We start from the raw sequence: 114,183 nt of genomic DNA, 5'->3' as shown, positions 1-114,183 counted from the left end.
GATAGATGTTTATATAGGAAAGAGTTCCTTACTGAAATATAGTATGCCTTTAACATTCATTCATTGAGGATTTGTTTAATGAGCCTCGCTCTGGGGCTTAATGCATGTGTGTAAAGTGTGTAGTCCACGCAGGCTAATCAGGGATGACACTGTGTAAAGTGTGTAGTCCGCGCAGGCTAATTAGGGATGACACTGTGTAAAATGTGTAGTCTGCGCAGGCTAATCAGGGATGGCACTGTCTGCTGGGGCGTAATGCATGTGTGTAAAGTGTGTAGTCCGCACAAGCTAATCAGGGATGGCACTGTCTGCTGGGGCGTAATGCATGTGTGTAAAGTGTGTAGTCCGTGCAGGCTAATCAGGGATGGCACTGTCTGCTGGGGCGTATTGCATGTGTGTTAAGTGTGTAGTCCGCACAGGCTAATCAGGGATGGCACTGTCTGCTGGGGCGTAATGCATGTGTGTAAAGTGTGTAGTCTGCTCAGGCTTATCAGGGATGGCACTGTCTGCTGGGGCCTAATGCATGTGTGTAAAGTGTGTAGTCCGCACAGGCTAATCAGGGATGGCACTGTCTGCTGGGGCGTAATGCATGTGTGTAAAGTGTGTAGTCCGCACAGGCTAATCAGGGATGGCACTGTCTGCTGTTGCGTAATGCATGTGTGTAAAGTGTGTAGTCCGCACAGGCTAATCAGGGATGGCACTGTCTGCTGGGGCGTAATGCATGTGTGTAAAGTGTGTAGTCCGCACAGGCTCATCAGGGATGACACTGTCTGCTGGGGCGTAATGCATGTGTGTAAAGTGTGTAGTCCACACAGGCTAATGAGGGATTGCACTGTCTGCTGGGGCGTAATGCATGTGTGTAAAGTGTGTAGTCCGCACAGGCTAATCAGGGATGGCACTGTCTGCTGGGGCGTAATGCATGTGTGTAAAGTGTGTAGTCCGCACTAGCTTATCAGGGATGGCACTGTCTGCTGGGGCGTAATGCATGTGTGTAAAGTGTGTATTCCGCACAGGCTCATCAGGGATGACACTGTCTGCTGGGGCGTAATGCATGTGTGTAAAGTGTGTAGTCCGCACAGGCTAATCAGGGATGACACTGTCTGCTGGTGCGTAATGCATGTGTGTAAAGTGTGAAGTCCGCAAGGCTCATCAGGTATGACACTGTCTGCTGGGGCATAATGGATGTGTGTAAAGTGTGTAGTCCGCACAGGCTAATCAGGGATGACACTGTCTGCTGGGGCGTAATGCATGTGTGTAAATTGTGTAGTCTGCACAGGCTAATCAGGGATAACACTGTCTGCTGGGGCGTAATGCATGTGTGTAGTGTGTAGTCTGCACAGGCTAATCAGGGATGGCACTGTCTGCTTTTGTGGTATTTTTCATTTGAAGGAAGACTGCACAGGCAAATCGGGGAATGCACTTAATGCACATGCATTTAACCTGCTTTTCCCAAAGCATGGCTTAAATTTTACAAGATTATCCATGGCTGATAGGGAGTTAAATAATTACTAAAGGGTAATTGTATGGATGTCACTGTAACACTAGCTTTGCCCTCCTTGTTTCCATAGAGACCCTGAGTGTTGAGTCTGTGAGTGACCCCTCTATGGGCCAGTCAGATTCTGGCTTCATCGAGCCCCAACAGTCAACCTCCCGAGAGACACCCGTAACCTCCATCCAGCAATCAGCTAAGAGGATGAGAAATGAGAGGTGGGTAGTCAGCGATTTTGTAGCCAAATTGGGAAAAGTACGAGTACCAGCCCATTTGGGAAAATTTGCGCAAAAAACCCAGACATTGAGAAAATCACGTAGTGAAGTTTTCACATTAGGAAATTGATGCAATTCATTTTTTTGCTCCCAATTACTTGAAAAGTGATAACTTTGTGTTTTTAAGTTATCAATATTATATTATTTTGGGTTCTAATCATAGAGCTGCATAGGGAAACTAACTAAATGTTGAATTTTATTTCTAAAAAAAATAAAAACATGAGAAGCCTTCAATTGAGAATTTTTGGACAGCAATTGGGAAATTTTTAGTTTTTCCCTATTGGGAAAGTGCTATTTTCAGGAACCTTTCAAAGAAGCAAAAAATCCCTGGTAGTGGCTAATCAAAGGACTCAAAGAAAATAATAAAACAGTAGATTTTAATATCAAATGATAGTAAAGATGGATGATTTTAAGCTCACCTGTCACGAAGTGACATGGTGAGCTTATGTGACCGTGTGATGTCCGGCGTCCGTTGTGCATGCGTGTGTGCGTGCGTCCGTCAACAATTTGTTTGTGTAGACAATAGAGGTCACAGTTTGCATCCAATCTTTATGAAATTTGGTCAGAATGTTTATCTTGATGAAATCTGGGTTGGAATTGTATGTGGGTCATCTGGGGTCAAAAACTAGGTCACTAGGTTAAAAACTAGGTAACTAGGTCAAATAATAGAAAAACCTTGTGTAGACAATAGAGGTCGCAGTTTTCATCCAATCTTTATGAAATTTGGTCAGAATGTTTATCTTGATGAAATCTGGGTTGGGATTGTATTTGGGTTATCTGAGGTCAAAAACTAGGTCACTAGGTCAAATAATAGAAAAGCCATCAACCATTTGTTTGTGTAGACAATAGAGGTCGCAGTTTTTATCCAATCTTTATGAAATTTGGTCATAATGTTTATCTTGATGAAATCTGGGTTGGGATTGTATTTGGGTTATCTGAGGTAAAAAACTAGGTCACTAGGTCAAATAATAGAAAAACCGTCAACAATTTGTTTATGTAGACAGTAGAGGTCACAGTTTGCATGAAATCTGGGTTGGGATTGTATTTGGGTCATATGGGGTCAAAAACTAGGTCACTATGTCAAATAATAGAAAAACCTTGTGTAGACAATAGAGGTCACAATTTTCATCCAATCTTTATGAAATTTGGTCAGAATATTTGTCTTGATGAAATCTGGGTTGGGATTGTATTTGGGTCATCTTGGGGTAAAAACTAGGTCACTAGGTCAAATAATAGAAAATCTTGTGTAGACAATATAGGTCATAGTTTTCATCCAATCTTTATAAAATTTGATCAGGATATTTATCTTGATGAAATCTGAGTTGGGATTGTATTTGGGTCACCTGGGGTCAAAAACTAGGTCAATAGGTCAAATATTAAAAAAAACTTGTGTAGACAATTGAGGTCACAGTTTTCATCCAATCTTTAGGAAATTTGGTAAGAATGTTTAACTTGATGAAATCTGGGTTGGGATTGTATTTGGGTCATCTGGGCTTAAAAACTAGGTCACTAGGTCACATAAAAGAAAAACCTTGTGTAGACAATAGAGGTCACAGTTTTCATCCAATCTTTATGAAATTTGGTCAGAGTGTTTATGTTGATAAAATCTGGATTGGGATTGTATTTGGGGTCAGAAACCAGGTCACTAGGTCAAATCATAGAAAAACCCTTGTGAAGATAATAGAGGTCACAGTTTTCATCAGATCTTAATTCAATATTGTCAGAATGTTCGTCTTGTTAAAATCTGTGTTGGAATTGAATTTGGTTCATCAAGGGTCAACAACTAGGTCACTAGGTCAAATTAAAAAAAAAACTTTTGTAGACAATAGAGGTCACAGTGTTTATCCAAACTTAATTAAATTTGGCTAGAATGTTAATCTTGATGAAATCTGGGTTGGGATTGTATTTGGGTCATCTGGGGTCAAAAACTAGGTCACTAGGTCAAATCATAAAAAAACCTTGTGTAGACAATAGAGGTCATAGTTTTCATCTGATGTTAATGAAGTATGGTCATAATGTTTATCTTGATAATATCTGATTTTGGATCGTATATGGGTCATCTGGGGTCAAAAATTAGGTCTACGGGCCAATTCTAGTAAAACCTTGTGTAGATGAAAGAGGTCACAGTTTTCATCACATCTTAATGCCATTTTGTCAGAATGTATTAATTAATGAAATCTTTCTTGGGATTGTATATGGGTCTGATAGAATTTAAGTTGATGTAGCAAGGTAAGTCAGGTGAGCGATTCAGGGCCATCATGGCCCTCTTGTTATTAATATGTTAATGCCCCAGCCATGATAAAGTCTGCTTAAAATTATTGGACTGCGCTCTAGATCTTAGCTTTACATTTGAATATGTACCAATATATACATTTGTAGGAACAATTCAAAATTACAAATGTACAGCTTACCTGGTATATTTAAAGCAAATAGAGTCTGTTGAGGTTTATTTAATAGACATGTATATTTCAAGATGACATAAATTGTGTTCCTCTGCTTTTCAGTCCTGGTGATGTTGCCGGTGTGAAGAGGTCAAAAGTAGCAGTTGCTGAGGTACATGACTTACCTTCTGTTCCTTTGATGCAAATATCAGAGATATTTTTAATCAAGTTTTCAAATAATTTGAAAATCCTAGTTCTTTATTATTTTTACACCTTCTCCTGTAAAATTCTGTATATAAACCCTCACATTATTTGATTGTGTACCCCCTATAAGCATCCCCTGCAAGGGTCCCAGACATCACGATAACAGACAAGTCCAGTCAGCCAGATCACAGGGAGATCCAGTGGGCAGAGGTCGCACACACCCAGCAGGTGGAAGTGGAACCGGAGGAGGAGGGGGAACCAGACATATTCCCATCACAGGAAGCTCTGGACATGGAAACAGCCACACCACAGGTTAGTTCAGTGTGGGTTGTAATTGGTTGACGGTTTTGTTTCGGTTTAAACTTTTATCTTTCTGATGAGGTTAAGAAAACATCTTAAAAATACTTGTGTATAGAAAGAGAAGGTCTAATAATTACCTGAGTTTGAAAGGATTTTGTCATTTTTAGATCGCCTAATGTTCCACACATTTGTGCGTTATTTGCCCTTGTACAATATCTGCAAAGAAGTTAAGGTAATACAACTGTAATGGGCAATATAATTCTAAAACCAATTAAAAGTATTATTTTCATAAACTTCATACCATATGATTGTGGTCTTATTACAAATTTTTAGGGTGGCTTTCTATGCAAATTTTTTTTTCCTAATTTTTTCTGTATGATGACCCAAAATTTGAATTTTCTTATAAATTAAATTACCCCTGGGGATACATAAATTCAATAAACTTATATTTTTTCGCATTTTTTATTAACAATGTTTGTATATTTAGTACAGGATATGATTGTAGATGATAAAATAACTTAATACAAGAAAATTGAGTGATAACAATAATGAAAAAAATCTTATTTATTATGTAAATATTAATGCAAAATTTCATAACGAAACTAAATAAGCGTATACTTATAAGTTCCTTTGACATGGATAGGGCTTACTACACTATATCCTCCAGTTAGTTTCAAGTACTCAAGAAAGTTTGGTGAAACTTGGCATGCATATAAAAGGCGATGTAGGGATTAAGTACAACCCTTCATTTTTCACCTTATGTGATTGATCAGGTCACTGTTACTAAAAATAGAAACAATGAGATGTGTTCATCAGAAGCACAATGTCAATGTACTAAGGGTGGTTTGATGAAATTTTATGCACTTATAAAGGGCGTTATGGAGATTATGCTGTACCATATTTCTTACCCAAGTTGATATCAATGTAACTTCAAAAATAAATAAAGAAATGCACACGATCTGACTCAGTGTAATTACTGAAAAACTACTGATGGTACTGAAATAAAACATGTAATTGAAATTTTCTTTCAAATCATTGGTTAAAAAGTACTTACATATTTTTAGAACAACTTCATGTAATATTTTTTTAGAATAAGTGACTCTAGGCAAGCCTTCAGCAATTTTTAAAATGAAAACATCACTTATTACATCCTCTCCACTCCTGTTATTAAGCATTGTCAAATACACAAGTTTTAGCCCTTACCCAGCAATATTTTCAGTGGTAAGCCTTTTCATTACACTTCATGAAATTAGTCCTGGGCTCAATGCAAACAGCTCTGGGCTTTAGCACTGTTGAAATCAATTTTTTAACACAGCCAATGGGGAAAAGCTGTGGATCATTTTGAAGACAAATTCACAAATTTGAGTAACTCTCCAAGTGCTGCCACATCTGCCATAGCATCGTGTGCATTGTATGTTTCACCAAGCAATTGTAAAACTAAATCAACTTGCTTCAAGGACTGCTTTGGATATAATTTTCTGAATATTGATAGAGAATCGATAAAAGCACAGTTATACAAAATATCAATTGCACTAACATTTATCAAAATTGAAACAAAAATTGTTAAATCAAAACGACGACCATTATGAACAACTAAGCACACATTTTGAAACTTTTCAAGCCAATGTATAATTCTTTCAACAGCCACTCATATTGACAATGGCTGCACAACTTATCCAATTAATGCAATTGTCCCATCAGTCATTGAAATGCCTGTAACTTGTAAAGCCTCTTGACTTATTGGAACAATGGTGTGACGTATGTTGCAAACTGACAACCAGACTGGACTTCCACTGATGCATATGAGTAACCTGCTGGAGTTCTCTTCCTTCAACTGGAAACATAGTTGACAAAGCAATCTAGAAAAATATTGATATGCAATATCACATTTAGAATGCAACTAAACATAATATATTGGAATTTTATTAGGTTAATAATCATACTGATGATCTACCAGCCACAAAATGTGTGAACTGCTGATCTACCAGCCATGAAATTTGTTTATAGAAGAACAAAATCATGATTTAAGATTATTGTTATTTTTGACATCTTATTTTGGCTATTATTGTAGGATTGGGAAAATTTTCAGCTAATTAGGCGAAAATACTTGTATTTTAAATTAGGAATGGGTCAGACATTTGACCCCAAGGATTTGTATATAAAGGCCTGCCAAACGTTGCCTCACTTACACTTGTGAGATTGGCGGTCAACATAGATAATTGGTTTTACAACACATTGTGTATAGTTTTATCTTTTCCATGTGTGGATGTAAAATTTTTATTGTTACCGCTGATAATCTAAATTATAGGTTCTTACCTCATTTCATTTAAGATAGCATGGCTAGCTGCAATTCTAGCTGATTCAGTCACAACTTGCTCTATCACCTCACCAGCTGGCTGTTCCATTATTTTTAAGTTGGTGTCCGATATTGTTTTGAGGTTTAATGGGGACAGCCTATTGTTTACACGGGATGGTCCATCCAGGCTGTCCACGATTGCTTAATACAGAAACAAATATAACTATAGCAAAGATTTAAGTAAGTACAAGATCTAAAAAAACAATACACATTTACTTCTGGTTACTGTTTCTCGATGTTTACAGTAAAGAGAGCATAGACAAAGACAATAATATAATGATAATAAAGCCTTTAATTTACATCTTTGAACTAAATGTCTATATAAATGATTACCGTATGTGTATTTTATATAAATGTTCTGATCATACATCTGTGACCTTACCTGTTTCAAGTTTTGAGTTGACAACAAAGCATTGTATTCCACTTTTCCAGTTCCATTTTTCCCATTGTCTTTGATTGTGTGGGTTTTACCATACGCTGTAGTGTTTACCAGCTGGCAGTCAATGTTACTACACTCTACGTACAGATTTTTAGCTCACCTGATTGCTCAGGTGAGCTTTTGTGACCGGTCTTTGTCCGTCGTCCGTCCGTTAACATTTGTTCGTAAACACTCAAGAGGCCACATTTATTGTCCGATCTTCATGAAACTTGGTCAGAAGCTTCGTCCCAATGAAGTCTCGGTTGAGTTTTAAACTAGGTCATACCGGGTCAAAAACTAGGTCACTAGGTCAAAAAAAAAGAAAAAACTTGTAAACACTGTAGAAGTCACATTTCATGCCCAATCTTCATGTAACTTTGTCAAAATGTTTGTCTTAATGATATGTTGGTTTAGTTCAAAAGTGGTTCCGGTCCATTGAAAAACATTGGTTTTATTGATATGTCGGACGAGTATGAAAATGGTCCTGATCGGTGAAAAAACATGGCCGCCAGTGAGCGGGGCATTTTTCTCTTTATGTATATAGTGAAAACATGTGAACCCTCTAGAAGTCACATTTTTGGCCCAATTTTCATGAAATTTGGTCAGAACATTTATTTCCTTGATATGAGAGTTGAGTTCGAAAATGGTTCTGGTCAGTTGAATAATATGGCTGCCGGGGGGGGGCAGTTTTTCTCATATTTATATAGTAAAAAAAGCTTGTGAACACTCTAGAAGTCACATTTTTTGCCCAATCATCATGAAACTTGGTGAAAAGATTGGTTTTATATATATCGCATAATTAATTAATTAATGCCATAATGATTGCCCTAAGATTGTCCAAATTTTCATTATATTATACAAAATCCTTGTAAACACGCTAGAGGTCACAATTTTGTTTAAGATTTTATGAATCTTGGTCATTTATTTTTGTTAGCAAAGTTTGATGTTTGGTAAGGGGGGGGGGGGTCAACTCAAAATATAGGTCATCAGGTCAAATCTTACAAAAACAAAATCACTCCATATGCCAGAGTTTTGGTTCAATAATGATGAAACTTGACCAGGATGTTTGTCTGGACAATATCTAGGTCAAGTTTGACGTTTGGCAAAGATTGAATGAACCGACTCCTCTCAGGTGAGCGAACTAGGCCATCTGGGCCCTCTTGTTTTCTTTTTTGCTACTTTTTTTTCATTCGTTAACTGTCTTTTTGACGTTGAAATATATATTGTACTATGCATATCAGCGATATAATCTATTATTGAATTATATAAAACATGTTTTTATTTAAGATTTTACTTTGTAAATAATAAACCGAACAAAACGGGCATCTCACAACTTCGGTTACGATATTTACCGACATTAGCCGATGTAAACCGATCTTACAAAAAAAAAACGCGGGAAATTATTACAGTTGTACAACCTTAAGGTTATTTGTCTCTTTTTTCATAAAGCTATAGTAATTCTACTATTCTCTTATATTGAAAAAAGGTTTATTGTTATGGTTAAAAATAACTTTATCAGTAAGGCTTAGAAGACCAAACTATGTCATGCTGAGCAAATCAAAAACATCATCACACATATAATATTACAAAAAAGCATAATATGATGTCACACAAATCAACAGTATGGTGTCATTAGACTGTGAATGTGACTCCTCCATGTGTTGGCATAACTCCGAACTGAAATTTCACAGAAATTAATTCAGGCACTTAAACTTAAAGTTTAACTTGGCTTGCAACAACTTCATACGTCTTTATCATTTTCAGATATTCCATTTGAAATATATGTCTTCAGAGTTATTTAAGGTTTTTGACAGCAAATAGTCGAGGGTGCTGTCTTTGAACAACGGGAAGGTGGAATCATGGGATTGTTAAACCTGCCTCTTAACCCTTTACAGCTTAGAAGCAAAGTGAAAATGGTTTTATGCAACTGCTGTATAAGTTTGTATGCCCCCAGATCGAATGATCAGGGGGTATATTGTTTTTGGCCTAACTGTCGGTCTGTCTGTCTGTCAGTTGAGGTCACTAGGTCAAAGGTCAAGGTCGCTGTGACTTTTACACTAAAAATATAACCTTGCTTATAAAATGAAAAGTCTGAAAGGTCTACAGATGAAGTGTGAGTTTTAAACCGGTCCATTGATTTTTGGCGAGGTTATGGGCATTGTTTGCTCCTTAATAGCTGATGAAGGTCATCAAAGCGCAATAGGGGGCATTGTGTTTCACAAACATAGCTCTTGTTTGGAAGTTCTATTGCCCCATGTCATAGCTAGAGCACTCTTAAAAAAATATGCATTTACAATTATCCTTCTCATTTTGTAGTTGCATTGCATATATTTGTGACCAAGCCATAAGGGAGTAAAGCATGTCAAGAACAAGAGCTGTCACCATAGCATGACATATGCCCCCTATAAACGCTTTGAAAGAAGTTATGAGCATTTTTCAAAACTTAAACGCAGATTTCGAAACCTAAACGCGGACCCTAAGTTCAAGGTCAAGGTCACAGGGGTCAAAATTTTTGTGGTTATAGTAAGGCCTTGTCCATATACACATGCATACCAAATATGAAGGTTACATCTGAAGCGACATAGAAGTTATGAGCATTTTTCGAAACCTAAACGCAAAGTGTGACGGACAGACGACCGGACAGTGCGATCACTATCTGCCCTCCTTCGGGTGCATAAAAATTAAATGTAGTCATTTCAAACAGATTGATCTTTTTGCCTTGTCAGTAAAAGTAATGAAAGTGTCTGAAACTTTAGTTTATTTTTTTCAGAGACATTTATCATTCTACTACCCACCGGCTACATAGAAAAAACCTAATAATGGACTGTGTCTGTGTTTGTGACAATGAAGTGGAAGGGTAAACTTAAACTTTGTTTAAAAATTAAATTAAATATATACTGGTTATACCTTCTAAGCAATCATACATTTAATAAAATCAAGTTTGTAACCTGTTCAATAACAATGAGCTTGATAGTTCAGGTTAAGAAAAGTGTTCAGAAATACTTATCTTATTAATAAAATTCATTTCACTTCAGGAGCTTGTGGTATTGCAAGGTATGCAAACAGCAGAAACATCAGTGTGTCCAAGCTGCAGGTCATTTGACAGAACTTTGTCCAGTATGCGACAAGGAGGTGAGCAAATATAAAGCAAGAAAGTTATGCTAACTTTCAAAGAAATCATATATGTATCTCTAGGTGAAACCTTAGTTTACTGTATAAATTTTCTATATCATTTAGCCTTGATACTCGTACAGTTGCTTCCTTGAAACATTTACTGACATTCATGTATCCGGCAGGGGCATGTGTGTTTATAGAACCCAATGTTAACAATATGTAATTAATATATTTGTATTTACCCCCTACATGACTTTTCCTTGTTTACAGCTTCAGAATGTGCGTTTGCAAGACATTGTCAAATGTGACAAACAAGTATGGTATGTTGCTTCACATTTGGTTATTGTACACACAATGAATTTAAAATGTACAAATTGACACATTTTATGCCCCTGAAGGAGGGCATATAGTGATCGGACCGTCCGTCTGTCTGTCCTTCCGTCACACTTTGCATTTAGGTTTCGCGTTTAGGTTTCAAAAAATGCCCATAACTTCTATGTTACTTCAGATATTTGGCATGCATGTGTATGTCATGGAGCTGCACATTTTGAGTGGTGAAAGGTCAAGGTCATCCTTCAAGGTCAAAGGTCAAGGTCATCCTTCAAGGTCAAAGGTCAAATATATGGCATCAAAGCGGCGCAGAAGGGGGCATTGTGTTTTTGACAAACACATCTCTTGTTAATTATAAAATTACATTTCAAAACATACAATGCTGTTTTGTTTTTCAATATGGAACATTTATTTTGCATATTTACGCTCAAATATGATTTTTCTGGATTTTGTCAAAATTTGCTCATATAAAAGGCTGCATTACTAAATTCATCATTAATTGGCAGTGTAATACCTTAGCACAGAAGGCACCACCAGTTTGTCAACGAGCCATTCAAGTACATATCAAACAACAGACAACTTTTATGTAATGCTGAACAAGTTTTGCGTCTAGAGGAACTTTCTTTGGTTTTCTTTTAATACTGTGTCATATCATTTTCTGTACAATTAATAATATCCACTAAAGATTGTTTATCTTGAATTTTCTGTAACCAAAAATATCAGTATTTATATTTGTCACTTTTATGTCCCTGCCTTTTTAATGTTGAAAGAGCATATCATGTTACCTCTGCCTGTTGGAGTGTGTTCATGTTTGTTTTTGTGTGGGACATTTTATGATTATCATTAGTTTGAATATATTTCAAAATCACATAATTTATAACAAAGTCATTAGGTGCACATGAAGAGATGATGTGCAACTGGTTGTGTAAAAGTGTCCTTAATACACGTATCTAGTTTTCATGTAAATAATAATGACTTTGGGGTATTTTCAACATGTTATGCAATATCTCTAGTTTAGTTTTATCAATATAAATCCTTAGAAAAATGGCTTTCCAAACATCAAAATTAGATTTGAAACATTGTAAAGATCGTAAAAAAGTCTGGAAGCAGCATGTTTATCATTTCCAACAGAATAATGTGATCAAAATGGATTTCTTACTTTGTTAAATTATGTGTGCATTGTCAGGTCTTGTAATTGCTCAGTATTACTCTTCAGGTTCAAGGGGAGATTCAAGACAGAATTTCAAAACAGCTTTTGAAACGATACAATAATCCCAAGTAAGTACATGTATATGTATTTGTATGATTTGTATGCTGAGGCAAGGCCATCATTCAAATAATTGTTATGACAACTGTTTGATGACAATTTTAGTTACATTTGCTGGATTAAATAAAACTTCTGATATATTTAGATTAATGCTTCATTTAGAGGTCCTCTATAATATTGCCCCAATGGTCAGGGTACTTAAGGCGAGAGGCCCAGGCCTGAATGGCCTTCATGTTCTACGTTATAATATAAAAGAGTATGTTTAGTATACAAAAAGGAGGACACACTTAGGGAAATAATGGGTTATCTGGATGATTTAGGTAACATGGACAATTAATTATTTCTAATATATTTATTAAGAGGATGAATTTGACTTATCCAGCTTTTGTTATTAATTTAGCAATATATACGCCTTGAGAACAAATGGGGAAAATGAGGACAGCCGATTGCACAGAATTTTTGAAGAACATAAAAAAAAAAAAGCTGTGAGCTATTGTATATTTTAATTGTTTAGAAGTTGAAAAACGAGGTCATCAGTGTCATGCAGTGAGCGCTGATAATGAGATTTCAATAATAAAAATATAGAAGATTACCAGTAATAATGCCCGCGGATCGAATGATTGGGGGTATATTGTTTTTGGCCTGTCTGCCATTGTATGTGTGTGTCTGTCTAAAAACTTAACCTTGGTCATAACCTTTGCAATATTGAAGATAGCAACTTGATATTTGGCATGCATGTATATATCCTGGAGCTGCACATTTAGAGTGGTGAAAGGTTAAGGTCATCCTTCAAAGTCAAATATATGGCTCCAAATATTTCTCTTGGTGTTAACTAATAAGCTATATTAGATATGCATTTCAAAAAATGGAAAAAAAAAGAATTATGCCAAATTGTTTTTATTTACAGAATCTACATCGAACACATGATGATGTGTCTTTCGAAAGAGGCTTCTGCATTGCTGCTGTCATGGCTATATTGTAAGCAGTATGATATAATTGACCTGGAATGTAGGAAGAGAGAACAAACATCACCATGAGGCCACATCACGACAGCCATTGTGCCAGACTGCATGTCTCTAGCGGCTTGTGTTAATTGTTTGGTTTATATTATAATCTACTGGCTTATTTTATAGATTATTTGTTATGGGAACTTGAGTGCCAGACGTATGACTAGCTATTAGTGAGATTTTTAATGAAGCTGTGCACATTAGATTGTGAATTGTTATGAGAACTTTATTTCAAAAGATAGGCCTATGACTGGCTGTTAGTTAGAAGTTTTGTAATGAAGCTGTGCTCATTAGATTGTGAATTGTTAAAGTTCTCATAACAATTCACAATCTTATGAAACTGTACACATTAGTTCTTAAACTGTAAAGATAATTTTTGTGAGAGGAGTATGTTTATGAATGTTTTTGAATATCTTAACTGGTAAAGTATTTCTAAGCATGAAGTGCAGATGTTCGAGACGCACTTTCCATGTGCGCTGATTCACAGAGGACGGAGTTATGGACAAATAATTACAACTCTTGTCACTTTCATATGAATGCTGTATTCTGATTGGATAATTTGTTCATTGACTGGTTTTTCATTTTCTGATGAACCCACCTTGTATGCAAATTTAAACATGAATATTCATGGCGCTACTTTCTGGTCATAAACAAGTTGCCAAAATGACATTATGTTTTCCGCAAAACTTTATGGTGTTTTTTATTGGTCAATAGCGAACTGACGTTATATTTTGTGCACGAGCTTCAACGATATACCCATTTGACGGAGATGAAACCGAAACTGAAAATATATTCATACGCTAGATTAAAAAGGACTTTTATGACTCTTATCACGATAGAATTTCAGCTTTAAGATAATTTTGTATTGTAATTACGTTGGTGTTTATGCAAATTAGGTGTAATTTTTCCGACAGTTCATACACTGATGAAATGCAGAAAAATGATATTCAATTCTTAATTAAATTTTGACAAAATCTATGCCTTTTCCCCACCTAATGGGAACTTAGTGGAGCAAGCTTCTGTTTTTTTAAGTGACTAATGTTATACCTCGTCATAATCATGCAGTGAAGATATGCGAGACACAGTTTTCATGTGAATTTATTTACATATCCCAAACTTATGCTCTTATTCCTAACTGAGTCAGTCAATTTCATCCCAGTCAAAACTGTCTCTCGGGTATTTTTAGTGATTAGTGACAAAGCTATAGCCTAAGTATCAAAAGATATGCAAATGAGCCTAAAATGTCACTTAAATTCAGCTTTGATTTGCCTTTGTATCTTTATTTGATATTGCACTGTTTAATGCCTTCTGATGCTTGTTTTTTTTAGCTCACCTGAGCACATTGACGTTGTTTCGCGTGATAGAATAACGTCGATATCTCCAAGGTCAAGGTCACAATTTGAGTTCAAAGGTCCAAAATGGCCATAAATGAGCTTGTCCAGGCCATAACTATGCCATTCATTGTGAGATTTTAAAATCATTAGGCACATTTGTTCACCATTATTGGACGGTGTGTCGCGCGAAAGAATAACGTTACTAACTCCAAGGTGAAGGTCACACTTTGAGTTCAAAGGTCAAAAATGGCAATGAATGAGCTTGTATGGGCCATAACTATGTCGTTCATTGTGAGATTTTAAATCATTTGGCACATTTGTTCACCATTATTGGAAGGTGTGTCATGCGAAAGAATTATGTCGATATCTCCAAGGTCAAGGTCACATATTGAGTTCAAAGGTAAAAAATGGCCATAAATGAGCTTGTCCGGGATATAACTATGTCATTCATTGTGAGATTTTAAAATCATTTGGTACATTTGTTCACAATAATTGGACGGTGTGTCATGCGAAAGAATTGTCGATATCTGCAACGTCAAGGTCACACTTTGAGTTCAAAGGTAAATAATGGCCATAAATGAGCTTGTCCGGGCCATAACTATGTCATTCATTGTGAGATTGAAAATTACTCTGTACATTTGCTCACAATCATTAGACAGTGTGTCATGCGAAAGAATTATGTCAATATCTCCAAGGTCGAGGTCACACTTGGAGTTCAAAAGACAAAAATGGCCATAAATGAGCTTGTCCGGGCCATAACTATGTCATTCATTGTGAGATTTTAAAATTACTCGGTACACATCTATGACAAAGCTCTAGTTATAAATATTTATTTTTTAACCAGGTTTTGTGACAATTTTGTCCCTTTTTTAATTTTAATCAACAAATAAATGAAATTTCATTACTGTATTTCAATATAACCTTTTTTGCCTAGTATTGTTATTTTATACCATGTTCATCTTATGTCTAATTTTAAATGTGTCGTAATGTCTTGCAATAAAATTGTACATATTTTCATGTTTGTGGTCATTTAAATAATAAACTATGTCATTCAGTATTCTTTTTCATGTTTTCAATAAATTTAACTGACCATGTTACTCTTGAGTACAATATGTAAGCCATATATCCAAATACTGGATATCCTGGAATTCAGATGGTGTGGGGCTAATAAAGGAATATGTAACTCTTATGTTCAAATATTGAATGTCTCGCGTAACGTTGGTTCACGGCTTACAGTGACCATGTAATACTGAGAATAAAATGTGAGGCAGGTGTCCAAATACCTATGTCCCGAATAAAGTTAGCGCGCGGCTGACACTGATTGTAACATTGAGTATTACAAGTAAGGCATATATCTATATACTGGATGTCCTGTATAAAGATGTCCGCGGCGGACACGGGACCATATAATGAGGTCCTGGAGTACAAACTGTAAGGCATATATCCAAATACTGGATGTCCTCTATAAAGAGTGTGCGCGGCTGTCAAGGGACCATGTAATAATGAGAACAACATGCAAGGCATACATGTATATCCAAATACTGGACGTCCCATATAACGTTGGTGCACGGCTGACCATGACCATAAACTATTGAGTACAACATGTAGGGCATATATCGAAATACTTTCACGATCTTTGAACAAATACAAATGTAAACGAAGCGTATTTTCGACAATGGTTCAAATAAGATACCATAGCAACTGATTATACTTTAAAGTACGTGTTTATCAAATCCTACATCATTGGTCTTATCCTATTAGCCCGACAACTTCCATTTGTGAGAATATTTACTCGTAAGACACCTTACTTTCATTACATGAAACAATGCCCGCGTCATTAAAAAGATGTGCGATTATTAAAATTTACAAACAAAACTTAAATAAAATTTGGTCTTTAAGAATTACAGATGTGTAAGCTTTCAGTATGAATGTAAGGGTTGGTCAGTCAATCCTGGCGTTTTATTTTATTGCCTCTTTTTTAAATAACTTTATACTTGTAATATGTGCTGAGTCGCGCAGTTTGAAAACCGGGCTTAATGCCCGTGCATAAGAAAGGATTTCCTTTAAAACAAAATGCCATTAAAGCGCAAACGCTTTTCTGGGACGACACAACACACATGCATTAAGCCTGGTTTTCCCAGAGCGAGACTCAATTTCATGCTTTTCCAAAATAAAAAAATGTAAACACCGTAAACGTATAAAGCATGGTGTTTCTTACTTTTTCTTCGATAAATTTGACGAAAGGAAAGACATTAAACACACATATAATGCGCCAATCGAATAAGCGAATGTGTTTTAACACAAACTACCTTCCTCATATAAAGGGAATCCGATGCCATGTTGTTCGACGCAAGTTTGACGTTTTACTGTTAGGCACATGTCCAAATACTGGATGTCCCGTATAAAGATGGCGCGTGGCTGAAAAGGGACTATGTCATATTGACGTTAACATGCTGGGCATATGTCTAAATACGATATGTCCAGCATAAAGAGTGTAAGCAACTGACAAGGGACCATGCAACATTGAGTATAACATATAAGGCATACATCCCAATACGGGATGTCCCGTGTAAAAATGGTGCGCGACTGACAAGAGACCATATAACATTGAGTACCTGATAACATGTTAGGCATACATCAAATTACTGGATGTACCTTAAAACGTTTGAGCGCGGCTGACTGTGACTATGTTACATTGAGTATAACATGTTAAACAAATGTCCAAATACCGGATGTCCTGTATAAAGATGAGGCACGACTGACAAGGGACCATAAAACATTGAGTATAACATGTAAGGCATACATCCAAATACTGGATGACCCGTAAAACATTGGTGCGCGGCTGACAATGACTATATAACATGGAGCATACCATTGTAGGCATATATCCAAATACCAGATGTCCCGTATAAAGATGGTGCGCGGCTGACCGTGACTATATAACATGGAGCATACCATTGTAGGTACATATCCAAATACCAGATGTAGCCTATAAAGATGGTGCGCGGCTGACGGTGACTACTGTATATACCATAGAGTATACCATTGTAGGTACATATCCAAATACCAGATGTAGCCTATAAAAATGGTGCGCGGCTGACAGTGACTATATGACATGGAGTATACCATTGTAGGTACATATCTAAATACCAGATGTAGCCTATAAAGATGGTGCGCGGCTGACAGTGACCACTGTATATACCATAGAGTATACCATTGTAGGTATATATCCAAATACTGGATGTAGCCTATAAAGATGGTGCGCGGCTGACAGTGACTACTGTATATACCATAGAGTATACCATTGTAGGTACATGTCCAAATACTGGATGTCCGGTATAAAGATGGTGCGATGCTCACAAGGGACTATGTAACATTGAATATAACATGTAATGCACTTGTCCAAATACTGGATGACCAGTATAAAGATTGTACGCGGCTGACAGTGACCATGAAACATTGAGTATAACATGTTGGTCATTATATCCAAATACCTCCAAATACTGGATGTCCCGTATAATGATGGTGCACAGCTGACAGTGACTATAACATGTTGGGAATTTGTCAAATTGCTGGATTTCCTGTATAGTGATGGTGCGCGTCGGACAAAGGACCATGTTTCATTGAGTATAGCATTTTAGTCAAATGTCCAAAATACCAGATGTCCTGTATAAAGTTGGTGAACAGCTGAAATTAGACTATGAACGTTAGTCGCATGTAATAATACTGGATTTCCCGTATAATTATTGTGCATCATTTATCAAATTTTAAGATATTTGTTGGTTTTCCGTTTTTTAGAAACTGTTCTGCCAAGGCAAGAGCTGGGCATCACTCAAGCCATTCTATCGAGCAAAACTGACAGTTTTGGTATCCAGAAATCAACAAAGGAGGGATTCCTGAACTATCAAAGTTTCGAAGCTATACACACAGTTATTAGCTGTGGTGATCTTATTTATTGGTTCTGTTGGTTTACTTGGATGGAACATGTGTGAACTTTTATAGAACTTTGAAATGTCTATATCTGTCTATCTATAAAAAAAATCAGCTATGGCATTATAAGATGTGCAAACAAGTGTTGTTAAATGAACAATTTGAAGGCAATTATGCTGAAGAAATATGAAGGTTCCCATGCAAATTTAGTCTATATATCGACAAGTGTCTGCCAATAAATGTCAAACTAGTCATACAAAACTTACCACAAGTATCTAAAAGCACTAAGACTAAAGTACATGTTGTGATCATTTTTTAGTTAGTGTAATTCTAAACAGTAGCAAATAGCTTGTTTAGTTAATGCGTAATGCCATTAATATGATTTCCTTTCTATTGTGTAATTAATTAATTGGTTATTACTTGTTGTTCCATAATACATGTTTTATGGGCTAGTACAAAACAAGTATTTTAATTTTGTAAAAGGTAATACAATGTTACTTCATTGATTCCACAGTTTTTCAAAAGATAACATCACTTTGTAATTTCATATACGTAAATATTATTGTAAATTGATGACAGTCAATCAAAATTGATTACCGGTAATGACAAATCACATAATTTTGATTATGTTAAATCAGTGTATGATAAAATCAACTGCATTTGCAAGCTGTTAAGTTTACTTGAGACATTTGATGAAACAAACTGTTTCCTGGGTAGGACCAGTACTTAGTGTCATAAGGGCAATCTAAAGAATGCTCCTACTTCAGGGATAATTACAGAGACCTCCCAGTGACTTAGCCAGTAAGCAGACATATCAACTATACCGCAGCCACTGAACCAGCTTTAAATTCCTGCGGCAAGAAAACACACAAAATTATAAGATGCTAGATCTTAAAGAACAGGTTACTCGTTTGAAGATTGAACTTTTTGGATGCATTACTTTATTATTGAAACAATTATAATATTTTAAACACAATAATGTTCATATATTTATAAAAAATACATGGTTATCAAAAAAGCTTTTGCCCGTAAATTAGGTAGCACCTATAATCATATTATTAAACACCAAAAATAGAATCATTCAACATCTGAGAGCAAGGAACGACAACTCTGAGTGGAGATTGATGCCTATTAACAGTGTCAATATGGTTTAATAATGTAAGTGGTGTTCAACCTTTTAATCGGTTGTTGTAATAACCAGTTTTACTTTTCTCTTCATGTCTGTCATTTTGTGGGAATGAAATATACCTAAAGGCGAGGTATAAAACCCGGAACTATCCGGAAATCTTTATGGTAAAACCCGGATCCGATATAAATGGTTATAACTTCATTATTATTCGTCCGATATTAATTATAATGGTACCGTTGTAAAGAAGATCCTCTACAGATTCTAACCATATCAAAATATTTTATGGCAGGGTCGTAGTCGGCCTGTAAATCGCGGACAAAGTCGGCCTGTTTTAACGTTTTTTTTTACACACGCAAATGCCGAAAAGAAAACCCGGATCCGATATAAATGGTTATAACTTCATTATTATTCGTCCGATATTAATTATAATGGTACCGTTGTAAAGAAGATCCTCTACAGATTCTAACCATATCAAAATATTTTATGGCAGGGTCGTAGTCGGCCTGTAAATCGCGGACAAAGTCGGCCTGTTTTAACGTTTTTTTTTTACACACGCAAATGCCGAAAAGAAAACCCGGATCCGATATAAATGGTTATAACTTCATTATTATTCGTCCGATATTAATTATAATGGTACCGTTGTAAAGAAGATCCTCTACAGATTCTAACCATATCAAAATATTTTATGGCAGGGTCGTAGTCGGCCTGTAAATCGCGGACAAAGTCGGCCTGTTTTAACGTTTTTTTTTACACACGCAAATGCCGAAAAGAAAACCCGGAACCGATATAAATGGTTATAACTTCATTATTATTCGTCCGATATTAATTATAATGGTACCGTTGTAAAGAAGATCCTCTACAAATTCTAACCATATCAAAATATTTTATGGCAGGGTCGTAGTCGGCCTGTAAATCGCGGACAAAGTCGGCCTGTTTTAACGTTTTTTTTTACACACGCAAATGCCGAGAAGAAAACCCGGAACCGATATAAATGGTTATGACTTCATTATTATTCGTCCGATATTAATTATAATGGTACCGTTGTAAAGAAGATCCTCTACAGATTCTAACCATATCAAAATATTGTATGGCAGGGTCGTAGTCGGCCTGTAAATCGCGGACAAAGTCGGCCTGTTTTAACGGTTTTTTTTACACACGCAAATGCCGAGAAGAAAACCCGGAACCGATATAAATGGTTATAAATGCATTATTATTCGTCCGATATTAATTATAATGGTACCGTTGTAAAGAAGATCCTCTACAGATTCTAACCATATCAAAATATTGTATGGCAGGGTCGTAGTCGGCCTGTAAATCGCGGACAAAGTCGGCCTGTTTTAACGGTTTTTTTACACACGCAAATGCCGTAAAGAAAACCCGGAACCGATATAAATGGTTATAAATGCATTATTATTCGTCCGATATTAATTATAATGGTACCGTTGTAAAGAAGATCCTCTACATTTTCTAACCATATGAAAATATTTTATGGCAGGATCGTAGTCGGCCTGTAAATCGCGGACAAAGTCGGCCTGTTTTAACGGTTTTTTTTTACACACGCTAATGCCGTAAAGAAAACCAGGAACCGATATAAATGGTTATAAATGCATTATTATTCGTCCGATATTAATTGTAATGGTACCGTTGTAAAGAAGATCCTCTACAGTTTCTAATAATGTTAAAATATTTTATGGCAGGGACAGTGTTAACCTGTAAATCGCTGTGCGGTAAAAGTTGACCGAAAAATACCGTGTTTTTTTTAACACAGAACAATGTCTTGAGGAAAACACGGAAAAGCTAAAAGGGGTTATAAAAGCATCCTTTTCCCAACCGACCATACATTTTTGGTACCGTTGTTACGGTATTGTTCCACTGTTTCTAAATATGTAAAAAATATTGTGAGAAAGCATAATATGAAATAAGGCGAAGCATCAAAGCGAAAATGGTTATAAATGCATTATTATTCGTCCGATATTAATTATAATGGTACCGTTGTAAAGAAGATACTCCACAGTTATTAACCATGTCAAAATAATTTATGGCAGGGTCAGAGTCCGCCTGTAAATCCCGGTCAAAGTCAGCCTGTTTTAACGGTTTTTTTTACACACGGAAATGCCTTAAGGAAAACCCGGAGAAGGTAAACGGGGTTATAAAACAGTATTATTGACTCGATATTAATTATAATGGTATTGTAGTACAGGAGAACCTCCACAGTTTCTAACCATCTAAAAATATTTTAAGGCAGGTTCAGATTCAGCCTGTAAATCGCGGTCAAAGTCGGCCTATTTTAACGTTTTGTACACGCGCAAATGCCTATAGGACTACCCGGAAAAGGTGATAAAATCATCACTTTCCCAACCGACCATACATTATTTGATACCATTGTAATGTAAACAATGGACCTATTCCTACGGCCGTGTTAATACCAATATGAAAAGATGCCATATCAATCCACAACCCCTGGGTAGGTAGATGGGCACCTTAGACCACTAAGTCACGGTAACTATGTCTGTTACTGCTACTTTTGACATTGATATTACCAGTTAAATGTCAATTTCGTGACATGGTTCATGCAATACCCTGAAATTTTCCGGGGACACAGTAACAACAACTGCCAATTAAGGATACAATGGTCGCGATCACAGGTTAGTGCCACCCTTGTATATCTGCTCTTGGCATGTTGTTCTTACTTACTGTCAATCGAAGATTTGGGTCTTGGGTAGATATACAGCTTGTTGTCAAACCGTTCCGATCCGAATACTTAAATAAGAAGTTTTTTGTTAAGAAAAAAATCATAACTGCAATACAAGTCTAGCTTTGATCACGATATAAATCATATAAACATTTTATGAATCGGTGTTGATATAAAGTGTGTTAATTGACCTTGTGCTCGAATTGTTGTGTTTGATTTTATTTACTTACAATGCCTTTAGTAGTGGGACATAGCCAGACAAAGTACTTGTCTGATTATTTGTGTAAGGGATCGTACACAGTGTTCTCGTATTCTGGATATAAAACGCTCCAGTTTATGTACGAGAGGGACGTTTTTGAAGTTGCGCCTTTCTTTTCGGTAAGTACCGTGCACAGTACATATATATATATATATATATTATGATATGATTATATATTGTATATATGGGTAGATTGCTCACTATGTATTGTTCACGATGTCTATACATAGTTATTTACGGGTGCATACAATCACCGCAAAGTACAGAAAAGCATCGAATAGCACCGAAAAGCACCGAAAATACACTCAATTTCTCGCTATATATATGCAATATATCGTTTCTAGTGTGTGTTAACGGGTTTAATTAGTTAATTAATGGTTATATGATTGTATGTCTATACTACAAAATTGGATAAATATCGGCAATATACCGACCGAAATGCTTTTCCTGTGAAGACCGAAAAGCACTCAATTTCTCGCTATATATATATATATAGAGTTCCTATAAACGGATTTAAATTAAATAAAAGTTAAGAAAAACATGTGTGGAAAAATACCAAATAAGCCAGATACTTCATTCTGATTTCGTCAATACTGTACAGATCTTAAATTTACGGATCATTGTAATTTCCTGCAACGATATCTATTCATACGACACACGAACACTAACACGGATCTTAATTAAGCAGACAAATGCTTCTGCTATTCACAAATTCACACGAGCCGCACTTTTATAAAGGATAATAACTGAATATACACTTATTGACAGAGATCAACGCAAATGTATATTATGTAACCTAAATGACATCGAGGATGAATTTCACTTTGTTCTTAAATGTCCTTATTATAATGATGTTAGGAATGCATTAATTCCGAAATATTATAGAATCCGACCGAATATGTTCATGTTTATTAAACTACTTAATAGCACAAACAAAACTGTATTAAGAAAGCTAGCCATGTATTGTTTAACATGCTTTAAAATAAGAGAAAATGTCATATATATGTAGTGTTAAATAGAAGTACATTTTTCACAAAAAAAAATAAGGTCAGAAATATGTAACTGTATCTATATTTTTGTAAACCTATATGCATAACATTGTGTGACCACTGTGTATTAAACCCATCCATGTACCATTCTCACGAAATATGTTCACGAAATATATTTCGTGTTTATTTAGATTATTTATTCTTTAAAATTATGTGTGTTTTTGGGTGTACTTCAACGCATGCTGTTATTTATATGTATGTTAATAACGATGAGCTTCACATGCTTAAGTCAAAAATAAACTATTCTGTTATATTTGCAAAGGCAGCAGCATCATACTAAAACAATCCCAGAAAAATAATGAATATCAACCGACATGACCGACAGAAATGATTCGATGCACGATGTGAATCAAAATTTAGTTTAAGTAATACGACACAAAGAAACTTTTTTAGTTTACGGATCATTTCGGCTTAGAGGACTAAGACAGTCATGTAAAATATCAAATAAAATATATAGTTATAATCAACTGGTAGCAAGTTATAAATATATCGGCAATGTACCAACCGAAAAGCACTTCATGCTGTTTATCATCTTATACGTAAATTGATGTAAATGTTTTAAGTTTTTCTAATTGACGTGAAACTCTTAAATAGAAATTGCAGCATGAATTTTAGTTCATGTGCTTTGTATTAATAATAGCGATTTTAATGGTTCCATTAAAACCATTTATTGCGCGAGCATCGAGACACTTTTGAGTTATTGATGTTAGCACAATGCAAGGTGACACAATATTATCAGTTTTTAATTATGTGTAATTTCATTCGCACCTCTCGCTTAACTCAACGTTCAAAGGCACGCGCACTTTCACACTTTATTAGCGCCGTCTTTAATCTGTTCTATCTCTTTTTACAGAACAGATTGATGTGAACTTAATGAACACAATTATTTTAACTAATGCAAGTTTAGCTAGAATTAATATATGACTTCTTGCTATACAATCATTATCATTCGAAAATGGATCTTATTTAATTGTGGTTCCTTCTTTGAACTTATGCTGTCCGCCAACATATAGAAAAGGTAGTGTCAGTAATAAATGTATTGCTTTAGATTCACATGTTTGTTTTTTTTAAGATATGTAAGATGCAAATGTGTCTAACTTATATTGTTTTCTGGTCTTTAAGCTATCTGATATATGTGACTACGTGCTATTTTGTTGGAGAAATGAAAGATTCAAATGTGTCTTATTTATATTTTATCCATGTATCGTGTGTATTCAGTGTCATGCGAAAATATATCTTATTTCTTAATTTCCACCTTCACACTTTATTAGCGCCGCCTTTAATTAGTTCATTAAATTAATTAATTTAATATAATGTGCAACGGTGAGGTGGATCAATGCTCGTTGTTAATTTAAATACACACCACTTCAGCAATAAATGAAATCAGTTATTTTGGCTGTAAATCCATTTTTTTCCGTACAGTAGCCATGTTCCTGTGTATTGAGCTGATAAGATCACCACAGCAAGTTGCTAATACACAGTGTAGACTTAAACGAAATTGGTTATTTTGACTGTAAATCCAATTTTTCCAGTACAGTAGCCATTATGACCATGTTCCTGTGTATTGAGCTGATACGATACCCACAGCAGGTTGCTTATACACAGTGTAGACTTCCCCTGTTTTATTATAGTATTTGTTATTTACCTGCTTGGAATAAATGACGTGTATTCATTCGGGTCTGATGGCGTTTTGTTAAAGGTCATTTAATGCAGCAAAGCTGGTTTTCTGACTTAATTTTTTAATCATTTCAATGTAAAAAAGAAATAATGAAACAATGAATGTGTAATTTAATTCTCAACTCTCGCTTAACTCAACGTTCAATGGGACGCGCATAGTTCTTTTTATAAATTATGTACAAATATAATATGCTGTACATTGTTGTTTATTTACTCAAGAAGTACCAGAAAGAAGCATTGTTATGTATAAAGCGCTTTACTTTTTCAAAATTCTACATTAAATAAAGAAATATCGTATTTTTTGGTTAAGTGTACGTGCTTGATATATATTCATAAAATAGCAGTTTTTTTTAAACATTCGGTCTTTAACCTTTAATTTGATGCAAATGAAAAGAAGAACTGCCTTTTTTATTTTTATACTTAAATCAACATTTAACGAAGTCATTATTGACTAAATAAATATGTACATTTTTTCACTCCATTAAAATCGGCCCTTATAGTTTACTTTCATGTATATATAGAATAATTGAGTGCTTTTCGGTGATTCTATGCTGGCGCGATAGTGCTTTTCGGTTGCAAATAAAAATACTTTTGTGCGTGATCTTTACACTTAAATCAATATTTAACGAAGTGATTAATTACTTAATTAATACGTACATGTTTTCAATCCATTATAAACGGCCCTTATGGCTTACTTTCATGAAAATATGAAGAAATTGAGTGCTTTTCGGTGATTCTGTGCTGTCGCGGGAGTGCTTTTCGGTCGTCACATGAAGTGCTTTTCGGTCGGTATATTGCCGATATTTATCCAATATGGGGCATTAATACATCATAATAAACACAAGGTAGTATAAATATGCATGAAATATAACCATTTTTATCTAATTTAGTCCATTAACACACAATAGAAACGCATTTTTGCATATATATTGCGAGAAATCGAGTGCTTTTCGGTCTTCACATGAAGTGCTTTTCGGTCGGTATATTGCCGATATTTATCCAATTTTGGGCATTAATACATCATAATAAACACAAGGTAGTATAAATATGCATGAAATATAACCATTTATAACTAATTTAGTCCGTTTACACACAATAGAAACGCAAGTTTTCATATATATAGCGAGAAATTGAGTGCTTTTCGGTCGTCACATGAAGTGCTTTTCGGGCGGTATATTGCCGATATTTATCCAATTTTGGGCATTAATACATCATAATAAACAAAAGGTAGTATAAGTATGCATAAAATATAACCATTTATAACTCATTTAATCCGTTACTCACACAATAGAAACGCAATTTTTCATTTATATACAAGAAATTGATTGCTTTTCGGTCTTGACATGAATTGCTATTCGGTCGGTATATTGCCGATATTAATCCAATTTTGGGCAAAATGTAGTATAGACATACATTCATATAACCATTAATAACTAATTAAACCCGTTAACACACGCTAGAAACGATATATTGCATATATAGAGAGAGAAATTGAGTGCCTTTCGGTGCTTTTCGGTGATTGTATGGACCGACTTAAATACCAATAGAGCGTGACACAAACACAGCACAATTGTTTATTTCGGCAAACATTTTGATATTATTTGCTTTTAAACATAGCTTTTAATGACTATTGATAGATGAATAATGTTATACTATTATTTGTAATTTCAAAACATGTTACTTGGTGATTTTATTCACGTTCTATAAATACATCAGTTATTCTTATTAACCTGATGCCTGTTGTCTGCTACTGTTACAATACGACGCTTAAAAATGTGGATTGCATAAAGTTAAAGGTCACATTCCGTGTGCACTATATTACTTGTAATAATGCATTATAAATATGTCAAGCATGTTCACTTTAACAAATACGATACTTCTTTATGTAATGTAGAATTTTGCAAAGGTAAAGCGCTATATATATGACAATGTTTTATTTTTTCTTGTTGATTAAAAACAAAAACAAAATATAACAATACATATCATATGTGTACATACTTTTTTAAACCAATATAATGAATCACGTGATGTTTTTATAATTTTGTTAAGCGTGCGTGATATTGAACGTAGATTTAAGCGAGTTATGCGATTTAAAAACTGATACCACTCAGCTTGATTTACAATTCATGTTCCAACGCGCCAATGTATTTAATTAAATGGTTTCATGAAATTGTGTTTAAAAGCATAACGATTGAAAGTCAGTAAGAAACACAGTTTTGCACATAAAATGATCGCCAACAGACCCGAATTAATACACTTCATAAATGCCAATCAGATAAAAAACAATTCCAATAATACAACAGGGGAAGTCTACACTGTGTATTAGCCACCTGCTGTGGTTATCCCTATTTATCAGCTCTATCTCAGGCACCTGGCTACTGTTATGAACAAATTGGATTTACTGAAAATAACTGATGTCATTTATTGCCAAATTGTTATGTACATATAAAATAAACAACGAGAGTGGACCCACATCATTGTTGCACATTAGTATAAACTTCACTGTAATCTAGGCGCCCCGTAATCTGTTCTTAAAATAGACATAGCCTTAATAAAGACGGCGCTAATTAAGTTGGATATTAAAGAAGCTACATTAAGCGCACTGAAAAAGATGAATTGGACACATTTGCATCTTTCATTTATTACAAAGCATGTGAATATGTACAATACTTTTATTACTGACACATTATTCTTAAAGTCGACGGACAACATAAGAGGGAACCACAATTAAATAAGATCCATTTTCGCAGGATAGTGGTTTTTTTAGAAAATATTCACATATTATTTTTAGCTTGCATTAGTTACAATAATAAGTTCGCGTGCCATTGAACGTTGAGTTAAGCGAACGGTGCGAATTAAAATCTGAAACTATTATGTCATCTGTACTAACAGCATTAACTCAATGGTGTCAAATCCTCTATAGTCAATTAAAGGGGCATTTTCATTTTTTGAAGTAGTTAAAAACCAACTTGTAGTGAGTGATATTTTGATGCAACCAATTGAAACTTTTGACTTTAAATGACGAAAAATCGGATATGGGTGCATTGTGTGTGCTATGTATAAAACATGACAGTCACTACAAAATCGTATATATAATATACTCTGTAAGAGACGTTACATATTATGACATTTCAAATTTAAACCACAAAATTGACAATTATCCAAAGATATATCATTCATTTTAGTGAAGGAATGATATATTATAATAACCATGAAAAGTATTTCCGTTTGACTATGCCTTTAACGAAATAATTTTTCATAATAATATATATAAAATAAACGAGAGTAATGATACCTTCCTTTCATGTATAGTGTACATGTAAGACAAACAGATTCTTTAAATTCATCGCTGTCATTACATCAGTCTATTAGCATCTCATTCGCAATGAAATAATTTGCATTTCACGTGTGCAGAAAATGATTCATATTTTGGTAATAGGAATTGTACTTCTCTTTAGCGTATCTTACAAAAGTATAAGCACGCATTGCAGAAAGCACTTTTTAGAACAAAAAAATCAACGAAAGACTGACTTGCCTTTCGCTAGTAGTAAAATCGTTTTAAACGTCTTATGTAAACAAGACCACAAGCTGAAATAACTGCACAAAAATATGAGATTGTAAACGTATATTGCATTTAACACCAGAGAGAGAGAGAGAGAGACTTGAACGCTCCAAGGCTGCGGGTAAAAACTTGTACGAATTGGTCCAAAATCAACGAATTAGTATGCATTCATAGTGCAATGTTCTCGTTTAAAGTAAAATTCACTAACAAACTCAAATTCGTATATTCGAGCTCTCATCATGATTTTGATTTCAGTCTTCATGAAACGAGTCTTAATTTATACAGATTTTTTGTTATTGTACGAATGAGTAAGTGCTAATTATTAGATCTAGTTGATTAAGTGCACACTAATTTTGAAACATGAAATAATAATGTAAATAGCATTCATTTCTGTGAACTCAGGTTTATTCGCGAATATTAGTATGTTCAGTAGTCAGGCTAGAGACCGACCGGAATGAAAATAATGAGCTATGTAACAGAACTTGTTTTCATTGTACAGATAAGATCGAGGATGAAATACATGTACTCGTTCACTGTCCGTTGTATGTTGATGTTCAGGAGGGTTGACATAATTTATAACTGATATAGTCTTTAATTGTAAGCTATGTAAATATTGTCGTTGTTTTTAGGGTCTGTTAGTGGTGGTGGTGGTGGTGGTAGTAGGGATGGTGGTGGTAGTACGGGTGGTGGTAGTGTTGGTGGTAGTGGTAGTGGCGGTGGTGGTGGTAGGGGTGGTGGTGTTGGTAGTAGGGATGGTGGTAGTAGGGGTGGTATTGATGGTGGTGGTGGTGGTAGTGTTGGTAGTAGGGATGGTGGTGGTAGAAGGGGTGGTGGTAGTGGTGGTGGTGGCGGTGGTGGTGGTAGTAGGGGTGGTGGTGGTGGTAGTGGTGGTGGTGGCGGTGGTGGTGGTAGGGGTGGCGGTGGTGTTGATGGTGGTGGTATTGGTAATAGGGGTGGTGGTAGTAGGGGTGGTGTTGATGGTGGTAGGGGTGGTGATGGTGGTGGTGTTGGTAATAGGGCTGGTGGTAGCAGGGGTGGTATTGGTGGTGGTGTTGGTGGTGGTAGGGGTGGTGGTGGCGGTGGTGGTAGTGTTGGTGGTGGTGGTAGTACGGGTGGTGGTGGCGGTGGTGGTAGTGTTGGTGGTAGTGGTAGTGGTGGTTGTGGCGGTGGTGGTAGGGGTGGCGGTGGTGTTGTTGTTGGTGGTGGTGGTGGTGGTAGTACGGGTGGTGGTAGAAGGGGTGGTGGTAGAAGGGGTGGTTGTGGTAGTGTTGGGGGTGATGGTAGGGGTGGTGGTGGTGGTGGTGGTAGTAGGGGTGGTTGTGGTAGTGTTGGGGGTGGTGGTAGTAAGGGTGGTTGGGGGTGGTGGTGGTGGTGGCGGTGATGGTGGTAGGGCTGGTGGTGGTGGTGGTAGGGGTGGTGGTGGTGGTGGTGGCGGTGATGGTGGTAGTGGTGGCGGTGATGTTGTTGTTGGTGGTGGTGGTGGTAGTACGGGTGGTGGTAGAAGGGGTGGTGGTAGAAGGGGTGGTGGTGGTGGTGGTGGTGGTGGTAGTAGTAGGGGTGTTGATGGTGGTGGTGGTGGTAGTACGGGTGGTAGTAGATGGGGTTGTGGTAGAAGGGGTGGTGGTGGTGGTGGTGGTGATGGTGGTGGTGAGACGCGACACGAGCAGCACGCTTCTCCATATACTCATCTCGAACTTGATGAGATAGTCCGATGGATTGAAGATGCTACCAAAGTTCCGCACGGTAGAAAAAGACAGTCCGGTGGGGGCGGTACTGCAGTAGTACATTCAAACCAGAAGGAACCATTGTCTGCACAGATTGTTGACGACATAATGGGTGCTTGTGAGGCTGGGCAAGGTAAGGTATCAACTGACATGCCTTTCAACATAAGTGGTGGGGATATATATGTGGTAGCTTTAGACTCATTAGCAATGAAAAAAGACGTTCGCGTGGACAAATATATGTGGGTAAATAACGGTCGCAGACGCTTTCCAAAGAAAAAACCAACGATGTTTAAGTCATTTTTCAAAATTAAATTAGTCGAAAACCAACATTCACAATCTTTTCAAAAGCATATATACGAACGCTTAGAAAATGGAAAATTTGCAATTATACATTACCTTGGAGACCCCACCATATATACACCACTAGCACATGGGAATTCTAAGAGTAAGGAAACGGTGTTTATAAGAACAAATCCTTCTGTTATTGAACATATCAAGTCACGTGCTGATGATGAAACCGTTAGTGCTAATTTTATAGACAAAGAATTGAAATGCAAAGCTGAGAAAGGTACAGATTTTGGTGTAAAAACAGCAAGAAACGTTCGCCAGGTAAAAAAATCATTTATACAAAAGTAGAAGTGAAAAACGTTATAGCAACGACGAAATATATAATCTCTGTGAAATTTCAATAGATTTAGAAAATTTTAACAAACAAATTGACGTCTTTCCATCCCTGGTGTGCATATCGGGGTTGGAAGAAATACTGACAGAATTCAATGAATTACTAATGTTCGACTCCGATACACCCCTAAAAATGTTTTATGACACAACTTATAAAATGGGGCACTTGTTTGTTAGTGTTCTGTCATATCAACATATTTTGTTTGAAGGCAATAAAATAGTGCCCGTAGCATTCATGATGCACGAACGGCGAGACGCAAAATTCCATGAAAGGTTTTTCAGTGTTTTAAAGGAACATATTCCAAATTTAAAAAGAACACATTTTCCGCTAATTTGTGATCGCGAGGCCGGAATAAAATTAGCAATTCAGAATTCGCTACCCAACATACAAATTATTCACTGCTGGAATCACATACGAACAGACGTAACTACTTGGCTTAAGAAAACTAATGCAAAAAGTGATGATTTCTCCGTGTACACTAAACATGTGCAAGACTTAATGAAATGTCCAACTGAAGACGATTACACTGACCATAAATCTAAAATAGAACAAGAGTGGAGCCAGGAATTTAAGAACTATTTTGACAGACATTTGCATCAAACCATTTTGAATAATTCTGGTCGTTGGGTGTTAGAAAAATTAGGCATATACAATCCCTACTCAGGAATAACCAGTAACCCCGCCGAATCAATTAATAATATGATAAAAGCAATACAACACAGGAAAGAGCTACCGGTAGATTTAATATGTTTAAACTTACTAATGTGTCAAAAATCAGTTTATGCAGACATACAATGTGGTCGAGCAGGATTTGGTAATTTTAAATTAAGAAAAGACTGTGAATACGCCAGATTAGACAGAAGTGAAATTAATGTACCCCACATATCCGGTACACCGGATGATATTTTAAGACAAGCGAAAGAAGCACTAGAGCATTTCCAAAAATCAGGTGAAATTACTGATAAACCGATTGAAACCAATTTAATAACAAGAGAAAATGTCATCGACGGAGAAAAAAATAATTTGGAAATATTTAAAGATAAAAACATTACTTGTATTGACGATAAGGAATTAGGGGAAAGGAAGGGTATTGAAAAGAATATGTCCCAAAAAGCTTTGGCGGAATTTATTATAAATAATGATAAAATAAAATTAATCCCATCCATGAAAACCTTTATTGTTGAGGGAATACATGGCTCCAAACGTTTGGTGACAATCATGCCAAAAGAAACATGTAGTTGTCCGTCAACTGGACTTTGTTATCACCTACTAGCGGTTAAAATGACTCTGAATATTGATGGAATCTGTGATAAACGCACGGTTAAAAATCTCACGCTTCTTCGAAAAAATAGCAAACCGCGTGTTGCCAAAAAAACGGGACAAAAGAAACCGAAAAAAGCCGACTTCGAAATTAACCCAGCACCCGATTCAATACTCATGACACCAACTGGAAAATCATGCGACACATCGCTGAAACAAAAGCTCGCCAATTTAATAGCATCAACCCCAAAAACACCAACGTCTAAAAAAAGAAGCCGGAACACCAACAATTCATTCACTTCTTGTAAACAAATAAAGTTTGACAACAATTTAAGTTCAATTGCAGAAGACGTTCTCGAAGAAGAAAACCATTTAAATATAAGCAGCGATGATTCATTTACCAGTGAACAGACGTGTTTTAATCAAATGATCATTGATGACGCGGAAGACGATAATGTAGAAATTGCAAATATATCTACAATAGATTTAGAGCTAGTTAAAAATCCATCCGGGTGGCTGAACGACCCAATAATAAACAAATGTCAGCAAATGCTAAAAGAACAATTCGCGCTTGACAGTGGGATGCAGAACACACTTCTTGCTCCGTACTTTAATCATGATTTAGGTACCTGGGATATAAATAAACGTTTAACGAAACAAAATCCCCCGTCCGCCCAAATACATTACAACGCCAGTAATCACTGGGTATTATCATACCAATCACAGAAAGATCGACATGTTATTGTGGTGGACAGTTTAAAATCTCCAAGAACTCTAAACAGTAGTATTTCAATTCAAATCGCTCAAATCTATGAAAATGGAGAGCGCAGTGTACAAGTACAAATACCCGACGTACAACGTCAACCTAATTACACAGATTGTGGTGTTTTTGCTATTGCCAATCTTACTGAGGTGTTACACAACAATTATGATGTAGATTTTTCAATTATCAGATATGATATACCAAGAATGAGAGCACATTTATTAGAATGTATTACTAAACAACAGTTTACAACATTTCCAAAAATAGAAAAAATGCCAAAAATGCCGTGTAAAGTAGCAAAAAGTTGTTCTATTAAGATTTTTTGCGCTTGTAAGTTGCCTGATATAGTTGGCGATATGGTGGAATGTGACAATAAAAGATGCAAAATGAATAGATGGTTTCACAAAAGATGTGTTGGGTACACAATGACAAACCAAGATGAAAAATGGTTGTGTCCATACTGCACATGGTAATTTGAGATGAACAAGCACTGAGATAAAGGTATGTGATTATGGTACAACAATTATATCTTAATGTTTATAAATATGATATCTATTTAGATATAATGTAATGATATCCTCCAGTACAGTTACTTTTATGGTGTCATTTCCATTATAACAAATTAATCTATCTCGTCCAATAAAATGCAATTTATGCCTTCGACATCCAGCCCCGGAAAAAGGGGGGGGGATAACTTCCTATATACGGGTATATAGGGATGTGCCGAAAATACGGGGTGAGTTTTTCGACTAAAATTACTGATATGGGTATGGTTTTGAGAATCTAAGTATAGATATGTGTATTGAAATCCGAACTTTGCTTGTATTTAAATGCATATATATTTGAAAGTATTTTAAGTATCAAAATGGGTTTGATAAATTTCATACTGGATTTACAAATAGACAGATAATTCAATAAGTATACTGGACAAATCGTCATTGATTGCATTGGACTCCGAATATACAACGAAAAAAAGTCTAAAGGTATATTTACAATGATATGCACAACCATTTTTGTACTTCAGTCACTTTTTCGCAATTTAATTTAAACCACACCATTATTGATAACGTTTGTTTCGAACGCTAACCATTCTGACCATTTTTTTACAAACCCGCGATCACGTAGAAGCGAGTTATTTTATGCCTATGGAAGTTTTCTAGTATGCATGACAAACACAAGATCCAAATGCGTTTTGGGCTCGTTCGAATTTTTAACAAATATTTTACTGTTAACTAAAATGCCACGTCCGACTTGTCATTAAAATCCAGAGAGTCAAACGAAATGCACATCCACATTATGCTCTCTTTCAATTTATCTTACATTTTTTTAACCACATACACATGTCTGCTCTTTTTTTAATCTTATCGAAGTTTACAATAATGCATGACAAACAAACAATCCTAAATACGTTTTGCATTTGATGATGCTTTGAATAAATAATTAACTGTTAAAAACAAACCACGTTCATATGTCGTCGCTAATTCTATCGAAAATGCGTTTAAACTATGTGTCGTATTCTGAGAAAACTGGGCATAATGCATGTGCGTACAGTGTCGTCCCAGATTAGCCTGTGCAGTTCGCACAGGCTTATGAGGGACGACACTTTCCGCCTTAATGGTATCTTTGCTAAGAAGAGACTTCATTTAAACGAAAAATGTCATAACAGCGAAGAGTGTCGACCCTGTTTAGCCTGTGTGGACTGTATGTTAAATATTTTGAGGTTAAACTAGTTTTTTTCGTCACTGAAATGACCACACACGATATACGTCACAAATCTCCTAATTTAAATGTAAAGCTACAAGGCAATGCAAAATTAATAAAACATTATCTTATGAAAATGAATGAAGATGTTTCGATTAAAGATTTATAAATTTACGGAAAAAGATTTTATGTTAGTCAATTGTGTTTTGCTATGAGCAGGGATGTGCGAATAACTGTAAACTTTTGCTGAGCAAGTCATTCATGCTATAATACAGAATTGCAGTTTACCTACATATTTTTCAAAAGGTCAGATAGCTTAATTGGTAGAGCAACCCAGGCCGGTATCATTAGATGGCTCATGGGTGGGTTCGGGTTCGAATCCCGATCTGAACTTCGTAGGTAAACTTGTGGTTGCAAGGCTGGAAACGGATAGTGTGACAATTTGTTTTCGGCGGGGTTTTGGGCTAACCGTTCAGTTCATCAGTTCGTCTAGTCACATGAAACCGTTTAATATGGCCTGTTTGTTGTTTAATTGCTGATTAACATATTTGACACAAATCGTGCAGTCCCGCTTTAACTCCTTATTTATGTTGGCTATATTGCACTTTACCGGTACGCTGCCATCATGGATTCCGAAATTTGCGCAACTTAACACTAATTATAAGGGCTTGGGTTATAGTGCGTACCGGTAAAGTGCAATTGCCCCGGACTGTTTAGTTGCTCTTATCCGCAGATGGTATTCGAACCATATATACTTCAGATGAGTGCAGACATAAGGTGATTTTATCTATTTTACAAACAGCAGCTTTTGTGCGATTTTAAAACAAAAAAGTTACTTAGTTACAAGGACTGTTATGTTGCTCTTATCTGCAGTTGGTTTTCGATCCATAAATGTTTCTTCCCGATTTGTGCAAAATAAGGGTTTATATGAACTACACGGTCGGCAAATTATCACCATTTTACAAACGGAAGCTTTTGTGGGCTTTTCAAACATTGCCTCGTGTGACCTTTTAAACTGCAAATATATCGTTCTAAATCATAAAACAATTTCAATGAAATGTACATGTAATTCTTTGGAAACGTTTTTCTAAGCAAGTTAATCATGCTATTCAACAGCATTGCAGTTTACCCATATATTTTTCAAAAGGTCAGAATAGCTTAATTGGTAGAGCAACCCAGGCCGGAATCATATCTTATTTAGATGGCTAATGGGTGGTTTCGGGTTCGAATCCCGATCTGACCTTCGTAGGTAAATTGTGGTTGCAAGGATGGCAACGAATAGGATGACAATCTGTTTTGGGCGGGGTTTTTGGGCTAACAGTTCAGTTCATTAGGTCACATGAAACCCTTTAATATGGCCCGTTTGTTGTTGAATTGCTGATTAAAGTAATAATTGAAAGTTCATTTCCTTACTTTTTAATAAAAGTCTTTACGAACTCCAGGTTCTTCTGCTAGAAGTGCCTTTAATGATTTAATTCAAATATTTTCTGTATATAAGTTGTGAGTTAGTTTCTTCACGGTGCGTATATTGTATATTGTCATCTAGATTTGCGTGTGTAAAAAAAAACCGTTAAAACAGGCCGACTTTGTCCGCGATTTACAGGCCGACTACGACCCTGCCATACAATATTTTGATATGGTTAGAATCTGTAGAGGATCTTCTTTACAACGGTACCATTACAATTAATATCGGACGAATAATAATGCATTTATAACCATTTATATCGGTTCCTGGTTTTCTTTACGGCATTAGCGTGTGTAAAAAAAAACGTTAAAACAGGCCGACTTTGTCCGCGATTTACAGGCCGACTACGACCCTGCCATAAAATATTTTGATATGGTTAGAATCTGTAGAGGATCTTTTTTACAACGGTACCATTATAATTAATATCGGACGAATAATAATGCATTTATAACCATTTATATCGGTTCCGGGTTTTCTTTACGGCATTTGCGTGTGTAAAAAAACCGTTAAAACAGGCCGACTTTGTCCGCGATTTACAGGCCGACTACGACCCTGCCATACAATATTTTGATATGGTTAGAATCTGTAGAGGATCTTCTTTACAACGGTACCATTATAATTAATATCGGACGAATAATAATGAAGTTATAACCATTTATATCGGTTCCGGGTTTTCTTCTCGGCATTTGCGTGTGTAAAAAAAAACGTTAAAACAGGCCGACTTTGTCCGCGATTTACAGGCCGACTACGATCCTGCCATAAAATATTTTCATATGGTTAGAAAATGTAGAGGATCTTCTTTACAACGGTACCATTATAATTAATATCGGACGAATAATAATGCATTTATAACCATTTATATCGGTTCCGGGTTTTCTTTACGGCATTTGCGTGTGTAAAAAAACCGTTAAAACAGGCCGACTTTGTCCGCGATTTACAGGCCGACTACGACCCTGCCATACAATATTTTGATATGGTTAGAATCTGTAGAGGATCTTCTTTACAACGGTACCATTATAATTAATATCGGACGAATAATAATGCATTTATAACCATTTATATCGGTTCCGGGTTTTCTTCTCGGCATTTGCGTGTGTAAAAAAAACCGTTAAAACAGGCCGACTTTGTCCGCGATTTACAGGCCGACTACGACCCTGCCATACAATATTTTGATATGGTTAGAATCTGTAGAGGATCTTCTTTACAACGGTACCATTATAATTAATATCGGACGAATAATAATGAAGTCATAACCATTTATATCGGTTCCGGGTTTTCTTCTCGGCATTTGCGTGTGTAAAAAAAAACGTTAAAACAGGCCGACTTTGTCCGCGATTTACAGGCCGACTACGACCCTGCCATAAAATATTTTGATATGGTTAGAATTTGTAGAGGATCTTCTTTACAACGGTACCATTATAATTAATATCGGACGAATAATAATGAAGTTATAACCATTTATATCGGTTCCGGGTTTTCTTTTCGGCATTTGCGTGTGTAAAAAAAAACGTTAAAACAGGCCGACTTTGTCCGCGATTTACAGGCCGACTACGACCCTGCCATAAAATATTTTGATATGGTTAGAATCTGTAGAGGATCTTCTTTACAACGGTACCATTATAATTAATATCGGACGAATAATAATGAAGTTATAACCATTTATATCGGATCCGGGTTTTCTTTTCGGCATTTGCGTGTGTAAAAAAAAACGTTAAAACAGGCCGACTTTGTCCGCGATTTACAGGCCGACTACGACCCTGCCATAAAATATTTTGATATGGTTAGAATCTGTAGAGGATCTTCTTTACAACGGTACCATTATAATTAATATCGGACGAATAATAATGAAGTTATAACCATTTATATCGGATCCGGGTTTTCTTTTCGGCATTTGCGTGTGTAAAAAAAACGTTAAAACAGGCCGACTTTGTCCGCGATTTACAGGCCGACTACGACCCTGCCATAAAATATTTTGATATGGTTAGAATCTGTAGAGGATCTTCTTTACAACGGTACCATTATAATTAATATCGGACGAATAATAATGAAGTTATAACCATTTATATCGGATCCGGGTTTTACCATAAAGATTTCCGGATAGTTCCGGGTTTTATACCTCGCCTACCTAAATGGCGGACGTTTTGGAAAGAGAAACAAAACAATTTAATATCTTTAAAAAGATATACGGCGTTGATGTTGTAATGTTTGCGACCAGTGAAAGGAGATGGAATGGAGCGACCATGTATTTTAATGAAGGTAGTGAGTGATAATAAGATGATATACTTACTGTAATGAAGAACAAGAAGATGTGAAATTGTTAGTTTACGTTCTTTTGTCGCCTTACCCAACTAAAGCCCGCCTAAAGGCAGAGCGTTGCTGTATTAGAAAATTAATATTGGCCAATGAGAGCGCAAGCTTTGTATGAGCGTCAGCAGTAGGCAGGCAATACCTGCAGTTAAATCATGCAGACGACTTGTGACGTACATGTAAAGGGTGCTGGAGGTTTCGGTAAATGACAAGTTCGGTAAATTGATTTATAGAGTAAAAGCCGTGGAGGTTTCGGTAAATTGATTTTATAGAAGAAGTATACCTACAACGAGGTGTTAATGAAACCTATTATCGGCTTACAATAACATTGGGGGCATTTATTTGCAAACTGTGGATTACTTTTGAGTTGAGTAATTAATGCTATGCCTAAGGTAAAGAATTAAGGGAAATGAATTAGCTACCTCTGAAAATCGAATTCTGTTAGGAAATTTCTAGTTAATTTTACGATTTAAATAACGCAATACTGTTGTTTGTTTTTTAAATTGGTGCTTTTATTTAAATAACATAATAGTAACATAATAGTAATAAGAAATAATGATTTATGGCGGAATCAATGTAAGCTCTTCAATTAAGTTTAATGCTATTTTAAAAAGTTTCTTATGATTTAATAAAAATGATTTCATGTTGAATTTTATATTTATTTATATGTTTTATTATTTCTTTCTGATTGAGAAAAACACAAGAAAAAACAATATATAAAATGTAATACATGTACTTAATTAATAAAAAGTAATATAATGATACGCGTTATGTTTTATAATTATGTTAAGTGCGCGTGTCATTGAACGTTGAGTTAAGCGAAGAGATACACATAATTGAAAACTGATAAAAATGACATCTAACACAACGTCAGCCAAATGAATACACTGTGTAATAGCAAGCTGCCGTGATGATCATTATATTATCAAATTAATACACCTGGCTACTGTACTGGAACAATGGGTTTTACGGCCAAAATAACTGATATCATTTTTTGCCTAAACAAATCGGTTTAATAAAAAAAATAATAACTGATTTACTTTGTAATCCGTTTTATGTACCATATATTATAAATAAGCAACAACTAAACCTTGGATACAATATATATATTTGAATATTTCGTGTCATTTAAAAAAAAATGAGGGAGTAATCACATATTTATTAGATACATTTTTGACGCACTACAATATTAATAAGACACTTTATTATCATTCAGATTTTCTAATACAAATGAGATACATGTACGACACTGTTCAATTTAATGTTACATTTCAACCATATCAGTCGTTCATCGTTCAAGACTCGTCGTCGTCGAGCATGTGGTGGACCGCTGTGGATGGTCCAAGGGCATTGATGAGGCTGATGATCCTCAGAAGTTCAGTGGTTGTCAGCTTCTCCTCTTCGTAGTCATCCCATGCTTGATGTAGTCTGCCGTGTATCGTAACATACTTCTTCCGTCTGATCTTCGTGAGAAGGTGCTGGCTCACCAGCCGTATATGTAGATCAACTGTCTCAGATTCCTCTCTGAGAAGGTTGGCCAACTTGTAAAGACCAAGGTTGGCTGAACACGCTCGTGCGTTGATGCGTCTATGCCATCCTGTGGAGGCCACCTCTTGTAAGAGCCACATTATTATATTTTTTTTAACTAATACTCTTTAATTAAGGTTTTTATCAACTAATTGTTTAAAAACATATATAAATTACAAAACGATCATGACCTTAACATATAATTTACCTCCATCGATTAGAATATTAATAGGTTGCAAGCCTGGATAATTAATAATAACACTTTGCAAACATCGTACATTTAAACAGATAATTTAAATAGTGCCAAACAACTCAATTAATGTAAATCAAAATTAATCCACAGTTTGCAAATAAATGCCCCTAATGTTATTGTAAGCCGATAATAGGTGTCATTAACACCTCGTTGTAGGTATACCTCCTCTATAAAATCAATTTACCGAAACCTCCACGGCTTTTACTCTATAAATCAATTTACCGAACTTGTCATTTACCGAAACCTCCATAACCCCATGTAAATGCCACAGAAATCTTAGCCAGTTACTTAGAAGACTGATGATGGCAACCGGCCGTAATCCTCGTGGACAATGTGAATTTCATGCATAATTCAGTCATAACATTTATTCGACTTGTTAAGTGTTTAAACAAATTTTCATTGAATTCATAACGCAACTGTTAATATTTGTTGAAATCTCAAATGGGAATAATTTAATTTGCAATCCGAAACCCATTCCCGTAAGTCAATGTTAACGCGTTTTTAATCGATACACACTTCATTGGAAACACACTTAATCCGAAACACACTTCTAAATGTAAATGTTACCACAACGTTGAAATATTCTTGCTTCAAACTAGCAGTGCAAATTTATTTTGCGTTGAATCTTTTTCTCCATTTAAAAGAGCGCAAAAATTATGCAGCATTTACAATGTCGCATCATTTGCATATAAAGCGTGCGTGTATTGAGCGTTTTAACAAGCACACAACACGTCAGGGGATTGACGCTAGTTCAGAGGCAATATTTCATCAAATCTATAAATAGTCACTTACAATTTATTTGATACTATAGAAAAATGGCACGGTTTGTGTTGAAGAAATAATTGAGAGCTTTTATTGTAAATATTTACCAAAGTGATTTATAAAAACGGAATAAAGAGGATTTTTATCGGGTAATATATAAATCCCTCCCAGTTATAGTCATAATTGATTGCTCGGGAGTAACACGTAGACATAAATAGAAACTTGAAAAGTACTAATTATACAGTAATAGAGTCGGGTTGAAACGGATGTATTGGGGAATCGTTCGAGTCGGGATTTTAATATCTATGCGGGAAAGTTTTTAAACAATTAAACAATATATATTTTTAAATGACTTGGGGATTTTCTTGAAGAGTCACAGGGCACCAAATGACGTATTTTGACGCTGTTTTTCTTTGAGTTATAACGCACCATAGAATGTCAATTGACACGTTAATTAAAAAAAAAATCAACGTCTAGAGGGGACACCCCTCCCGAACCACCCCTATCAGCCCCGGGGCGCCTGACAAAAATCCTTTGGAAAGAACTGAAATCTATGCAAAATATTATTCATCAGACCGTCCATATCACCGCATATTTATTCATCATTATAGGTTTGCTTATAATGGACGTAAAAAATAAATTAAATCAGCAACAAATGCTGTATCCTAAAACAACAATCCGAAAAATGTATGTGTTTTGCACATGAAATAAAATGTGCAGATCGTTTGAATGCCGAAAAATGAAAAACATTTACCGTAAAACAAATACGTAAGCAATATATAATTTGGTTAACATATTTCTTTACAATATGCTATTGAGCTGCTTAACTTTGCTCATCGATCACTTAGAATATTTCATGATCTAGGGGACATGTGAAACGTTTCATTTACTTGTAATAATTTCGGAAAGTAGCGACGATTTACTGTCAGTTATCGTTTATGTTCGTGCCATCAGCTATTTAATCAGAAATAAATAAAATACTGGGCAAAATCGGTACCAAATGCAAAGACGATGAAGCTTTAACAAATTTATAAATTTCATTCTCAACTTATCCCGATTTCAAATGAATTTCCCCTACACCCCACCCCCCACCGCCCCATTTCAAATAAATATCTATTATCGTATTTTCATTCATCTCAAAATCGAGCCTGGTCGGATGAAATCCGCATTTCCGGAATAATCTGGAAAATGGACACCCCTGCATGAGGATGAATGCATACATATGAATAACCTGACAAGTTATACCACGCGCCGGATATATCAGGGTCGCTATCTTTGGACCCCTTCAACAGCGATATATTGGAGTTGCAGTGTATTTAAAGTTTTGATGAAATATTCACACTGAACATGTGTAAATCACCAGCATGATGTGTGCCTGTTTATACAATAATCAACACACCCATGCTTTCCCTTAAAATGACGCAACATTGTACATGCTGCATAATTTTTGCGTATTTTTTTTTCAGACAGAGGATCAACAGGAAATAAATAAGCACTGTTTACTAATATTTTCTACTTCGTACTTCCTACAGTCAATTGCTGACTATTACAGGAAGGCCTATTATAGGCAGATGTGGCCATTGTCGAGTTCGTTTCCTGGGAAGAACCAGTACTTGGTGTCTGTGGAGGAGATAATGAGATTGCTCCCCGAGTAGGGAGCGAACCCACGAACTCCCGATCGCTAGGCGGACACCTCATCCACTACACCACCGCGACCTTATTTGTAGTTCTGGCTTCCATAACTTTAAATGTCGCTTTTTATGATTTTTGACTGGCGCGCCTTTATAGTTTTGGTTTAACCCCATTAGGAAAGTCAACCAGAAATTCCCGAAAAGTTGACAGTTAACAAAGACCGGTCCAAAACAGCTTTTAAATGCAGTTGTTGGCCCAAATCAACCACTTGATTGGAAAGATTGACATTTTTCTCATTTTACTGATATATTCTTTCACAAAATACTATCTTAAACATTTAAAATGTATCTATTCTGCTCTTACATATCGAGAAAAACGGAGATCTGACAGACTTTCTTGAAATGCGAATCTCCCGAGATTTCACGGTTATATGACGTCATTTCCATTTTTAGTAACAAACCATGTGCTCAGGTGTTTTCAAATTCAGAATGACATTTCCCGGTATTTTAATTATTCTGGCTTATTTTGTAAACAAATTGTAGTGTCAATACAAAGTCAAAGTAAATATTATATAAAACTACCTGATTCACAATGAAATCAGTCTTATAATCCACCAGACGTAAGTTGTTAATCACAAATAATAGGTTTCAGAAAACGAAAGTATTGTTTACAATTTCAGCATTAAATGTCAAGGTTTATTCGAAAGTATCCAAATGAAAACTCGTCACGTGACAAAGCGACAATGGCGTCAAAATTGTGAATTTCAGACTGATGAGAGTTATTGTCATCTATTGTAAGATGCATTTGAAACATTTGAACCTTAAAATATTCCTCGATGCAGTAATTTATATTCATTCACCAATATATGTAGAAATGTATCCAAGAAAATGAGCTTTCTTTGATTTATAGCATGACATAAATATGTTACGACTCTGGTTGACTTTCGATACGGGGTTAGCTTCAGCGTACAGGTCTGTCAATACTATATAAACTGTACGCTGAAGTTTCTTTAGCTATGAAATTGTATGTTGTATTGTCAATTGTAATGACTAGGTTTTCATAATTGAACAAGTAAACTGTAATACATTTGTTTCAATAGAAAAAGAAAACATATCGCCACTGAAAAACTATGAACATATTGTTGGAATGAAATAGAAGATAATGTGTTATAAATATAATGTGTACAGATGTTAGTAGAATGTAAACATAAAAGACTCAATATTGCAAGCATCATATTGATATAAAGTTATTGCAGAAAAACAGAACTTTATATTAAAAATGAACAAAACAAAGTACAAAGAAACATATTTACACTAATAAATGCAAATATGGATTACAATAAATCAAAGACAGATATAGTTCCAACACCTATATATTTCCTTAGTATCGCGGGTAGTTCTTCTTGAATGCTCTGAGCTTTTATAAGTACCGGTACATACGTACAGCTCAGAGTTCTTCCTTGTAACCCATTTTTTTATGTAAAAAAAATATGTCTCAAGTATGTCTATAAAATCGAGTTAAATCAACCTAATACATTGTCACAAACACAATACCTGTTATTGCCGATATCAATTTGCGAGTGATTTGTGGAGAAATACTTGAAACAAAAACTTAATACAAAACCCGTTATCAATCGAAAGCCGAAGTTTTGAATTGACGATTCGATCTATCTTACGGATGTTCTGGAGATAGTCCGTATATTACGATTGGTAGATTAGACACGAGATTGATCTCGCCCAGGATTCCGGAGATGGTCTATAGCTTATTTTCGAATTCGGAATTACTTGGAATACTCGGCTTTGTCCATTGCAAAAACAGATACATTTAAAAGAACCGTTGACGTGTTTGAAACTTTGGTTTAATATCAATATTATGCGAGCATTACATATCATGTAAGTTGTTTTTATTTGCTCATAATGGATATATTTACGATCCATTTGTGTTTATTTATGCCAGAAAAAAATTAATGTGGCTACTTTTTAGGATTTAACTGCCGCCCGGATTCTCGGCGGGGTACTTGACATGGAAAATGCCGTAAGCAGTTGCAACTCCCAGCGACCTAGAGGGTCAATTGCTGGGAGTTGGATTATTGAACTAGTATCGCGGGCTACTGCCCCCAAACACCCGCTTTGTCGATAGTGGTAAACAACTGCGTACCAGTAAAATGCAATCTAGCCTGTTTTTGTAGTGTTTAGTGTGGCCGCTACGGCATGTAAACAATAGATTCTTTTAATTGTACAGACATGTGATTAATGCTATACTGCTTCATAAACTAAGGAGAAACGTTTCGATGTAATGTTTAGAGGATGTTTTGTATCATGACAGTTTTTAATTTATTGTAATTTACATGTAATTTACAATATATTTATATTTCAGTTCAAACGATACTGTATGCATCCAATGTTTTAGTCTGGGAACCAGACTACCAATGTTTACGGTGATTTTTGTATTATTAGCCAATGCACAATTCAGGTTTATTCATTTCAGGCATATCATGAATGAAGGTCATCTAAGGTCAAAAGTGACATTAAACAGGTTACAGCTACGCCGAAAAATGAGCGCTACTGATTCTAAAGCTTGAGTTTACATATTATACAGTGGTAAATAATTTTTTGTTGAATAGATCAAAAACATTATTGCTTAAGGTAGCGCACCTCTAATGGGCACATATCCAAATATAATCTAATTAATTATTTTCTTAATCAGCATCATTTCACTGAACTACATGCAAATTTGTAGGTAGGCTTTCCATGCTTTTAAAAAAATATACCAATTTTTTCAAAACCACCCCCACGCTCCGCTTTTGTCCAGTTTATTTTCACCCCTGGGGTATATAAAAGTTCCATAATTCATTCAAATTTCCAAATATGGGCATGCAGTTGGTGTGTACAGATGCTGTAAAGGTGTTTAAAGTTTAAACAATATGAAATAAATATTCTTTTACAGACATTTATTTTTTACAAATTTTTATCTTTGGAAGAGCGCCATGAAATGTAAGTGATTTCAGCCAAGTAAAAATTGGGTCGGTTAAAAACAAAGTGTCATAAAATTCAAAATAGTATCATTTAAGTCATATTTTAAACTTAGTTTTTATAGAAACACTATATACAGCAAAAATACCAAGAACTAGACAGATTTACCATTTACTTTTTGAAATAAAAATAAAAAAGCAACATGCATGGTTCGTATTTTCAACAGTAAATCACCCAATTTCGCCATAACGTTGTTTTAATTTTAATAATTGAAGAATGTGCATAAAAATTGCAACATATTTAACAATAAATATAGCTTTTATGCCATATTAAATCAAATTACGTTAGAAAATAAATAAAACGCGTCGCAAAAAAGTATACGTCGTCGGCAGGATTCGAACCTGCGCGGGAATATCCCAAAAGATTTCTAGTCTATCGCCTTAACCACTAGGCTACGGCACCTAATAGTAGGCTCTTCAACCTTCGAAGAAATCGCGGGAAATCATTAGAGGTGCGCTACCTTAAATTGGTTCAAAGTACAATTAAGTTACCATAAACGCATCATTACCAATTGACCCTTTCAATTATTCACTTATTGCAGGTTTTTAATTACCTCCATTGTGTGACGTCATGCGATGATTATCAAGTGTATTGATTGTAAACGAGAACAGAGATCTTGTTAGAAAATGTTTTTGTCAACGATGTAAATGAACAGAACATTATATACGAAAAGGTTTGTACTTACCTATTTGTTACTAATGTATTATTTTCTAATGAATTTTTATATTCAGTTTTTATAAAGCAGCGGTATTATTCATCAGAGAACGTGATCGGAAGACTAAATACTGAAAATCCCACAAAACATTTAACAACTAAATAAGCCTTATTCTTTCTTATAGTAAGACTTTTATAAATGATGTTTAAAAAATAATGAAACATATATTTATTTGATCACAATTATAAGTGGTGTGGATATTGTTGTTGTTTATCAGGGATCGAACGTGTAAGAGATGCATTTAATTAATTGTAAAACAAAGCCCTAAAAAAGCGGAATACAAAACAATTGTTAAATTCTATCATTTTCTTTTCCATTTAATGGGTTTTTGTTTCGTTTACATTGAATGACAATATTGATAAATTTTAGCATACATAAAGAACTCTGCATATTATGCAAATTGAACTGTCTTTGCATGTATATTGAAATCTCTTTACTAATGATAAGGAGTGAAAAAATCTAGCGTTTAATTATCTATAAATCTATATATTTCATTTATTTAACGCAAATATTGTTTACCCAATTGTGATTGCTTGTTTTCATGATGGTGTTTCGTACACTGCAATAATTAACGTACTTGAAATCTATACATGTAATAGCGGAGTTTACATTTGCCGTTACCCGTTTAATACCTCAAATAGTAGCAGTTAAATTGCACAATATTTTAAATTTATTTAAAGTTATTAAACACTGTATTATTGTGATTAAATATTTATACACTAGTTCCTGTAAATCCATTTCGGATAATGTCTTCATTTTTTAATGTTAAAATATTTTATTGTAGCTAATGTTCAGTATTATGGCTTTAAAATTTGGCTAAAATGACTGCTTAATATGCCAAGGGGGATGACATGGGGGTATCATATATTGTGTTTAATTACCAGACACTAGGCTGCAACATGTGGTTTATGCAGGGACCCAACAAGTATTCGTCCCTGGGTTTATGACACCTTGTTTTCTTTGTAATTGTCAACGCAGTATCCGATCATAACGAGATAATCGGGTTGTGATGAACAAAGGTGCAATAAAACACCGGGATAGAAATGCTGCAACAAAGAGTGTCAACATTGGTGTGAACAGGGACCCAGGGATTTCAATAGATTTTAAAAACCAGAAGTCAATGACCCCTGGATTGAAATTTTGAGGAGTCAAATTTAAAAATGCTGGGGTCAATTTCATAGGCCGTTAATTGTGTTTGTGTCTGTATTATTCAGTTATTTTAGATAACAGTATGCTCTAAGAGTAACACAATATCTTTAAAATTTATACTGCTTTATTGAATAACAATACCATGATACATTACACAACATATTTTAATGAATTGGTACATTAAAATCTACTTCCTTATAACACATTTAAGTCTTTTAACACATTTAAGTAATTTAAGATATTTACCGGTAGCACCTTTTCATCACATATTTATCGTCATTATATTATCATCATCCCAATGATAGCTTTTCTAACAAAACACAATCTAAATGCATGGAACATTTAGTATATTTCTTACTGTTTATCCGAATACTATACATGTCCAAAATATGTACACTTAAGAATGCCTTACCTGTAGTAGTTTTACTTTAATAATCCAAATTGTTCTTGTTGTTATCTGGTTTAACAAACCTTATCAAATATTTGTTTAATTCAGTTAATGCTTTCTCCATTATTGAATCACCATTACTTGCAATTTGAATCGCCAGCTTTGAATTGAACGCGGGTTGAATGTTATGTCCGCCATTTACAATGTCGAAGGTCATGATGTAGCAGTTTAGTTCTACTCGAATAATTTATATTTAATCGAGGAAATGTGTTTTCTCAATGTTTATGTGTAGTATAATGACTTGTTAGTATAAAAAATGAACTGTAATTCCAGTTTATATAAGATGGGTGTTACTCGTAATTATCGCTGGATTAACAAACTGACAAAACTCCCTGGACTTTCTAGTGGATCTACGTAATTAATAGACCTTTGATCAATTTTGTTTTTTCTTTAATAACTTTTGCAGACTTTCTTTAACCGTGCTGTCTGCAAAGTCTGCAAAAAAATCTGCAATTATCGGATGGTCAATCAATTATCACGTAATCATTGCTGCTATAGATTACCCAGTTAGTGCGCATGCACTATTTAGACAATAACATGTGTATTGGATGAGACGAGATAAAATAAACAACGCCCGGGGTATTCCCTCGATTATAGACCGAGTTTCAAATACTGAAATATTAATTTGAAATAGGAGCACAGCGGGATTTTTTACCATGGAACTCGAGATGTTAACTGACTGACGCACGGGTCAAATTTTCTGTGCATAAAAATGGCGCACGGCAGGAAAAAGGGTTGCGTCAAAAACGAGTCATTTTTATCCCCCCCCCCCCCCTTCAAAGAAGAGGGGGTATGTTGCTTTGCACATGTCTGTCGGTCTGTCCACCAGGTGGTTTCCGGATGATAACTCAAGAACGCTTTGGCCTAGGATCATGACACTTAATAGGTAGATTGATCATGACTTGCAGATGACCCCTATTGATTATCAGGTCACTAGGTCAAAGGTCAAGGTCACAGTGACCCGAAATAGTAAAATGGTTTCCGGATGATAACTCAAGAACGCTTAGGCCTAGGATCATGAAACTTGATAGGTAGATTGATCATGACTCGCAGATGACCCCTATTGATTTTGAGGTCACTAGGTCAAAGGTCAAGGTCACAGTGACCTGAAATCGTAAAATGGTTTCGGGACGATAACTCAAGAACGCTTATGCCTAGGATCATGAAACTTCATAGGTACATTGATCATGACTCGCAGATAACCCTATTGATTTTCAGGTCAAAGGTCAAGGTCAGGGTGACCCGAAATAGTAAAATGGTTTCCGGATGATTACTCAAGAATGCTTATGTCTAGGATCATGAAACTTGATAGGTAGATTGATCATGACTCGCAGTTGACCCCTATTGATTTTCAGGTCACTATATCAAAGGTCAAGGTCACGGTGATCTGAAATAGTAAAATGGTTTCCAAATGATAACTCAAGAAAGCTAATGGCTACGATCATGAAACTTCATAGGTACATTGATCATGACTCGCAAAAGACCCCTATTGATTGTGAGGTCAAAGGTCAAGGTCGTGGTGACCCAAAATAGTAAAATGGTTTCCGGATGATAACTCAAGAACGCTTATGCCTAGGATCATGAAACTTCATAGGTACATTGATCATGACTCGCAGATGACCCCTATCGATTTTGAGGTCACTAGGTCAAAGGTAAAGTTCACAGTGACAAAAAACATATTCACACAATGGCTGTCACTACAAAAGAGAGCTCATATGGGGGGCATGCATGTTTTACAAACAGCCCTTGTTAATTTGCTCGCGTCAAAACGCAGGATTCTGCGTCTATTGAAATCCCTGGGGACCTATACCATAGGTCCCTGGTGTGAACAATTAAATCAAACAATTACATTAATCAAGAGAATTTATTTTATGTGTAACAAGGTTAGTTTTATAACACTAATACAATATATGAACAATTTATAAAAGAGGAAATATTTTATAAGAGCTATGAATTACAATATAGACCTGTTTTATCATATTTTTGATCGGCAAAACGATGGTGACCAGGTCAAAACTTTTCTGTAAAGACTGCATAATGTGGGAACGTGCCATCACATAATTTCACGTGATCTCTATGACCACGACTCTTAATAACCCACAACTCAACAAGAAACTATAGTCAAGTTACCATTACCAGATCAGTAGCGTAATAAAGTTGTTATGGTGAAAAGCAATAAATGTTTTGAGACTTCCTTTACACCAGTTTCAAAAGGAGTTTGATTAAATATTACCTTTGCTTACTGTTTCAGTGAATAGTCTTATTTTTAAGCGCAGGCAAAATGTATTTGTGATACGTTTTTTAGCCTCAGAATTCATGCATTAACGGATCAGTTGTAGCCATAACGGATCATGTGATCAAAACCATTTAGGAAGGCATCTAACACGCTATTTGAACTGTTGAAACATGAACGGTGTTGTTTACAATGACCAAGTTACATTGCCAGTTATAAATTACATTTGTTTTTTGTTATTGTTTTCTATATGTTATCTTGTATCTACGCTTTAGGCATGACGTTCTTGTGTGCATTATCTGTTAAAAACCCTAAATATTGTAAAACCATTAAATTTCCTGTGGTACGAATTATCATGGATTTCGTTGGTCCGCTGAACCATGAATTCACCAACGATTATTTGTACATTTTTAATCCGAAATCGGTCATTTCCGAATGTCATTTGTACTTTTTAAATCAAGCATGGTATTTAAACTGTATATCAACGATTGTTTTCTTTTACGTGACGTCGCCATATTTACAGTTTGCAGATTTATCACATATGTCAATTAGTGCCAACTTGCAATTTCAGTTAAAAGAGACATAATGGTTTTCACACGTGTATTTTGAGGACCTTATTACTCAATTGTTACTACAAGGGTACCGATTGCGCTGAGAATTGCAAATATTGTCAAATCAACAATGATGCCAATTAGCGAGTGGGGACCCACAAGTGCGCTGCTTTATTGCTCTTATCGACAATTATCGGCAACACTTTCATGCTTCAGTGAATAACCTCAAGTAATGCTGTCAACATTGCGAGTAAATTGATCGCTAACAATATGCAAACACTCGTTTCTGTGACATACATCCACCAAACAGATTACAAATAAATAAATAATGTTGTTGCTATCTAAAAAAAAATTATGCATCGTTGATTATCACAGACATTTCATTAATTCCTTCTTAATGTATAATCTCCATTGTTAATTCGATCGTTTACGACGTTATTTGCCATTTTGCCGAGTCGCAATTTAATTCTGTATAGTCCGCCATGTTGTTCAAATGTCAAATGATGAAAGCGACAGGTCCTCATCGCAACGTTAAATCGTATACGCGATTCGCATTTTGTTAAATTAGTATAGGTCTCAGAACAGGGCTTGAATTTAACTTTTTTTGCTACTAACAAAACATTGCTTTAATAACAACTCGCAAAATCAAAAGTATTCTTGCAAATTTTAGTTTTATATTAAGTTATTTTCCCCAATTTTTGCTGTTTTCATAGAATGATTTAATTTCTGTTTTTTCCTTACTCAACGTTTAACTTTGCTTTATCTTTTTTGTTATTTCCGTCTGTGGGCAAAAAGAAACTAGTTATTTTTTCGCAACTAGTCTGTTTAAATTAAATGAACACTTGTGAAAAGTAGACTGTTTCACGTTCTTTATACCAATACCATCCGCGTATCTGTAATATAAGTATTCCAGTCTACATAGGTAGGGTGTGTAAGGTGTGTGCTTCCGCATACGGGTATTTGGACATTCTATTTATTGACCTACGGTTTATTGTTCATGACGTGGAGCGCATTTAGCAATATTACTTGTGTTTTTTTTCACTATTTCTTTACTCGCAAAAAAATACTAGTGGCTTAAAAGTTAACTCGCAATCGGTATTTTTCACTAGCATTTTGCGAGTGTGCAAGTGTTAATTTCGAGCCCTGCAGTAATTATTTCAATAATTAGATCTAATTATCGTAAAGACGAAAGCGATAAAGAATGAATTTGTTTGTGTTTTTAAATGTAATTATTCGTAAAAATATATGTTTTGATATAACTGAATAATGCATGCAATGCACAATTGCCACGAGAATAATGTCGAGTTTTTCATCAAAAGTCTCCGAAGTAACGATTTTATCGTGGAGGAGTACACATTGCCGACTGAAAAGTGCGCTTGGTATAACATAGCCTCTTGCATTATCGATTGATACATGACACGGGGTTATTCAAGCATGACTAATTCACAGCTTTGGAGCAGTCTACCTATAAATCGAGCACTGTAATAGATTAAATCTGCTCAAATAATATAGTCGATTAGACGTTCACATCTCTCGAGTAAATCAAGCACAGTCGGAGCGTCACAGACAATGAAGGACGCTGATTTTGCGGACCAAGTTAGATCGTAAGGCAATAAAGATGTTATCGATAAGGGCGCGTGGCGAAATTTGCCTTTGAAAAGAAGGGCGTGGCGAAATTCGCCTTTGAAAAGGGCAGCGTGGCGATCAAGGAGGGCGGCGTGGCTTTTCGCCACGCTAAAATGGCCTGGGAAAAACACTAGAGAGAGTCTTGCCTTAGCAAAAATCCACTTAAGGTGGAAAGTGTTGTCCCGGATTAGCCTGTGCCTACTGCACAGGCTAATCTGGGACAACATTTTACGCACATGCATTAAACCCCCTTTCCACAGAGCACAGCTCATTTGTTTACTTTTCTGATAAAGCCAAACACATCTTACATCTCTGACAGTGAATAGGGTGCAAACATTATCAATTTGGCAAGGGAAAAGACTGGTTAACAATATATAATACTTTGGCAAAAGGTTGCGAAATTGATAAAGTGATGTTGTGCAGTTTTATTGATGCTTTCTTACATGATAAAGTTTCAATACACATGGCACACCCAATGGGAAAATTTATGGGATTTATTTGCTTCTTGAAGTCTGAAGATTTGTTGTGTTTGTTTTATTTTGTCGTTTTAAAACTAGAAAAGGCTGTGTTAATTCTCCATGAAAGTGTGCATGTGCTTAAGGTGTCTTCTGGGATTAGCCTGTTCAGTCAGCACAGGCTAGTCTGGGACATAACACTTTCTGGTTATATGCTATATTCATTTATAGGAGGTCTCGTTAAGTCTCCATGAAAGTATGCATGTGCTTAAGGTGTCTTCTGGGATTAGCCTGTTCAGTCAGCACAGGCTAGTCTGGGACATAACACTTTCTGCTTACAGTACAGGCAACGTGTACTTTGACAAACGCCACTCGTTGCGGTGTTCATTTTACAGTGTTCGCTTACCAAACGACCCCCGCGATGGGTGTTCAGATGTAATATTTGCCGGGGCCGTTTTCCATAAGGTGGACACCGCGAATCACCGCGGACCCATAATATCTACCGCAGTGTTCATCGTGTTAGCTAGAAATAAAATAATTGAACATAAACATAGGTCGGTACCAATTTGCAGAAAGAATCTACCGTGCGTTTGAATGTTATAGGTGTCATTTGGTGTCTAAAAAATAAACAACGATTACGAACAATCACAACCGATTACTGCATACATGCAAAAATTCCCGTCTCTGTCCATTACCCTGTAATCCCAAGATTTCCGATTTCATGCAAATTCTGGTCAATGTTGACGATAAAAGTGTGATAAAAATGCAAAAGTCACAAACGTTTGCCATATCTCTAAACTATCAAATGAATTTCTGCATATGTTTCTATTTAAAGATTTGATGAAATAAGCGCCCAATCAGAACAGGTGTATTCCAACATTCTTAAATCACCTGACGCCTAGTGTGCGCGTTGTGTAGAGTTCATGTTCTGTTACAAATTGTAGCCACAAATAAATACATGTATATATGCCCATGATATTTTCATTTTCTTTGTTCTGAACCATAAAAAGCGCGTGAAAATTGGCGTGGGTGTATTTATTTTTGACACAAAATCTTCGTAGCGCAGACAACATTGGGATCTTTTAATTAAGATTTAAAGTTTCGTAGTGAAATTCTTCTCAAGTACAGGGGTAGCTTGCGAATGATTTGGAATTGACATTTCATCTGAATAAAATAAAAATCAAACACGCTGTAACACGCTATATTTAGATTTCATGCAACATGTACAAGTAATTTTCTGGAAATCGGGAAAAATGAAACCCAATTTTGTGAAAACAAAAAGGGCAATTGCATTGATTAACACCATAAAAGTTAATCGTATTGATCATCTAAAAGCTTAGTTTTAGTTTCCGACTTAACATACTGCCCGAGTTTAAGTACACATAAAAAATGTGCACATAATATCTACATGTACATGGAGTATATGATTTAATTTTGTACATGTACATGTACATTTAAAACGTGTGAATGACCCTCGCAGACAGGTGTTTACGGTGGCTGCGCAGCATCGCGGTGATAACGCAGCACCACCCCACCACTCCCCCCCCCCCCCCCCCCCCCCCCCCCCTGGCGAAATTGAAATCTGGAAAATTGATCACCGCGGACACGCGTTTTTGTCAAAGTACACATTGCCTGTACTGTATATGCTATATTCATTTATAGGAGGTCTCTTCTTATCTCAAATCCAGTTTAGGTGGAAAGTGCACCCTTAATCAGCCTGTGCACAGGCTAATCTGGGACGACACTGTACGCACATGCATTAAGCCCCATTTTACCAGAGCAATGCTCATTTAATGAGAGACTGATGTGTATGAATGATCAGTTTTTCAAGTACAAATGGTATTTGTTCATGTACATTATAAAATATATCTCTGTGTTAGGTCTGTTATATTTTATGTTAATCAATATTTCCTGCTTCTAGGTCAATTACTTTATCAACCGTTACATATACTCGAATGGCATCAATTATTGTGTCTTCATCAGCTGAGCTGTGAAAAGCCTCATGGTGCGTGATCAATATTTCAGAATTAATTAGGAGTTTCATCACACTCAGTGTCTGATGAAAGTCCCTACCGTTGATATAATTGTGTCCCTGCATTGGCTTGCACCATAAATAACTTCTTTATTGGTCTGGAATTTCATTGAATAAAACCTTGAATAGAGGATATGACTGGTGGAATTATAAGATCAAAATTGTTGCTGTGAAGGAATGATGGTCTATGTATTGGTTCATGGCTGTTGCATCATCATTTCTTTCAATTTAACTGCTGCAAATGTTAAGTTTTAATTTCTCAGGAAAGCCAAGGAACAAACAATAAAGAAAATTTCTCCAATATGTCCCTTTATACAAGTACAATGTTCTATGCATTTCCAAGAATTGTAAAGTGTTTTCATTTGCTTCTTTACAGTTTTTCTATACCTTTTTAAATGTTGAAGAATTGTTTTTTCCTTAGCTAGATTGGAATTCTTCAAATAATGAATGTTTGGATTATTTGTGGACTATTGGTGATCAATTTCTTTGCCTGTCATACGCTTTATGTGGGGAAATGTGTGGACTGTTTCTTATCAATTTCTGTACCTGCGTATCAATTAGCATCCATCATTATACTGATGATTGTTGACCTTTGGCAGGTTGAGTGGCATCATTAAAAACATGTGTATGTTGTGAAAATCACTTTTGTAGGTGTCATTGACAAAAACTAGAACAAAGTACTGAACATTACTCTTGTTAATTACAGGTTTAAGATTGATAGTCATGTATTTAAGATTAATGAATGCCCAATGAATAGAGCTGCAACGATTCACCAACAGCTCGATTCGATTTCGATTTCAGACACTCCGATACCGATTTTTTTCGATTAGATTTATCTTCAAACCTAGTTTTATCATATATTCACTCTTATGCCTCAAAATTAACATTTCTGTTCAAATGTGATTTCAATAAAACACATAAAAAAGAATAGCAAATTAGGACTCAATTTTAATATAAAAACTTCTGACTAGAAGATTGTGTTGATTACACAATAATATAAAAAAATAAATGATCATAAGAATGTATCTGGAATCAGTTGAATGATAGTACTATCACTATTATACATTTACCCTAAACCACTATTAGCATGTCTACCATTGTGCCACGACAGCATCACCTGTTACCTGTAGGACAAATCACATTGTCTAATAAACTTAACAAAACTCCAACAGAAATAGAACTACTTTTCTGGCTGGCGACTAGAGTAGTTGCACTTGTGCGACCATTTAGTCTTGCTAAATCAACGTTATGTTTGCGTTTGACATATTGCATTAGATTAGTGGTTGAGCCGGACTTAGCGTACGCAACATCCGTGAAGCACATTTTACACTTTGCTTTATTGGTAGGGCTACCACCCCGAAACCCAAAATACTGCCACAATTTTTATTTTAGCTTCTTAGGCGCATCTGATCATTTTAATTTGTCGGCAACAACTTGTTCAGCCATTTTGACGATTTTTCGGAAAGTAGACCGTAACGGGTTTATTGATTGTATAACTAAAGTAATAAGCAACCAATCGCGCGCATCGTAATTACAGGTAAAGATAAAAACCAACACCTTCCTGTATCAATAGTCAGAATACAGCGCGCTTTGCGTATCTTTGTGTATATATGTGTATATATGTTAAAGAATCGAATCGAATTTGGTAGGTTTGGTATCGTAATCGAATCGAAGCATTTCGAATCGATTTTCGATGAATCGGATCGAATCGTTGCAGCTCTACCAATGGATGCACATTTCTACAGCGTAATTGAATGTCAATCTCATCCTTAATTAATATTACCCTTTCGCACTCAGAAGCAAAGTAAAAATGGATATGTGCAAACAGCATAAAACCAGAACAGCCTGCGAGTAACTCGCAGTCTGTTCAGGTTGTATGCTGTTTGCTGCTCATCAGTATCTAAGGTTTGGAAATGAAGCCTTTAAAACTTGAATACTTTGTTTCCTTTGGAAAAGGGTCCCCCTACCAAACCCAAATTTAAACGAAAAAAAAACCAATGTTTATGTCGTCAAGGTTACTGTGACTAAAAGAAGAAAGATGCTTTTTGCAAAATAACTTGAATATGTATGGAGTTATTGTGATGATATTGTGAATGTTAGTAACTTAATTTGTATCTAGTTTTTAACCAGGTTTTCCGAAGGAAAAAACTGGTTATTAGATTGGCGAATGCGGGCGGGCTGGCTGGCTGGCGGGCTGGCTGGCTGGCGGGCTGGCGGAATAAGCTTGTCCGGGCCATAACTATGTCGTTCATTGTCAGATTTTAAAATCATTTGGCACATTTGTTCACCATCATTGGACGGTGTGTCGCGCGAAAGAATTACGTCGATATCTCCAAGGTCAAGGTCTAACTTTGAGTTCAAAGGTCAAAAATGGCCATAAATGAGCTTGTCCGAGCCATAACTATGTCGTTCATCGTCAGATTTTAAAATCATTTGGCACATTTGTTCACCATCATTGGACGGTGTGTCGCGCGAAATAATTATGTCGATATCTCCAAGGTCAAGGTCACACTTTGAGTTCAAAGGTCAAAAATGGCCATAAATGAGCTTGTCCTGGCCATAACTATGTCATTCATTGTGAGATTTTAAAATCATTTGGCACATTTGTTCACCATCATGGGACGGTGTGTCCCACGAAAGAATCACGTCAATATCTCCAATGTCAAGGTCGCCACAACTAAATATAGATTAAAAAAAAAAAAAAAAAACTTACAAAGAGGGTTAATTTTTTTTGGTCATTTCAAAAGTTCAGTTTGAGTTTTCTCCCTTTATCAGATTTTTTTTTCACAATGAAAACCTGGTTTTGTGACAATTTTGTCCCTTGTTGATTTCATATGGGACCAGTTGACCACTGCTTCTAAAAAAAGATCAACTTTATCTGCTTAATTGCTAGAGTTTTTATGAAAGTATTGTTCTGAAATATTTTGATCAGTTACTTACATGATGGCCAAACTTCTTCTATTGATGCCCAAACGTTTATGACGCTCTTAAAATGGGAATGTTTAGCCAATTAATTTTTTTTTTAAGGCAAATCACAAATTCATCTCAACAATTTCTAGTCAATTGAAAGGCTAAGGTTGATGGCACAAACTGCTGACAGTAACCTTGTTCTATTTTCAGAGTCTAAAGCGCCAGCACTCATTCTGTGAGAATGCAACTCGAAAGAAACAGGATCGGTTCATACGACGACTGTCTGGGACCCTCTACAACACCAGGTACCCTTGTATAAATACAGGACTTGTTCTGGGAAAACTTGGCTTAATGAATGCACATTAAGTGTTGTCTCAGATTCGCCTGTGAAGTGCACACAGGCGAATGAGGGATGATACTTGTCCCTTTTATGGAAATATATTTTTTTGTTAAAGGAAGTCTCCTTCAAAAAATCCAGTGTAAGTGGAAAGAGGCGTCCATGATTATCCTGTGAAGACTTTCATGGGACAACACTTATGCATAAAGCCCAGTTGTTCCCAGAATGAAGCTCATATCATAGGCAGGCAATGGGTAATTCTTGAAACTTGAGGATCATATCATAGGCAGGCAATGGGTAATTCTTGAAACTTGAGGATCATATCATAGGCAGGCAATGGGTAATTCTTGAAACTTGAGGATCATATCATAGGCAGGCAATGGGTAATTCTTGAAACTTGAGGATCATTTGTAATTGAAAATTTTGGTTTAACATTCCGATGTATTTACCAACCTTAAAATTCCCCTCATATGAAAGTACTTTTAATAAAATAATCTATAATAATACAACAACAACTGATTAAAAAGCATGTTCAATCGAAGCTAAAAAATATAATTATAAAAGTTTCTTTGTCTGAACTTTCCAAAACATCAAAAAGAAAACACACAACAGCAGATTTGATATTCTTAAAGCTGCTGAAAGAGAACATTTGAGATTAAAAATAACAACATCTTTATATCTTAATACTGTTGACATACCTTTTCAGGGGCATGCATTAGGTTGCCTGTTGGTTTAGAGGCATCCCTACTGTAAGGTTTAATAAATTGTCAAGATTGCCCTCTGCCAAAACACAAAAACACAACAATGTCCTCTGGGTCTCTGTAAGTGTTAAGTGCAGGGGGCTTTATGTACAAACAGTGAGGGATGTTTACTTTGTTGGGTTATTTATGGCTTGTAAATGATGGAACTTTAATCACCTCCTAAAGAATCTGTACTTAATTACTAGTACAATATGGCTCATTGTTTATTAGTATTGCCTTTAGGTGGTGGTCTTGATTTGCTCAGTAATCCTATTCAGCATAATTATGATGTCAAAAGTCAAAAACTTATTTCTTATTAGTTTTGGGAAAAAATACATTATGTTTTTAAAATAATTTTCAATTATGAATGCACAAGATCCAATTGTCGGACATATGTTTATTCGTAGATATGCATCACCGCTTTTAAAGAACCAAAGAAACGCTTTTTGACGCATTTGAAGTCCCTTAGCAAATCAAATTTAATTCAAGTCCTTTCTTAATATATTCAAGATTTAAAGGCTTCAATTCCAAACCAAAGATACTGATAAGCAGCAAACAGCATAATAACCTGAACAGACTGTGATTTACTCGCAAGCTGTTCTGGTTTTATGCTGTTGCACATAGCCATTTTAACTTTGCTTTTGAGTGGGAAAGTGTACCCAAGCAAAATGCACACTGGCTGCTGATCAACTAAACTGTTAGGTCAGCCCCCCTACAGTACAGGCATGGTGAACTTAAACAAAAACGCCTGTCCGCGGTGTTTACTTTTCCCGATGGGTGACATTTCGCGGGGGACGGACACGCTACTGACCGCGGTGTTCAGCGAACATCCGAAATCTCTGCGATTTCACGCTATCGATAACGGGAACACCCGTGATCATCGTGATGACTTTCTTCCAACGTGTCTAGAACCCGTGTTTCTTACCCCTAAATGTTAACTAAGCACGTGCACTATTAATTATAATGTTGGTCAGTACAAAAGGACTATAGAAAACCGCCGACTGCGTCTTTGTTTTATTTTCCAAACAAGCACCGACAATCCAATATCCTATGTATGACGAGACACAAACTTTAGCTAAGCACGTGCCATCTATCAAAACAATAATTGTACATGTTATTTTCATGTAACATATCGAAGTAATTCTCGTATATGATATCGGGAACGGGACTTGCTTTAAACATTTACAATTACGATATTTATTTTCATAAGATTTGCTGAAAACAAATGAGAACCAAACAAACGTACACAGACAACACAAAATATAAATAAAAATGACAAATTAAATAAACAAAACGTTGGTTTATTTTCGAAAAATCGCTTTCACTTTCTCCCGATTTCCAGAAAATGACTATTACATGTTGATTGAAATCTAAATATAGATGACGCTGTTCATTGGTCGTTGTAAAAGAATATTCATGAACTGTACACGGCACTTAATGTGCAATGCCAATTCCAAGTCATTTGCGAGATACATGTACCCCGATACTTAAATTGAAATTCACAACGAAGCTTTTACAATGTTGCCTGCTATTTTCGCGCGCTTTTTGTAGATAAAAACTGGAGACGAAAATATCATGGGCATATACATGTATTTATTTGCGGCTACAATTTGTTTCAGAACATAAACTGTACACGATGCCTTGGAATACCCTTGTCCTGATTGGACGCTTATTTCATTAAATCTTTAAATAGAATCATATGCCGAAATTCATTTGATACTTTTAAAAATTGCTGACGTTTGTGTAAATGACATTTTTTTCAATATTATCGTCTATATTACACACCCATAATTTGCTTTTAAAAATGGAAATCGGGCATATATGGAATTATCGAGTAATGGATAAAGATGGAAGAAGTTGCATGTATGCGATTGAGACAGTTGACAGGTATGCATTGGGGAATCAAGAGACTCTGGATAATACGATTACTACAATTAGTTATGAGTTCTCCATGGCTTCAAACTGTTAATTGCATAATCAAACACGCTAGGTGCGAACACGGTTTTCTTTTATTCGAGGCGTTTAAAAAGACAGAAAACACTGTCATGAGCATGTGTGTGAAAAACATTATTCATTATCACTTTTACATGAAAGGAATCAATACAATACTTTTATGTTCAATTATTATTAGCTCATCTATTTTTTGAAAAAAAATTATGAGCTATTGTCATCACCTTGGCGTCGGCATCGGCGTTGGCGTCCGGTTAAGTTTTGCGTTTAGGTCCACTTTTCTCAGAAAGTATCAATGCTATTGCATTCAAACTTGGTACACTTACTTACTATCATGAGGGGACTGGGCAGGCAAAGTTAGATAACTCTGGCGTGCATTTTGACAGAATTATGTGCCGTTTTTATACTTAGAAAATTGAAAATTTTGGTTAAGTTTTGCGTTTAGGTCCATTTTATTCCTTAAGCATCAAAGCTATTGCTTTCATACTTGCAACACATACTAACTATCATAAGGGGACTGTGGAGGCAAAGTAATGTAACTCTGACTGGCATTTTGACAGAATTATGTGCCCTTTTTATACTTAGAAAATTGAAAATTTGGTTAAGATTTATGTTTTGGTCCACTCTACCCCTAAAGTATCATAGATATTGCTTTCATACTTGGAACACTCACAAACTATCATAAGGGTACAGTAAAAGGACAAGTTGCATAACTCTGGTTGTCATTGTTACGGAATTATGGCCCTTTTTTGACTTAGTAACTTTGAATATATGGTTAAATTTTGTGTTTCGATCCACTTTACTTCTTAAGTATCAAGGCTATTGCTTTCAAACTTCAAATACTTTCATGCTATCATGAGGTTACTGTACCTGGCAAGTTGAATTTTACCTTGACCTTTGAATGACCTTGACTCTCAAGGTCAAATTATTAAATTTTGCTAAAATTGCCATAACTTCTATTTATGATTAGATTTGATTGATACTTTGACGAAACTACTCTTACCTGACATACCACAATAGACTCCACCCAAACCATCCCCCGTGCCCTCCCCCCCCCTCCGCCCCCCCCCCCCCCTATTTTTTTTTTTTTTTTTTTTTTTTTTTTAAGATCATCTCACAAATGACCACCACACCCTCACACTATACCCCCACCCCACCCCCCACCCCACCCCCCCCAATTTTTTTTTTTTTTTTTTTTTTTTTTTTTTTTTTTAAGATCATCTCACAAATTACCACCACACCCTCACACTATACCCCCCCCCCCATTTTTTTTTTTAACGGTTATGTTTGAAATACCGTCCAACCATCGCACCCAAAAAATACCCACCCCATCCCACACCACCCCCCCCCCCCCCCCCCCCGATTTTTTTAATTTTTTTTATAGCTTTTTTGGAAGATAATGTAATAAATGTCCACAACCCCACACTATACACCCCTCTTGACTCCACCCCTCCCTCCTTTGTGATTGAAAATGAGAGTCCCTTCACCTTTGAAAAGAAAATAGATGAGCGGTCTGCACCCGCAAGGCGGTGCTCTTGTTTTTTTAGCGGACACTATGAACACTGCAGCAGATATCATGCGTCCGCGGTAATTCGCGGTGTTCGCCTTATTGAAAACGGCCCCTGCGAACATTTGATCTGGACACCCATAGCGGGGTTCATTTAGTAAGCGAACACAGTGAAATGAACACCGGGGCGAGTGACGTTTGTTAAAGTACACGGTGCCTGTACTGTACCTCCTTACAAAACAGAACACAGCAAATCAACTTAAGATATGGGCACCTTGATAAAACTCAAAATAATAGGGCATGGAAATTCCATATCACCTGTCTGGTTGCTGTTATGTCAGATGATAATATGCTATTATTCCTTATTTTCCTAAACACCAACACTGTGTTTTAAATACTGGCAAATCTGTTGTTGTCAATTATGTTGCACCTATAGTGTAAGGAAAGAAGATCGTTATTATTTTAATTGCACAAATCGCAATCTTAGTGCACAAACAGTGGAGTACAGAATGATGTAACTAATTTGATGCAGGGCGCGACACTAACGGTGGTCCGTTGACCTGGGGTCAGTAAAAAAATAGGGAGGACAAGTGAAACCATAAATTTGATTGATCCGTCGGACCAGTTAAAAATCCTGGCCAGCTTATTGTGAAATACTGGTGGAAAGCCGTTTTTATCAATAAATCAACTTTATATGTTCATAATGAACTGATAATTTCATCATTATTTTATGGGCCCACTGGAGACCAAGATAAAAATAGCAACATATTGAACATTCCAATTTTTCTAGATGCCTGGATGACAAAAATCTGTTGTCAGATAAAAAAATTGATTTGCGTTCAGCGAATGTCTCCAGACTTTGCAGTGATCGATACACAATTTAAATTAACATAAAATTCAAAGCTTTCGGATCGAGAAATGAACAAAATGGTATTTATTATTTTGAAAAAGCAGCAATAATCAGCATTTTATCGATATTATAGTACCATCAGAATATACTTTGTTTACCGTGCGCATTTATACTGGAGGGCGCCGAATAATGTTTTGATATTGCCGGAGAGTTAATGTGCGTATTTTCAAGATTACAAGTTTTCGTGATATAGAATTTCATTCCGGGGGTGATTTCTTTTTATAAATGCACAATACATTGTGGATAGTCTGGAAACTAAGTTGAAATTTAGGTAAAATGACATAGAAATTGTCGGATCACTTGAAATCTTGGAGGACCAATAATTTCTGAAAGCTGGTGGTCCTTTGGGTCAGTAGGTAAAAAAAGTTAGTGTTAAGCCCTGTTTGATGTGAGCTTTTAGGTGGTCAAAGTTTATAAACACTTCACATTATTTTATGAAAGTCTCACTATGAGGACAATGACGGGATATTTTTCGTGATCTTCAGGTAATCTACAAAATAGTGTACATTACCTGGCAAGTAATTTTGCTTTGCCACTGATAAGCATTTAGCATATGGAGTTCATTTACATGTTATATTTATTGTTTAGTGCTGAACTGCTGTATCTAATGTTAAAATTGAAAACAGATGCAACAGTTTCACACTCAACCCTTATCCCATTTATGCTTAGTGGACTCTCCCATCATTCTAAATTGGATCAATTTATTTCCAAAATTAGGGATGTCGTAAGTATATTTATTTCTATATTTAGAATATTTCTTACAGAAATTCCTTTCAGCAAACATCGTAGACCCTGATGAGACGCCGTCTCATCTGGGTCTATGCTGTTTGCTTATGCCTTTTTTTTAGACGCTAGGCATAAATGGATTAATGTTTTGGATTTAGTGGAACAGAAACATATTTCACAACATCTGCTGTACCTGTCTGATTATTGGATTAGCTGACATCAAACAATGTACTTTTGTCCTGTTAAAGTCAAAATGTCCTATCAGAATATGTACACAGACGACCGATAGGCCGTTATGGCTTTCAGTGGCTGATTAATTTATTTATTATGTTGTACCTACATGTACATCTTCCTTACAAATAAGGACCTCACCTATGGTGACATGATTGTGTCTGACAGGCAGTAATTCGGACGGCTTGTAGGTACTTTTGTTACAACACTTTGTTTTACAACACGAAGTATTTCTAATGCATGATATTATACTCTTTTTGTCAGTCAAGTTTACTTATCTTGTAATTCTGTCTATAAATCCTCCTTTTTCTATACAGAATGCAAGTTTGTGTCAAAAGATTTACATGTGCAAAACAATTAGTTTTTGCTTTCTGATTGATTATGCACAACCTTAAGTGGGGGACATATTGTTTTTGCCCTGTCTGTTGGTTGGTTTGTGTGTTTGTTTGCTCCAACTTTAACATTTGCCATAACTTTTGCAATATTGAAGATAGCAACTTCATATTTGGCATGCATTTGTATCTCATGGAGCTGCACTTTTTGAGTGGTGAAAAGTCAAGGTCATCCTTCAGGGTCAAAGGTCAGATATATGGGTCAAAATTGCTCATTTAATGTACACTTGCAATATTGAAGCTAGCAACTTGATATTTGGCATGCATTTGTACAGTACAGGCAACGTGTACTTTGACAAACGCCACTCGTCGCGGTGTTCATTTTACGGTGTTCGCTTACCAAACGACCCCCGCGATGGGTGTTCAGATCAAATAATTGCGGGGGCCGTTTTCAATAAGGTGGACACCGCGAATCACCGCGGACCCATTATATCTACCGCGGTGTTCATCGTGTTCGCAAAAAAAAAAAAATTAAATATAAACGTAAATTATTGATCCCTTTCATTTAAAGCGGGTATATACGTTGTTGTCAAATATTTATGAATTTATATAAAATGTGTAATAAACTTATTATATATATATTTAAATATAAATTAAAATAAAAGTTAAGAAGAACGTGTCGAAAAATGCGAAATAAGCCAGATATTTAATTCTGAAATTTAAAACGGCTGTGCAGCCGAATTCGCTAGCATGTAAACCATACATGTACGATGTGAATCTAAACTTAGTTTAACGGTTTATTTGAATTCCTGCAACGATATCTATTCATACGACACACGAACACTAACTCCGATCCTAATGCAAAGACGAATGCTTCGGTTATTGTAGGAAAATATGTACGTCACAATCGACTCGGGGCGCTAATTTGTCTTTGCTGCATTTTATGAAATTCGGCTTCAATGTGTAATTTTTCTTGCCTATTTTGTGTTATTGTAACATATTTTATCAATGTATTACAATTAAACACATATAAAAAATCGTATATACCCGCTTTAAGCGATAATGAATACAAGTAAATATAGTCTATTTTTATGTACATGCTGGTCGAAGGATATTTTAAGTATTTAACGTAATATTATGCGCATCTAACAATATATGCAATGTTTATAGGTGTCTATCGCAACCGTCGGTTATTTTTTGGTGTTGTCACTTTACATAAACTTATATCTATGAATGCATCATCAACATTCTAAAACGTTATCCCGGAAAAATCAAAAAATCATTTGAATATCAATTGTACTTTCGTTATGATTAGGGGTACGATGTAAACCTAAATTTCATTTTAGTGCAGATTCATTCATACGACACAAAGACACAAATTTGTTTTACGGATCATTTCGGCTTAGAGGACTGAACTGTCATGAAAAATATTGAATATTATATTTTTTTATTAACCACTGGAAGCAAGACGAGTTGTAGATAATTTAAAGTGATGGGCATTTTGTTACTGTTGAATTGAGCTGAAAAGAAACGGGTGAAAACAATAAGTTATAATGAATGTGGTATCTGAAATTATCTACAACTCATCTTGTTACCGGTTGTTTATAAAAAATTTATATTATTTTCGATATGTTACATGACTCACCCATCCCTCTAACCTGAAATGATCCGTAAAACCAAATTGTGTCATTGTGTGGTATGAAAAAATCTGCATGAAAACTACATTTAGACTCGCATTGTACATCGATTCATTTCTGTCGTAAGTTGTCAAACCGAAAGTACGGTTGATATTCAAATGGATTATTTTTCTTTTCGGGATATTGTTTAATTATGTTGATGCTGCATTAACAAATACAAGTGTATATCGAGCGAAAACACAAAAAACAAACAACGGTTACGATACACACCTACATTGTATATTGCAAATACTGTTAGTTGCCCATAATATCACTTTAAGAACGCATACATTTGCACATACATGTAGTTTATTATGTTCATTTGTACATTGTACATGTAAATTTAAAACTCTTGAATGACCATCGCAGACAGGTATTACATGTATCAATGGCCGCGCGGCATTGCGGTGATCACGGGTGTTCCAGTTAATGATAGCGTGCAATCGCGGCGATTTTGGGTGTTCGCCGAACACCGCAGTCAGTAGCGTGTCCGCCCCCCGCAAAATGTCACCCATCGGGAAAATTGAACACCGCAGACACGCGTTTTTGTCAAAGTACACGTTGCCTGTACTGTATCTCATGGAGCTGCACCTTTTGAGTGGTGAAAAGTCAAGGTCATCCTTAAGGGTCAAAGGTCAGATATATGGGTCAAAATTGCTCATTTAATGTACACTTGCAATATTGAAAATAGCAACTTGATATTTGGCATGCATGTGTATGTCATGGAGCTGCATATTGTGAATGGTGAAAGGTCAAGGTCAACCTTCAAGGTCAAAGGTCATATATATGGGGACATAGTGTTTCACAAACACATCGCTTGTTAAATCAGTCTTTTGTATAAAAAAATTATCAGTGTTTCATATTTTGTATGCTTGAATATCACTGTAATTTTTATCTCATTAAGGCATTTCCTGCACTTCAACAGTGTTCGTGGTTTTTAGCGCAACATACACTGGATACGTATACTTCCTAGTAAATAATTTGCAGTTGAAGTGGTCTCTATTGAGATTCACTGTGATAATCATAGGCGGAGGGATATTGTTTTGGCGTTGTCCATCCGTCTTTCTTCTTCTATCTTTCCATCTGTCCGTCCGGCACTTTATCTTGGAAGTGCTTTGGCGGATTTCATTGAAACTTGGTATGAGTATATATATGGATAAGAGGCTGATGCATGCTAAATGGCATTGTACACCATCTTTTAATAACAGAGTTATGGCCCTTTGTATCTTGAAAAAATGCTTTTTTAATATAGGCTTAGAGCTTTATCTCCTTTAACACATGAGCCAGAGCCATTAATCTTGCCATAGTTGTTGTCAATCATCTGGGTGTGCTTCACATTCAACACCTATAATCCTAGGGGCTTAGGTCAAGGTCACACATTGAGGTCAAAGGGCGTTGTCCATCCGTCCAGAAAACTTTTGTGTCCAGAAGCATATTGGCGGAAGATATCAATTCAATGAATTTGCTTGTTTACATTTATGTTCAAACCCAAATAACGTCGCTTGTGTGCATTTTTATTATAACATAGATATTTCTTGTTCTTAATTTTTTATGAATAGTAGGTTATTCCTGTTTGACCTCATGTAAATGTATCCATGTTTAGCTCGACTATTATATATGAAATATATATATAGTTGAGCTATCCTACTCACCCCAGCTTGAGCTTGAGTGTTGGAATGTTAAAGTTTGCGTACCACCTCAAATATTTTCTATATCCCTTGACATTTTGCTTTTTTATTTTGCATACTTCTTTACCACCATGACCCCAATGTATAAACAAGAGCAGACAACTGTATTAAGCATTTTGTAAGAATTATGGCCCTTTTTCTACTTAGACTATGCATATTATTGATAAATCAATGTTAAAATTTGCGTACCACCTCAAATATTTTCTATGTACCTTGTCATATTGCTTTTATATTTTGCATACTTCTTAACCAACATGATCCCAATCTATAAACAAGAGCAGACAACTGTATCAAGCATTTTGTAAGAATTATGTTCCCTGTTTATACTTAAAAAAATTAACATTTGGTCAAGTTTTGTGTTTAGGTTCACTTTATTCATAAAGTATCAAAGCTATTGCTTTCATTCTTGCTACACTTACTAACTATCATAAGGGGTTAATTGGTTAAGTTTTGTGTTTTGGTCCATTTTACTCCTAATGTATCATAGCTTTTGCTTTCAGACTTGGAAAACTCTCTAACTATCGTAATAACTCTGGTTGGCATTTTAACGGAATTATTGCCCTCTTTTGTCTTAGTAACTTTCAATATTTTGTTAATTTTTGTGTTTAGATCCACTTTACTTCTAAAGTATCAAGGCTATTGCTTTCAAACTTTAAATACTTTCTTACTATCAAGAGGGTACTGTACTTTGCAAGTTGAATTTGACTTTGATGTTTGAATGACCTTGACTCTCAAGGTCAAATTAATGAATTTTGCTTAAATTGCCATAACTTCTTTATTTATGATAGATTTGATTCATACTTTGACAAAATAACACTTAACCTCACTAACCACAATGGACTGCACCCAAACCATCCCCCACGCCAAACCCCAGAATCCCCCCAATCCCCCCCCCCAAAAAAAAACAACAACAAACAAACCTTTTTTAGCTCACCTGATTGCTCAGGTGAGCTTTTGTGACCGGTCTTTGTCCGTCGTCCGTCTGTCCGTTGGCTCTCATGAGAGAGTACTTACGCGCTGAATGGTAGGTACAGAATTAACTTGTGGGGAGAAAGTCGACTTGTGTGTTGCAACCCATAATCCATGCGTACAAAAGTTGAATTTGGACAAGAGCACCTCATAGGTTTGTGAAAATATTGTAGCCCATAAATTTTCAGCTTTAACTGTCCGTCCGTTATTTTTGGCCAAGATTATAAAATGTAGCAAATCTCCAAGGGAGATCACTCGCATAGATCTGCTGTTTCCATCGCAACTACTCGACAATTTCTGTTGCAACGAATACAGCCGAGATATTCCGTATCCCTCTGGACCCAATCGGCTTTTTATTGCACTCTTTACGGAGACTCCGAAGATGGACGAAGTGTTACGATTGATTCCGAATTGTTACATCACTCCCTCTAGGCCGGAAATGGAAGCAATCGATGGAAAATTATGATTCAAGTGGGACAGAAGGTTTTACAAACGATTTCTACAAAGGTAAATCAACAAATCTTATTATCATTATGCATTGGTGTTGTGTTAGTTATCATTATATTGCCAAGATTTCCTTGTGGCTAATGTATCTCTAGTTTTATCGTCATCGACTTTCACTGATGTTAAGAGTGGAAGTGGGTGGGGAAATATTGATGGGCGATGATGATTTCCTCCAAATCATGGATCTTATGTATTGTTTTATTAATAATAAATCACACCTAGCATAGCTAGGTCCAGTGTTAAATCTAGAATTGCCGGTGGAATGACCCGATGCACTCATAAATGAAAATACTTCCAAACTTATCAAATTCAAGGGTTGTAACAGGGCTTTTTTCACCAAGAGGGGAAAGGGCCCGGCCTTTACGTTGGGGAAGAAATTTCTCTGTATTTTGTCCAAAATGGGAATTTTCGGAGGGGAAGCAGCCTTTGACAGGCTACTGACAAAGAACAAATGTGGATGTTTCGCGACCAAGTTTTTTCGCATCCTTGTCGTTTCGCTCCCAAGATGTTTCGCCCCCATTTCTTTAAATTTGATATTTGCAGTTTCCATGTCAATGACACTATTGGAAATTTAGAGTGTGATGTTATAACATAAATCACAAATTTTAAGCAATATTCTGGGTTACTTTAGTACACTCAGGTGGTCTGAACAGTTTTTCACATGCACTCAGGATGTCCATCCAAACAACTTAAGCAGGCAATGTTAACAACTTTCTCGAACATAAGCGCTTTAGTTTGTTTTTTGGATAAGATCGAGTCATTGTTACATTACATTTTCACTCTCATATATCAAAATCATGTCAACTTTTATTTTGTTGTCGAATGTGGTCTACAAATGTATTATTACTCATACATGGATCTTTAAAACAAAAGACAAAATAATGAATATATACTTGACAAAATTATATGTAAATACTTGGCAATTTATTGATATAGATTTATTCTAAGTAAACCAGCAACTATTTTAAGAGTTTTATAGAGATCATCAGCTGTTTGTTACACATATCGGTTTGAGCAGCGACATATACAAAATCTGTGTTTGCATACGTCCCAATAGTCAATAAATGGTTAAGTGAACAGTACATTTTATTTGTTAGATTACACTTATTGGCATAACATCTGCTTTATCGCAATTAGAGCATAGGGAATCGATTGTTAAAGACTTGCGCTCTTAATCCGTTATCGCTTGTTTTAACGGTCCACTTTCTTCATGGTAGACCTGATCATGTGACACTTATCCGGCTGTAAAAACATGCACAGACGTTGAGGGAACGGAAAATAATAAGGTTTCTGATATTGTCACCTAGATTATGAATTTTTATGAAGTTATAATTATATATTATTATATGTTTTTTTTTCAAAAAACATTAGACTTAAGGCCCATGAGTACACATACATATAACACAGAATGTAGTCAACAGTGGTCAATGACATACAGGCACATACATAATGTAATTTTTTAGCAATATAAATTTAGATTTAGCAATAAAAGGAATAAGCAACTCTTAAGACATGCATATTAAAAATAAACAGCTAATTGTAAACAGGTATATATATTTATAACAGTGTTTACCGTTACAAACTAATGTAAGGTAAGTATAGATATATAGATAACAAGCAAATTCGTAGAATTGATATCTCCCGCATCATATGCTTTGTTTGAGGATGGGTGCAAATCGGATGGATGAACATACTGACAGGTGGACGGACGGAGGACAATAACTCAAAACTAAGACAGAGGGCCATAACTCTGGTTTTAACAGATGGTGTACAATGCCATTTGGCGTGAATCATCCTCTTATGCATATATATATACTCATACGAAGTTTCAATGAAATACGCCAAAGCACTTCCAAGATATGGCTCCGGACACAAAAGTGACGGACGGACAGCTGGACGGACAGCCAGACAACGCCAAAACAATATCCCTCTACCTCTGGCGGGGGACATATGCTCATACCAAGTTTCAATGAAATACGCCAAAGCACTTCCAAGATATTGCTCTGGACACAAAAGTGCCTATAGTTAAAAGCATTTTTTCAAGATACAAAGGGCTATAACTCTGTTTTTAACTGATGGTATACAATGTCATTTGGCGTGCATCATCCTCTTATGCATATATATACTCATACCAAGTTTCAATGAAATCCGCCAAAGCACTTCCAAGATATGGCTCCGGACACAAAAGTGCCTTTAGAAAAAAGCATTTTTTCATGATACAAAGGGCCATAACTCTGTTTTTAATAGATGATGTACAATGCCATTTGGCGTGCATCATCCTCTTATGCATATATATACTCATACCAAGTTTCAATGAAATCCGCCAAAGCACTTCCAAGATATGGCTCCGGACACAAAAGTGCCTATAGTAAAAAGCATTTTTTCAAGATACAAAGGGCCATAACTTTGTTTTTAACAGATGATGTACAATGCCATTTGGCGTGCATCATGCTCTTATGCATATATATACTCATACGAAGTTTCAATGAAATCTGCCAAAGCACTTCCAAGATATGGCTCCGGACACAAAAGTGCCGGCCGGCCGGATGGACGAACTGACAGCTGGACGGACAACGCCAAAACAATATCCGCCCGCCTCTGGCGGGGGATAATTATATAAATATTAAGTGACAATTCTTAAGTTACAACAAAACAAGCTTCAATTAAAAGTATAAAAATAGATCCAGTGCCATAAATTTATTTTGGTTGTTTTCTTAAATTATTATACAGAAATGTACATATACACTGTATACATACAACTAAATAGAAAGAGCAAATAAAGAAAAAAGTAAGCAAAATCGCACTACTACTTCATTATCAGACATTGCATATAATAGATATCTATATTATCTGTGTTATTTTGAAACTTACATTTTAACTTAATCACACACATTAAACAACATTTATTGCATTTTGCTATCGTTTATTTCGAATAAAACAACATTTTTTACATTTTGTTATTGTTTATTTGTTGTTCATCTATTGTGTACAGTTTATTTATAAGAACGCATGAAATAACACATAAAACATTTTTTAAACAAATACAATAATGTTTATCGACAATGTCTTATTGTAAATAGAAGATAAAGATTCTCGGCAAAGCATGCCAAGCAATGCCACTTCGAGTTCAGGGCGAAACGACGAAGGGCTAAACATCCAGGGTGGAAAAACATTGGGCGCGAAACATCTGACGACCGTTGTAAGGTTGAATGCAAGATGAAATCAATGCTGAGAGCTTCTCCCCTCCACCCCACACATATTTAACACTGGGTGTTTTGTCGCGACAAAAAGAATGAGCATATACTGTTTCAGATACAGCACATCATGATTTAAAAAATGAGTCAGGCCGACCGTAAACAATATTTGTTTGGCGTAACGTGACTCAGTGGATCAAAAAGAACTGTTTTCTGAAAATTGGTGTGGTGCAACTGACGATTTAAGATTACAAATAAACTCCTTTCAATGTAATTTCAGTTGCAAATAAAAAATGAAGACCCAAAATCATTGGTAGTATTTGTGTTCTAAACTGGTGAGTTGCACCCAACTGGTTTGAGTACAAATATTTATATTCAAGAATTATTGAAATTGAAATATTTGACCCCAAAAACCGTGGGGTGCAGCTCTTGGATCTTAAAACTTTATTTTCAACTGGAATTCTAAACTAGTGAGTTGCACCTCACTGGTTTGAGTTCAAATATTTATATTCAAGAATTATTTGAATTGGAATTGAAATATTTGACCCCCAAAACCGTGGGGTGCAGCTCACTATTTTAGTCGACAAATAAGCCCAAAAATTTTGGATCTTAAAATTTTATTTTCAACTGAAATTCTAAACTAGTGAGTTGCACCTCACTGGTTTGAGTTAAAATATTTATATTCAAGAAATATTGGAATTGGAATTGAAATATTTGACCCCAAAAACTCTGGGATGCAGCTTGCTATTTTAGACGACAAATAAGCCCATAAATTTTGGATCTTAAAATTTTATTTTCAACTGAAACTCTAAACTAGTGAGTTGCACCTCACCGGTCTGAGTAAAAATATTTATATTCAAGAAATATTGGAAATGGAATTTAAATATTTCACCAAAAAAAAACGTGGGGTGCAGCTTGCTATTTTAGGCGACAAATAAACCCATAAATTTAGGATCTTAACATTTTATTTTCACTGAAATTCTAAACTAGTGAGTTGCACCTCACTGGTTTGAGTACAAATATTTATATTCAAGAATGATTGGAATTGAAATATTTAACCCCAAAAACTGTGTGGTGCAGCTCGCTATTTTACACGAAAAATAAGCCCATAAAGTTTGGATCTTAAAAATTTATTTTCAACTTAAATTCTAAACTAGTGAGTTGCACCTCACTGGTTTGAGTTAAAATATTTATATTCAATAATTATTGGAATGGGAATTGAAATATTTGACCCCAAAAACCGTGGGGTGCAGCTCACTATTTTAGACGACAAATACGCCCATAAATGTTGGATCTTAAAATGTTATGTTCAGCTGAAATTCTAAACTAGTGAGTTGCACCTCACTGGTTTGAGTTAAAATATTTATATTCATGAATTATTGGAATTGAAATTGAAATATTTGACCCCAAAAACCGTGGGGTGCAACTCGCTATTTTAGACGACAAGTAAGACCATAAATTGTGGATCTTCAAATTTTAATTTCATCTGAAAGTCTTAACTAGTGAGTTGCACCTCACTGGATTCAGTTAAAAAATTTATATTCAAGTATTATTGGAATTGGAATTGATATATTTGACCTCAAAAACCGTGGGGTGCAGCTCGCTATTTTAGACGACAAAAAAGCCCATAAATGCATTTCTTCTTCAGACTACGTGATTGTTCACGAAGATCCAGGGGTGTTGCCAGGAAGCATCTGGTCAGAAACTACTATGACGTCAGAGAAAACAATTGTTCATTGTTAAAATGTTACAGGGCTCATGGTACGAGCGTTTTGATCCAACAAAAGATTAAAAATAAACAACGTGTACACTAGGGATTTCATTCCAGTGGACCGATCGCACATTCCAACCCGTGAAACAGCTTTAATGTGGCCTCACCTGAAAGACATTGCGGACCATGTGGCACCTCTACAGTCATGTGATGTTGGCTTATTGTTAGAATATTACTGTCCACAAGCCCTAGCACCCCTACAGACAGTTTAGGGAAAGGGGGCGCAACCTTACGCTGTACTTACCAAGTTGGGCTGGATCATTGTTGGGTATTGTAACCACCAGTTGAGTTTCCATCATAGTGCAACATGCAATCGTGTAAAGATCAAGGAACTACCCCCTTAGTCTCCATGAGATACCATTAAGGTGTTAGAATCAGACTTAGCACATGACTTAACTCATGACTTAAAGGTTTCCCAAGATGACATAACCTGCCTGAATATAATGAAAGATAATGTGCTGCAACGTGAAGATTAACACCAAGAGATGCCACTTCCATTTAAGGAAAGGCTTATATTGCCAAATAACAGAAGCCTAGCTGTTATATGGTTGTCACACCGTAAACAAAAACTCAGCAGAGATGATGAGTACCATGGGAAATACAAGGTATTTATGAACGAGATTTTCAATCGTTGTGATGCAGAGTTTGTACAAGAAAGCATCAGAACATTCAATACCAAGGCAGAGGTTTCACACTAAATAAACTACAAAGCATGGGCTATTGGGTTGTTGGTGGGAGTAAAGTGGTAGCTAACAATATTTGAAATTGTGTTGAATGTAGAAAACTCAGAAGACCAATAGAGTGTCAGAAAATGGCAGAGTTACCAAGTGACCGTGTGGAAGAGTACCCACCATTTACACATTGTGGAATGGACTGTTTTGGACCTTTTATGGTGAAACAAGGTCGTACAGAAATCAAATGATATGGACTTTTGTTAACGTGTCTGTGTTTGCGTGCAGTGCACATTGAAATGCTTGATGATATGTCAACCGATGCATTCATAAACAATTTAAGGCGTTTCGTGGCAATTCGTGGAACTGTAAGACAAATCTGCTCAGACCAAGGAACTAATTTTATAGGTGTTAAAAATTAACTTTTTGCAAAATGTGATGTGCCTAAAGTTGTGTCTCATCTTGCAGAAAAACATTTTGATTTTCTCCTAAACGCTCCAAGTGCTAGCCATTACCGTGGTGTATGGGAGCGACAATTAGGACCATTAGAAATGTAATGAACTCTGTATTGCTGCTGTGTCCAGAACGTTTAGATGACTCTTCATTGCGAACATTGTTTTTACGAAGTGATGGCTATCATCAACAGTCGTCTGTTGACTGTATGTGACATAAATGATCCAAGTGCACTAGAACCACTTACACCAAACCACATACTTACCGGAAAATCAGATGTTCCTGCACCACCACCCGGAGACTTCATACGCGAGGATCTCTTCCTGAAGTAACGATGGAGACGTGTACAGTATCTCATTGAACAGTTTCGGTTGGGATGTACAAGAGTACATTGCTGCCATTTCATTAAGACAAAAATGGCATTCGGCTTGCCATAATATTGGTGTGAACGATATAGTGTTGATCAAGTACAAAGGGTTACCAAGGAACCAGTGGCCTCTTGCTGTCGTTGTTATAGTCACACCCGATAAGGATGGTCTCGTAGGTAGGATTAGGGTGAAGGTCAGAATTCGAGGAACAGCTCCAGTGACAATTCTCGAACAGAGTGTACATAAATTAGTCTTGCATATTGAGCATCAGTAACTAAATACTTTTGAGTGTAAAACATGTGCTGTGACTGAAATTTATGTGTTTGAATATGTAAATTTTGATCCTTGTTATCATAAACTTTAGTCTTACCTTATTTAGATGAAAATTTGTATTTGAATTTTTTGTTGATGTGAACATGTGTATTTTTTTACATGTACATGTAACTGTGCTTACATGAGACTTACATTAATATGGTAATATTTCTAGATTTTATTAAGTAGCAACTGTATGTACCTGGTATTATCATTCTGTATGCGAAGAAGTTTTGATTTCTTGAAGGTTCATGCAAGTTGTATATCTGATGTATTTAATGCCTTTTAACATTTAGAATTCATTGTTTGCACAAATGTATGTTTAAATTGTTTGCTTAAAGGCAATTAATAGTTGTGCCCATGTTAACTTGGCTGTGTGTTTTCCTAATCTTTTATTTTTGGAAATCATAAATGATTTGGAGGGAGTGTAAATGTCTCTTGTTAACTTTAATTATTTGTAAGTTTGTAGTTGACCCCAAGGTCGAGAACTGTCTTCTGTGAAACATTTTGTTGATACTGGTTGTAAATTATAATGTGACCTTAGCCCGGTATCTTTGAAAAGCTTTGCAAAATTCGTCTAATGATCATGATTACACGTGTTATATAACACCATTTAAATGTGTAACAATGTTGATATTAATTAACTCAATTTTAAACGTCTTAAGGACCTTGTTTCGAAAACACAGGTATTTATGTTGAACTATTATGTATAACGTATTAAAAGAATGCTGTATTATATGCTGCTAATGTATACCGGTATTGACTGAAATTTCTAGCGATGTAAAATGTGCGCCAATAGCGTCTTTCTTTGTGTTGAAATGCAAAATATATAAAATTAAGTGTTTTGTTGTATTATGTCGAAAAATGGACATTACTATTGTGATCTTCAAATATTAACGTCAGTTGTACTGTAAACGACTAAACGCATTTATTTCCATTTCTTTGTCATAACCTCTGTTCAATTTTAGAATCAAAAGAACGTAATTAATGTTTGATTCTAAATTACAATATTGGATATATACGTTTTGGGAACTTTCTAGATTATATTTTTCCCTTAAGTATGAACCTTCATTCTTTAACAACCATACATTTGTTGTATTAGTTAATTTCAGTTTTTACAGTTATCGATGAATAAAGAACATATGGAATAGTGAATAGTGTTTTTGAGCCGTTGTAGATAGCAACTTAATATTTGGCATACATATGTATCTCATTGAGCTGCACATATTAAGTCATGAAATGTATAGGTCAAAGTCATCCACAAAGGTCAATGGTCAAATACTTTAATATTAGCCATAACTTGTGAACTATTGCAGGTAGCAACTTGATATTTGATATGTATGTGTAACTCATGAAGCTGCACATTGAGTTGTGAATTTACAGTCACATTTTGAGGGGTAAAATGTTAAGGTCAGGGTCATTTTAAAAGGTCAAAGGTCAAATAGAAATGTCAAAACCTGTCACATTAGATATGCCAAGTCTTTTTTTCCAGTTGATACAGATACATCATATTTAGATGCATGTATATCTCATACAGCTGAATATTTTCACAATAAGCCACAATGAAAATGTGTTCTTAAAATGTTGTAATGTTATACATTATTTTGTTAGATTTTCTTTTGGTTCTAGATTTATGAATAAAATAATGAGTTAACGTATTTTTCTTCTGGTTTACAAGTCCAAAGTTGGTTATGATGCAATTGATAGGTTTTCCCTCCTCCTCCGGAATGTGCAGAACCTGAGGGTTGCATTACATAACCTAAAACGTTGGTACATTTAAACTTTAAGGTGCACCTCATTAGCTTTTGGATAAAGAAAAGTATATCAATTTTTAAGGGGTGCACTTTGCATCAAAATATTATGAGTTGCAAAATAAAAAAAAGACAAAAAGTTGATGGGTCTATTGGTCCATTGGTATTTAAAATGAGTTCCATCACAGTGGTTCGGTTCTGGGATCCCCTATTAATATTGTGTTTGCATCTAGCATCAATAGTTCAATACTGATCTGTCAAATATAAATCTGAAGTTCTTGCTTTATTTGGCATCAACATGTACATATTTTAAGTTTAAGTTAAGTTGTTACATACATGTATATACAGCATACCTGAATGTTTGTTGAAGATGAAGTCTTTAATAATATACTCAGAAGAGAAATTGTCATAACAACTGCATGTATGATAACGCCCAGTTGTATGTGGTAAACAACCAGCAGATGCACCAAAAACATATATTAGGGGTAAAGATGGGAGTACAGCCTGAATTTAAATGCCCAGGTACCATCTGAAAAAAGACTGCTATTGAACACTTTAGAATCTGATCTACATCATGTTGCACCCCTTAACACATTCAGTCCTGGTGCCACATTTTGGCTTTTTTTTTTAAATGAGTACAAAAAAGATCCAACAGCTGCTGTACTCTTTGCTTATGCATGACCAAAGAATAAATATTTCCCCTTGTGCAAAGACATTTTTTTTTCAAATATCCTTTTTTATTGCAACATTAAGCCTAATACATATTCATAAGGTATAAGATTTTCTATAAACATTCCGGGCTGAATGAGTTAAGGATCATAAGGACAGTTAACTTTATAAAATTGGACAATAAGAGCTCATTAAAGTTGGACAGTAAAACCTCATTAATTACGGACATAAAGAGCTCGTAAAAACCGGACAATAAGGTGCTACACAGAAGTCAAGTCTGTACGAAATTGCACCTCATAAGTCAGAATCTGAATAAGTATACTCTCATTGGTACGTCCGTCCGTCCACATTTGTTCGTTAACACTCTAGAGGCCACATTTATTGTCCGATCTTCATGAAACTTGGTCAGAAGCTTTGTCCCAATGAAATCTCGGTCGAGTTCGAAACTTGGTCATGCCGGGTCGAAAACTAGGTCAAAAAAAAGAAAAAACTTGTAAACACTGTAGAAGTCACATTTCATGCCCAATCTTCATGTAACTTTGTAAAAATGTTTGTCTTAATGATATGTTGGTTGAGTTTAAAAGTGGTTCCGGTCCGTTGAAAAACATGGCCGCCAGTGGGCGGGGCAGTTTTCCTTATTTGGCTATAGAGAAACCTTGTAAACACTCTAGAAGTCACAATTTTTGCCCAATCATCATGAAAGTTGGTCAAAACATTGGTTTTATTGATATCTCGGACGAGATTGAAAATGGTCCAGATTGGTGAAAAAACATGGCCACCAGTGGGCGGGGCATTTTTCTCTATATGTATATAGAGAAAACATGTGAACACTCTAGAAGTCACATTTTTGGCCCAATTTTCATGAAATTTGGTCAGAACATTTGTTTCCTTGATATGAGAGTTGAGTTCGAAAATGGTTCCGGTCAGTTGAATAACATGGCTGCCAGGGGGGATGCAGTTTTCTTTATTTGGCTATAGAGAAACCTTGTAAACACTCTAGAAGTCACAAGATTTGCCCGATCATCATGAAAGTTGGTCAAAACATTGGTTTTATTGATATCTCAGACGAGTTCGAAAATGGTCCAGTTCGGTGAAAAAACATGGCCGCCAGTGGGTGGGGCATTTTTCTCTATATGTATATAGTGAAAACATGTGAACACTCTAGAAGTCACATTTTTGGCCCAATTTTCATGAAATTTGGTCAGAACATTTGTTTCCTTGATATGAGAGTTGAGTTTGAAAATGGTTCCGGTCAGTTGAATAACATGGCTGCCGGGGGAGGGGGGAGTTTTCCTTATTTGGCTATAGAGAAACCTTGTAAACACTCTAGAAGTCACAATTTTTGCCCAATCATCATGAAAGTTGGTCAAATCATTGGTTTTATTGATATCTCAGACGTGTTTGAATATGGTCCAGATCGGTGAAAAAAAAAGGCTGCCAGTGGGAGGGGCATTTTTCTCTATATGTATATAGTGAAAATGTCTGGACAATATCTAGGTCAAGTTTGATGTTTGGTAAAGATTGAATGAACCGACTCCTCTCAGGTGAGCGAACTAGGGCCATCTTGGCCCTCTTGTTTCTTATTATCCCCGCCAAAATTTTTTTTGGAGGGGATATAGTAATTGGTCCCGTCTGTCCGTCCATCTGTCCGTCCGTCCGAAATTTTTTCCAGAGCATAACTCCAAATCTACTGAAGGGATTTACTTGAAACTTGAAATATGAACAGATGGCAAGTAGGAGTAGTGCAGTGACTTAGAACCATAACTCTTACTACCTTAGTTTTTGAAATATCTCCCTTAATTGAATTTCAAAGTAAATTTTTGTCCAGAGCATACCTCTAAATCTACTGAAGGGATTTACTTGAATCTTGAAATATAAACAGATGGCAACTAGGAGAAGTGCAGTGAACATGAACCATAACTCTTTCAGCCATAGTTTTTGAATTATCTCTTTTTATTTGTTTTAAAAATATTATTCTACTCTCTAAAACAAATGTTATCATACAAGCAAACACATGTCGGCGGGGATTTGGCACTACTGTGATAAGCTCTTGTTTTAATAAGATCATTTAACAAATGACCACACTCCCACATTATACACCCCTCTTCACCCCCCCTACCCCTCCGCCCCCCCTCCCCCCAACATGGTAAAAAAAGAACAACAAATATTTATTTTATTTTTTAAGGACCGTCCAACCATGCTACCCAAGCTATTGCTATCAAACTTGAAATAAAATCTTATTAGTTTGTTTTATTTCTTTACAAATGTTCAATAGATTGTGGAAATATACCTGAACTCAGAATCATCTATAAAGTACAACTTCTTTAAAACATAAGCGATCAATTTGTTTCAATTATGGTCCTCTTCCACTTAGAATATGACTATATTACCTTGACCTTATTGAATATGAACAATTTCCCCATGATGGCTTAGTTTATACTGTCAAGCACTGAAATAGTTGCGCGCGCTGTCTTCTGACAGCTCTTGTTAGTTGATGACATGAGTGGGCTTCTATTCTGTCAGAGGACCAACAGAGCACTGTAACATATCAGAGGCGTATTTAGGTGGAGGGCTAGGGGGCTAAAGCCCTCCCCCCCCCAGCTGGCTGGCTAGACACGATTTTTAATAAAAATGAGCCCCTTACAGTTTCAATCCACTTGTGTAATTCCTATCATACATCAAACTCTTTTTGAGTAATAACAATGAAAACATGAGCACGTTGGACCAGCTATCTATTTATTTGTTATTGTTTGCGGATGATGCTGTAATTTTTTCAGAAACACCAAAAGGATTGCAAAAATCTTTAGATAATCTATACGAATATTGTGAACGATGGAATATCATATCATGCTATATGAAACTTAATCATTTTCTTAAAGCGTGACAATATCGAGGCAGCAACACCCGAATTAAACTACACAAGCAACCTAACGACTTCCTTTGTTGACACTTTTGTGAACGAAATGGACACCCGATTCAGTGATTTGCAGACTAAGGCAGCCATGGGATTGAAGTTTATACCTGAACAAATGTGATCCTCTCCTGTCAGTGCTAGTGACCTTGAATGGTTCAATGATGATCTCCCTTCCCCTCAGTCCCTCCCTGCCGAGTTGCACTTTATATGGCAGGCTAGGTGGAAAGGTGTAACCAATCCACCTACTTCCCTTCAGAGCTCTGTTGCGCATTGTGATTCCCAGCTGTACCCCATCATTTACACTGTTTTGTCCATATCATGTGTGTTCCCTGTCACATCATGCGAGTGTGAAAGGAGTATCAGTGCCCAAGGACTTGTTTAGACAACACTCAGATCATCAATGGGTCAGGACAGGTTGTCCGCTGTGTGCCTGCTTTCCATTCATAGGGACATGGACATAAACATTTTAATGTTGTACCCAAGTTGACCTAGTAGGATATCCAACAAGGTTCAATAGGAGGTCCACCCATCTAACTCCGTTAAAACAGTTATGGATAAAGATAATGTCTCCCACCACTTTAGTGGTTTGAGAGACATTTGATTTACCCCTGTGTGTCTGTCTGTCCGTGTGTCTGTCACACTTGATGTGTGAACTCAAGTTCTTATTTGTTTTACATGCACTTTTATCATGCAAAATGCTGATTATATAGCAGGAAATCGCATCATTTCAAGGTGCCGTTTAAAAAAAAATCAACACCCCTCCCGCACCCTCCCCTGTTGAGGCCCCCCTCTGAAAAAATTCTGGATACGCCTCTGACATATTAAGTACAATTTATTTTCCTACCTAACACTACATGTGCTACAACAAGTGTTTTGAAGATTTGTGGTCATCATATGCCAACTCATCTATTACAGGTTGATTAAAACAGGATTAGTACTGGGGAATGATGATTGGTGAAGATTAATTGAAAGCTTTGAATGACTATAAAAACACTGTAACTGTGTAACCAGGTAGAATTTCCAATAATTCTATCAGTCAATTATCTATCTTTGACCACTGTGACCAAATGTCATAGTTGACTGACTTTAAATCAACTCAGTCAGGTGACCACTGTGACCAATTACAACAGTTGATTGATTTTAAAACCTGTTCAGCCAGATTATTTTTCCCTCTCTTTTTTGCATTGTGTTATGGGCAGTCAAAGTGTCAGCGGTCAGTTTTTGCTTGAGCTGCAGATTTTTATATCTTCATTTGTATTTCTTCTTACCAGGTTAGAACTAAGTTGTATTAAACATGAAATACATTTTTGTACATTTTTTGTAGTTATTATGTACTTTTGAATTGATTGCAAATGGGTATTGCTCTGTTTGTAAATACTTTGTTTGGAGGTTTTGTGTATAAACCTGTATTTGGGAGAGTACTGTGCTTTTCCATTTTGCAAGTCCTATATGCAGTAATCACGCTCTTTCTATTGTGCACCATAAATCTTATGTTGCAGTTTTAACCATCACGAGTCAGTGAGACAAGAGAGGCAGACAGACTGATGTAAAAGCCCAAACCACATTTGGTATGTTGATATGTATTCTGTGTGTATGTGTGAAAGAGAAGAAAACAAAACTTTTGTTTGTAATTTATTTCTGTGATGTTAACTGTTTTTAACCAGGTTTTCCGAAGGAAAAAACTGGTTATTAGATTGGCGAATGCGGGCGGGCTGGCGGGCGGGCGGAACAAGCTTGTCCGGACCATAACTTTGTCGTTCATTGTGAGATTTTAAAATCATTTGGCACATTTGTTAACCATCATTAGACGGTGTGTCGCGCGAAAAAATTACGTCAATATCTCCAAGGTCAAGGTCACACTTTGAGTTCAAAGGTAAAAAATAGCCATAAATGAGCTTGTCTGGGCTATAACTATGTCATTCATTATGAGATTTTAAAATCATTTGGCACATTTGTTCACCATCATGGGACGGTGTGTCGCACCAAAGAATCACGTCAATATCTCCAATGTCAAGGTCGCCACGACTAAAAATAGATTTATTTTAAAACAAACTTACAAAGGGGGTTAATTTTGTTTGTTTATTTCAAAAGTTCAGTTTGAGTTGTCTCCCTTTATCAGATTTTTTTCACAATGAAAACCTGGTTTTGTGACAATTTTGTCCCTTGTCTATGCATTGTTTTATCATATGTATTGCCTTAAGAATATTTATACATGTGTAAAGGATTATTTTAATTGTGACACTAGAACACATCCTGTTAATAAGTTTATGTGTGAACATGATTTACTTGCAGGTTATTCTACGTTTCCTATATGATATTTATGTGTATGTTATTGTGTAATTGCAGGGCTTTAAAAGTCTTGATCCAATCTACAGGAAATTGTGTAACCCTACTGTACAGTGTTTCGTGATAAACATTTTCTTATGAACACCATTATTAAATTGAATACAATATTATTGAAAGGTACTGTTTTAAGTTTTATATACCGACCATAATGAAATTCAACATTGAACCCAACCAGAAAGACAATATATTTCAAATGGCGCCAACAGGGGACAAGACCATTGCATGCTTCACGTTCAAGTTTGGAGGATCTACGAACTAGAACTTTATCAGTTTTTATTGTGTTTTATCAGTGACACTGGATTTTGTGTGTTATGTGAAGTGTGTGACTTTAACCAGTGCCGCTGCAAATTAAAGGACTGGATAGTGACATTGTGATCTAGTGGCCAATTTCGCAGATGTAACCTGTAACAGTATCGTGAGTACACGTTGTTTTCAAAATATAGTAAACATTGTTTTCAAAATATTCAGAAATTAGTGGAAAATATAGTAAACATTGTTTTCAAAATATTCAGAAACTGCAGTTATAGTTTCCGAGTCCAAACTGGTTATTTTATTATTATCCCCACGCTTTTTGAAAAAAAGGTGGGGATATTGTGGTTATCTCCGCCGTCCGTCCGTCCGTCCGTCTGTCTGTCTGTCTGTCTGTCCGTCCGTCCTGGCCACTATCTCCTACACTAAAAGCACTAGAACCTTGAAACTTACACACATGGTAGCTATGAGCATATGTGCGACCCTGCACTATTTGGAATTTTGATCTGACCCCTGGGTCAAAAGTTATAGCGGTTGGGGTGGGGCCGCGTCAGAAATTATCACTCATTTTTTTAGGTTATTTTACATTTACTTCTTTATTTCTACACCGATTCACTTCAAATTGATACTGGACCTCTCTTATGACAATACGGTCAATCTCAACCATGCATGGCCCCATTCCCAACCCTGGGGCGCCCCGCCCACATAGGCCACACCCACCAAAAATTTCCATTTACTATAATTTTTTCATTTCTACACGGATTCACTTCAAATTGATACTGAACTTTTGTTATGACATTGGGGTCAATCTCAACTATGCATGGCCCCAATCCCAACCCTGGGGCGCCCGCCCACATAGGCCACACCCACCAAAAAATTCCATTTACTATAATTTTTTCATTTCTACACGGATTCACTTCAAATTGATACTGAACTTCTCTTATGACATTAGGGTCAATCTCAACTATGCATGGCCCCATAACCAACCCTGGGGCCCCGCCCACATAGACCACACCCACCCAAAATTGCCTTTACTATAATTTCTTCATTTCTACACCGATTCACTTCATATTGATATTGAACTTCTCTTATGACAATACAGTCAATCTCAACTATGCATGGCCCCATTACCAACCCTGGGGCGCCCCGCCAACATAGACCACACCCACCCAAAATTGCCTTTTACTATAATTTCTTCATTTCTACACCGATTCACTTCAAATTGATACTGAACCTCTCTTATGACAATACGGTCAATCTCAACTATGCATGGCCCCATTACCAACCCTGGGGCACACCTAGGTCAAACATTCGGCGTGGGGATATACGCGTCGGCCTCTGCCGCGCCATTTCTAGTTTAGTGCTTATATTTGTGTAATTTGTAAAATTTCTGTTCAAATAACTGCAGATCCGAATATTTGATATTTGCTGGAAGTGATATTGTAGACAGAGTGATTTCACTGAAATCTAATTATAACCCCATTTTTTGCAATCCCTGGTGATGTTTCTTACACTAAATGTCTTGAACTACTAAATATGCATTTATTTTCATTCTTTTAGCTTGTTTAGTACATTGCAACCTTGAATACAGGTCTTTGGTATCTTTAATACTGTAATTAAACCAGTTCGTACTATTAGTGTACAGAGCATAACTCAAACAGTAATCACTGAAGTCTGAAGTACCAGTATAATGTAAATACATGTATGAATGCACTTCGCTACACATTTTCATGTAAATATTTTGACAAGCTCATGCATCATTGATCATTACCTGACACAGATTGTTCTTTATTTTGAACTCTCATTTGATTGGGTATAGAGGTATTCCCCATAGTGACATCATTTGACACTGGTCTGGAGTGTCTTGTATCATTGGTTGACAAAATCAACTGACCATTGACCTATTTCTTAAGTTGGGAGAATTAAGCTTCAAAGCACATGTTCTGACAGGACATAATAAAGAAGAAATTGGATAAGAGAAGTTAGTTTGCATTGAAATTAAATCTTTAGTTCTTCTTTAAACAGGAATACTTGAACAATTATTGCATATGATAATGCTATTTAGTGGAAGTTTGATACTTTATGAGTTAGACAGTACAAACAAAAACAAAAATATTATAAATAATTTAATTACTATAAGATGTGTCTTAAGATGGAAATGATATTTAACTGATTTATCTTGACATTGACTTGTAGTAATTAAGGTTAATTTAAATAAAACTAATTAAATAATTTAATTAAACAATTTTCATTCAGATTGCATTGATATTGAAAGCAAGTAGAAATTAATAATAGTTAAATCAGTATTTTAATGTTAGTAAATAGAATTAATTAGAACAATTAGTATTAAGACTTTGTGTTACATGATAGTTGTTAAAAATACTTATTGTAGTTGTGTGCAGTCAAGTTCACATATCTGAACTTTTGCATTTGAATTGTTTTCTGAATTAAATATTCATTTTATTTTAGTTACTCTTTAATTGATAATTTCAAATTGATTTAGTTGATATCAATTAATTTGAAAGCAGTGTCACTTATTTTGACTTGTTGTTTAATTTGAACAATTTGGTAGCAGTTAATACCTTTGGTTAACAATTGTGTTTTTTGTGTGTATTGATTTCTACATTTGCATACATTGTAGTAGATACTTGTTAACTTCAGTAAAGTTAAAATTTAGTGAAGCTTAGTACATTATTTAAGTGAACTTAGTGCATTTTTTAAGTGAACTTAGTGCATTATTTAAGTGAACTAAGTGATTTATTTAAGTGAACTTAGTACATTATTTAAGTGAACTTGGTACATAATTTAAGTGAACTTAGTGCATTAGTTAAGTGAAACAAAGTGTATTAATTAAGTGAAACTTATTATTAAATTGAACTTAGTGCATTAGTTAAATAAAACATAGTGCATTAATTAATTGAAATTAGTGCATTAATACAATAAAACTCAGTGCATTATTTAAAAGAACTTAAGTGCATTAATTAAGTAAAACTCTTTGCATATCCTGAGTACATTGTGTATTGAAATAGATGATGAACTAATGATTTTTTTTTTCAGATTTATGTTTGAATTCTCATTTAAATTTTATTTTAATTAATCTCAAAGGTTAAATGTTTTAATTATTTCAGTGAATGCGCTGATAGTTTTAAGTGAGTTAGATTGATTAGATAGAAGTGTTTATGTGTATTTAAGCTGTTTGCAAGTAGAATTTATGAATTTATGATCAACATTAATCTTTTAACTGTTTCGGACATTATGAACATTGAATGTGCCAGTGGTTCTAGATTGCCATACACTGGTTACATTGAAGTTGAACTAGATACAACAGATGGTGTCCCAGATACTGGACAGCAACCAGCTTTATTTCTTATTTCACCTGATACAACATTTTCAGAAACAACACCAATTATCATCGGTACTAATATACTTTGCGAATTTCAGAAGCTGTGCCAGAATAAACATGGAAACCGATACCTACAGACGGCAAAATTAACATATCCTTGGTTTACTTCTTTCAGAACTTTAACACACCGAGACAGATGTCATCATATGACACACACTGACCAGTTGTTACACTTGACTGAGTTTAAACCAGTTTATTCAAGTGACACTTTCCCTCTATTTTTATGCTCCCCTTGGAAGAAGAGGGGGTATATTGCTTTGCTCATGTCGGTCGGTCTGTCGGTCCGTCCACCAGGTGGTTGTCAGATGATAACTCAAGAACGCTTGGGCCTAGGATCATGAAACTTCATAGGTACATTGATCATGACTCGCAGATGACCCCTATTGATTTTGAGGTCACTAGGTCAAAGATCAAGGTCACAGGTGAAGGTCACAGTTACTGGAAATAGGCATTTTAATGATTTAGCTTGGTTCAAACAAGGGAAACAACTACCGTTTATGCATGTTCTTTTTGTTACAGCATTTGCCTCCCTTGTAATATATTTAAATTTTACCAAATGTAAGGCTTACTGCATTTTTGTAATGCATACTACTACTACTACTGCTGCTGCTGCTGCTACTACTACTACTACTACTACTACTACTACTACTACTACTACTACTACTACTACTACTACTTCTACTACTACTACTTCTACTACTACTACCACCACCACCACCACCACCTCCTCCTTCTTCTCCTCCTCCTCCTCCTCCTCCACCACCACCACCTCCACCACCTCCTCCTCCACCACCACCACCACCACCACCACCACCACCACCACCACCACCACCACCACCAAAATGTGTGAAAGGAATCCAAAAAATCAAAGACTCAATCATATAATGGATATAATTGATTAGTATAGGTCCTGATTGGTTTTTGCACTATTAATTGGATACATTTCACAGGTCATTGACATAAGTGACATAAATTGTAGACAGAATGTATAGAGAATGTCATCTTAGTATTAATAAGTAAATGATTCCATGATACTTATTGGATTTTATTTCAAGGTCACAGTGACAAAAAACATATTCACACAATGGCTGTCACTACAACGGAGAGCCCATATGGGGGGTATGCATGTTTTACAAACAGCCCTTGTTTAAATTGCGTTTAATAGTATTGTTTTTAATCCGGTTTCGCCGCCTGTTGGCTGTATAATCTGCAACACCCCTGAAAAACACAATACACACAATGGGTAATAAAGTTGTTAACAATTAGTGCTAATCAACACTATTATACCTAAACAAAGTCAACGCATTCGAAACAGCCTTATTGCAATCGCGTTTTACAGGAAATGTCAGTTGTCAGTACACTGTATAATGTACACCCCTTTGTGTCAAAACCGGATTTAACTTGAGTGTGAATAGTCGACTGTTTCATGTTCTTTGTATCAATACCATCCGGGTATCTGTACTATAAGTATACCAGTCTACAAACAAGGTGCGCGCTTCCGCATATGGGTATTCGGACGTTCAAAAAATTGACCTACGGTTTAGCGTTCATGTCGTCGAACGCATTTAGCAATATAACTCGTTTTTTTAGCTCATCTATTTTTGGAAAAAAAATTATGAGCTATTGTCATCACCTTGGGGTCTGCGTTGGCGTCGGCGCCCGGTTAAGTTTTGCGTTTAGGTCCACTTTTCTCAGAAAGTATCAATGCTATTGCATTCAAACTTGGTACATTTACTAACTATCATAAGGGGACTGGGCAGGCAAAGTTAGATAACTCTGGCGTGCATTTTGACAGAATTATGTGCCCTTTTTATACTTAAAAAATTGAAAATTTTGGTTAAGTTTTGCGTTTAGGTCCACTTTTCTCAGAAAGTATCAATGCTATGGCATTCAAACTTGGTACACTTACTTACTATCATGAGGGGACTGGGCAGGCAAAGTTAGATAACTCTGGCGTGCATTTTGACAGAATTATGTGCCCTTTTTATACTTAGAAAATTGAAAATTTGGTTAAGTTTTGAGTTTAGGTCCACTTTATTCCTACAGTATCAAAGCTATTGCTTTTATACTTGCAACACTTATTAACTATCATAAGGGGACTGTGCAGGCAAAGTAATGTAACTCTGACTGGCATTTTGAAAGAATTATGTGCCCTTTTTATACTTAAAAAATTGAAAATTTGGTTAAGTTTTGTGTTTTGGTCCACTTTACCCCTAAAGTATCATAGATATTGCTTTCATACTTGGAACACTCGCAAACTATCATAAGGGTACAGTAAAAGGACAAGTTGCATAACTCTGGTTGTCATTTTTACGGGATTATGGCCCTTTTTTGACTTAGTAACTTTGAATATATGGTTAAATTTTGTGTTTCTATCCGCTTTACTTCTTAAGTATCAAGGCTATTGCTTTCAAACTTCAAATACTTTCATGCTATCTTGAGGTTACTGTACCTGGCAAGTTGAATTTTACCTTGACCTTTGAATGACCTTGACTCTCAAGGTCAAATTATTAAATTTTGCTAAAATTGCCATAACTTCTTTATTTATGATTAGATTTGATTGATACTTTGACAAACTACTCTTACCTGACATACCACAATAGACTCCACCCAAACCATCCCCTGTGCCCTCCCCCCCCCTAATTTTTTTTTTTTTTTTTTACGATCATCTCACAAATGACCACCACACCCTCACACTATACCCCCCCACCCCCCCCCCCCCCCCAATTTTTTTTTTAAACGGTAAAAAAACACAAAAATTTATTTTTATTATTTTATGTTTGAAATACCGTCCAACCATCGCACCCAAAAATCCTCCCCCCCCCCCACTCCACCCCCCCCAACCCCCCCCCCCCCCCCGAATTTTTTTTTTTTTGCGTTTTTTTTCGCATTTTTGGAAGATAATGTAATAAATTCCACACCCCCACACTATACACCCCTCTTCACTCCGCCCCTCCCTCCTTTGTGATTGAAAATGAAAGTCCCTTCACCTTTAAAAAGAAAATAGATGAGCGGTCTGCACCCGCAAGGCGGTGCTCTTGTTTTCACTATGTCTTTACTTGCAAAAAAAAACTAGTGGTTTATAACTTACCTTGCAATCTTTTTTTACTCGCATTTTGCGAGTGTACGAGTGTTAATTTCGAGCCCTGTGTATATGCAAGGATTACGCTGGATTTAAATGCCTCATGTCTACGGTAATTCAGTCTTATTTGTTTCAAATATGTGACATGATTGTTCGTTAGGATCTTGAATTCGTCCATCGGTCGCAGGACGAAAAAGACGAAAATAAATGTCTGACGAATAATAATGGTTTCACAGTATTTACTATTCTATAAAAGTCTTTTTTTGTCAAATCAACCTTTTTACAGCTTTAATTGTTTTTACACTGAATGAAAACAAGTTTAAAATAAGTGAAACATTTGATTAATTCTGTAGAAGTCTTTTAAACAAAATAAAGGCAAAATAATTTATATTTTGGATACTTCCTTTTTAATGGGCTAATTCTAGGAAAACAACCTAGCAACCTAACTGAAGGAACTTCAGCAAACAGATTTTATAGTTCTGACAAGACCTATTCCAGTTCTCTTGGAAATGCTCAATTAAGCATATTTGTTCGCTTAAATTGGACAAAATGTGCTTATGACAAACCACTAGTCCCTGGGAGTCCACGGGAAGCATGTTTTTTTGCGTTGCTGCATATGAAGCAATGAAACATACTTTTGTATCGAGTAGTATGCAATCTTAATTTCAATTCACTCGTTCATTTGTAATTTCTATTCAAGCTGAAGTGTCTGATGCGCCCACATAGTGTTACCTACTTTAATTCCAAGATTCACTGTACACTTCACTTCAGAAAAATTGTTATGAATCACATTTAAACTTTTAAAATAAATATATTGAGTAAGGTATCTTGTAAAACATATATAACTGTGTAATGGTTTTGGGCAAATCTCCATAAAAATATTTTTATTTAAGATCTTTTGTTGGAGTTGCACATACATTTTTCGTATAGAGTTCAATAGGTATACTGTTATTATCCCCCGCCATAGGAGGAGGGATATTGTTCTGGCGTTCTCCGTCCGTCTTTCCGTCCTTCCGTCTGTCCATCCGTCCGGCACTTTATCTTGGAAGCGCTTTGGCGGATTTCATTGAAACTTGGTATGAGTATATATATGGATAAGAGGCTGATGCATGCCAAATGGCATTTTACACCATCTTTTAATAACGGAGTTATGGCCCTTGGTATCTTGAAAAAATGCTTTTTAATATAGGCTTAGATCTTTATCCCCTTTAACACAGGAGCCAGAGCCATAGTTGTTCTCAATCATCTGGGTGTGCTTCACATTCAACACCAATAATCCTAAGCTAATGCATCATTGATCATTACTTGACACAGATTGTTCTTTATTTTGAACTCTCATTTGATTGGCTAGAGAGGTATTCCCCATAGTGACATCATTTGACACTGGTCTGGAGTGTCTTGTATCATTGGTTGACTTAATCAACTGACCATTGACCTATTTCTTAAGTTGGGAGAATTAAGCTTCAAAGCACATGTTCTGACTGGACATAATAAAGAAGAAATTGGTTAGGAGAAGTTAGTTTGCATCAAAATTAAATCTTTAGTTCTTCTTTAAACAGGAATACTTAAACAATTATTGCATATGATAATGCTATTTAGTTGAAGTATGATACTTTATGAGTTAGACAGTACAAACAAAACAAAAATATTATAAATAATTTAATTACTATAAGATTGTGTCTCTTAAGATGGAAATGATATTTAACTGATTTATTTTGACATTGACTTATAGTATTCAGATTGCATTGATATTGAAATCAAGTAGAAATTAATAATAGTTAAATCAGTATTTTAATGTTAGTAAATAGAACTTAATTGGAACCATTAGTATTAAGAATTTATGTGTTACATGATAGTTGTTAAAAATACTTATGGTAGTTGTGTGCGGTCAAGTTCACATATCTAAACTTTTGCATTTGAATTGTTTTCTAAATTAAATATTTATTTTATTTTAGTAACTCTTTAATTGATAATTTCAAATTGATTTAGTTGATATCAATTAATTTGAAAGCAGTGTCATTTATTTTGACTTGTTTAATTTGAACAATTTCGTAGCAGTTAATACCTTTGGTTAACAATTGTGTTTTTTGTGTGTGTATTGATTTCTACATTTGCATACATTGTAGTAGATACTTGTTAACTTCAGTAAAGTTAAAATTAAGTGAAGCTTAGTACATTATTTAAGTGAACTTAGTGCATTATTAAAGTGAACTTAGTGCATATTTAAGTGAACTAAGTGGTTTATTTAAGTGAACTTAGTACATTATTTAAGTGAACTTGGTACATTATTTAAGTGAACTTAGTACATTAGTTAAGTGAAACAAAGTGTATTAATTAAGTGAAACTTATTATTAAATTGCACTTAGTGCATTAGTTAAATAAAACATAGTGCATTAGTTAATTGAAATTAGTGCATTAATACAATAAAACTCAGTGCATTATTTAAGAGAACTTAAGTGCATTAATTAAGTAAAGCTCTTTGCATATCCTGAGTACATTGTGTATTGAAATAGATGATGAACTAATAATGATTTTTTTTTCAGATTTATGTTTGAATTCTCATTAAAATTTTATTCTTTAATTAATCTCAAAGGTTAAATGTTTTAATTATTTCAGTGAATGCACTGATAGTTTTAAGTGAGTTAGATTGATTAGATAGAAGTGTTTATGTGTATTTAAGCTGTTTGCAAGTAGAATTTGTGAATTTATGATTAACATTAATCGTTTACCTGTTTCAGACATTATGAACATTTCTAAACCTCTCATCCTTGCTTCTTTCTCCACTAACTTCTTGGGCTGGATGGTTGGTTCTACCATTAGTCCGTCTTGTCTTACACTCTTCTCCCTGTTTCTGCCTTATCTCCCCTCCCAAGCGGGCCCTATGGTTGGTTCTACCATAGGTCTGTCTTGTCTTACACTCTTCTCCCTACTTCCGCCTTCCCTCCCCTCCCAAGCGGGCCAGATGGTTGGTTCTACCATAGGTCCGTCTTGTCTTACACTCTTCTCCCTGTTTCTGCCTTCTCTCCCTCCCAAGCAGGCCAGATGGTTGGTTCTACCATAGGTCCGTCTTGTCTTACACTCTTCTGCCTGTTTCTGCCTTATCTCTCCTCCAAAGCAGGCCAGATGGTTGGTTCTACCATAGGTCAGTCTTGTCTTACACTCTTCTCCCTGTTACTGCCTTCTTTCCCGTCCCAAGCGGGCCAGATGGTTGGTTCTACCATAGGTCTGTCTTGTCTTACACTCTTCTCCCTGTTCTACCTTCTCTCCCTCCCAAGCAGGCCAGATGGTTGGTTCTACCATAGGTCCGTCTTGTCTTCCTCTCTCATCCCTGCTTCTGCCTTATCTCTCCTCCCAAGGGGGCCAGATGGTTGGTTCTACCATAGGTCCGTTTTGTCTTGCAATCTTCTCCCTGCTTCCACCTTCTCTGCCCTCCCAAGCGGGCCAGATGGTTGGTTCTACCATAGGTCTGTCTTGTCTTACACTCTTCTCCCTGTTTCTGCCTTCTCTCCCTCCCAAGCGTGCCAGATGGTTGGTTCTACCATAGGTCCGTCTTGTCTTCCTCTCTCATCCCTGTTTCTGCCTTCTCTCCTCCCAAGCGGGCCAGATGGTTGGTTCTACCATAGGTCTGTCTTGCCTTACACTCTTCTCCCTGCTTCCGCCTTCTCTCCCCCCAAGCGGGCCAGATGGTTGGTTCTACCATAGGTCTGTCTTGTCTTACACTCTTCTCCCTGCTTCCGCCTTCTCTCCCCTCCCAAGCGTGCCAGATGATTGGTTCTACCATAGGTCCGTCTTGTCTTACACTCTTCTCCCTGTTTCTGCCTTCTCTCCCTCCCAAGCAGGCCAGATGGTTGGTTCTATCATAGGTCCGTCTTGTTTTACACTCTTTTGCCTGTTTCTGCCTTATCTCTCCTCCAAAGCAGGCCAGATGGTTGGTTCTACCATAGGTCAGTCTTGTCTTACACTCTTCTCCCTGTTTCTGCCTTCTTTCCCGTCCCAAGCGGGCCAGATGGTTGGTTCTACCATAGGTCTGTCTTGTCTTACACTCTTCTCCCTGTTCTGCCTTCTCTCCCTTTCAAGCAGGCCAGATGGTTGGTTCTACCATAGGTCCGTCTTGTCTTCCTCTTCATCCCTGTTTCTGCCTTATCTCTCCTCCCAAGCGGGCCAGATGGTTGGTTCTACCATAGGTCCGTCTTGTCTTGCAATCTTCTCCCTGCTTCCGCATTCTCTGCCCTCCCAACGGCCAGATGGTTAGTTCAACCATAGGTCCGTCTTGTCTTACAATCTTCTCCCTGCTTCCGCCTTCTCTGCCCTCCCAAGTGGGCAAGATGGTTGGTTCTACCATAGGTCTGTCTTGTCTTACACTCTTCTCCCTGTTTCTGCCTTCTCTCCCTCCCAAGCATACCAGATGGTTGGTTCTACCATAGGTCCGTCTTGTCTTCCTCTCTCATCACTGTTTCTGCCTTCTCTCCTCCCAAGCGGGCCAGATGGTTGGTTCTACCATAGGTCTGTCTTGTCTTACACTCTTCTCCCTGCTTCCGCCTTCTCTCCCCCAAGCGGGCCAGATGGTTGGTTCTACCATTGGTCTATCTTGTCTTACACTCTTCTCCCTGCTTCCGCCTTCTCTGCCCTCCCAAGCGTGCCAGATGGTTGATTCTACCATAGGTCCGTCTTGTCTTACACTCTTCTCCCTGTTTCTGCCTTCTCTCCCTCCCAAGCAGGCCAGATGGTTGGTTCTACCATAGGTCTGTCTTGTCTTACACTCTTCTCCCTGTTCTGCCTTCTCTCCCTTTCAAGCAGGCCAGATGGTTGGTTCTACCATAGGTCCGTCTTGTCTTCCTCTCTCATCCCTGTTTCTGCCTTATCTCTCCTCCCAAGCAGGCCAGATTGTTGGTTCTACCATAGGTTCATCTTGTCTTGCAATCTTCTCCCTGCTTTCGCATTCTCTGCCCTCCCAACGGCCAGATGGTTGGTTCAACCATAGGTCCGTCTTGTCTTACAATCTTCTCCCTGCTTCCGCCTTCTCTGCCCTCCCAAGCGGGCCAGATGGTTGGTTCTACCATAGGTCTGTCTTGTCTTACACTCTTCTCCCTGTTTCTGCCTTCTCTCCCTCCCAAGCATGCCAGATGGTTGGTTCTACCATAGGTCCGTCTTGTCTTCCTCTCTCATCCCTGTTTCTGCCTTCTCTCCTCCCAAGCGGGCCAGATGGTTGGTTCTACCATAGGTCTGTCTTGGCTTACACTCTTCTCCCTGCTTCCGCCTTCTCTCCCCCAAGCGGGCCAGATGGTTGGTTCTACCATAGGTCTGTCTTGTCTTACACTCTTCTCCCTGCTTTCGCCTTCTCTCCCCCCAAGCGGGCCAGATGGTTGGTTCTACCATAGGTCCGTCTTGTCTTACACTCTTCTCCCTGTTTCTGCCTTCTCTGCCCTCCCAAGCAGGCCAGATGGTTGGTTCTACCATAGGTCCGTCTTGTCTTACACTCTTCTGCCTGTTTCTGCCTTATCTCCACCAAAGCTGGCCAGATGGTTGGTTCTACCGTAGGTCCGTCTTGTCTTACACTCTTCTCCCTGTTTCTGCCTTCTTTCCCCTCCCAAGCGGGCCAGATGGTTGGTTCTACCATAGGTCTGTCTTGTCTTACACTCTTCTCCCTACTTTTGCCTTCCCACCCCTCCCAAGCGGGCCAGATGGTTGGTTCTACCATAGGTCTGTCTTATCTTACACTCTTCTCCCTGTTTCTGCCTTCTCTCCCTCCCAAGCAGGCCAGATGGTTGGTTCTACCATAGGTCCGTCTTGCCTTACACTCTTCTGCCTTTTTCTGCCTTATCTCTCCTCCAAAGCAGGCCAGATGGTTGGTTCTACCATAGGTCCGTCTTGTCTTACACTCTTCTGCCTGTTTCTGCCTTATCTCTCCTCCAAAGCAGGCCAGATGGTTGGTTCTACCATAGGTCAGTCTTGTCTTACACTCTTCTCCCTGTTTCTGCCTTCTTTCCCACCCCAAGCGGGCCAGATGGTTGGTTCTACCATAGGTCTGTCTTGTCTTACACTCTTCTCCCTGTTCTGCCTTCTCTCCCTTTCAAGCAGGCCAGATGGTTGGTTGTATCATAGGTCCGTCTTGTCTTCCTCTCTCATCCCTGTTTCTGCCTTATCTCTCCTCCTAAGCGGGCCAGATGGTTGGTTCTACCATAGGTCCGTCTTGTCTTGCAATCTTCTCCCTGCTTCGGCCTTCTCTGCCCTCCCAACGGCCAGATGGTTGGTTCAACCATAGGTCCGTCTTGTGTTACAATCTTCTCCCTGCTTCCGCCTTCTCTGCCCTCCCAAGCGGGCCAGATGGTTGGTTCTACCATAGGTCTGTCTTGTCTTACACTCTTCTCCCTGTTTCTGCCTTCTCTCCCTCCCAAGCGTGCCAGATGGTTGGTTCTACCATAGGTCCGTCTTGTCTTCCTCTCTCATCCCTGTTTCTGCCTTCTCTCCTCCCAAGCGGGCCAGATGGTTGGTTCTACCATAGGTCTGTCTTGTCTTACACTCTTCTCCCTGCTTCCGCCTTCTCTCCCCCCAAGCGTGCCAGATGGTTGGTTCTACCATAGGTCTGTCTTGTCTTACACTCTTCTCCCTGCTTCCCCCTTCTCTCCCCTCCCAAGCGTGCCAGATGGTTGGTTCTACCATAGGTCTGTCTTGTCTTGCACTCTTCTCCCTGTTCTGCCTTCTCTCCCTTTCAAGCAGGCCAGATGGTTGGTTCTACCATAGGTCCGTCTTGTCTTCCTCTCTCGTACCTATTTCTGCCTTATCTCTCCTCCCAAGCAGGCCAGATGGTTGGTTCTACCATAGTTCCGTCTTGTCTTGCAATCTTCTCCCTGCTTCCGCCTTCTCTGCCCTCCCAACGGCCAGATGGTTGGTTCAACCATAGCTCCGTCTTGTCTTACAATCTTCTCCCTGCTTCCGCCTTCTCTGCCCTCCCAAGCGGGCCAGATTGTTGGTTCTACCATAGGTCTGTCTTGTCTTATAATCTTCTCCCTGCTTCCGCCTTCTCTGCCCTCCCAAGCGGGCCAGATGGTTGGTTCTACCATAGGTCTGTCTTGTCTTACACTCTTATCCCTGTTTCTGCCTTCTCTCCCTCCCAAGCGTGCCAGATGGTTGGTTCTACCATAGGTCCTTCTTGTCTTCCTCTCTCATCCCTGTTTCTGCCTTCTCTCCTCCCAATCGGGCCAGATGGTTGGTTCTACCATAGGTCCGTCTTGTCTTACACTCTTCTCCCTGCTTCCGCCTTCTCTCCCCCAAGCGGGCCAGATGGTTAGTTCTACCATAGGTCTGTCTTGTCTTACACTCCTCTCCCAGTTTCTGCCTTCTTTCCCTCCCAAGCAGGCCAGATGGTTGGTTCTACCATAGGTCCATCTTGTTTTACACTCTTCTGCCTGTTTCTGCCTTATCTCCTTCAAAGCGGGCCAGATGGTTGGTTCTACCATAGGTCCGTCTTGTCTTACACTCTTCTGCCTGTTTCTGCCTTATCTCTCCTCCAAAGCAGGCCAGATGGTTGGTTCTACCATAGGTCAGTCTTGTCTTACACTCTTCTCCCTGTTTCTGCTTTCTTTCCCGTCCCAAGCGGGCCAGATGGTTGGTTCTACCATAGGTCTGTCTTGTCTTGCACTCTTCTCCCTGTTCTGCCTTCTCTCCCTTTCAAGCAGGCCAGATGGTTGGTTCTACCATAGGTCCGTCTTGTCTTCCTCTCTCATACCTATTTCTGCCTTATCTCTCCTCCCAAGCAGGCCAGATGGTTGGTTCTACCATAGGTCCGTCTTGTCTTGCAATCTTCTCCCTGCTTCCGCCTTCTCTGCCCTCCCAAGCGGGCCAGATGGTTGGTTCAACCATAGGTCCTTCTTGTCTTACAATATTCTCCCTGCTTCCGCCTTCTCTGCCCTCCCAAGCGGTCCAGATGGTTGGTTCTACCATAGGTCCGTCTTGTCTTACACTCTTCTCCCTGTTTTTGCCTTCTCTCCCTCCCAAGCAGGCCAGATGGTTGGTTCTACCATAGGTCCGTCTTGTCTTACACTCTTCTGCCTGTTTCTGCCTTATCTCCTCCAAAGCGGGCCAGATGGTTGGTTCTACCATAGGTCCGTCTTGGCTTACACTCTTCTGCCTGTTTCTGCCTTATCTCTCCACCAAAGCAGGCCAGATGGTTGGTTCTACCATAGGTCAGTCTTGTCTTACACTCTTCTCCCTGTTTCTGCCTTCTTTCCCGTTCCAAGCGGGCCAGATTGTTTGTTCTACCATAGGTCTGTCTTGTCTTACACTCTTCTCCCTGTTGTGCCTTCTCTCCCTTTCAAGCAGGCCAGATGGTTGGTTCTACCATAGGTCCATCTTGTCTTCCTCTCTCATCCCTGTTTCTGCCTTATCTCTCCACCCAAGTGGGCCAGATGGTTGGTTCTACCATAGGTCCTTCTTGTCTTGCAATCTTCTCCCTGATTCAGCCTTCTCTGCCCTCCCAAGCGGGCCAGATGGTTGGTTCAACCATAGGTCTGTCTTGTCTTACACTCTTCTCCCTGTTTCTGCCTTCTCTCCCTCCCAAGCGTGCCAGATGGTTGGTTCTACCATAGGTCCGTCTTGTCTTCCTCTCTCATCCCTGTTTCTGCCTTCTCTCCTCCCAAGTGTGCCAGATGGTTGGTTCTACCATAGGTCTGTCTTGTCTTACACTCTTCTCCCTGCTTCCGCCTTCTCTCCCCCCAAGCGGGCCAGATGGTTGGTTCTACCATAGGTCTGTCTTGTCTTACACTCTTCTCCCAGTTTCTGCCTTCTTTTTCCCTCCCAAGCAGGCCAGATGGTTGGTTCTACCATAGGTCCGTCTTGTCTTACACTCTTCTGCCTGTTTCTGCCTTATCTCCTCCAAAGCGGGCCAGATGGTTGGTTCTACCATAGGTCCGTCTTGTCTTACACTCTTCTGCCTGTTTCTGCCTTATATCTCCTCCAAAGCAGGCCAGATGGTTGGTTCTACCATAGGTCCGTCTTGTCTTACACTCTTCTCCCTGTTTCTGCCTTCTTTCCCGTCCCACGCGGGCCAGATGGTTGGTTCTACCATAGGTCTGTCTTGTCTTACACTCTTCTCCCTGTTCTGCCTTCTCTCCCTTTCAAGCAGGCCAGATGGTTGGTTCTACCATAGGTCCGTCTTGTCTTACACTCTTCTGTCTGTTTCTGCCTTATCTCCTCCAAAGCGGGCCAGATGGTTGGTTCTACCATAGGTCCGTCTTGTCTTACACTCTTCTGCCTGTTTTTGCCTTATCTCTCCTCCAAAGCAGGCCAGATGGTTGGTTCTACCATAGGTCAGTCTTTTCTTACACTCTTCTCCCTGTTTCTGCCTTCTTTCCCGTCCTAAGCGGGCCAGATGGTTGGTTCTACCATAGGTCTGTCTTGTCTTACACTCTTCTCCCTGTTCTGCCTTCTCTCCCTTTCAAGCAGGCCAGATGGTTGGTTCTACCATAGGTCCGTCTTGTCTTCCTCTCTCATCCCTATTTCTGCCTTATCTCTCCTCCCAAGCGGGCCAGATGGTTGGTTTAACCATAGGTCCGTCTTGTCTTACAATCTTCTCCCTGCTTCCGCCTTCTCTGCCCTCCCAAGCGGGCCAGATGGTTGGTTCTACCATAGGTCCGTCTTGTCTTACACTCTTATGCCTGTTTCTGCCTTATCTCCTCCAAAGCGGGCCAGATGGTTGGTTCTACCGTAGGTCTGTCTTGTCTAACACTCTTCTCCCTGTTGCTGCCTTCCCTCCCCTCCCAAGCGGGCCAGATGGTTGGTTCTACCATAGGTCTGTCTTGTCTTACACTCTTCTTCCTGTTCTGCCTTCTCTCCCTTTCAAGCAGGCCAGATGGTTGGTTCTACCATAGGTCCGTCTTGTCTTCCTCTCTCATCCCTGTTTCTGCCTTATCTCTCCTCCCAAGCGGGCCAGATGGTTGGTACAACCATAGGTCTGTCTTGTCTAACACTCTTCTCCCTGTTTCTGCCTTCTCTCCCTCCCAAGCGTGCCAGATGGTTGGTTCTACCATAGGTCTGTCTTGTCTTCCTCTCTCATCCCTGTTTCTGCCTTCTCTCCTCCCAAGCGGGCCAGATGGTTGGTTCTACCATAGGTCTGTCTTGTCTTAAACTCTTCTCCCTGCTTCCGCCTTCTCTCCCCCCAAGCGGGTCAGATGGTTGGTTCTACCATAGGTCTGTCTTGTCTTACACTCTTCTCCCTGTTCTGCCTTCTCTCCCTTTCAAGCAGGCCAGATGGTTGGTTCTACCATAGGTCCGTCTGGTCTTCCTCTCTCATCCCTGTTTCTGCCTTATCTCTCCTCCCAAGCGGGCCAGATGGTTGGTTCTACCATAGGTCCGTCTTGTCTTGCAATCTTCTCCCTGCTTCCGCCTTCTCTGCCCTCCCAACGACCAGATGGTTGGTTCAACCATAGGTCTGTCTTGTCTTACAATCTTCTCCCTGTTTCTGCCTTCTTTCCCGTCCCACGCGGGCCAGATGGTTGGTTCTACCATAGGTCTGTCTTGTCTTACACTCTTCTCCCTGCTTCCGCCTTCTCTCCCCCAAGCGGGCCAGATGGTTGGTTCTACCATAGGTCTGTCTTGTCTTACACTCTTCTCCCAGTTTCTGCCTTCTTTCCCTCCCAAGCAGGCCAAATGGTTGGTTCTACCATAGGTCCGTCTTGTATTACACTCTTCTGCCTGTTTCTGCCTTATCTCCTCCAAAGCGGGCCAGATGGTTGGTTCTACCATAGGTCCGTCTTGTCTTACACTCTTCTGCCTGTTTCTGCCTTATCTCTCCTCCAAAGCAGGCCAGATGGTTGATTCTACCATAGGTCAGTCTTGTCTTACACTCTTCTCCCTGTTTCTGCCTTCTTTCCCGTCCCAAGCGGGCCAGATGGTTGGTTCTACCATAGGTCCATCTTGTCTTACACTCTTCTCCCTGTTCTGCCTTCTCTCCCTTTCAAGCAGGCCAGATGGTTGGTTCTACCATAGGTCCATCTTGTCTTCCTCTCTCATCCCTGTTTCTGCCTTATCTCTCCTCCCAAGCGGGCCAGATGGTTGGTTCTACCATAGGTCCGTCTTGTCTTGCAATCTTCTCCCTGCTTCCGCCTTTTCTGCCCTCCCAACGGCCAGATGGTTGGTTCAACCATAGGTCCGGTCCGTCTTGTCTTACAATCTTCTCCCTGCTTCCGCCTTCTCTGCCCTCCCAAGCGGGCCAGATGGTTGGTTCTACCATAGGTCTGTCTTGTCTTACACTCTTCTCCCTGTTTCTGCCTTCTCTCCCTCCCAAGCGTGCCAGATGGTTGGTTCTACCATAGGTCCGTCTTGTCTTCCTCTCCCATCCCTGTTTCTGCCTTCTCTCCTCCCAAGTGGGCCAGATGGTTGGTTCTACCATAGGTCTGTCTTGTCTTACACTCTTCTCCCTGCTTCCGCCTTCTCTCCCCCCAAGCGGGCCAGATGGTTGGTTCTACCATAGGTCTGTCTTGTCTTACACTCTTCTCCCAGTTTCTGCCTTCTTTCCCTCCCAAGCAGGCCAGATGGTTGGTTCTACCATAGGTCCGTCTTGTCTTACACTCTTCTGCCTGTTTCTGCCTTATCTCCTCCAAAGCGGGCCAGATGGTTGGTTCTACCATAGGTCCGTCTTGTCTTACACTCTTCTGCCTGTTTCTGCCTTATCTCTCCTCCAAAGCAGGCCAGATGGTTGGTTCTACCATAGGTCAGTCTTGTCTTACACTCTTCTCCCTGTTTCTGCCTTCTTTCCCGTCCCACGCAGGCCAGATGGTTGGTTCTACCATAGGTCTGTCTTGTCTTACACTCTTCTCCCTGCTTCTGCCTTCTCTCCCTTTCAAGCAGGCCAGATGGTTGGTTCTACCATAGGTCCGTCTTGTCTTACACTCTTCTGCCTGTTTCTGCCTTATCTCCTCCAAAGCGGGCCAGATGGTTGGTTCTACCATAGGTCCGTCTTGTCTTACACTCTTCTGCCTGTTTCTGCCTTATCTCTCCTCCAAAGCAGGCCAGATGGTTGGTTCTACCATAGGTCAGTCTTGTCTTACACTCTTCTCCCTGTTTCTGCCTTCTTTCCCGTCCCAAGCGGGCCAGATGGTTGGTTCTACCATAGGTCTGTCTTGTCTTACACTCTTCTCCCTGTTCTGCCTTCTATCCCTTTCAAGCAGGCCAGATGGTTGGTTCTACCATAGGTCCGTCTTGTCTTCCTCTCGCATCCCTATTTCTGCCTTATCTCTCCTCCCAAGCGGGCCAGATGATTGGTTTAACCATAGGTCCGTCTTGTCTTACAATCTTCTCCCTGCTTCCGCCTTCTCTGCCCTCCCAAGCGGGCCAGATGGTTGGTTCTACCATAGGTCCGTCTTGTCTTACACTCTTTTGCCTGTTTCTGCCTTATCTCCTCCAAAGCGGGCCAGATGGTTGGTTCTACCGTAGGTCTGTCTTGTCTTACACTCTTCTCCCTGTTTCTGCCTTCCCTCCCCTCCCAAGCGTGGCAAGATGGTTGGTTCTACCATAGGTCTGTCTTGTCTTACACTCTTCTCCCTGTTCTGCCTTCTCTCCCTTTCAAGCAGGCCAGATGGTTGGTTCTACCATAGGTCCGTCTTGTCTTCCTCTCTCATCCCTGTTTCTGCCTTATCTCTCCTTCCAAGCGGGCCAGATGGTTGGTACAACCATAGGTCTGTCTTGTCTAACACTCTTCTCCCTGTTTCTGCCTTCTCTCCCTCCCAAGCGTTGCCAGATGGTTGGTTCTACCATAGGTCCGTCTTGTCTTCCTCTCTCATCCCTGTTTCTGCCTTCTCTCCTCCCAAGCGGGCCAGATGGTTGGTTCTACCATAGGTCTGTCTTGTCTTAAACTCTTCTCCCTGCTTCCGCCTTCTCTCCCCCCAAGCGGGTCAGATGGTTGGTTCTACCATAGGTCTGTCTTGTCTTACACTCTTCTCCCTGTTCTGCCTTCTCTCCCTTTCAAGCAGGCCAGATGGTTGGTTCTACCATAGGTCCGTCTTGTCTTCCTCTCTCATCCCTGTTTCTGCCTTATCTCTCCTCCCAAGCGGGCCAGATGGTTGGTTCTACCATAGGTCCGTCTTGTCTTACACTCTTCTGCCTGTTTCTGCCTTATCTCTCCTCCAAAGCAGGCCAGATGGTTGGTTTCTACCATAGGTCCGTCTTGTCTTACACTCTTCTGCATGTTTCTGCCTTATCTCCTCCAAAGCGGGCCAGATGGTTGGTTCTACCATAGGTCCGTCTTGTCTTACACTCTTCTGCCTGTTTCTGCCTTATCTCTCCTCCAAAGCAGGCCAGATGGTTGGTTCTACCATAGGTCAGTCTTGTCTTACACTCTTCTCCCTGTTTCTGCCTTCTTTCCCGTCCCAAGCGGGCCAGATGGTTGGTTCTACCATAGGTCTGTCTTGTCTTACACTCTTCTCCCTGTTCTGCCTTCTCTCCCTTTCAAGCAGGCCAGATGGTTGGTTCTACCATAGGTCCGTCTTGTCTTCCTCTCTCATCCCTATTTCTGCCTTATTTCTCCTCCCAAGCGGGCCAGATGGTTGGTTCTACCATAGGTCCGTCTTGTCTTGCAATCTTCTCCCTGCTTCCGCCTTCTCTGCCCTCCCAAGCGGGCCAGATGGTTGGTTTAACCATAGGTCCGTCTTGTCTTACAATCTTCTCCCTGCTTCTGCCTTCTCTGCCCTCCCAAGCGGGCCAGATGGTTGGTTCTACCATAGGTCTGTCTTGTCTTACACTCTTCTACCTGTTTCTGCCTTCTCTCCCTCCCAAGCAGGCCAGTTGGTTGGTTCTACCATAGGTCCGTCTTGTCTTACACTCTTATGCCTGTTTCTGCCTTATCTCCTCCAAAGCGGGCCAGATGGTTGGTTCTACCGTAGGTCCGTCTGGTCTTACACTCTTCTCCCTGTTTCTGCCTTTTCCCCCCTCCCAAGCAGGCCAGATGGTTGTTCTACCATAGGTCTGTCTTGTCTTACACTCTTCTCCCTGCTCTGCCTTCTCTCCCTTTCAAGCAGGCCAGATGGTTGGTTCTACCATAGGTCCGTCTTGTCTTCCTCTCTCATCCCTGCTTCCGCCTTCTCTGCCCTCCCAAGCGGGCCAGATGGTTGGTTCTACCATAGGTCTGTCTTGTCTTACACTCTTCTCCCTGTTTCTGCCTTCTTTCCCGTCCCACGCGGGCCAGATGGTTGGTTTCTACCATAGGTCTGTCTTGTCTTACACTCTTCTCCCTGCTTCCGCCTTCTCTCCCCCCAAGCGGGCCAGATGGTTGGTTCTACCATAGGTCTGTCTTGTCTTACACTCTTCTCCCAGTTTCTGCCTTCTTTCCCTCCCAAGCAGGCCAGATGGTTGGTTCTACCATAGGTCCGTCTTGTCTTACACTCTTCTGCCTGTTTCTGCCTTATCTCCTCCAAAGCGGGCCAGATGGTTGGTTCTACCATAGGTCCGTCTTGTCTTACACTCTTCTGCCTGTTTCTGCCTTATCTCTCCTCCAAAGCAGGCCAGATGGTTTGTTCTACCATAGGTCAGTCTTGTCTTACACTCTTCTCCCTGCTTCTGCCTTCTTTCCCGTCCCACGCGGGCCAGATGGTTGGTTCTACCATAGGTCTGTCTTGTCTTACACTCTTCTCCCTGCTTCTGCCTTCTCTCCCTTTCAAGCAGGCCAGATGGTTGGTTCTACCATAGGTCCGTCTTGTCTTACACTCTTCTGCCTGTTTCTGCCTTATCTCCTCCAAAGCGGGCCAGATGGTTGGTTCTACCATAGGTCCGTCTTGTCTTACACTCTTCTGCCTGTTTCTGCCTTATCTCTCCTCCAAAGCAGGCCAGATGGTTGGTTCTACCATAGGTCAGTCTTGTCTTACACTCTTCTCCCTGTTTCTGCCTTCTTTCCCGTCCCAAGCGGGCCAGATGGTTGGTTCTACCATAGGTCTGTCTTGTCTTACACTCTTCTCCCTGTTCTGCCTTCTATCCCTTTCAAGCAGGCCAGATGGTTGGTTCTACCATAGGTCCGTCTTGTCTTCCTCTCTCATCCCTATTTCTGCCTTATCTCTCCTCCCAAGCGGGCCAGATGATTGGTTTAACCATAGGTCCGTCTTGTCTTACAATCTTCTCCCTGCTTCCGCCTTCTCTGCCCTCCCAAGCGGGCCAGATGGTTGGTTCTACCATAGGTCCGTCTTGTCTTACACTCTTATGCCTGTTTCTGCCTTATCTCCTCCAAAGCGGGCCAGATGGTTGGTTCTACCGTAGGTCTGTCTTGTCTTACACTCTTCTCCCTGTTTCTGCCTTCCCTCCCCTCCCAAGCGGGCCAGATGGTTGGTTCTACCATAGGTCTGTCTTGTCTTACACTCTTCTCCCTGTTCTGCCTTCTCTCCCTTTCAAGCAGGCCAGATGGTTGGTTCTACCATAGGTCCGTCTTGTCTTCCTCTCTCATCCCTGTTTCTGCCTTACCTCTCCTTCCAAGCGGGCCAGATGGTTGGTACAACCATAGGTCTGTCTTGTCTAACACTCTTCTCCCTGTTTCTGCCTTCTCTCCTTCCCAAGCGTGCCAGATGGTTGGTTCTACCATAGGTCCGTCTTGTCTTCCTCTCTCATCCCTGTTTCTGCCTTCTCTCCTCCCAAGCGGGCCAGATGGTTGGTTCTACCATAGGTCTGTCTTGTCTTAAACTCTTCTCCCTGCTTCCGCCTTCTCTCCCCCCAAGCGGGTCAGATGGTTGGTTCTACCATAGGTATGTCTTGTCTTACACTCTTCTCCCTGTTCTGCCTTCTATCCCTTTCAAGCAGGCCAGATGGTTGGTTCTACCATAGGTCCGTCTTGTCTTCCTCTCTCATCCCTGTTTCTGCCTTATCTCTCCTCCCAAGCGGGCCAGATGGTTGGTTCTACCATAGGTCCGTCTTGTCTTACACTCTTCTGCCTGTTTCTGCCTTATCTCTCCTCCAAAGCAGGCCAGATGGTTGGTTCTACCATAGGTCCGTCTTGTCTTACACTCTTCTGCCTGTTTCTGCCTTATCTCCTCCAAAGCGGGCCAGATGGTTGGTTCTACCATAGGTCCGTCTTGTCTTACACTCTTCTGCCTGTTTCTGCCTTATCTCTCCTCCAAAGCAGGCCAGATGGTTGGTTCTACCATAGGTCAGTCTTGTCTTACACTCTTCTCCCTGTTTCTGCCTTCTTTCCCGTCCCCAAGCGGGCCAGATGGTTGGTTCTACCATAGGTCTGTCTTGTCTTACACTCTTCTCCCTGTTCTGCCTTCTCTCCCTTTCAAGCAGGCCAGATGGTTGGTTCTACCATAGGTCCGTCTTGTCTTCCTCTCTCATCCCTATTTCTGCCTTATCTCTCCTCCCAAGCGGGCCAGATGGTTGGTTCTACCATAGGTCCGTCTTGTCTTGCAATCTTCTCCCTGCTTCCGCCTTCTCTGCCCTCCCAAGCGGGCCAGATGGTTGGTTTTAACCATAGGTCCGTCTTGTCTTACAATCTTCTCCCTGCTTCTGCCTTCTCTGCCCTCCCAAGCGGGCCAGATGGTTGGTTCTACCATAGGTCTGTCTGTCTTACACTCTTCTACCTGTTTCTGCCTTCTCTCCCTCCCAAGCAGGCCAGTTGGTTGGTTCTACCATAGGTCCGTCTTGTCTTACACTCTTGTGCCTGTTTCTGCCTTATCTCCTCCAAAGCGGGCCAGATGGTTGGTTCTACCGTAGGTCCGTCTGGTCTTACACTCTTCTCCCTGTTTCTGCCTTTTCCCCCCTCCAAAGCAGGCCAGATGGTTGGTTCTACCATAGGTCTGTCTTGTCTTACACTCTTCTCCCTGCTCTGCCTTCTCTCCCTTTCAAGCAGGCCAGATGGTTGGTTCTACCATAGGTCCGTCTTGTCTTCCTCTCTCATCCCTGCTTCCGCCTTCTCTGCCCTCCCAAGCGGGCCAGATGGTTGGTTCTACCATAGGTCTGTCTTGTCTTACACTCTTCTCCCTGCTTCGGCCTTCTCTCCCCCCAAACGGGCCAGATGGTTGGTTTCTACCATAGGTCTGTCTTGTCTTACACTCTTCTCCCTGCTTCCGCCTTCTCTCCCCTCCCAAGCGTGCCAGATGGTTGGTTCTACCATAGGTCCGTCTTGTCATACACTCTTCTCCCTGTTTCTGCCTTCTCTCCTTCCCAAGCAGGCCAGATGGTTGGTTCTACCATAGGTCCGTCTTGTCTTACACTCTTCTGCCTGTTTCTGCCTTAGCTCTCCTCGGAAGCAGGCCAGATGGTTGGTTCTACCATAGGTCAGTCTTGTCTTACACTCTTCTCCCAGTTTCTGCCTTCTTTCCCTCCCAAGCAGGCACGATGGTTGGTTCTACCATAGGTCCGTCTTGTATTACACTCTTTTGCCTTATCTCCTCCAAATTGGGCCAGATGGTTGGTTCTACCATAGGTCCGTCTTGTCTTACACTCTTCTGCCTGTTTCTGCCTTATCTCTCCTCCTAAGCAGGCCAGATGGTTGGTTCTACCATAGGTCAGTCTTGTCTTACACTCTTCTCCCTGTTTCTGCCTTCTTTCCCGTCCCAATCGGGCAAGATGGTTGGTTCTACCATAGGTCCATCTTGTCTTACACTCTTCTCCCTGTTCTGCCTTCTCTCCATTTCAAGCAGGCCAGATGGTTGGTTCTACCATAGGTCCATCTTGTCTTCCTCTCTCATCCCTGTTTCTGCCTTATCTCTCCTCCCAAGCGGGCCAGATGGTTGGTTCTACCATAGGTCCGTCTTGTCTTACACTCTTCTCCCTGCTTCCGCCTTTTCTGCCCTCCCAATGGCCAGATGGTTGGTTCAACCATAGGTCCGTCTTGTCTTACAATCTTCTCCCTGCTTCCGCCTTCTCTGCCTTCCCAAGCGGGCCAGATGGTTGGTTCTACCATAGGTCTGTCTTGTCTTACACTCTTCTCCCTGTTTCTGCCTTCTCTCCCTCCCAAGTGTGCCAGATGGTTGGTTCTACCATAGGTCCGTCTTCTCTTCCTCTCTCATCCCTGTTTCTGCCTTCTCTCCTCCCAAGCGGACCAGATGGTTGGTTTTACCATAGGTCTGTCTTGTCTTACACTCTTCTCCCTGCTTCCGCCTTCTCTCCCCCAAGCGGGCCAGATGGTTGGTTCTACCATAGGTCTGTCTTGTCTTACACTCTTCTCCCAGTTTCTGCCTTCTTTCCCTCCCAAGCAGGCCAGATGGTTGGTTCTACCATAGGTCCCAGGGTTCCCTCTGGGCTTTCAAAAGTTGTCGCCACTTACTTTCGCCAAATTTAAAAAGTTGTCGCCACACTGGGGCTACATTTGGGCAATGAAGATCATGTTATTATAATACAAACAAAAACTGAGCATTTACAGTATGTTAAAGGAATTGATTTAATAACAGTAGTATTAATAATAACAACACATTTAACATTGTTAATTAAATAAAGGCACATTCAATCAGTTGTAACTCTTGTTGATTGACACCTTCTTAGCAGCCTGAATATGTTGCCACAGTTTTGTGTGCTTCAGAAGCTTTATGGTATTCTGAAAATACAAAAAGGGAAATATAATATTAATATAATACTAATAATAATCAATGAATGTGAAGTATATAAATAATATAAATGTGTGCTAGCATATGATCTACTACATAGAGCCCTTAACACAACAGTCAAATAAAATAAGCATTTGTGTATATCAAATGTCAAATTGATTTCCATGTGATAAACTATGTTTACCTTTTTTTTAAGGTACATCCGGTAGTGGATGAATTGATAAGTGTTGAGGATATAAAGAGTTCACACAGCATAGATTGTGTGTTGGAAATCATATTGAAGGAAATGAAATTCTGATAAACAACTGTCTTTGTTTGGTTTTTGTTTGTTAGCTGGTGAATAATAGCGGTGGGAACGTTTGCATTTTGAATGAGTCTCAAAATAAGCAGCATCTAATGTCACTTTCTAAAAGTCGTTTTACACTCTGAACTTGCCATTTTAACGAGTGAAACAGCAATATGTCACCGTTTAAATAGAACCAATAGATGTAAAATGTTTTACTATTTTCTATAATTACACCGATTTTTCTAAAAACAATCGATACTTACCTTTTTGATTGTCATTGTTGTCAATTTAACGGTCTTGAATCTGCTTCGAACACTGTGACAAACACTTCACATTTAAGCGCAAAGTCGGTATATTTCAATATTGCCTTATCTCTGAAGCAATAAAACTGCCGACCAATTAAGATAACTTGCAACAACACCCCAGATAATCGCAATTATCACCATAACATTCCACTTTGCGGTAGTCGGCAGTCAGCACCACGCTCCATTGATTACAGCTGTATCGCTTACACCATGGAAATCTATAGTATTACGACTGGCCGTAAAGCGGCTGGGAAACACAGCGTCTTTTGTCATTTTAAGAAAATATGAACGCAGAAAAATGCCGATTTTTTTAAAATCGCCATTTACGAAATTTTGTCGCCATATTTTTTATTTTGTCGCAATTGGCGCCAATGGCGATCGACAGCGGGAACCCTGAGGTCCGTCTTGTCTTACACTCTTCTGCCTTGTTTCTGCCTTATCTCCTCCATAGCGGGCCAGATGGTTGGTTCTACCATAGATCCGTCTTGTCTTACACTCTTCTGCCTGTTTCTGCCTTATCTCTCCCTCCAAAGCAGGCCAGATGGTTGGTTCTACCATAGGTCAGTCTTGTCTTACACTCTTCTCCCTGTTTCTGCCTTCTTTCCCGTCCCAAGCGGGCCAGATGGTTGGTTCTACCATAGGTCTGTCTTGTCTTACACTCTTCTCCCTGTTCTGCCTTCTCTCCCTTTCAAGCGGGCCAGATGGTTGGTTCTACCATAGGTCCGTCTTGTCTTCCTCTCTCATCCCTATTTCTGCCTTATCTCTCCTCCTAAGCGGGCCAGATGGTTGGTTCTACCATAGGTCCGTTTTGTCTTGCAATCTTCTCCCTGCTTCCGCCATCTCTGCCCTCCCAAGCGGTCCAGATGGTTGGTTTAACCATAGGTCCGTCTTGTCTTACAATCTTATCCCTGCTTCTGCCTTCTCTGCCCTACCAAGCGGGCCAGATGGTTGGTTCTACCATAGGTCTGTCTTGTCTTACACTCTTCTCCCTGTTTCTGCCTTCTCTCCCCTCCCAAGCAGGCCAGATGGTTGGTTTCTACCATAGGTCCGTCTTGTCTTACACTCTTATGCCTGTTTCTGCCTTATCTCCTCCAAAGCGGGCCAGATGGTTGGTTCTACCGTAGGTCCATCTTGTCTTACACTCTTTCTTCCTGTTTCTGCCTTCTCCCCCCTCCCAAGCGGGCCAGATGGTTGGTTCTACCATAGGTCTGTCTTGTCTTACACTCTTCTCCCTGCTCTGCCTTCTCTCCCTTTCAAGCAGGCCAGATGGTTGGTTCTACCATAGGTCCGTCTTGTCTTCCTCTCTCTCATCCCTGCTTCCGCCTTCTCTGCCCTCCCAAGCGGGCCAGATGGTTGGTTCTACCATAGGTCTGTTCTTGTCTTACACTCTTCTCCCTGCTTCCGCCTTCTCTCCCCCCAAGCGGGCCAGATGGTTGGTTCTACCATAGGTCTGTCTTGTCTTACACTCTTCTCCCTGCTTCTGCCTTCTCTCCCCTCCAAGCGTGCCAGATGGTTGGTTCTACCATAGGTCCGTCTTGTCATACACTCTTCTCCCTGTTTCTGCCTTCTCTCCCTCCCAAGCAGGCCAGATGGTTGGTTCTACCATAGGTTTGGCTTGTCTTACACTCTTCTGCCTGTTTCTGCCTTATCTCTCCTCCGAAGCAGGCCAGATGGTTGGTTCTACCATAGGTCAGTCTTGTCTTACACTCTTCTCCCTGTTTCTGCCTTCTTTCCCCTCCCAAGCGGGCCAGATGGTTGGTTCTACCCTAGGTCTGTCTTGTCTTACACTCTTCTCCCTGTTCTGCCTTCTCTCCCTTTCAAGCAGGCCAGATGGGTTGGTTCTACCATAGGTCCGTCTTTTCTTCCTCTCTCATCCCTGTTCTGCCTTATCTCTCCTCCCAAGCGGGCCAGATGGTTGGTTCTACCATAGGTCCGTCTTGTCTTGCAATCTTCTTCCTGCTGACCGCCTTCTCTGCCCTCCCAACGGCCAGATGGTTGGTTCAACCATAGGTCCGTCTTGTCTACAATCTTCTCCCTGCTTCCGCCTTCTCTGCCCTCCCAAGCGGGCCAGATGGTTGGTTCTGCCATAGGTTTGGCTTGTCTTACACTCTTCTCCCTGTTCTGCCTTCTCTCCCTCCCAAGCAGGCCAGATGGTTGGTTCTACCATAGGTCCGTCTTGTCTAACACTCTTCTGCCTGTTTCTGCCTTCTCTCTCCTGCAAAGCGGGCCAGATGGTTTGGTTCTACCAAATCTTACAATCTTCTCCCTGCTTCCGCCTTCCAACCGGATGGTATTTGGGTTGGCAAATCTCCATAAAAATATTATTATTTATTGCTTGTTTAAATTTATGTTCAAACCCAAATAACGTCGCTTGTGTGCATTTTTGTACTTTTTTTGTAAAGACTTTGTGAAAAAGTTAATATAATTGACAGAAATAATGTGTAACAATATTGCTGTTAATGAGAATATCCTTATAGTGTAAAGTAAACACACCTTTCCACATGGAGAGGAAATCCAGGTTCAAATCCTGGTAGGGATCCCATATAAGCAGCAAATGGCCAAACAAACAGTCGTATGGGTAAAATCTAAAGGGTCAAAATAGTAACAAGTTAAAAAAAGTTAAATATAAAACAGTTTCAAGTATTCAAGCCACCAATCAAAATGACCTTAAAGGTCGAGCAGTTTATTAAAGCTCAACTAAATGTTTAAATCTCAACTAAATGTTGATATGGCTGCTTAGATGCATAGAGCTCGCAATAAGGAAGCGGAAGTTGCTTGTTTTGCACGATTTTAAAATGTTTCACACTTCAATACACACGGATAAGATCGGCTAACTTTAGCATTACAATCTTGTGAACTGCGTGCTTCAGACTGATCGTCAAGTTTAACAATACCAAGGCAAGACAATGCGAGAAACTCTTTTTGGCAAGGACATTTACATTGAGCTACAGGTCTAAACAGTTCTTTGAAGCCAGATCAATCAAACGTGAGGGCGACTCTGTCGACCTGGGGTGATGGGTGGAATCTCTATAGGGTTATAAGCGAACATTCCTCATCAAAGATACCAATGTCTTAGCTGCCATCCTTAAATGGCAATCTTCCATCGAATAAATTTGCAACTGTTCCATGAACAATTCATAATGAGTGTGCTTCTTTTTGTCTCGTGTATCGCCAAAAGAGACTCAGTAAATATTTAAACCAGTTTGACATTATATTCCTAAGTGAAACATGGACTCATAAAAACAGTGACATTGACTTACAAGGCTATAAATTATTTCACTCGTACAGAAATACCAAAATCGACGTGCGAAACGTAGCAGTTAAGGAATTTTAGTTTATATCAAAACAAGAGCTGTCAGAGGACAGCTATAACGTAAGCCAATCATGGAGAGAGGGGGGGGTATAATTGGGTGTTGTGATCATTTAATAGATGATCTTTCAAAATAAGGAAACATTTTAATTTTTTTAATTTTTTTTTAGGGGGGGGGGGTTGAGGTGGTTTTGTGATTAATGTGTGTGTGATCATTTAATAGATGATCTTTCAAACAAAAGAAAAATAAAAAAAAAATTGGGGGGGGTGGGGGGTTCCTTGGGGGTGGGCGTGGGGGATGGTTTGGGCGGAGTGCATTGTGGTATGTAGGGTAAGTGTTGTTTTGTCAAACTTAAACATAGATTTATCATTAATATGATATTCTACGTATAAAAGGGGCCATAATTCTGTCAAAATTCTTGATACAGTGTCTGCTCTTGTTTATTAGTTGGGGGGTCATGTTGGTAAACAAGTATGCAAAATATGAAAGCAATATGTCCAGGGACACAGGAAATATTTGGGGGTAGTACGCAAACTTTAACATAGATTTATCAATAATATGCATATTCTAAGTATAAAAGGGGCAATAATTATGTCAAAATGCTTGATACAGTTGTCTGCTCTGGTTTATAGGTTGGAGTCATGATTGTTAACAAGTATGCAAAATATGAAAGCAATATGTCAAGGACATAGGAATATTTGGGGTAGTACGCAAACTTTAACATAGATTTATCAAGTATAAAATGGGCCATAATTCTGTCAAAATGCTTGGTACAGTTGTCTGCACTTGTTTATAGGTTGGGGTCATGATGGTAAACAAGTTTGCAAAATATGAAAGCAATATGTCAAAGGACATTGAAAATATTTGGGGTAGTACGCAAACTTTAACATTTGCACACAAACGGACACGGGAACGGGAACGGACACGGCAACGCCGATGCCGGGGTGAGTAGGATAGCTCCACTATATATATATATCATGTATAATAATCGAGCTAAAATAATATTGTTAAGTCTGTTA

General features: G+C 38.1%; 3 long non-coding RNA genes across 3 annotated transcripts; all 3 read left to right on the top strand.

The window, feature by feature from the left end:
- The first annotated feature begins 10,204 nt into the window (after nt 1-10,204).
- Nucleotides 10,205-11,474, top strand: LOC127834566 (uncharacterized). The gene is made up of 4 exons (XR_008028001.1): nt 10,205-10,277; nt 10,456-10,552; nt 10,805-10,854; nt 11,371-11,474. It is a non-coding gene; the product is annotated as an uncharacterized LOC127834566 (long non-coding RNA).
- A 27,013-nt stretch (nt 11,475-38,487) lies between these two features.
- On the top strand, nt 38,488-84,568 carry LOC127834558 (uncharacterized). The gene is made up of 4 exons (XR_008027992.1): nt 38,488-38,621; nt 58,208-58,302; nt 83,170-83,238; nt 84,017-84,568. It is a non-coding gene; the product is annotated as an uncharacterized LOC127834558 (long non-coding RNA).
- A 17,332-nt stretch (nt 84,569-101,900) lies between these two features.
- LOC127834567 (uncharacterized) lies at nt 101,901-104,335 on the top strand. The gene is made up of 3 exons (XR_008028003.1): nt 101,901-102,059; nt 103,740-103,820; nt 104,304-104,335. It is a non-coding gene; the product is annotated as an uncharacterized LOC127834567 (long non-coding RNA).
- The last annotated feature ends 9,848 nt before the right edge of the window (nt 104,336-114,183 follow it).

The sequence above is a fragment of the Dreissena polymorpha genome, chromosome 6 (genome assembly GCF_020536995.1).
Source record: "Dreissena polymorpha isolate Duluth1 chromosome 6, UMN_Dpol_1.0, whole genome shotgun sequence".
Lineage (NCBI taxonomy): Eukaryota > Metazoa > Mollusca > Bivalvia > Myida > Dreissenidae > Dreissena > Dreissena polymorpha.
Note: the sequence above shows the minus strand (reverse complement) of the source record. Positions and strands in the feature narration are given on the sequence as shown.